We start from the raw sequence: 144,179 nt of genomic DNA, 5'->3' as shown, positions 1-144,179 counted from the left end.
ATTTCATGACATTTATGTATGTAAAAACTACAATGTATGTAAAACCTACACTGACAAACACCACACCAACATTATTTATAAAATACAATGTAATAACTGCCACGACTTCTATATTGGAGAAACAAGTAGAAAAATGGAAACCAGATTCAAAGAACATAAAAAAGTCACCTTCACACGTTTTCGAACACTGCAAGTCAAATAAACACAACATAACCATAGAAAACACTCAAATACTAAATAAAGAAACAAACATAAACAAACGCAAAATTAAAGAAGCCTTACTTATATAACAACTTAAACCCAAAATAAACCAATATAAAGGAACGCCTTTATACCTATATTAATATAATAAAATAAATAAAATTATATATTCAAACATCTAATACTGCCCTCTACATTGCAACACTCAGTTACACAACCCCTTTCAAACATGTGGTCAGCTTCCGGTCAGTTACCTCTTTCTTTGTGAACCTGACGATGACCGAAGAAGGTCGAAACGTTGTTCGCTCTTCTATGTAAAAGTGTTTTCTCATCCCAAACGAGCCGTTTTTGCATATAAATTTCTCAACAAGTGGGTTTCTCGTCATCACTGATTCTTATATAATCTGTATATGGAAAGTTTGTTGATAACTGGTGGAATGGCAAGGATGGGAATGTGAACTCAAATAGTATAACATTTAGAAACATCTACTTCTGTTTATTTTTGTAAGTTCTTCCCATGACAAACAGGACTACATTTACTCTTGGCTAGTTGCTTTGTTTCAGTCAGTTCTTCCATGAGAAATGGAACTACATTTACTTTGGGTTAGTTGCTTTGTATTGGTTCTTTCCATGAGTAAAGGGAATATATTTACTTTGGGATAATTACTTCTCATAAAAAATGCTTTGCTTTGGTCAGTTCTTCCTGTAACAAATGGTACTATATTTATTTTGGGCTAGCTATTTTATTTTTGTAATTTATTCCTGTGAGTAATGGGATTTACACTTACTTTTATCTAGTTGCTTTGTTTTGGTCAAATGTTTTCATATGTAAAGGAGTAACCATAATCGTTGGCATAGCATCCTTGCATCACACCAAATGTATCGTATAAATATAATAATTTGTTTATTTCTATTTTCTTGAATTTTCAGCATGTTTAATTCTCTAACTATGACACTAAACTGACACTGAAAGAGAAAAATCAAAAGCACAAAATAAAAGTGGTGTAATTTTATTAAGTTTTGTGATACACATATGTAAGCTACATAATTCTTTATTCATGTGTTCAGGCCACTGTAACAAGGGATGCCCTAGCCAAAGCACTTTATTGTCGGACAGTGGCAACAATTGTTAGGCGAGCCAATAGCCTGAAGAGGCTTGGATCTTCTTCAGGTACTCTGAGTACTGGTAGCAGTGAATCTGTTCGTAATCGTGCAGGTAAGATTAGAATAGCAGAATAGTTTTGACGAGAACAATCTTGGTTGTACCACGTGTATCTTTGTGTTATATAAGACACTTTGATTAGTTGATAATCGTACAGGTGAGGCTAGAGTCACTTTCTCCAGAGGAAGAGAATATGATTAGAACAGTAGTTTGAATTAGTGACATAACTGGTTATATCACCAGAGAACCAATGAAATGGTAGCTTACTGTTTCTTCCAACAGAAAGTGGCAGTAGTCATCCTTCGTCCATTGTAGACTCGGAAAACAAGGCGTCGAAGTCTCTGACTGTTCTCAGCTCGGCTGTTCATCGGGCCACTGATGGCTTTATCGGTATTTTAGATATGTTTGGTTTTGAAGATGGGAAGGTGAGAAGAAAAATAACTTTTTGAAATATTTTATTGCACTTTGCTTTTCATGTATAAAAGGATTGTGAAATTCTGTGTTGTAAGGTTTTCAAAATGTCAAGATAAAAACTTTGAAGTAGTGGTTTAGTACCTTTGTTTTTCAATATAATTTTAAAGTACAGGTAATTATTATTTTTCACAGCCAAGCCAATTAGAACATCTTTGCATCAATCTATGTGCTGAAACAATGCAGCATTTCTATAATACCCATGTGTTTAAAAGTAGCATAGAGTATTGTCGGGAAGAAGGAGTTTACAGTGACGTGGAGGTGGACTATGTGGATAATGTACCGTGCATAGATCTAATATCATCTCTTGTAAGTTTCCTTTCTTATCTCTTATTTTGTAAGTGTTCTACAAGGTGCAATGAACATGGCCCAACTTCTGTCTGTTTTTGGTTTAGTATATGAAATAAGTTACGTGCGATAAACATCACATGTTGACATAGGTGTCCACTTAAAGAGATAGGATAGATGAGCTGTGTTTCTCGTCACTAGAATCTGAAATTTTCATTAGAAACAAGTCTAGAAAGTAGAATAAAACTCTTGAAATATAAAAACAAAATTACAGCTATTATTTCAAACAATATTATCTATAATACAAATAAACTTCACATATTCCATGTAATTAATGTTACGACATGTGTTGTCTTTCAGATTCTGAAAACTTGATAAATTCTAGGATCTAGTATTTCAGTGCATAGAAAGAATCAAGGCTGTAATTAGAGTTTTCTAACTTGATTAACACTGGATAATTGTTAATTATTCATTTGAATGTGTAATTTGGTGAGTGTAGAAGAGAGCTTCTATTTTCATTATTCATGTACAAATTTTATCTAATTTGTTAATACATGGGACTCTTGTATTTATGATATAAAAGCTGATTCTAAGCATTTAGTGAATGTATTCAAAAACTCATTACTAAACAAAATGGTTTTCATTTCCTCTCCCAAGATCCACTAAGAGGGCATGGAGGCTTGGGAAGGAGTCCATGAGAGTACAAATGTGTACGGAATGTATAAGTTAATACGGAATGTTTTAACTTTCCCATTCTTACCATCACCCATTTTATTTTTAGCAAATATCCTTGCATGTAGAGAATTAGTTCTCTACTTTTAAAGTTGTGCTGTACATTACGATAACTTTGACTGCTTAACTGGTGTTATTTTGTGAGATTAGCTTGCTGAGATGTAGGTTAAGATAATTAAATACTTTTAACAAATAAATGGCATTTGAAATAATGACATATCACAACTTGCCACTCAATATGTGGATTTAAACAACTAACAATAATAACGAAGTTAAGTACTTGTATAATTCATTTTATAAAACTTTAATAGAACACAAATAATATAAATATTTAGACGTACATGTCGTATAACACCTTAACATTTGTATGTATTTGAAATCCACAAATAATTTAAACAGTTTATATTGTATTCACTGTCATAACATGACCATGTTAAGTGACACTATTAGGATTACCCAAGAGATCTCGGATTTCTGACTTGGAATAAAACATTGCGTTTTTGTTTTTTTTAACATACTGAGTAGCAGGCATTTCATCCAATGTGCCTTCTTTCCTGACCCACCACTAAAGGAAAAATTTACCTTTTTGCCCTAGTAACCTAGGGCCTTACCCTAAAGTTCAAATCAGCCTTGTTTTCTCTTATTATTCTTATTTTTAGTTACTAAAAGACCACATGTTGTTTTTCATTCATTGTTTTAAGAATTTACTTCGTGGAAATGTATTGTTAATTAACTCTCTCACTATTGGTTAGTCAATTTGACTGATTTATAGTTTGGACTTGAACTAAGTGACACAGTGCTAATATGCTTTGGAGTAATATTTGTAGAACAAATTTGTGAAATGGTTTTTGATGAGCTGTTAACCCTAATTGTGTTACATGTTATAAGACAGATACTCATGTTTATGACTATTGTGTCCTCATATATTGATGTTTTGTTTGATCATGATGTTCATTGTGATTGGTAAATTTAAACTATGAATTTCAGAAAGATTTTGGACCCTTTTTAAAGGTATGGCCCACCTTTGAAAATTGCTTAGAAGTTCTTGCATTAAAAGAAATATTACATGAAACTGAAAAGATCACCACATCTTGTTTTTCAAAGGAAGATTGATTTTTGAAACTGAATTTTAATGGAGTTTTAATAAAGAAAAATTAAAGCTTAGGGAACATTTTCTGAATATTATCTTTAATGTTGTGAACTAGATGGTGAGATGAATTATGGGTAACCTGTGAATATGCTACTGGTGTTTAATTTTTTATAAACTTACACTAAGATAGACTCAAATTTTAAATTTTTATGCAGAAAACTGGGTTGCTGAGTGCACTTGACATTGAATGTTTGTCTAGTAGAACACCAGAATCATACATCCAGAGGATAAAGAATCAACATACAGCCAACTCTAGGTATTTATTATGTAATGAACACTATTTTCTTTAATTTATATTCATATGAAATATTTAATGATTCTAGTCTAATTTGAGTGCTTTGCAATTAAGGATTAATTTACATCTTCAGGAATGGAAAATATTGTAGTTTAATGTTTCATAAATGTGCCTTTTAATTTATATCTCTGTTTAGACATTAATATAGACTGATTTACATTTTTGTAAGTTTAGGTCTAATTCCAATATCCATAAACAGATGTCACTGTAATTTAATTTAGAATATTATTCAAATGTCTACAGTTAGAAAATATTGTCTTAATTTCAATATTTTCCATATTTTGGCCAACTTCTATGATAGAGGTGATTGCAGCTTTATTTCTGTATTTGTAAAGCTTTAATCCTAATTTATATGTTTATATGTAGAAAAAAATGCAACAAGATTTTGATATTTAGGAAGTTTAATTAGCTAATTTTGTTTTCAATATAGGTTTTAAAAAATATTTAGAAGGAAAATTTGTCAAACATAAATTCCTGTTTAGGAATTATTTGTAATTACTGTTGTTTGTGAGTGCTGTCTGTCAAGTACCTGACATATGAAATAAATAGGTTAAAATAATTTTTTTCCCTTAGGCTTATATTTGATTCCGATATTGCAGACCACAAAAGTTTTGGAGTTCAGCACTTTGCAGGAAATGTTTTTTATCACACAACTCATTTTCTTGAATCAAACAAGGATGTAGTTTCTGATGATATCATATCTGTCTTCCACAAAAGCACATGCAGTTTTGGGTTTGCCATTCATTTGTTTGGAATTGAATTAAAAGCACTTTATTCAAAAGGTTGGTAAATGAAGTGCACCAAGAAATACTTTAACAATAATAAAATAGTAGGATTTATAAATATTGCACTCCATGAAATAGCTATGAAAATAAAACAATGGTGAATTTTGGATGAAAGTTGTACACAACCGAAAACTTTTGTCAGACTGTCATTAGTATCGTACTTGTGTTTACATGTAAAAAAAAAAGATTTGCTTCTCATTAGAATGATCAACACCATTTGCAATCTACAAAACTAGTATTTTCAATATTTACATCATTTTGAAATAAGTATAAGAATGTATAAATTTATAATACAAAACATAGTACTTTATCATGTTGTGAAGGAAGCATACTGTTTATCATTAAAATCAACACAATATTAAAATATTACACAATAAGTGGTTAATTAAAACAAGGACTTGCTCTAAAAGGTGCTACTAGATCTATAAAAACCTCAAATAAACAAATTAAATACAATTTTGAGGAATTGATGGGCTTGGAAAGTGTTTAATAATCTAATAATTTTTAGCCTTAATTACACAAAGCACAATAGATGATGTAAATGTTTGATTATTAGTGAATATTATAGTAGGATGTGACATATAACCAAGCACATAAACTAAGTCTCACACTGAATGTTTAAGGATTAAAATACACAGGGTAAAGGATGTTGTGATGTTAACAACTGATACGTTTTCATGAGGGGTTTTATCTCCAACTTTTCTAGGGACAGTTCCTCGAGGTACATCCTTTAGAATTTCTCCAACATCTCATACAGGAGTGTAAGTGTGTAGAATATGCTTTGATATTCATTGAACAGGTTATACTCAATTAGACTTAAACCAGTAACTTAATCTAATTAGTGTGATTTATCATTCAAAAAGGGGAATAAAGTATTGTTAAGTATTGTAAGTATTGGATTTTATTGATTAATTTTAGGACCAAAAAATGACTTTGAAAGAGAGAATACTTGTTTGATCATTACTGAAGTTTCTAGATTTGATGTATGGGGGGATCATTGGTTACCACGTGGGACTGAGGTTTTGAGAAGCTATGGGTTGCATTATGTTGCTGCAGACTTATGCTTTGCATTTTGAGGCCATGTTATAAGAGTAACAGTAAAATCCCCACTATTTGATTAGAGTAGTCCAAAAATTGGTGTTGGTTGCTGTTCAGTAGTTGCTCTCCTTGTCAGTTAAAAATTGGTGTTGGTTATGCAAATATCTAAGACAAGCCAATTCGAGAGTCTTGATTTTGAGGTGTGATGCTACCAAATATACTTTGCACTTAGACCTCTTGGTGTGTTATAAGAATGACAGTCAATCTAACTAATCAATTTATAGTATCTGCTTTAGGTAGCAGGTGTTAATAACTGGTTGTGTGAATTTAAAATTAATAACAATGTCAAGAGAATGTTTGACCTGGTCATTTAGACCATTTTGTGATATGCTTCATGTGAATAAACAAACAAATTATAACATGCAGTTTGTGCTAGAGCAGCTCTCAGGTTATTAATATTGATTATTTACTCACTTGAGGTGTATTTATGTAATTAACATAGGACCAAGAAAGTTGGGTATTCTAAGATTTAAAAAATTTTTTTTCACAGTGTTACTTTACAGTACGTTGAACAGGTAAATGTTTAATATGACAAAGAGAAGTGTGGTCTTTCTTTTTAGAACAATTAATATTAAGCACTGATGTTACTGGCTTACAAGACTCTTGCTCTAGATATGTTTCAGTGCCTGGAATGAAATTTAAGATCTTAGAAATATGACAATTATGATTTAATTATTTTGAGTAGCAGCTACTTTTTGGGACTCAAGCCCCAAATCTCTTCGGTAACTAGTGACGCCCCTGCCATTAAGTGTTGTATGACACATTAAAACGTGTTGTATGATCTTCATTATAAAAAGTATTAACCCTAAGGCCAGGGCTAGTAGGAAGGAGGCAGATGGGTTGGTCCTTTATAACGTTCTACCCAAGCTGATGCAGTCCATTAATATAAATTTAGATTGGACCCCACTGTGTATTTCATCCCCCTCACATACACACACAAAAAAACCCAAAAAAGCTGTGATCGGGACTAATTAACACTTAATTGTTGGGTGGCAGTATGAAATGAGGTACAAGGGTATTTTTATGTACCATATGGAGCCAGACTGTAATTATATATCTATAATACTAATACTCAGTTTTTGTCTGCCCTGAAAATTAATGCACACTTTACTATCTAAATGTGCATGCACGCGCAGTTCATTTCAGCAGGTGCAAACAAATGTTGGATGTAAATATACTGTATTAGACACTTTGTACAACAACATATTAAACCTTATCAAACTTTATTTATTGATATAATTAATTGTCGTAAAGTGTAGCCCTAACCACACTAAAGACAAAACATACACAAGTTAGCATTAATTTCTCTCTCTATTTAATGTAAGCCATACTTAATAAAGACTTAACTAATGTTAGGCCTAAGGTAAGTGGACTTGTAGATTTTGGCATCTAGGTTTAGAATTCTTTTGTATTATTCTAGAAATTCTGTATTGTTGAAATAAAAGATTCTGATTTATCTGCTAATTTATCATGTCACCATTGACTCAACATATAAATATCAACTAAATTAAAATAAAGAAGACATAAAAGTTCAAAACAAGCTGCTATTGAAAACAGACTTTTACAAGCCTTCAAACTTACCATTTAACTATAGGAGGGGAGCTATTATGGAACATTATTATGGAAATCACTAATAAACCACACATGAAAGAAGAAAGAAAATTGTAAAAATACTATTGTTATTTGTTGTACACTTAACCAAAGATAAAGTATTAACTCTGAGCAAACTTTTGTTGCGTTTATACAAAATTTGAATATGCTATATTAAAACAATTTAACCCTTTCGGCACGGTTGGCGACCGCAGTCAACTTGAAAGGCGACCTTCCTTTATTACTGTTATTCTTATGTATTTAATTTAACATATATTGTATTGGGTACAATCACTGAACATTTCAGGGACTTTTGTTGAGTTTTGCCGATATATCGTGCGTTCAGGACTGATACCGTAATTAGTTGAAGTATCAAACATATATATTCAGCACCATGCCAAACATTAAAAGTTGTTATTTAGTGCCGAAAGGGTCAAAAGCCTCACCATGCCATTGGAGTCCACATTGCCATGTCCAATCATGCTTTAATTGACAAATGTGTGTCTTGACAATAGCTCTGCAGGTTAGTTTCTGAAGGTTCTGTGGTAAGATTTATCCAATACACATTACTATTAATTGCTCTGATGTATGAGAATGACAGTCTCCAGAGCTTGTTTCAATTGCATTATTCCACAGAAATCTGTAGGCTCTGTATCCAGGAAGTTGACAGGTAGTTTTTATCAGGGAATAGCATGAATGTCCATTTAATTCTCCAGCTACTTCAGGTATGTAACACTTGAACAGATATGCCATGGAATTAATCTATGTATACGTGATTTATGTTGCTTCTCCAGAAGAAAACCTTCATGATTGTGGTTTGCATTGTTGCTTGAGGCACATGAATGACTTTCTCCATTAAAATTTGTGTTCATTGATTATAATTTTAACAATATGCTGCACTTTACTTTCCCTGGCTTGGGCACGATGTGTTGCAGATCTCTCCCTGGAAAGTCCTGGTGTCCCAAGTTAATTCATATTTCTTTGTTTTATAATGCTGTTAAGTAAAGAAATGTTTGTAAATTCTAAATCCCCAACCTGAAAACATCTTTGTTCTCTAAAATTTTGTCTAAAAAGTTATTACAGGAAATCAATTTTCAGTAATGTCACAATACCTACAAAAAGGGTAAACACTGTGAAATTGTAGTTCTGATACATTCCATTCTGCATGACTTTGTCTGTAGTTGTCACATGACTTGCATCTTTGCATGTTCAAAATTATCTTAATGTAGGGTATCATTCAGAACATGGAGTTTTAAATCACAGTAGACTAGTTGTGTTTTCATTACATAGAACTTGTATTATCAGATGATTATATTTTAATTTCAGGTGTATTAACTTTGTGAGGGTTGTACTGACATCTAGTAGTGTATAGAAAACTATATTGTTTTTCAGACAAAATGGAAATGAGCCAGTATCAACTCTTACCCAAGACTTCCACACACGACTTGATAATTTACTGAGAACTCTGGTTCATGCTAAGCCTCACTTCATCAGGTGCATCAAGGTAATTTACTTTCTATTATATTTTCTGACTAGAACCAGTGATTTCATTTTAGCTAATGTTTTTTGTAAGGAGGCATGAGGTCACAACAAATTTTACAGACAGGTTGATCATTTCATTAAACTTGCTGTTGTTAACATAGTTGGTTTTTGAAATTCAAGCTTATAGTTTAATTTTACATATTAATTTCAAGACATTTGTAAATTGTAACCAAGGTGAATATAAGTTATTATCAGTTGGAATATTTTAATGACTGAAGATAAAGAAAATTGGAACATTATATGTTAACGTCGCCATAGACCTGATATATCCTGAGCTGTTCAGGCTGACTAGGGTACGATAGACATAATATTGATTGAAATACTATTTATGTTGACAGTCATCATATGTTAACGTCGCCATAGACCTGATATATCCAATTCTGACTGAGCTGTTCAGGCCAACTAGGGTACGATAGACATAATATTGATTGAAATGCTATTTATGTTGACAGTCATCCAAAATAACTGTTATTATGTTAGCTAGGTTATGTTGGTGAAGTTTACTTTGTACTTATGTCATAACAACCTATAAATAAGGTAAGGTTTACTTAACACTATATTATTTATTTATTTATTGTATGCAGTTGTAAAGCCATTAAAATGTTCACCAGTGAACAGACTATATTTATTAAGGTATTTAAAACATAAGCTTCTTGTCCCAGTAGGAAAGTAATTAACACAGTATCAAGAATTTCACCATTTCTTTTGTATATCATCCACTCATGTTCTTTGAATAAATTTGATTTAAGTGTTACTTTAAGAATATTGGTGGTAATACATTATGGTAAGCCTGGAATAGAAGTAAACCCAACTATAAGCTGTCTTTTAAATTCTTGATTGTAATATAGATCAATTACAATTCTCCATTTTGTTTCTTTAAGTCCTAAAATGGAACACCTATAAACTGTATTTTTTCCTAAGAAATCTGAGATAAACCCATTAAAATCCTTCATGTTTCTTTAAGTCCAGAAGTGAAACAGCTATAAACTATGTATTTGTCTAATAAATCTGAGATAAACCCATTAAAATCCTCCTTCATGTTTCTTTAAGTCCAGAAGTGAAACAGTTATTATCTGTGTATTTGTATCTCAGAAACCTGAGATAAACCCATTAAAATCCTCCTTCATGTTTCTTTAAGTCCTGAAGTGGAACAGTTATTATCTATGTATTTGTATCTCAGAAACCTGAGATAAACCCATTAAAATCCTCCTTCTTGTTTCTTTAAGTCCAGAAGTGGAACAGTTATAAACTATGTATGTATTTCTAATAAATCCTCCTTCTTGTTTCTTTAAGTCTTGAAGTGGAACAACTATAAACTATGTATTTTTTCCTGAGAAACCTGAGATAAACCCATTAAAATCCTTCTTGTTTCTTTTAGTTGTGAAGTGGAACAGCTGTCAACTATGTATTTGTTTCTATGAAACCTGAGATAAACCCATTAAAATCCTTCTTCTTGTTTCTTTGAAACCAGACATATTGTCATTTACAAAAGTTCTCTACTCTTATATGCGCTAGTTTTTGTTTTTGCCAAAACTGTTTGGCTGTAGGTTTTTGATTAATTAGTTTTTCAACAGGTCCACAGAACTTTCAGCAATACTTAAATGTATTTTTCTAACTATATTAGTTGATTGTATAATTTCACATATACATTTGTAAATGTTCTGATTATTTTCACTCTTATCTTACAGAAGTGGTGTGAGTTGGTAGCTAAACAGTTGTGATGAATCTCTGAACCTCTGTTTTTTCATATTTACAAACCAGTTTGTTTTTTTATCTTAGTTTTTTTTTGTAATATAACTGCAGTGAATGATCCTAAATGTCTGTGTTACTGATATTCTGTATCTAGTCTAACAGCTATGAAGAACAACCTCATTTTGATAGAAGAGAAGTCATCAGACAGATCAGAGCACTTCAAGTTGTCGAAACAGTCCACTTAATGGCAGGAGGTATGATATATCCATGTTTCATTGTGAGGATACTTCCTTACACTCAAGAATTAGTTGAATCTTGAACATAAGGAAGTAATACACTGAAATTATAGCAGAAAACATTGTGCACGAGCAATTTGCAAGCCTTTTTAGGTTTTGTAACTGGGTAGAACAATTAATTGAAGAAATAGTGCCACATGCTGTATAAGAAGGTAAACTTAACAAGTTCATCTGCTTGTTTCAGGTTATCCTCATCGTATGAGATTCAAGGCTTTTGCTGCTCGTTACCGAATTTTAGCATCTTCCAAGCAATTAAAACGCACTGAAGATAAAGCTGTTGAAGACTGCAAAGTAAGATATGTTATTTATATTTAGAAGTTTTCTTCTTTACTATATAGTTTTAAGCTAGGCCTACTGACATTACACAATCATATGTAAGCCGATTTGGTTAAACGTAGCTTTAAACTAGGCCTACTGACGTTACACAATCATATGTAAGCCGATTTGGTTAAACGTAGCTTTAAACTAGGCCTACTGACGTTACACAATCATATGTAAGCCGATTTGGTTAAACGTAGCTTTAAACTAGGCCTACTGATGTTACACCATCATATCTAAGTTTATTTCATGAAATGTGGTTCTAAAATAGGCCTGTTCCACTACACAATCGCATGAAAGCTGATTTAGTGAAACGTAGTAAATAAATTATTGATATAGTAATGAACCACAAAATTCACTGCTAATCTCTACCAGAAAAACTAGCTTAAGTATCACTTATTTACCTGACTTAAACTTTTCTAACTACTTTCTCATGGGTATGGTGTCTTGGGTATAGGATATATTAAGTTAATTGACTTTAGAATGAGTAGAAAATGTGAAAACTGATAATTTACGTGTTGTCAGGTAAATAGGACTAAATAGATTTATATGTTATGGACTTGACAACTAGAACCAATAGCATCTAGATAAATAGCATTATATGAATTGTTTTTGTCAGTTTTAATTTGTTTTATCATAGAACATCATAAAGTTAAACTGCTAAGGTCATTAAAATGAAAAAAAAAGAGAATTGTGGTAGGTAGATTATAAAAACGTAAGTTATTTTCCCCATTAAATCAAATCTCTTAAATTTTTGTGGATATATTAGTGAAGTTTTATGTTATATATTTTAGTTAATTAAATTATTGTTTTAGTGTCGCTGTATATAAACTTATGCGACCTCTAGTGGATTTAGATGTAGTTTTGAATTCTTTTTACAGATTATATTAGATTGTTTCATAAGAGTACTAAAAACCAGCAAGTTAACCACTGCTTCCACGTCTTGGTCATTAGGAAAGAGATACATCTTTCTGAGGTTTGATTTTTTTGTCATAAACTTTAAAAGACAGATGTCACCATATTGTAAAAACAGTTTAAATATTATTCAAATTCAGTGGTTCCAAACTTTTAGTTTGAGGCTCCCTTGATGTGAATAAAACAATTGAGCCTCCCAAACCTTTAAAAATGCCTTAAAAAGTGTAATGTAACATGGTTATATAAAAACAGTAACATCTCTTTTTAGACATACTGTATCATTTAATTAATTCAACATAATTTTTATTGGCATATAGTTCATTTAGAAATAAAATTAATTCAGCATCTTTCTTTTGGTGTTCCAACCCCAGAAATAGCTTCAAGGTCTTAAGGAGTGCCACAACTCCCACACTGGAAAACTGCTCTAACTGCTAACTGTAATATTTAACAACTGGAAATAGTGAAAGTTGTATGTTTTAGCAACACATAACTTTAAACACAGTGACAGAAAAACAGTTTTATGTAATAACAAGATGTCTTATTGTTTCATGTGAAATCACTTAATTATTTAATGTATTTTGGACTTCTGACATATTACAGTTATAACTGTCATAAGACATTAGCATTAAACGTATTAAATAGGCCTAACAATAATGTCTTATGATGAGTATAATTGTAATAATTTTTACCACATATTGTTTATTTCAATAGTTGATAGTTTGTTTCTAGTGTTGTTGTCATACAAGGATTTCAACCAGTTACCCTAAAATAATTATTTTTGAAGCTTAGAAGTACATAATTCGTAAATTTGTTTTAAAGATCTATGATAAATTAAAAGGCATTACAATGAGCTACCTAGAAATATTTTAAAGGGTTTTTTGGACTTTAATAACTTACAAATATTAAAGCTGTGGACATTTCTTTAGACTGCTGATTATTCCATCGTCTATTCATTGAAGTTGAACTCGTTTTCACCAGAAAATTTTTACCTTTCAAATTTTATTTTATGCCATTTCTTGCTTTGAGTACTGTTGAAATATGTGTTTTAATGTGTGCAGTAAGTAGTATTTGAGATAAGTTTTTTTTTGCAGTGAGGGGGCACGACAGGAACTGGATAGGTTACGAGCAGAGCGACGCCACAATGCAGCAGTACTTGTCCAATCAACATGGAGAGATTGGAAACTACGTAAAGGGTGGCTCACATTACAACATAATCCTCGACCACGGGCCACAAAGTAAGGTTTATATCTTACATTCATTGATAAGGTAAATACGTCATAACGTATTATAGTTATTTATGAACTTTATAAAATGTACAAAAAAATAAATAAATCAGTGTAGGTATTTATCATTAACTTTTTCCATAACTTCTGCTAAGCCTAATTATCAGAGCTAACTGAACTATCTTAGTTACCTAGAATTTCTGGGAAAACTATCTTCGTAAAGTGGAAGTTTTTACGGAAACATAAATCTAAGTTGTCTCAGTAAGTGAGAAAACTGAAGGAAAAAAAAAAAAAGAGAGAGAGAGAAATGAATGCTGGAAAATTTGGTCTTGTTGTCCCTAGTTTAGAGTTTTCAAACAAGCATTGTGTTAAGACTAATCATCGTGATCGCAGTGAAGAAACTACACTATTTCAAAGGAGAAAGATTTTTTTCTGAAAAAAAAATGTGCATTAATTACACTACACGGACAGAAAGATCCTGGAAATTAGTATATAATATACACTTATAAGAACAGTCAAACTGAATAAGTGCTTGGCTTTTGTTTCCAAGTAGGCTTAGTGATCATGAAATTGAACACATGTTCACTTTTTGTTTCAAAAGTTTCATATTTGATTAATACACGTATGTATATTTTTCAGACCTTTTCCTTATTCCCTTCCACCTGCTATTAGAAACACTTCTAGACCATGTTCTCAACCTGTTGCTGGAACCCCTCCTACTGACGTGGACCAAGATAACAAAGCAGTGAAACACCTGTTTACTTTCATTGGACAAGATCTGGTATTATTGTTAATAGTTTATTAAAATCTTGATGTTTACATTATGTTCATGTAAATATGTACAATAGTTAATTATTAAACAGATTCTTCAGTGTTATTTACAGTATACAAGTGTGGAGGAGATATAATTAAAATTAATTAATTAGATTTCACTGGTTGAGGTTGTCAGCAGTTGGGATGGTGTTTTTGGATGCCACTACACGTGGTTTTAACAGTAACATTAGATTTAACTGGTTGAGGTGTCAGCAGTTTGGATGCCACTACACGTGGTTTTAACAGTAACATTAGATTTAACTGGTTGAGGTGTCAGCAGTTTGGATGGTGTTTTTGGATGCCACTATGCGTGGTTTTAACAGGAACATTAGATTTAACTGGTTGAGGTGTTAGTAGTTGGGATGGTGTTTTTGGATGCCACTACACGTGGTTTTAACAGTAACATTAGATTTAACTGGTTGACGTGTCAGCAGTTGGGATGGTGTTTTTGGATGCCATTAATGAAAAACTGTTCATTTTATCAAGGAACACCCGCCTCCAGTCCCACCCAGTCGGCCATACACTGTGACTGGTAGCACCAGAATAGGGTATCCTCAAAGCAGGGTTATAAGGGTTAACTTTCCAGGTTAGTCTGTATATAAGGTTGTCTTTTTGTAAAATTAAGGAATTGTAGACAGTTTAATACATGAAAAATAAAATGATTATTTCTGTAAAATAAAGGAATCTTGAAGTATTTTAATATTACGTAGATTACTAATATTTAATGTATGACATTAATTTTTTTTAACATGTTAAAATGTAAGTTTCACGCGGGTTAATTTATATAATAAAAGTCCGTATTGTAACTTATTACATTTAGATATATATCTTTAAGTTTGTTAAACAAGACCATTATTTTAGAAGACGGCAGCGGAGAAGTTCAGATTGTGAAGGGAGAAACGGTGGTGGTGTTGGGAGCCTCGGAGCGACGCGGCCACCTGGTGGTGGAACACAAAAACTACAAAATCCATGTCCCATACCAGTATCTAGAACTAAAGACCACAGCCAACACATAACTTGTAAAAGAAAGTCTACGACAGTCATGCTGTACTCAGAAACAAGGTTGCTGGGTATTGGTGGTTTCAATTAAATGCAGCCAGTAAGTGTATAGCACGTGTGTAAGAGTCAGCAAATTGAAGGTACCTGATGCATCTAACTGTTGTATATAATGGACAACACGCACGTTACGTTCTGTACTCGTCTCTAATTATTTTTTTTATAAGGAAACGTAAACACTAAAAAGTGAAAATGATGACAAATATCGATTTATAACATCTGTTAGTTATGCTCACGTTTTATATGTATATAACGTTCAGTTTAAGTTATTGATGCCTTTACTAATTCAGTTAATTGTATATTGTTCGTAAGATAACTCTGTTCTAAAAAACAAATTATATGTATATATGTATATGTCTTTATAAGTATGGTTTAATTTGTTTTTAATACGAGATAGCCGATTCAAATCGTATCCAATTTATTTTGGTGTTTTTTCACGTGTAAACATAAGTGCCATTTCATTTGAAGAAAGTGACACAATCCGATCATTTTCGTATGTGACGTCAATACTTATTTGATCTTTCCGTGCTTCCAGTAAAAGTGGCTAATTAATGCAATATATCTACTCTAGTGACATCTCTAAGATAAAAGAAGTACTATTAACTTAGGTTTACTGACTACGCGATCCTTTTAAATAAAGGTATAAATCACGACCTGAAGTGATTTAATGTAACAGCGTCATCTTGTGTAATTTGTGAGTTACAAGTAGACAGAATGGTAGAGCAAGTGACCTTAGTGGGAAATAAACGGCGAAAAGTAGAATTGTTCTTTTTTATATCGGTTACAAGGTTGTTCAAATCGACCGAGTCCATATAAAGTTAGAGAAAATAACAGATTATATATAAAGTTTTATTGAAAAACATTTGTTATTTATTAAAAAATCTTTAAATGTTTGGCAAATGAAATTACAAATTTTCAAGTAAAGCAAAATATTTTAAACTTAATATGAAAGTCACTTTGCACTCAAAGCAGTCAAGACTGATTCCATACATTCAAGGACTTATCTTTAGTACGAATACTTAATCAAAAAATCTGATTTTTCGTATGAAAAGACTTCTAATGTTTACTACAAGTTTACTACGTTTTATGAAGTTACATAAAATATTAAAAGTAAGAGTGCAGAAACTCTAATGATTAATTTGAGGTTACAAAGTCGATCATATCGACCTACCTCATATAGAAAGAAGTAATTAAAACAATATTGACCGAATAGTATCTCGTTCAGCGGTATTACTGCCACCTATTAGCTCTTTCTTAGTTTTGCTATTTTCACATCATTGCTTCTGTTGGTTCTTTCTACTTTGAAGGTTGTCCTGATCCTTCAACGAGTTAAATATTTAAAAATAAACATCACTAGGTTAATTTATAACTTTTATTACTGTTTCTAGGTTAACTGGATAAGCATGTTACGTCATAGAAAAAATGCAAAAGAAAAACTTAAAGCATATGTAAGTAGTAGTGAAGAATAGTGAATCTCAGTTTTAAATGTTGTATTTATTAATGTTCTGTAATTAGTAGAATAAGGGAACAGAAATTAAAACCTCAAGAGTATGAGGAAATATAAATTGAAAGCACCATAATTAAATCACAAAAATAATTTCTTTTAAAAATATCGCATATTAAATGTCAGGTTGTAGACATGATTGGCTATCTCCTAATAAGTTAGGACTAATTTGTTTGATATTGTTATAATTATTTGAAACTTAAAATAAAAACCACATAGTTTTAACTGTACTGTTGAACTTTGTTACCCAAATCGAGATTTAGGTTCTATAAACCTGAGAGGATCTGGTTTGATATCGACTTCAGGGGGCTTTATAATGTCACGGTCAATCCCACTATTCGTTGGTAAAAAAGTAGCCCAAGAGTTGGCGGTGGGTGGTGATGACTAGCTGCCTTCCCTCTAGTCTTACACTGCTAAATTAGGGACGGCTAGCGCAGATAGTCATCGTGTAGTTTGCGCGAAATTCAAAACAAACCAATCATACTATGGAAACCTTGGTTTTAGTGTTGTAAGCCTTCGGCCTTGCAGCTAAAGCCTCTGCCTGGAATTAGCTTCGTAGAAAGACTAGTTACACGCTAATTGGCAGTTAGTTGTGTGACATCACTTCGTGGCTTATTACTGAACAGGCTACGAGAGTGTCGATTGTCTGTTATTATTTCGACAGCAGTCTTTTTCCGAAAGGGTACGCACAAACGAGCGAGTTATGTATGAACCGTATATATAATTGTTTAAACATATTTAAACTACTGTTTAACATCACGATTATAACATTACGTGCGTATAACTATATTTTAAGACGAACTATATTGAAGGCGAAAGACATTCGAAACGTCGTCCTCTACACTTGTGTCTCCATAAGAGGCAGTTGCCGTCCATTCTACAAAGTTTCATCATGAATGCTTTATCAAAACACTCTATCAAAGAAATACCAACTATATTACTGTACGTTACTGTAAATATATCAGTTTGTTAATATGTATGAATTTAATTTAAGTAGCATTTACAATTTACACTTTTATCTCTCCGCGATAGTATAAACACGAAATTGATTTAAACAAAAAGTAGCGACCTCTTCCGGCATATTTACGAAATACAAAATAACAGAACGTATTCTCACTTATGTTTTCCTTTTTCACATTTATTAAAGAATCACTACAACAATTCTTAAAAATTGTTGATTTTGTTATTGTTAGTTGTTCAGTAGATGCGTTTATTATTGAAATGTATTTGTTGTTTAACAATTAAATCATTTTTAACTTAATTAAAAGAAATAAATTATGTACTAAATTCTCTTATTTTGTAAATTCATAGTACTTAAGTAATTATTTTTACTGTTTTAAAAAAAGGCGTAATATTGTACATTTCTTTTTTCATTTGAACATAATCCGAAATCAGTTTTGATTCCAGAATTTGTGTGAAATACCATTTATATGTGCAAAATAAATTTCTTTATGTATACCTCGTGTTTTATAAGGTTAACATGAAAGGCGCTTTATTGAACATTAAAAATGGAATGTTTGGGTGTCTTGTGGTGCCATCTTGCGTCGACGAGAAATAACACTGGTATTGCCCAGGTGACTAATGTGATATTACATTTTTATGTTTTATTGAACAGTATATTTGTACTTTTGCTTATTATTGTGAGTTACTGTAAAGAAATTTTAGTAATTATTTTTAAAAAAATTCATTCACTCATCGTATACCTCAGATTATCTGCGAGACTAGAATGTCCCTAATTCAGCAGCTAATCATCATCACCAACCAATGCCAACTCTTGGACTACTCTTTTACCAACGAATAATGGGATTGACCATCACGTTATAACGCCCCCATGGCTGAAAGGGCGAACATATTTGGTGCGACGAGGATTCGAACCCGCGATCCTCCGATTGCGAGTCGAGCACCTTAATCACCTATCCATGCCGGGCCGTGTTTCTTTCTAATTAAAGCACAAAGCTACACATTGGATTATCTTTGCTTTAGCCACCACGGGTAGCGAAACTAGGATTCTAGCGTTGTGAATCTACTGGGAGGCATCTTCCTTTAATAGTTAAACTACATATATTTTTTATTAAAATTGTTACTTATTTCGCTTCTAAATATTTTGATACTAGCAACAAGATATAACGTAAAACAAATGTTATCATTTGTATTGACGAAACAAGATGTAGAAAACGTTTAATGTACGTCCAATATTTTAAAATCCCAAAACCAGGCCCGACATGGCCAAGCGTGTTAAGGCGTGCGACTCGTAATCTGAGGTTCGCGCTCGCGTCGCGCCAAACATGCTCGCCCTCCCAGCCGTGGGGACGTTATAAAGTTACGGTCAATCCCACTATTCGTTGGTAAAAGAGTAGCCCAAGAGTTGGCGGTGGGTGGTGATGACTAGCTGCCTTCCCTCTAGTCTTACACTGCTAAATTAGGGACGGCTAGCACAAACAAACCCAAAACTATTTGATCCGAAGTAATGTGACCACACTTTCTTTTGATCGTGTAAAACAAATTCATCACGTGCCGCAAGATACGGATTTACAGGTCGGCGATTAAAAATTACTAGAAGATTTTAACATCCTGTTAAAATGCCATGACCGTTTTTGTGAAAGAACAGAATAAGGTAACACGAATCCCCAGTGAAATTGAAATCGTCTCCCTTAACGACGTATATACTGTATTGAAACTCTGATCCAATGAAATAACAATACACTACCTAATAATACGACCACGGGGCTATAATTAAAGGTTAGATCCCTATCAAGGAAGAATACTTTTCAAAACTTGCACATGTCCTCTTCAGTCGAACCTTTCTTCTCTACATAGAAATGCACCAGTCTTTGGTCTTTTACCGCTATAAAAGCTTATGGTATATGTCACCACACGATCCGTGCCGCGGCATAACGGCTCTGAGTGTTGTTTTCTGAAGTACAAACCTTTGGACCTTTGGTTCATAGTTGCGTCACCTCTTGACCGATTTGTGATCTAATTATAGTTTTGGATTCAGGAGGTTAACCCCTTCGATTGATTTATTTGATCACGCCTAAGGTTTTATAGATTAATACACTCTAATTCCATATTTCAAGTGCCCCAACTGTTGACGATTCCCTCTTGTTTATACACAAGGGAAGTCTTGCTTATCAAATCAACTGAAAATTAGTAAATTTAAACTTTATTGTTAATTAAATTACATTTTGTATTTAACCTACCACAGTATATAGTCCCAAATCTTACATCGTGTATTTAATCTACCATGATATATAGCCCTAAATCTTACATTATGTATTTAACCTACCACAATGTATAGTTCTGATTCTCTTCTTTTGTAAAATTATATGTTCGTAGTAACTACACTTGTTATTGACTTTCAAGTGCCTACTTTGATTGACTTCAACTTGTCAAATGTTTCAAGTTTTTCAATGACTTGGTTTTAACTCTGAAGTCTTCCTTAAAAATTTATTTGATTCAATTAATGTTAATTAACTCACAAAGCGAGTGGATTAAAAACAGTTGAAGACAGTTTTCGTTACGACGTTTTAAAACATAGAAAAAGTTGAAATTTGCATGCGTGATGTTTCTTCTGCTATTATGACAAACAAAACAACAACAACAAACAGGACTGTGACAGCTTGTATATATATCTTTGTTTTGTCGAACAAAGTTTAACAGTTTACAAGTAAATTATAAAATACATAAAGTACTTTTCAGAACCTAAATGCTATACCTGAAGCAACATTACCTGTAACTGGGACACTTGAAATGAATTATCTTACAAATATTTACATAAGGTACTGGTAACAACGACAGTTGGTGAGACAAATGTATTCAATATATTATTACTAGTACTACTTGTAATTAGGTTCACAAATAACTAACGTTAAATACATATGCTTTTCAAAGATATTTTATTCTTAAAATCTATATTTTAGTAGCAAAAAAGACACTCTATAAGAACATTTTTTTACCGTGAAATAACATGTTTTTTAATTGAATTAGAAAAAACACAGCTATCTTTTGGTTGATGTTTCTTTTTTACAAATATAATAGCAGTGAAAGTTAATGTCACCTGAGGTTGTTTATTGCCACCTGGTGTTATACGTGCGCTAAGATTTGCACTTCTCCTTGGTTGACACTAGATGACGCTACTGGTGACTCAACAGTTCGTCCATTCACGGAGACTACCACGGTATCTTGCGTGAGGACCTGGGAGGAGTCTGTAGTTTGCAGAATGGTTACCTTGTTAATATCGGAGTTCTTTCTCACAGTTTGTTCACTACAGGTTGCTCCTGCTTCATTGTTCCTGCTGTCGCCGGTAGAAGTCCTAACCTGAGCCTGTTGAATAAGTTCCGACGGACGGGAGTGATTCGAGTTCACAAAGAGAGATTCTTGAGACAGAAAACTTAAAGATAACGACGGGTTACGGCTATGACTAGTGTTAGCTCGTGCAGCACTACTCTCGTGAACAGTACCACTTCTACGAAATTCCCGAGTGTCCGAACTTGTTCGCAGAGCCATTCCAGAACTGGCACGTGACCGGTAACTCGGGGGTCCACTGTGATCACGTTCGACCACGCTAAGGGGATGCCTAAAACAAACAGAATATTTAAACGGTTTGTATTTTAAAATCTGACACAACTTCTGCCTTTCACTCTGAAGACGTGTGATAATTTTCAACAGATATCCTAGACACAAAATGGCACTTTCCACCGGTTCCCCATATCATGTCATAACCACGTCTTCAGTGACGAATTTAATTTAACTTTTACATCAGTGGTTCCCAACCTTTTTTATGCCCCGCACCCCTAAAAAAATTTAATATGTTATCGCACCCCTCATAGTAATAATTTATTTAGGAATAAAGGTGAAGGTGGCCAAAACACATTTTTATAATTAATTTTTAATGATATATAAACGAAAACGAAACATTTGGAAAAGAATAATATTACAATAAACTAAAATTTGCATAAACTGAAATGTTATCTCGCACCCCTGGTTGGGAACCACTGTTTTACATGATTAAATGGAATAAATTTGTGATAACTTAGTTTTTTTAAAGTAATAAATTCTACAGGGGCTATAAAACCTTGGTTTACAAATTCGAGTTTTATAAAGGAATTCCTGTTCGTATCTCATGCATATTTTAGTTGGCGCTGCCTTATTTTGAATGTTAAAGTCTTGGGTAAATATTAAGTTGGTGCCAGTGTCATACGAAACTAGTGATAATTTACACAGATAAGCGTTAACAAAATTAAATATACTGACCGATATTTAGAAACGTGTGCTATCCTTTAATCAGACTTTAAATTAAGGTTTAGACAGAAATGAGACGAACAAACAAAAAACACTATACCTCTGTAAGGTACTGCTCGGATTTGAGCGATATGTTGGAGGCGGAGAAATCAGCGATGGTGCTGCCACCTGCTGACGATCTAGTAAAAGTAGTCTAAGGCGATATTCTTGCATGGAAGCCTGGTAGGAAGGAGGCGGAGGGCGCTGTTGGAACTCAGGATACATCATAGCTATTAGAATGATATGTTTTGAATTATTAATTGAATACTGGAGTTAAATGAAGTGGTTTTATATTTCAGACTGAATAATTCATTACAAAAATAGATTTTCAACGTTTACAACCAACTCGAAAAGCTACCCTCATTTATTAATGTAAAACGTTGGTCGTATCAATAACAATAAAACGACCGTACCTACAATCATCGAAAAACAGACATTACAAAACAAAATAAAAGTAAGGTTTAGAGAAATCTGTCAAACCATACGGAAGGTTGTGTTTTTCCATGGAGGGGAATCGAACTGCAGATTTTAAAGTTGTAAATCCGTAAACTTACCGATGTACTAGTGAGGGGGAGCCAAGGGGAGGGAATAAAAACAGCATAAAAATGTGTTATCATCAGAGGTAACAAACTGAAACACACTGTTATTATTTTATCACCACATGAACAAACAAAGCACGTTCGTGTGGAAAACCTTACTTCGCGACGACTAGTCAAACTTGTAGCCTGACCTTCTTTACCCGTGTGTTTATAAACTCTCTTCATACTATCTTTATGAGTCGCAGATAAAAATAAATGAAATATTTTAATTTCCTTTCTACCTCGTAGCAAAATGTACGTCCCGGCACCGCCAGGTGGTTTAAGGCGTGCGACTCGTAATCTGAGGGTCGCAGGTTCGCATCCTCCTCGGACCAAATATGTTCACCCTTTCAGCCGTGGGGGCATATAATGTGATGGTCAATCCCACTATTCGTTGGTAAAAGAGTAGTCCAAGAGTTGACGATGGGTGGTGATGACTAGCTGCCTTCCCTCTAGTCTTACACTACTAAATTAGGGACGGCTAGCGTCGATAGCCCTCGTGTAGCTTTGCGCGAAATTCCAAAACAAACAAATAAAAGCAAAATGTGTAATATACAAGTTGGAGTAACACTTTCTTCACTTTATCTACAGGAGTAAAACCCGGGGTTTCTATAGACCCGGTAGCCAAGTGAGAAGGATGGAGGAACACTGAACACTTTCTTCACTTTATCTACAGGAGTAAAACCCGGGGTTTCTATAGACCCGGTAGCCAAGTGAGAAGGATGGAGGAACACTGAACACTTTCTTCACTTTAATGAAAAGAAGCCACAACTGTGCATTAGGTCAGAAAAATAAAGCAACTCACATTACATTATTTCATGCACGTGCTGTAAAACTGAGTTTACAGTGAAGTTGGGTCCTAATTCACTACATCACATGTTCACAGATGGTTATCAGGTAGTTTGTTTAGAATTAAGCAGAAGGCTACACAGTTGGCTATCTGTGCTCTGCCAACCACGGATATCGAAACCCCGTTTTTAATGGTGTAAGTCCGTAGACGTACTTGCTTTGCCACTCCCCGGGGTCTGCTTCCAGGTGAAATAAGAACCGTTTATAGACGGTGTGAGTAATGGAAGGTTGTTTCATTTTACTTGAAGTAAAACATACGAGTTTCGACTTCTATTTGTTCAAGTGTTTCTGGATGCAACACCAACACAAGAAAATTACGCCGTAATCTAGATCTTCAAGGACTAGCAACTGATATTCGTAAACTGAGTGTTAATATTACACACATTCGATTCCAAGGAACTGAAGAGTGTATTAACCTTTAGGGATAACGACGTGTAAGAGAAAATATGTGGTAGCAATAACAGCAGATGATCGAGTGAAAATGAGAGAGTACATGTATATATTATTAATGGATACTCTTTCACTTTAGATTTAACACGATTTCAAGACTAAATATTTCTTTAGAGATAAAATGTAATAGTTAACTGTCTCAGTTATTAAGCAACTGGAAATTAATTCATTGCAACTTGAATTAATATATATTACAAAACTTGCGACATATAAAGTAAAAATCCGTGGTCGCTAGGCGTTCGCGTTGAAAGTGCTTAGTCTAGTATTGTTCGCTCCTACACTATACGTACTGAAATTTCGAAGTTACTTCCAACTGAAGTAGATTTTGGGCAACTTTAGAAACGTGCGCATATTGAACTTTCTCTTCATATTCGTGTCATTAAGGACTAAAATAACTACACTACAAAAAGCAGGAAAACGTTGATATTTTGTGGTAAAGTTGAGAAGTAGGAAAACGTAGTAACTGAAACTTTCAACACTTCATCTAAACTGCATAACGACCTGGGACAGATGAAACTTGTTTTATCTTAAGTTCTTGAGAAAAGTAACAATCAGGTAAACACTTTATGTAGAATCAGAAAACTAAGTAATCACAAAAAGTCCAACTGTTTTAGCTACAAAACTACAATTTCATTTGACTTGGTTATGAATTTGAAATAAATTAGGAATCGAATTTTCAAATGTTTTAAAGATTCACTTCTAATTGAGCAAACGTTTTTTCGTAAGATAGTTTTTAAACTTATTCACAAGTGAGTGTAACAGATTTATCTTATTCAAAATTACTGCTTCAAAGTCACGTTCTGTAACTAATCTCAAACTCGTGACAGTTCCAGTGTTATTCAACAGTGAGCTATAGAGACGAGAGCAGAGAAGGTGTCACATCAGAAAGTGTAGAAATACTGAGGGTACAACTGTACAGATGAATGTCACACTTTAATTAAATAAACGTGTATTTAACGACAACATTCAACTGAAGGACCACACCAATAATACTCACCTCCGTACGGATGATGGGGGCGTCCGTAAGGGGTCACTCGTGGTACAAACCTTCTGTTGGGTTCCGGACTGTCTGACTGTAAGCCCAGCATGGCTCGACACGAGGGGGCGTCATGGGAGGTGAGTTTCCAGGCGATTCCACTAACTGTGATAAGTACAATCCCGACACCTGGTGTGAAGGTAATTCAAACAATATTTATGATACATACAGTTTATAACTTGTCCTAACAGTTTAGTTAAATATGGCGTTAAGAAACACACAGAGTCAAATCTACCGTGTAACAACTTCAGGTTGGTACACATGCAACATTTATTAGTTCGGTCCTCTGGTGGCAGGGCAAAGTAATATACACTCATCATCACAGATTATAATGAAATGAAAGTCAGAAAACATTCAAATATTATTTTTCTCACTTTTCATCTTAAAACGTTAAACACAAAGGACCAGCTTGGGCTGTCTGTGCTGTGCCCATCGCGAATACACGGAAGGAAAGGGTGACGACAGTGCTATCGTCTTTTTATGCTACACGCCTGGTTCAACAATACTGTACAACAAATAAAGTATATGTTTGTTATCGTAACGTAACAGAAAACAAAAACATATCACAGCACACCTGGTACAACAATACTGTACAACAAATAAAGTATATGTTTGTTATCGTAACGTAACAGAAAACAAAAACATATCACAGCACACCTGGTACAACAATACTGTACAACAAATAAAGTATATGTTTGTTATCGTAACGTAACAGAAAACAAAGGACCAGCTTGGGCTGTCTGTGCTGTGCCCATCGCGAATACACGGAAGGAAAGGGTGACGACAGTGCTATCGTCTTTTTATGCTACACGCCTGGTTCAACAATACTGTACAACAAATAAAGTATATGTTTGTTATCGTAACGTAACAGAAAACAAAAACATATCACAGCACACCTGATACAACAATACTGTACAACAAATAAAGTATATGTTTGTTATCGTAACGTAACAGAAAACAAAAACATATCACAGCACACCTGGTACAACAATACTGTACAACAAATAAAGTATATGTTTGTTATCGTAACGTAACAGAAAACAAACAAACATTCCACAACACACCTGGTACAACAAATAAAGTACATGTTTGTTATCGTAACGTAACAGAAAACAAACAAACACATCACAACACCTGGTTCAACAATACTGCACAACAAATAAAGTATATGTTTGTTATCGTAACGTAACATTAAACAAACAAACATATCACAACACACCTGGTACAACAATACTGTACAACAAATAAAGTATATGTTTGTTATCGTAACGTAACAGAAAACAAACAAACATATCACGGCACACCTGGTACAACAATACTGTACAACAAATAAAGTATATGTTTGTTATCGTAACGTAACAGAAAACAAACAAACATATCACAACACACCTGGTACAACAATACTGTACAACAAATAAAGTATATGTTTGTTATCGTAACGTAACAGAAAACAAACAAACATTCCGCAACACACCTGGTACAACAAATAAAGTACATGTTTGTTATCGTAACGTAACAGAAAACAAACAAACATTCCACAAGACACCTGGTACAACAATACTGTACAACAAATAAAGTATATGTTTGTTATCGTAACGTAACAGAAAACAAACAAACACATCACAGCACACCTGGTACAACAATACTGTACAACAAAAAAAGTATATGTTTGTTATCGTAATGTAACAGAAAACAAACAAACATATCACAACACACCTGGTACAACAATACTGTACAACAAATAAAGTATATGTTTGTTATCGTAACGTAACAGAAAACAAACAAACATTCCACAACACACCTGGTACAACAATACTGTACAACAAATAAAGTATATGTTTGTTATCGTAACGTAACAGAAAACAAACAAACATATCACAACACACCTGGTACAACAATACTGTACAACAAATAAAGTATATGTTTGTTATCGTAACGTAACAGAAAACAAACAAACATATCACAACACACCTGGTACAACAATACTGTACAACAAATAAAGTATATGTTTGTTATCGTAACGTAACAGAAAACAAACAAACATTCCACAACACACCTGGTACAACAATACTGTACAACAAATAAAGTATATGTTTGTTATCGTAACGTAACAGAATACAAACAAACATTCCACAACACACCTGGTACAACAATACTGTACAACAAATAAAGTATATGTTTGTTATCGTAACGTAACAGAAAACAAACAAACATATCACAACACACCTGGTACAACAATACTGTACAACAAATAAAGTATATGTTTGTTATCGTAACGTAACAGAAAACAAAGAAACATATCACAACACACCTGGTACAACAATACTGTACAACAAATAAAGTATATGTTTGTTATCGTAACGTAACAGAAAACAAACATGCAACAACACACCTGGTACAACAAATAATAACGTAGGTATTATGGTAAGAGTTATGATTTAATCGCCGAGAGATAACGAAGTATTAGAAAGATACAAGTGTTTAAAACATAACTTTTAAATATCACATTGCATCCACATGTAGAGTTTCCGAAAACTATCTTTCATCGTTAAGCCAAACTGATGAGTTCTGGTATTAAACGAAAGGCTTCTTTGGTAGCGAGTTGTGGGACAGACCTGAAACTATTTTTAAATGTGAAATGGGCAAGCTGAGATGAATGTTGGGAAAACTTCTCTTGTTTACTTAAATATTATACTAATTTTTACCAACAATTATTATTCATGTTGTTAAGAGCCTTTACTAAACCATTGGAACTAATCCAGTGTGGAATATATATTAAAATCAGTTATATAAATAGCGCCGTCCCCATGGCTCAATTGTAAATCTGGTGTTTTATAACGCCCAAAGCTGGGTTTCGATAACCTATTGTGTTGCTTTGTACTCTTACAGAAACGAAAATGTACGAATAATGGAGCTTGTATTCATACATTGGTAATATCTGTGGATGTTCTGTCATGCACAACTAGCGTGACAGCCAGATGCTTTGAAAATAAATTACAAGTTGGCAAACAATAATTTATACACATAATAAAATGAAGAAATAAATATATTACATAAAACGTATTCAGGCCCTGTTTCTATAAAAATAACTTATAAATCGCTTTCTACCTACTCATTATTATATTAGCATAATATGATTCCTTAGTAAATTAAATACAAGTAACGTTATTCGAATATATTCTTATCAGAATTAGCACTTATGACACGTTTATATTTTGAAAAAACAACGAAACAATAGCAACAAATACCTCGTATGTCAATACTGTCCATACCCCCGTCACTTAAGTGTAGGGTTAAGTCTCTTAGTTCTTTAAAACACTGATTATTTTGTATGTAAATACCTCACGTGTTTTTATGTTTCTCCGGCGATATTCACTTATTTGAGTCGGTTTGTTTGTTTGTTTAGAATTTCGCACAAGCTATTCGAGGGCTATCTGCGCTAGCCGTCCCTAATTTTGCAATGTAAGACTAGAGGGAAAAGACAGCTAGTCATCACCATCCACCGCCAACTCTTGGGCTACTCTTTTATCAACGAATAGTGGGATTGACCGTCACATTATAACAACCCACGAACCTCAGATTACGAGGCGAACGCCTTAAACCACCTGGCCATGCTGGGCCTATTTTTGCCTATTTGCTCCTTAAAAACAAACATTGTTTGTTTGTTGTTTACGGCGAAGCTGCTGAGGCTATCTACAGAACAAAAGGTGGGTAACCAGGTAGCAACACTACCTGCAATCTCTTGGGCTACTTTTTAATAAACAGTAGTGGGACTGATCATCACTTTATAACACCTCCCACTGCTTAAAAAGGCGTGCATGTTCAGCGACGGGTTTCGCTCCCGCGACCCGAAGATTGCGACTTCTTTGAAAAACGCTGAAATGACCAAGCCTCCAATAAAATGAAAGTAATTGACTGTAGTTCTCTGTACGTTAGACATATCGTATAACTATTGTAGTTTGGTTTATGTAGTTCTCTGTACGTTAGACATATCGTATAACTATTGTAGTTTGGTTTATGTAGTTCTCTGTACGTTAGACATATCGTATAACTATTGTAGTTTGGTTTATGTAGTTCTCTGTACGTTAGACATATCGTATAACTATTGTAGTTTGGTTTATGTAGTTCTCTGTACGTTAGACATATCGTATAACTATTGTAGTTTGGTTTATGTAGTTCTCTGTACCTTAGACATATCGTATAACTATTGTAGTTTGGTTTATGTAGTTCTCTGTACGTTAGACATATCGTATAACTATTGTAGTTTGGTTTATGTTTCAATGACAAGAAGGGTTTTCAGTTTCTAAAGGTCCTGTTATTCAGTTTTACCACAAAATTCTTTCTGAATTTTATCCAGGCCTTTTTTTCAGGAAGTCCATCTAATCAGCTAAGGATTCAGTTCGATTTGTTTAGCAATATAAAGTTCGCGTTCCAATAATAATCATAACCCTTTGCAAACGATCGCTTCGATAGGCCTATTTACATCTTTACTGTTGTTCTTAAGGCCCGGCATGACCAGGTTGGTTAAGGCGTTCGACTCGTAATCCGAGGGTCGCGGGTTCAAATCCCGGTCGTACTAAATATGCTCGTCTTTTCATCCGTGAGGGTGTTCAAATGTTACAGTCTATTCCACTATTCGTTGGTAAAAGAGTAGCCCAAGAGTTGTCAGTGGGTAGTGATAACTCTAGTCTCACACTGCTGAATTAGGGACGGCTAGCGCAGATAGTCCTCGTGTAATTTTACGCGAAATTCAAGAACAAAGAAACAAACATTATATATGTAAAAACGGCTGCTATGGATAGAGAAAGCTCTATGTAGAGGAGCGAACAACTTTTCGACTTTCTTCGGTCATCGTCAGGTTCACAAAGAAAGAAACCTGACTACAGTGGTACATACTACTGTAGTCTAATCCATATATATAAACAGAAAGCAAACAAACAAAAGTGTGTAGATGTTTTTAGTTTTAAGAATCATTAGAGAAACCATCTTGTAATGTATCTACTTCAACACTGCATATTTGGGTTTTACTGGGTTGTTAGTTATATCAAATAATAAAACTGTTTGTGATGTTTGTTTGTTACAATTCCAATCCCTCTTCTCTCCCCCCCTCGTTATTTTATATTTCGTTGTCAACGCAGTAATTAATTAACGAATCTCCGATTTAGCTGGTGCGTCAGATCGAACGGAATATCTTTAAATAAGTTCTTCCCTTACCTGAACCCTGGACCCACAGTTTAACTTAAGCCGTCACATTTATAACAACATCTAAAACATTTTAAGCATATTTCATCGTTTTAATTTACAAGTTAACTTACTTATCCTTATTGGCTATCGTGATCTAGGGTCAGGTCACAGCTCTGGTCCAACAACCGAGACCTCGAAATTAGTGACAAACGTATTCGTTTTGTCTAATTAAAACATTCCAAACTTTCACGGAATGACTTTTTTTTCATCCACATCAAAATACCGAGATGGCTCGTGTGGCAGGTGTTAATACTATCACGATCAAAGTACAGGCTTCTAAATAACAACCTTACGTAACTGTCACTAGATGGCACTACAATCAAAATCCCAAGGTCAAATACCTCCTCGCGATTTACAGATTATAATCACCGACTCAACAGATGTCGCTAAGCATCAATATATATCAATGAGAATTACAAATCTCTGACCTCACAAGAAGCTACATTTTACTATCTAAATAGTTTCTGAACTTTTTTGTAGTTTATACAGTAAACAAAGTAAAAACTGAAGAAATGAAAACTTTCATCTGTCAACTAATAGGACGTTCATTTCCGTATCTGGTTAATAAAAAGTATACAGTTGGATTTATGGTCACGGAACAAATTTCATAAACAAGTTATAACCGGCGATACAGGTACATTTAGCACGTGGCTGTAACTATGCGATTAAAATCAAAAACAAATTAGTCTTACGAACTGGTTCAACCACAAGTGGTTTGATAATTTTAAATTTTACTTCCAAGCAGTTTTTAGATTCAATACGAGTTATTTCTCAGAAACACAGGTAAGATCTTATAAAACAGTAAAATATAAAAAGAAAATGAATTTATGATTACAATAATCTGTTTCCAGGTGTCGCTGTACAATATTTTACTTCTTTTCTCAGCGGTGGGCAGAGATTGGTTTGTTTGTTTTTTTTTATTTTGCGCAAACCTACATGAGGGCTATCTGCGCTAGCCATCCCTAACTTAGCAGTGTAAGACTAGAGGAAAGAAAGCTAGTCATCACCACCCACCGCCAACTCTTGGGCTACTCTTTTTCTTTTTCCAACGAACAGTGGGATTGATTGTAACTTTTTAACACCCACCCAGCTAAAAGGGCGGTCATGATTTTTGTTACGGGGATTCGAAGCAGCGACCCTCAGATTGCGCGTCCCCTAAACACCTGGCCATGCCGGGCATAAGAAAATAAAAGATTCGGTTTGAATGATAAAGGTGCCGTGAATTTCCCTTACAGGAAAATCCCTAACAGAACCATGTTACGGCTGACTTTCATTCACAAACTTCTATTAGAATCATTTAAGTGATCTGTTATAAATACTTAAGTAACAATAGGTGGCCTGGCATGGCCTAGCGCGTTAAGGCGTGCGCTTCGTAATCTGAGGGTCGCGGGTTCGCGCCCGAGTCGCGCTAAACATGCTCGCCCTCCCAGCCGTGGGGGCGTTATAATGGTACGATAAATCCCACTTTTCGTTGGTAAAAGAGTAGCCCAAGAGTTGGCGGTGGGTGGTGATGACTAGCTGCCTTCCCTCTAGTCTTACACTGCTAAATTAGGGACGGCTAGCGCAGATAACCCTCGAGTAGCTTTGTGCGAAATTCCAATAAACAAAAAACAAACAATCGGTGATATAAATGTTAAATTTTGAAGCAAATATGTTGTGATTAACATATTTCACTTCAACATTTTGAGAGAGTTCCTTTTACATATATATCTGATATAATATTTTTTAGGGAATATTCTTTGTACATTTTGAATGTTTTGAGTTGAATTATATTAATGTCAGAGCAAAAGTTGGAACACATGTTTGAATCGAAAACGGTAGTTTTGGAAAGGAATAAAAATAATTATGAAGCGTAATCATTATGCAATCCTCTTAGGGATATTCCTGCACTAGAAATTCTGCGATAACTTTCTTGTCCGAGTTGGAATTCGTGTCTTTTTTAAGCGCTCTCTGGTTTCTTTATTTGGTGAAAAAAAAATGCAACCTTATTTAAAAACATTTCTATTTATTTATCTAGTATTTTATATTTTAACACACATTTAATAGTTTTATTATCACGCCAGCAAATCTTGTATATATCTGTTTTCAGTTCTCGTCAATATATTGAACTATTTAATTTATATATGTATAAAAAAAGTTCTTATAATATAAATCGTGTTCATCTTTCTTTTTTTTTTGTTACAGCAAGCCGCGAGAAAAAAACAAACTTAAATAAATCGTTATGTTTCCTTTACGCTTTCAAGAGAATTTTCTGGAATGTTTATTAAACCTGAGCTTGCACTGAACCCTAAATTTGAACACAGCACGTGACTTTCAAGTCCTTGGCTTGACACCGAAGTGATGGTGACGTAGTACTAACAGAGTGCGAGTCGTCGTTTTATGAGTAGTTTATGAGTAGGTCGACAGCTTTAACTGGCTGTTACATGTACCCTAGCTAAGTGACGAGGAGCTAGCTGATTAACGATATTCCTGTTTTTGGTTCGTAGTACGTGAACAACAACAAACTCTGGGGTTTATTAAAACTTGTTTTTCAATAAAGAATAGAGAAGTGCTCGACTTCAGCCAGTCCATAGTCTAATGAAGTAACAAACGAACAAAGAACCTTTGACGATAATCACCCCGAAAGATGTTCCTCAGAAGCAAATATCAAACTGTTAGAACATTTCTAACAAGATGAAGGAATAAACATTGAATGACAATTATAGAAGTTTTTTCTGAACATTTCGTCACGATAGCTACGACAACACACCGAAGTAAGTCAGTCACTACAACACGTAATAATAATTATGTCCGTATTAAAGTACACATGTGTACATGTTATTTATCGGTGCCACCGTAGTCCTAAGCGTGTAAATGTTGTTATGGGTGTTACTGTAGTCCTTAGTGTGTACATGTTATTATGGGTGTTACTGTGGTCCTGAGTGTGTACATGTTATTATGGGTGTTACTGTAGTCCTGAGTGTGTACATGTTATTATGGGTGTTACTGTAGTCCTGAGTGTGTACATGCTATTATGGGTGTTACTGTAGTCCTGAGTGTGTACATGTTATTATGGGTGTTACTGTAGTCCTTAGTGTGTACATGTTATGGGTGTTGCTGCAGTCCTTAGTGTGTACATGTTATTATAGGTGTTGCTGCAGTCCTTAGTGTGTACATGTTATTATAGGTGTTGCTACAGTCCTTAGTGTGTATTTGTTATTATGGGTGCTACTGCAGTCCTTAGTGTGCAAATGTTGTTCTGGGTGCTAATGTAGTCCTTAGTGGGCAAATGTTGTTCTGGGTGCTAATGTAGTCCTTAATGTGTACATGTTGTTATGAGTACTACTGTAGTCCTGAGTGTGTACATGTTATTATGGGTGTTACTGTAGTCCTGAGTGTGTAAATGTTATTATGGGGTGCTAATGTAGTCCTTAGTGTGCAAATGTTGTTCTGGGTGCTAATGTAGTCCTTAATGTGTACATGTTGTTATGAGTACTACTGTAGTCCTGAGTGTGTACATGTTATTATGGGTGTTACTGTAGTCCTGAGTGTGTACATGTTATTATGGGTGTTACTGTAGTCCTGAGTGTGTACATGCTATTATGGGTGTTACTGTAGTCCTTAGTGTGTAAATGTTATTATGGGTGTTGCTGCAGTCCTTAGTGTGTACATGTTATTATGGGTGTTGCTGCAGTCCTTAGTGTGTACATGTTATGGGTGTTGCTGCAGTCCTTAGTGTGTACATGTTATTATAGGTGTTGCTGCAGTCCTTAGTGTGTACATGTTATTATAGGTGTTGCTGCAGTCCTTAGTGTGTATTTGTTATTATGGGTGCTACTGCAGTCCTTAGTGTGCAAATGTTGTTCTGGGTGCTAATGTAGTCCTTAGTGGGCAAATGTTGTTCTGGGTGCTAATGTAGTCCTTAATGTGTACATGTTGTTATGAGTACTACTGTAGTCTTGAGTGTGTACATATTATTATGGGTGCTGCTGCAGTCCTTAGTGTGTACATATTATTATGGGTGCTGCTGCAGTCCTTAGTGTGCAAATGTTGTTCTGGGTGCTAATGTACTCCTTAGTGTGTACATGTTGTTATGAGTACTACTGTAGTCCTGAGTGTATAAATGTTGTTATGGGTGCCAATGTAGTCCTGAGTGTGTAAATGTTATGGGTGCTACTGTAGTCCTGAGTGTGTAAAGGTTATGGGTGCTACTGTAGTCCTGAGTGTGTTGATACTACACTTTTTTGTTCCAGTCTATTCAACTAAAGAAATAATCAAATACCAACAGTTGTCGAGCTGTTTCTCTCCTTCCGTACAATGTTTTTATTCAGAATATCGTATAAAAGTACGTTTTCTCCGCCCTTCTAAAAAGTACTTTTACGATACGGCCTTTCTCTAAAAAAGCCCTTTTAACTTCTAAAGTGGCAACTTCAGTTGGCAGCTATCAGCACCGTGCAGGACAGAGAACAGACTTCCGAAATACACCTTTCATATTACATGATGTCGGAAACTTGTTCTTTTAATTAAACAGAGATGACAAACACGTGTCTGGGGTCATGGGAGGGGTAAGTACGTTAACAGGAAGCGCTGGTTTAGTAACCAATTAAAACAAGAGGAAAGTGTTTGGTTTTGTTAAGTCGACTAAGATTACAGTCGTGTTCCAAACAACCATAGTTTCCCTCTCATAACTTCCTCAGGTTGACGTGAAATACGTTTATAGAGAAACGTGAACTTTTTATTTTATGAACTAAAACTGTAAACTGAAAACATGCATTTCACATTTTAACGCTTTATATCTTTAGCATATAACGAGTTTAAGCCAAAAGAAAAAAAAAATTATAAAATTTATCATGTAATAATAGTCGATTTTCGGACTTCCATACCCATTCTTATATTACAAATTATGTTGTGGTAATATTCCGGAAACGGAATCTTATATTACAAATTATGTTGTGGTAATATTCCGGAAACGGAATCTTATATTACAAATTATGTTGTGGTAATATTCCGGAAACGGAATCTTATATTACAAATTATGTTGTGGTAATATTCCGGAAACGGAATAGTTTGTTTGAAATTATACAATTTTTTTTTCATAATTATAAAAAACAGTTACAAGAATTATTATAAAATAACACATTTCTTTCTCTTGTTTTTTTGGACGTTATTATGTGATTGTTAATGACGATTTGATGCTCATGTACAACATGAGGAGTTGTCATGGCGACCAACAGAAGAGCTGACAACTTGTTCCTCTGATCTGTGGGGTACAATTAATACACTCCGACCCCCATAAGTCATTTTTTTTTAAGTTTATAGAATTTGATATTTTATTCGTTAAACGTTTTCGGATATGAAGTTTGTCAGTTGTAAGCCGAGTAGGTGTGGTATTTGGTACAGATATGATTAAAAAATAACTGATTGATTTAGTTTGGAGGAGGGGGGAGGATACAAGTTTTGTGGGAGGAGGGGAAGTATAATATTTATTTTGGGGGAGGAGAGGAGGGTATAATATTTCTTTAGGGTTCGGGAGTATACAATATTTAGTTTCATACAAAGATGCAGGCGTTTAAAAATATCGAAACATTACAAGTAAAAAAAATCATATCTTTGATCTAAGCCAGTTTCTAACGAATCTAATATAACATCCATTTCAGGGCATGTCATTTTGAAATAAGGTAAAAGTCGTCATGTGGTTAATATCGTATATAATCACTTAAGCCTAATTTGTATTTAGTTACTATTTTAAACTTAGTTGAAGGGACGACAACTGACTGTTGTGGAAACACGAGTGGAGGGAGAAATTTCCAGCCTTCCGCCTTGAAGAAATCATGGATATTCTGCCTAAAGAATCTCTCAGATAATAGTTACTATTTGTTATCTTTTATTGGCATAGAGAACATTTAATCTTGTACTGACTCAAACTATTTTAATAGTTAATTCAAGCTCTAAGGGGAAGTATGTATGTGTGTGTGTGTGTTTTCTCGGAGCAAAGCGACATGGAGCTGTCTGCTGTGTCCATCGAGGGCAATAGACGTTAGCACAGACTTACCGCTGTCCCAGCGGGGAAGATCTTACCCTAATATGTAACATACCAGCTTACCCATCATACGTTCCTGGGTGAATTCTTGGCTCACATTAGTCCCATTCTGATTTTTTTCTCGTTTCCCGCAAAGCTACTCGATGGCTATCTACGCTTAATCAGATGATAAACTGACACATAAACTCATAACTATTCAATAACACAAGCCTGCGATGGTTTTTATTGTCTTGAAATTTTTAGGTGATGTAAAATAATTATAATATCCAGTTTTCTCCATCACGTACAGATTTTTCACTAAACGTCTTACGCACTTTTACAGAAGTGAATCGGTCCAGCATGGCCAGGTGGTTAAGGAACTCGACTCGTAATCCGAGGGTCGAGGGTTCGAATTCCCATCACACCAAATGTGTTCGCCTTTTCGGCCGTGGGGTCGTTATAAAATTACGGTCAGTCCCACTATTTGTTGGTAAAAGAGTAGCCCAAGAGTTGGCGGTGGGTGGTGATGACTAGCTGCCTAGATGACTATAGAATTACACTCCTAAATTACGGACGGCTTGCGCAGATAGCCCACGTGTAGCTTTGAGAGAAATTCAAAACAAACCAAACCATAATTGATTCATTTTCACGAAAATCTCGTCATATTTCGTTATGTTTAAACTGTTGACAACCATTGGCTGTAGATTTCTACAAACCAGTCTTGACGTATTAAGCTCGTGGATCGTTCTATAACTCAAATATAATAATAAAAAAATGTTTATTTTGGTTAACGAAATAATAATTTGATCTATATACGAGTTTTATCTTCCTCCAGATTTGTAAAAAAATTCATTAGGTGATCGAAAAAAAATTAAATATTATTTCGAAATCTGCATAGCTGAATTATGGAAAATCCATCATTAAAACACAAATAACTTTTGTGAAATTTAAATTCGCAGGCCAATGTACTTAGTTTTTGATGACTGTATAGACTAGTAACCAATGACAGCGGTTGCTATTTTAACATAGTTCCATCGCTATATCAGAAGGAATTATAAGTATGACGTCTTTATCTCTTCAGTTTCTTCTCAAATTAAGTTCAACTTTCGAGAAATTTGTTTTTTTTTTGTTGTTGTTATATTTTAATTTCACGCAAAGCTACACGAGGCCTATCTGCGCTAGTCGTCTCTAATTTAGCTGAGTAACACTAGAGGGAAGGCAGCTAGTCATCACTGCTATCTCTTCGGTTACTCTTTTACCAACGAATAGTGGCACTGACTGTCACATTATAACGCCTTCCACGGCTGAAAGGGCGACGCGAATTCGAACCCGCGACCCTCAGATTGCGAACCAAGCGCCTCAACCACTTAGCTCTGCTGGACCCTTTCGAAAGATAAAAGCAATTATGACATATTTTACTCCTGCGCAATGTTACTGCGCATGCTATTTCTGTAAAATATTTCCTCGAAGCAAACGTGGACGACAGTATAAGCAAGGTTTGCTAGAATTTGTAAGAAACGTGTTTAGTTCCACGCGGAGCCATAGTCTGATGCTTTTTTTAAAAATGGGTAAAATATTCAACTGCGAAAAACGTTTCAACGCTAGTTTAAGAAATTTTTTTGAGGCCTTAATTCGTGTGCTGTCAACCCCCCCCAAAAAAAAAAAAACAAACAAAAAAAAAACATGAAATGTACAAAGTTTGAATAAGTTACGTTAAAACGATTTTGAAACTTCATCACATCCGTTTATGCTCTATCTGACGACCGTGTATCTTGACAGTAGTCCTACAGTGCCATTTCTATCTTAAAATTTTTCATTAAGGCTGTCGCTTCCAAGTCACTATTCTCCTCCATGAATGCTTTCCATAAGCCAACTAGTGTAAGAGAACGACGATTCCTAGGGCCAGTTTAACCCTTTCGGCGTGGTTGACAACCACAGTCGACTTGAAGATTCAGCGTGACAGGCGACCTTCCTTTATTACTGTTATTCTTATGTATTGAATTTAACATATATAGTTTTGGGTACAATCACTGAACATTTCAGGGACTTTTGTTGAGTTATTGCCGAGATATCATGCTTTTAGTTCTGATAGTTGAAGTATCAAACATGTATATTCAGCGCCATGCCAAACATTAAAAGTTGTTATTCATCACCGAAAGGGTTAAACAGCACGATCGCACAGAAATCTATAGATACTGCGTCCGGTTAGTTGATGGCTTTGTCTTCAAATGGAATAGCCGTTTCACTCTAGAGTTGTTTAAGCTATAATACGGTTGAAGGGATATGTTGTGAAAGTAGCTAGGTGGCTTTCCTACGAGAAATTCCTTCTTAACTATATTACATACTGTTGCCTGGATCACAAGGTCCTCTTTTCCAAATGACCTTTGCTTACCCTGGATAATGTAAGACTTGTTGCATGTCTCTTTGTAGATAGTCTCCAATGATCCATATTATTTTGTTTTGCAATACATTTATGTATGAAGGATATCTCCAACTTGAAAATTCTAAAGCCCCAACGTAAAACGTCGTGTGATCCAAGAGTATGAATATCCTTTACCAAAAACGACCTGCTCCTTAAGAAACGCCAAAAAACAAGTCTAATACAGTTCTGATAACTCCCGTTCCATTGCAACTTGGTGTTACTTTTGATGGTCATGTTTATTTCTCTCTGTTTTGGAATAGCCATACAGCTACGCAATATGTCATCTATGCTTTGTCCACCAAGGATATCGAAACCCAGTTTGTAGCGATGCGAGTCCACAGACATACTGTTGTACCACTGGGGGGGGGGGAACCTTGGTGGTCACGTGTCTTATCGATTTACATATTTAAAATCGTTTTAACATGGTGTTCATCACTCTCTGCAAAGACACCATTTTACTTCATTCTAATAGATACTTGTCTCATATTTGTCAACATCACATCTCATTGCAACATAACCGATTGGTTCATACAGTCCTGTATAGTGTCTTACTTAATACAGTTGATTGGTCAATACAGTCCTGTATAATGTCTTACTTAATGCAGTTGAATGGTCAATACATTCCTGTATAATGTTTTACTTAATACAGTTTATTGGTCAATATAAATATATGAATATCGGGTACACACGCATCGCACGTTTGGTATTCCTGGCACACAAAAGTTGTATTCATTTGTCGAAATTTCCCATCATATTTGCTTGGTTGTCAAGAAGAGACACTGACGTAACATCACCAAATTTTGCCTAAGAGGAACTGTCCCCCCCACAGTAGCACAGCGGTATGTCTAAGGACTTATAACGTTTAAAACCAAGTTTCAATACTCGTAGTGTTCAGAGCACAGATAAATCTTCATGTAGCTTTACGCTTAACCACAAACAATGCCTATTAGGAAATTATTCGGCGCCTGTCTTGTGAATGTGGGTTTTCTCGGGGTACTCTTGTTTCCTCCCACAAAAAATTCTGGGACATTTGGATTTATATATCCCAGCCACCAGGTGGCCCTGAACATGGGACGTTTAATGTATTGTTCACTTGCTTCTTTTCGTTATTCTGCAGTCAAGCCTGGATTGACTTCTCTCCGCCATCTTGAATCGCCCAGACTTTTTCCCATTGCTTTTCTCTGAAACTACCTTCACTAGGTCAGTCTTCACAATCATCTGATATGAAACAAAAACTAAGAGAAATTAAGTCAAACTTCCAATGCACACAACAAAATACTACCGCGAGCGGGGCGAAGGGGGATATGAATATCCCTGAATACCTCAGTTGGGAAGTTCATCTTCCTTTAAAACAAAATACCTGCCCTGGAATACCCTAGTTGGGAAGTTCATCTTCCTTTAAAACTAAATACCTGCCTCGGAATACCCCAGTTGGGAAGTTCATCTTCCTTTAAAACTAAATAACTGCCTCGGAATACCCCAGTTGGGAAGAATACTGCCTCGGAATACCTCAGTTGGGAAGTTCATCTTCCTTTAAAACTAAATAACTGCCTCGGAATACCTCAGTTGGGAAGTCCATCTTCCTTTACAATTAAATACCTGCCTAGGAATTTTTCGTTTTTTAGGAACTCTCGGCTGTAATTCTATAATAACCTGCAGCACATTCAAGTTTTGAAAATGCTCAACTTATTCGCGCTTCTTCTGCTCAGCTAACAAAACCAAAACCAGGAAGGCAGTCTGAAGAAAAGACATCGAAATTCATAATAAAATCTAATACTTGTACCATCACAATCACCAATGTGTTGGATCATATACAGTTGACCAATAGAAATACGTCTTTAAGATTCAGTTTCTCGCACGTTTCAATCTCTAATAATTTATCAAAAATATAATTTATAAAGAAGTCCAAGTGCTAACCAAGTAACACTTGATAGGATGGTCATTCTCCATATTGTTAATAGAATAAAATTAATTTTTAGAAAATATGTTCATAAAACATTTATTTAGATAAAACTGAGATAAAATTAATCACGGTCATTCAGCTTCTTAAAAAAACAAACAAATATAACACGGAGCATATCACATGAATCACCACAAACCTTTCTGATGCAAACAATAAAACACGGGACATCTCGCATGAACCACAAACCTTTTTGAAGCAAACAATTAAAAACGGAACATCTCACATAAACCACAAACCTTTCTGAAGCAAATAATAAACACATCACAGCTCACATGCATCACAAACCTTTCTGAGGCAAACAATAAAACACGAAGCATCTCACATGAACCACAAACCTTTCTGGAGCAAACAATAAAACACGAAATATCTCACATGAACCACAAGCCTTTCTGAAGCAAACTTTAAAAACACGGAACATCTCACATGAACCACAAACCTTTCTGAAGCAAACAATATAACACGGAAAAGCTCACACGAACCTTTCTGTACAAACCGGTTACGGTTACTGACCGTTTTATAAGCTGTGCTTAATTTATATCTTAAAGACCTCGATCAATAATGTTTACTACAACAGTTGGAATTTATAACGAGTTTTAGAAGCTAAAACAGCAGTGTATTCTAATGACGACCCTTTGTCTTCAGTGATGTCTACTGAAACATCAACCACATCACGTCTGGAAAGTGGAAAGAGAAACCTAAAACAGCAAGTGAAGGAACCAGTTCACGTACTCACATTCTTCAAACTATCAGATTAACAAAAATGACAGACATTGACGGGAAAATCACTTCTATACGTAGAGTTTTGGGTTAATAAATCAACGTATTTGACATCTCTGCAAGAACAGCCCTGAAATAACTACTTACCAACACTGCTTTATTAAAGTTTACATTTCTACCACTTTGTATTGTCACTTTTATGCATCAAACAAAAGATATATCTGGCTGTATACATTCTCTCATATTAAATATTTACCCATCACTTATGATTTTATTTCTAAAACATCTTGTAAAACAAGTCTGATATTTTGGTACACTGGTTATAAACGTCTTGTAAAACAAGTCTGATATTTTGGTACACTGGTTATAAACGTCTTGTAAAACAAGTCTGGTATTTTGGTACACTGGTTATAAACGTCTTGTAAAACAAGTCTGATATTTTGGTACACTGGTTATAAACGTCTTGTAAAACAAGTCTGATATTTTGGTACACTGGTTATAAACGTCTTGTAAAACAAGTCTGATATTTTGGTACACTGGTTATAAACGTCTTGTAAAACAAGTCTGGTATTTTGGTACACTGGTTATAAACGTCTTGTAAAACAAGTCTGATATTTTGGTACACTGGTTATAAACGTCTTGTAAAACAAGTCTGGTATTTTGATACACTGGTTATAAACATCTTGTAAAACAAGTATGGTATTTTGGTACACTGGTTATACACATCTTGTAAAACAAGTCTGGTATTTTGGTACACTGGTTATACACATCTTGTAAAACAAGTCTGGTATTTATATGCAAAAACGGCTCGTTTGGGCTGAGAAAACACTTTACATAGAAGAGCGAACAACGTTTCGACCTTCTTCGGTCATTGTCAGGTATTTTGGTACACTGGTTATAAACATCTTGTAAAACAAGTCTGATATTTTGGTACACTGGTTATAAACATCTTGTAAAACAAGTCTGGTATCTTGATACACTAATTATAAACATCTTGTAAAACAAGTCTGATATTTTGGTACACTGGTTATAAACATCTTGTAAAACAAGTCTGATATTTTGGTACACTGGTTATAAACATCTTGTAAAACAAGTCTGGTATCTTGATACACTGGTTATAAACATCTTGTAAAACAAGTCTGGTATCTTGATACACTAATTATAAACATCTTGTAAAACAAGTCTGATATTTTGGTACACTGGTTATAAACATCTTGTAAAACAAGTCTGATATTTTGGTACACTGGTTATAAACATCTTGCAAAACAAGTCTGGTATCTTGATACACTGGTTATAAACATCTTGTAAAACAAGTCTGGTATCTTGATACACTGGTTATAAACATCTTGTAAAACAAGTCTGGTATTTTGGTACACTGGTTATAAACATCTTGTAAAACAAGTCTGGTATTTTGGTACACTGGTTATAAACATCTTGTAAAACAAGTCTGGTATTTTGGTACACTAATTATAAACATCTTGTAAAACAAGTCTGGTATTTTGGTACACTAATTATAAACATCTTGTAAAACAAGTCTGGTATTTTGGTACACTAATTATAAACATCTTGTAAAACAAGTCTGGTATTTTGGTACACTAATTATAAACATCTTGTAAAACAAGTCTGGTATTTTGGTACACTAATTATAAACATCTTGTAAAACAAGTCTGGTATTTTGGTACACTAATTATAAACATCTTGTAAAACATGTCTGGTATTTTGGTACACTGGTTATAAACATCTTGTAAAACAAGTCTGATATTTTGGTACACTGGTTATAAACATCTTGTAAAACAAGTCTGATATTTTGGTACACTGGTTATAAACATCTTGTAAAACAAGTCTGATATTTTGGTACACTGATTATAAACATCTTGTAAAACAAGTCTGGTATTTTGGTACACTGGTTATAAACATCTTGTAAAACAAGTCTGGTATCTTGATACACTGGTTATAAACATCTTGTAAAACAAGTCTGGTATCTTGATACACTAATTATAAACATCTTGTAAAACATGTCTGATATTTTGGTACACTGGTTATAAATATCTTGTAAAACAAGTCTGATATTTTGGTACACTAATTATAAACATCTTGTAAAACAAGTCTGGTATTTTGGTACACTGGTTATAAACATCTTGTAAAACAAGTCTGGTATTTTGGTACACTGGTTATAAACATCTTGTAAAACAAGTCTGGTATTTTGGTACACTGGTTATAAACATCTTGTAAAACAAGTCTGATATTTTGGTACACTGGTTATAAACATCTTGTAAAACAAGTCTGGTATTTTGGTACACTGGTTATAAACATCTTGTAAAACAAGTCTGATATTTTGGTACACTGGTTATAAACATCTTGTAAAACAAGTCTGGTATTTTGGTACACTGGTTATAAACATCTTGTAAAACAAGTCTGATATTTTGGTACACTGGTTATAAACATCTTGTAAAACAAGTCTGATATTTTGGTACACTGGTTATAAACATCTTGTAAAACAAGTCTGATATTTTGGTACACTGGTTATAAACATCTTGTAAAACAAGTCTGATATTTTGGTACACTGGTTATAAACATCTTGTAAAACAAGTCTGGTATTTTGGTACACTGGTTATAAACATCTTGTAAAACAAGTCTGGTATTTTGGTACACTGGTTATAAACATCTTGTAAAACAAGTCTGGTATTTTGGTACACTGGTTATAAACATCTTGTAAAACAAGTCTGATATTTTGGTACACTGGTTATAAACATCTTGTAAAACAAGTCTGGTATTTTGGTACACTGGTTATACACATCTTGTAAAACAAGTCTGGTATTTATATGCCAAAACGGCTCGTTTGGGCTGAGAAAACACTTTACATGAGCTAACAACGTTTACCTTCTTCGGTCATCGTCAGGTATTTTGGTACACTGGTTATAAACATCTTGTAAAACAAGTCTGATATTTTGGTACACTGGTTATAAACATCTTGTAAAACAAGTCTGGTATCTTGATACACTAATTATAAACATCTTGTAAAACAAGTCTGATATTTTGGTACACTAATTATAAACATCTTGTAAAACAAGTCTGATATTTTGGTACACTGGTTATAAACATCTTGTAAAACAAGTCTGGTATTTTGGTACACTGGTTATAAACATCTTGTAAAACAAGTCTGGTATTTTGGTACACTAATTATAAACATCTTGTAAAACAAGTCTGATATTTTGGTACACTGGTTATAAACATCTTGTAAAACAAGTCTGATATTTTGGTACACTGGTTATAAACATCTTGTAAAACAAGTCTGATATTTTGGTACACTGGTTATAAACATCTTGTAAAACAAGTCTGATATTTTGGTACACTGGTTATAAACATCTTGTAAAACAAGTCTGGTATTTTGGTACACTGGTTATAAACATCTTGTAAAACAAGTCTGGTATTTTGATACACTGGTTATAAACATCTTGTAAAACAAGTCTGGTATTTTGGTACACTAATTATAAACATCTTGTAAAACAAGTCTGGTATTTTGGTACACTAATTATAAACATCTTGTAAAACAAGTCTGGTATTTTGGTACACTAATTATAAACATCTTGTAAAACAAGTCTGGTATTTTGGTACACTAATTATAAACATCTTGTAAAACAAGTCTGGTATTTTGGTACACTAATTATAAACATCTTGTAAAACAAGTCTGGTATTTTGGTACACTGGTTATAAACATCTTGTAAAACAAGTCTGGTATTTTGGTACACTGGTTATAAACATCTTGTAAAACAAGTCTGATATTTTGGTACACTGGTTATAAACATCTTGTAAAACAAGTCTGATATTTTGGTACACTGGTTATAAACATCTTGTAAAACAAGTCTGATATTTTGGTACACTGGTTATAAACATCTTGTAAAACAAGTCTGATATTTTGGTACACTGGTTATAAACATCTTGTAAAACAAGTCTGATATTTTGATACACTGGTTATAAACATCTTGTAAAACAAGTCTGATATTTTGATACACTGGTTATAAACATCTTGTAAAACATGTCTGATATTTTGGTACACTGGTTATAAATATCTTGTAAAACAAGTCTGATATTTTGGTACACTAATTATAAACATCTTGTAAAACAAGTCTGGTATTTTGGTACACTAATTATAAACATCTTGTAAAACAAGTCTGGTATTTTGGTACACTGGTTATAAACATCTTGTAAAACAAGTCTGGTATTTTGGTACACTGGTTATAAACATCTTGTAAAACAAGTCTGATATTTTGGTACACTGGTTATAAACATCTTGTAAAACAAGTCTGGTATTTTGGTACACTGGTTATAAACATCTTGTAAAACAAGTCTGATATTTTGGTACACTGGTTATAAACATCTTGTAAAACATGTCTGGTATTTTGGTACACTGGTTATAAACATCTTGTAAAACAAGTCTGATATTTTGGTACACTGGTTATAAACATCTTGTAAAACAAGTCTGATATTTTGGTACACTGGTTATAAACATCTTGTAAAACAAGTCTGATATTTTGGTACACTGGTTATAAACATCTTGTAAAACAAGTCTGATATTTTGGTACACTGGTTATAAACATCTTGTAAAACAAGTCTGATATTTTGGTACACTGGTTATAAACATCTTGTAAAACAAGTCTGGTATTTTGGTACACTGGTTATAAACATCTTGTAAAACAAGTCTGGTATTTTGGTACACTGGTTATAAACATCTTGTAAAACAAGTCTGATATTTTGGTACACTGATTATAAACATCTTGTAAAACATGTCTGGTATTTTGGTACACTGGTTATAAACATCTTGTAAAACAAGTCTGATATTTTGGTACACTGGTTATAAACATCTTGTAAAACAAGTCTGATATTTTGGTACACTAATTATAAACATCTTGTAAAACAAGTCTGGTATTTTGGTACACTGGTTATAAACATCTTGTAAAGCAAGTCTGATATTTTGGTACACTGGTTATAAACATCTTGTAAAACAAGTCTTATATTTTGGTACACTAATTATAAACATCTTGTAAAACAAGTCTGGTATTTTGGTACACTGGTATTCTGGTATATTTATTATAATCATTGAAATTGTTCATACTAAGCAGCAGATGCAGGAATTGTTTTGCACAGAACAAACCAAAAACTGGTGGTACAGAAGAAAAAGGTTAACAAACATGTAACAAAAACAGATTTTTACATAGATGGAGCTGTAGTGAACCCTGACGTTTACTGACTCTCGCTAAAGGTCAAAATGTTTGACTACAGTTAGTCCCGGGTAGGTAGGAAACACGTCTATAAAAGACAAGAACTTGATACAGAATAATAATATGTAACACTCAAAACAAACGTCTTGATGCAGTATCTCACAATCCTAGATCGTAATACTAAGGCTTACAGCATTTTAAGAATGCTGTTTCTGTTTAAGAAACAGAAACTCAGACATTAAACTGAGCTAAAACTAAGGCGTATTACGTCTCACAAATATTCTGTGAGAAACACAAGGAGACAATCACTTTCCTGGTGGGGACTACAAGTTCGGCGTTAGAAACCAGGCTGTTTAACTTCAATCGTGAGGTTTTAAGGTGATGCTAAATACGAACATAAATCACTACCGATAAAAAGAAAAGAAACAACCCACAACCTGGCAAAAAAACACGATGTTTAAACATTCCTAGCAAAGACTCCGGGAGAGGCGAACAACGACCCAGATCTGGCAAAGACACTTTTTGGTATCACATTTCAACATTATTATGTTACTGTTTCGGTAAATACGGGAAAATAGTGTTTAATAAGTTTAACGAGACACTAATACAGCTAACTACTTTTGTTTAAATCAAGCTAAGTGACCCAAGTTGAATATATCGCAGCCTAAACATAATACTGACGATTCAGGTTTGGCTTGGTTATATTATTTTATCTATCAAGTGTGTTTAACTCGACTTATTGATTTATCGTGTGTTTACTGGGTCTTGTTTTGTTATTGTACGTATCATAAGAAATATAATATGAAAACCTGTAAACATTAAAATAAACTTTTCTATAAATTTTTATTCGCATATGATTTCTACTTCTGCAACATTGAAATTTCATTTTGTAAAATTAATATAATCGACTAGACTTATAAAATAACCATTAAAAGGTGGTTAAGGAACTCGACTCGTAATCCAAGCATCGCGGGTTCGAGTCCCCGTCACATCAAACGTGCTCGCCCTTTCAGCCATGGGGGCGTTATAAAGTCACGATCAATCCCACTATTCGTTGGTAAAATATTAGCCCAAGAGTTGGCGGTGGGTGGTGATGACTATCTGCCTTCCCTCTAATATTACACTGCTAAATTATGAACGGCTAGCGCAGTTAACCCTTTGCGCGAAATTCAAAACAAACCAGCGCTGAATACCGTACGTCAGAGATGCTGGATGTAACGACTATATTCACGACATAAAAACTGTTACCATTTTTAATCGTGAATCGTTGGGTCATTAAGTGCTACAATCTGAATTCTACGTCCAGGTATCTGTGATCCATTATTTCACTTTCATGTCAGGTAGAGATAGTTAAATAAACACAAAACTGTAAGAACCACTAACAACGAACACTATTTATTGGAGAAGTTGCTACTTGACTTGTATTTTAGTTTACAACGAAACTCATGACATGACGTCAAGTCATCCAGAGAAAATGTGGAACTGGCAAGGGTACTGGTCCACTTGAAATAGCAACGTTTCTTTACAAGGTAAGAAAACATGACCAAACTGTACGTTTATAATTTTTACACAAAATTGTTTACCTACTTTGAATTATTACTGGCGACATATTTGCTGAACATATAATTAAAGATTAGAGATCGTTTAGAATGGATCATTAGCTATACGGATCACAACGTTAACCGAAGTAACACTGGCTATTTTTCTTATAACAAAGCCGCAACGGACTATGTGCTGTGTCCATCGAGTAGAATCGAACGCCTTATTTTAAATTCGTAAACCTGTTGCTATCCCAGCGGAGGACCACTTTACTTGTCTATGTACTTCTTATTGCAGGATTATGGGTTCAATACTTCTTATAGAACCAACAATCCCTAGTTTCCGTTAAAATTTTTCCCCCTATTTATATTTGTTTAGTTTTTATATGTATATGGAATGGACCCAAAATATATAAACTATCAGCACAGCCATATCCATGCTAGCTATAACTTGCACGACGATTAAAGCTCCAACCACAAATGTATAAAATGTAAACCTTACTTTGACCTACAGGTAAGTGTATAAAGCTACCAAAAAAGGACTAAAGTTTATAAATAGTGATTTTAATTTTTGTTTCATTATTTTTGTAGCTGGATTCATTCTTTATTTTAACATTTATAATTTTTTAATACTCGTATTTGTTTACTTTTTGTGTCACACCTGAATAAAGAATATACTTTATCTTTAGAAACTGTCGTGTGCCTATCCATCGATATGTAGCGCCATCTATTAGGTTAAAAATATTTGATCCCGCACATAATGTGAGTAACACTGATATTATAGTGTACGATATAAATGTGTGTGTGAATTTTTATCAGAACATCAAAAGTGGAGACCGATAGACCAATTACGAAAGCTGAAGAAATGTTGTAGCGATAGTCCGAGCCGTCTAGGGTCTAACCCCGGTGATTAGGAAGGTAGGTTGTAAACGTTGAATTGTTATAAGAGAAATGTTAGCAAACTTTTTCGACGTATTATTCGTAAATTTGCGCATAATATATCATAACCAATACTTTGATTGGTCAGTTTTTAGATTAGAAATTCAACAGGACGAATTTTCCGCGCATGAGTTATTTGGAATTTTTGATGATCTTTACTATTATATACTACTGCAGTTAAAATTATTAGCGGAAAACGTTAGTAAAAAGATACATAAATATTTTATTTCAATATTGTGAAGGATTGAATTATCAAGCCATTATAAAGTTTATCGCTGTAAACCAATAAACACTATGTGTAGGTGATGGCTACATTCACCCAACGGTTACGCGTGTGGAAGTGTTTATTTAACATCAGAAGGAAGCATGATAAAATAGAATTTGTGGCTAGTAATAGTACCTCCAGATTTTACAACACCTATCCTACTGTTGACCAATAAAACATATTTAAAAATTCCGGGAAGAAGGTGGGGGAATATTCGTCCCGCAACTATACTGTTACTGGCATCAACTTTTCCCATAACTTTAATACATTCCAAATATACATCTTAAAACCAGTAGCACTAGTGACATCATACTTGATATATACAAATATACATCTTGAAACCAGTAGCACTAGTGACATCATACTTGATATATACAAATCTTAAAACCAGTAGCACTAGTGACATCATACTTGATATATACAAATCTTAAAACCAGTAGCACTAGTGACATCATACTTGAACTTACGAGTACAAATTCCCATGACTAAATATGCGATTTATAAAAGTTAAGTGCTGTCGAATGACCCAATTAAAACTGGGTGTTTTAATTATATCACCATGAAGTGGACTGCTCCACTTTTAGACGCTTCGCAATACAGTTTATTCCTAAAGGTTCGGTTCACCTCTTCCCAGTTTTTCCAAATGTTTGTTAGTTAATAAAAGAACAGCTGGGGGTCACTTGCAGATGATAGAAACCTAAACTTGTGTCCGATCCCGGACATCTCGAAGAAAACTATTAAACTCCTGATATTGTTTATATTAAAAGTTCAATATTTAACGATGTACACGAGACGAGTTTCAAGAAAGGTTATCTGTTTCAAATGACGTCACAAATTTAAATAATAACACTACATCGTTACAATTAATTGCGTTTTAAACACATGTCTAACATTCTGTTATCCGTTTATTTGGTTGTCTCTTAGTGTATTATATATTATAAATGAACTCCAAGCTTTAAATAATAACACAACTTCATCACAGTTAAGTCTGTTTGCTGTTCTGAATGCTTGTATAATACTGGTGTATTAACCTACCCGTTCTTGTATAATACTGGTGTATTTCATCCTTTTATTCTGTATTTTAATAAAATGTTTAAAATTTATAATATAATAATAATGTATCGTGTCCAATACAACTTGCTGAAGATGGAATATGTACATTCTGAAACGTCCAATAATTAAATGTTTATTATTGAACACACACGTGTCAAATGTTCGTTGTTCATTATTACACTTTGATTTCCTTCGAAAGAACCTATTGTTAAAGCGGTTAACTGTGTTTACATTCAAAGACCGGTAATGGTATAAAACAGTTACGTCCACTTTAAAAACTGTGTTAACACACAAAAAAACCGGTAATGATATAAAACAGTCACAATGTGGTTACCAGTGGTTATATGGAACTAACATAACAGTCAATCGCACAAACCGTTTCATAATTCTCCTTGGACTTTGGAATGAAGAAACGGTGTGTTATTGTCGTCACGTGTACGCCAGAATCTGGCATTGTTACAAGGGGAGCCATATTAACCCAATACCTCCGTTCCAAAACCGATTTGTTTGTGTCTTTCCATGGAAAAATGTTGACCAAGACTAGCAACCACTCATTACAAAGATATGCTAATATTGTTCGTTGAAGAGCAGTTAAATGGGTTTGAGATTTTTAACAAAGTAAAGTCTCACACAAAATTCAACAGAATGTGATATATTAACACCTGATGAGAGGGTTACTAAGCCTCCCTCAATACGGACCAGCTCTTTAACATTGTGGAAGAGTTTAAAATATAAATCAGTTTTTAAATGTATTAAATACGTACACGTACATGCGAGTCAAACGTTATTTGAATATCACGTGCCATTGTTTATAATCTCGTCCTCTGAGTTTCGCTGTTGAATTCTGAAATACTTTGCGTTTATTTCCTGAATGTTGTTAAGTCTGGTTGCACATAAGACAACTGTATGAACCACTGAGTGTGTGTTTGTTGTCATTTTGTTTCTTTAGTACAAAGCTGTATAACAAGCTATGCTCTCTGTCCACCACGAGAATCAAATCCTGGGTTTTACCGTCCCCCCCTCCCACTGCGCATACTCATTTGTAGATCTTGTACTCAACTTCTGTCGAGAAAAAGAATTTCAAACATCAGACCACCTGATGTTCACATTACACGGTAGTACTTTTTAACTGTACATGACAACGTCATATCCGGTTTTATCTAGTCTTCAGTTTGTTAGAAAATATAATATTTACAAGAAAATTCTGCGCCGCGAAGAAAGAAAGTTCTGACATGTGCATTTAAAGCCTTTAATGAAAGGTTTCAAATGTTCCATTTCCTTAAAATTTTTAAACAATGAATCATTTTAGGTTTAAAAAACGCATATATTTAGTGACCTTAAACCCGATATCACTAACTACGCCTTACAAGAATAATACGGTTAGTTCTTATCGGAATATTTCTTAAAGAGAACAGGTTTCATGTACATCGAAATATCATTTGGATTTAATAACCTAATTTTTAAAATAAACAATTTCTTAATCGATATCCATTAATGTGGGGGGCGTTACTAAAACATTTTAGGATAATTGCCTTCGACAGCGTTTTTTCTTAAAGAAATTTTAAATGTGATTATTTTTAACAAAACCATTCAAAGCAACCTACCCATAAACACGGTACAGCAGTATAAAAAGTGTTATAATAAAAATTAAGTGGGTGTGTTTTGTATTGAAAATAACGAATCAAATATTTTTCCACACCATACCATCACGAACTCCCCCATCAGATGAACGAGTTTATGTGAAAAGAGCAATCAGACAGGCCTTTCGTTCCTCTATTCTAAACATTTTCGATTCACCGTTTTCAGAGTTCTCATTTCTTTTGCCAGATTTTATGTACTATATTTATTGATCTTTTATCTATGTACGCATGTACAGTTAATTCGGGGCCTTACCGATTGTCAATGACGTCCTGAGACAGATAAATTCCCCTCTAAAAATATACTTATCTTTACCTTCAGGGACGCAAACTTAGCCTCCTAAGAGCACACCGCTTGCGCTACGTTTGTTCTGAGCCAATTCCTCATAGGCCTGAACTTGACAATGTGGCCTTACCTACAAGGAGTAGCCCCATGAAAAAGCTTTTCATACCAGGGGAGGGAGGGGAGGAATAAGAATAGGTTTTCATGGTCGCTAAACCCGAATCTGCCATCAGATAGCTTACTATGTTAACCCCCCACTAGGAATCTCAGTGGTGCTCGCTATGTTTAAATCTATTTTCATATCCAATTCATACGCTAATTGGACAAAACATGGCAGCACGTGCTCAGATACCACAGGCAGGGGGTCCATTTAGTAGCTATATAGTTAACTGAAGACATTGGAGTATGATAATTGCTACTTTGGAGCCCACTGTGAATCGCATTGTAGATTTGTTTTATGGGGGAAAATATCCGTTTGGATGAACATGATAAAGGAACAGATGAACCTAATAAAATACATCTTAGTAGGGGGGAAGGAAAAGTACTGTGCAGGGGTGGAAAGGTGGTAATAAAATACATCTTAGTAGGGGGGAAGGAGAAGTACTGTGCAGGGGTAGAAAGTTGGTAATAAAATACATCTTAGTAGGGGGGAGGGAGAAGTACTGTGCAGGGGTGGAAAGGTGGTAATAAAATACATCTTAGTAGGGGGGAGGAGCACTGTGCAGGGTGGAAAGTTGGTAATAAAATATATCTTAGTAGGGGGGAAGGAGAAGTACTGTGCAGGGGTGGAAAGTTGGTAATAAAATATATCTTAGTAGGGGGGAAGGAGAAGTACTGTGCAGGGGTGGAAAGTTGGTAATAAAACATATCCTAGTAGGGGGAGGAGAAGTACTGTGCAGGGGTGGAAAGTGGTAACAAAATATATCCTAGCAGAGAAGTAGAGGTGGAAAGTCATAATAAAAAACATCCTAGTAGGGGAAGGGGAAGTAACTGTGCAGGGTGGAAAGTTGGTAATAAAATATATCTTAGTAGGGGAGGAGAAGTAACTGTGCAGGGTGGAAAGTCATAACAAAATACATCTTAGTAGGGAGGGGAGAAGTACTGTGCAGGGTGGAAAGTCATAATAAAATACATCTTAGTAGGGGAAGGAGAAGTACTGTGCAGGGTGGAAAAGTAACAAAACACATCCTAGCAGAGGAAGGAGAGAAAGCAGGTGGAAAAGTAATAAAATACATCTTAGTAGAGGGGGAGGGAAGTACTGTGCAGGGTGGAAAGAGTAACAAAATACATCTTAGTAGGGGAAGGAGCAGTGCAGGGTGGAAAGTTGGAAATAAAATACATCTTAGTAGGGGGGAGGGAGAAGTACTGTGCAGGGGTGGAAAGTTGGAAATAAAATATATCTTAGTAGGGGGGAAGGAGAAGTACTGTGCAGGGGTGGAAAGTTGGAAATAAAATATATCTTAGTAGGGGAGGGAGAAGTACTGTGCAGGGGTGGAAAGTTGGAAATAAAATATATCTTAGTAGGGGAGGGAGAAGTACTGTGCAGGGGTGGAAAGTTGGTAGTTGTTCCTTTCTCTTCTTTGTTATGAAAGACCAATGAATGATTATTTATTTCCATGATTATGTAAAATCATATGTTCCAGAATCTTCCTCAATGTCCAATATTGTCCAAAACTAGCCACCAAATCATGAGTTGCTCTTGTCTAGCCGAAAAGCGGGATTTGACTGTCATTCTTATATCCCACCCAAACTCCCAAAATGCAAGCGTGTTAGTTTTGCAATGAGTTCACACTCATGGCACACCAAACATGATTCGTTTTGTGCTATGACGCATTGTAATGCTCAGCTTGAAACAGTAGACTTGAATCCCCTGTTTAGTTAAGACAGTAGAGTGGTGAGATTTTCTTGAATTATGATAAACCCCGTGTTTATGTCGAAACGTCAGAAGTTTATACAACAACCCATAAAAAAGAAAGCCTTTGTTTACCTAACAATTTTTTATTTAATAAATTCTTCTATACTTTACCAAGTTCATTAGACTACTCTTTAGGGTAAAATATGAGCAGAAAACAAATAATTTGTTTTAAGAGTAATACATTTTAAGTACAAAATATATAACTTTTAAATTTTCAATAATTAATTTTATTGGAATATCTCAATATTACAAAATAAATTACTTTATTACTGACGCTTCAAATTAAAACCTAGTTTGAAAAACATTTATAGATCAACATTAAAATATTTTAAACTAACAATAAAATTATTATAATACAATATATAAGCTTCACAAACTAAATATATTTAAAAAAAATGTTTTACTTTGGAGTTATTCACAGTATATATATACACACACACAAAAATCTCTTGTACACCTATGTATTAAATGTCTCCCCCTAACGGCTTTTAATTAAATAAAACGACCTGTAAAATATTTTTCCCTGTAACTCCATAAAGAAAAAACATTGAAGAAAAGTTTAGCCATTTTGTTAAAAAAAAATAGGAGTTAGAGAAACTAAAATGTTTGTTTTCCAGGATGGAACTTTTTGTTTCTAACATGATACTTACATAAATTAACTCTTTATATATACAACATTTTACTAGATAGATTGCATTTAAATGTATTACAGTCAAAAGAACCTTTCACCTTAAATAATTTCTGCATTTTTGCTCCGACAGTTAAATTTCCTGGTTCTTACACATAAGTAATTCTTTATATTACATGTATACTAATCTTTTTTTAAGAAATAAGTTGTCAGCGCAGTTGAAAAATTGAAAAACACGTATTGTTTCAGACTATATTTTTAATTACTCATTTATAAGTCGTTTTTGGCTCGGGGAGATTTTTTAATATCAGCGAAGAGCGCATGCTATTGATAACTTTCTTGGAAGTGTAAGAAACAGTTTGAACCACATAATTTGTGTTTGTTTGTTTTTGAATTTCGCACAAAGCTACTCGAGGGCTATCTGCGCTAGCCGTCCCTAATTTAGCAGTGTAAGACTAGAGGGAAAGCAGCTAGTCATCACCACCCACCTCCAACTCTTGGGCTACTCTTTTACCAACGAATAGTGGGATTGACCGTAACATTATAACGCCCCCACGGCTGAAAGGGCGAGCATGTTTGGCGCGACGGGGATGCGAACCCACGACCCTCAGATTACGACTCGCACGCCTTAACACGCTTGGCTATGCCGGGCCTTGAACCTCATAAGAAGCAAGTCAAGCGTGAGTGGGTAAAAGAAACAGTTGATTGATTAACGAGTGTATCAACCAGTTACGTATTTTAATGTCGAGTTATTATTGAATTACCTTGATAGCCGGTTTGTCTATCACTCCAGTTTCGTGAAAGAAAGAGAAATGAGACAATTAGCAAGTAAGGGTAAATCCTGTGTTATCTGTGAAGTTAAGCCTATTGGTACTTCGTGAAATCATTAAAGAATAAGCCTATTGGTACTTCGTGAAATCATTTAAGAATTAGCCTATTGGTACTTCGTGAAATCATTTAAGAGTTGAAGTTGAACGAAAGAGAAAAAGGTTTGTTACCAATATGAAAACAACGTTGCACTTTGTTTTCGCGAATAATATAAAAGAACTTGCCCGAGAACATAAATAATTACAAGAGCATAATTTAATCAGGTTGACAGTGTGTATGACGTGATTATGTACTGGTTAAAATAAATGGTGTTAAATAATAATATTCTCAACATTAACTCCACTTCTGATTGGTAAGTGACAAATGTAAAAACCTGTAATAATTAAAATTCACTTATTTCATCCGTTTCCCAAATTATTAATAAAAGTGGTGACATAGCAGCTTCCTCTTCCATTCCAGCCGACCTGATGAACCCAGACATCTGACCGAAAACCTCGCCGATACTGGATATGGCAGATTTATAAGTCTTAGAAAGCTATACCGTTCTTTACGTAACCGTTACCGCTGGGTATTTCAACTTAACATCTGCCCAGTTTGTTAATTTTTGAATTTCACACAAGACAACACAAGGGCTATCTGTACCAGCCGTCCCTAATTTAGCAGCGTAAAATAGACCAACGTTTAAGGTACTTTTTTCCAATGAATAGTGAGATTGACTGTAACATTATAAAGCCCCCACAGTTGAAAGGGAGAGCATGATTTGTGAGACGGGAATTCGAACCCGCTACCCTTAGATTGCCACCCTAGGTTCCAGACCCAAAGTTCTGACGTTGACCAAGTAAGGAACGTGAAAGGAAAGCTCCAAATAATAATAATTTGTTGACACATGGTTTAGTGTCAGATTTATTTGCATTTCTAGGTGTTTTATTTTCAGTCTTTACTGCAGCCAAGCTGACCTAATTTTTGTTCTCGAAAGAAACGCTTAAAGGACGTGTTTACACCCTGGCACTTACGTGGCAGCACGCGCTTATAACCTCACACAGCACCAACAGCGTGTGTGCATGTGTGTGTCAATATAGCGTAGAAATTCGTTTGAAAACAATTACATGTAAAAATTAGGGTTTCTTCTCGTTCATTTATAAAACTAAAAATATAGAAAGGAAGGGATTCAACCATCACCTCCCGTCAAGACTGATGACTTGTAAGTCCTACCAGTTTGGAAAGTGATAGTTATCTTTTGAAAACAGTCGAATAAACGTTCAAACTAAAGCGAAATTGTTTAGGTTAAGTGTAGAACTTATGCGACAATGTTAAATTTAAGTTATAAAAATATTTCTAAACTGAAAATAACAACGTACAATGACGTTTTGATTGATTTATGCGAACTTTATGAAAATAGCGAAGTTGAAACGTTCAAAGGTGTATGAGTGTGTAAAGACGTGAAAACACTGTTAGATGAAATGTGAAACCAAACACAAGCACTTTGAGTGTGTGTGTGTGTGTGTGTAAAGACGTGAAAACACTACTAGACGAAATGTGTAACCAAACACAAGCACTTTGAGTGTGTGTGTGTGTGTGTGTAAAGACGTGAAAATACTACTAGACGAAATGTGTAACCAAACACAAGCACTTTGAGTGTGTGTGTGTGTGTGTGTGTGTGTGTGTGTGTGTGTGTGTGTAAAGACGTGAAAACACTACTAGACGAAATGTGTAACCAAACACAAGCACTTTGAGTGTGTGTGTGTGTGTGTGTGTAAAGACGTGAAAACACTACTAGATGAAATGTGTAACCAAACACAAGCACTTTGAGTGTGTGTAAAGACGTGAAAACACTGTTAGATGAAATGTGTAACCAAACACAAGCACTTTGAGTGTGTGTGTGTGTGTGTGTGTGTAAAGACGTGAAAACACTTCTAGACGAAATGTGTAACCAAACACAAGCACTTTGAGTGTGTGTAAAGACGTGAAAACACTGTTAGATGAAATGTGTAACCAAACACAAGCACTTTGTGTGTGTGTGTGTGTGTGTGTGTGTGTGTGTGTGTGTGTGTAAAGACGTGAAAACACTACTAGACGAAATGTGAAACCAAACACAAGCACTTTGAGTGTGTGTGTGTGTGTGTGTGTGTGTGTGTGTGTGTGAAAACGTGAAAACACTGTTAGATGAAATGTGTAACCAAACACAAGCACTTTGAGTGTGTGTGTGTGTGTGTGTAAAGACGTGAAAACACTACTAGACGAAATGTGTAACCAAACACAAGCACTTTGAATACCTCAAGAGAAGAATGAAGTAAGCTACGATGAAATAGTTTATTTAATACCAGCTATGAAATCATCAGTTCACCAGTTTTCTTCAATTTTCATATGTGAAAGTTCATATTACACATGCGCAATAATTTTTAACGTATAATTTTACTTATTTAATCCAATGTTGGATTTAATAAACCAATCGCAATAGATCCTTTACGCTTCAATTACAATTCATTAACATAAGCTATTTGTCTGATAGCAACTCTAAACACGCGCAGCTTAAACGTGAATGAGCAGATAGTCTCGACAAGTTAGGTGCCTATGAAATGAAGTTGTCTCTCTACCCCCTCCCCCCATGCACAAAGCGCATGTGTGTGATCATGGTTTATTTGTTTTCAATTTTGCGAAGGACTATCTGCGCTAGTCGTCCCTAATTTAGCAGTGTAAGACTGGAGGGAAGGCAGCTAGTCATCACCATCCACCTCCAACCCTTGGGCTACTCTTTTACTAACGAATAATGGGATTAACTGTCACATTATAATGCCTCCACGGCTGAAAGGGCGAACATCTTTGGTGCAACGGAGATTCGAACCCGCGACCCTCAGATTACGAGTCGACCGTCTTCACCACCTGGCCATGCCGGGCCACTATGATTTGTACTTATTACATTTACAAAAGAAATAATGAAAACAAAGACCGCATTTCCACCATTTGTCAGAAACTTAAGGTGTTGAATAAATCCTGTTATATAATCTTCAACTTTATTAATTTTATAAATCACTTGTTTTCTCAGAAAATCCGATGATGATAACGTGTTATGTACAATCCGAAACGTCAAGAATATAGTAACTTAACAATCGTTTCGATTTCCTCGCAAGTGTTATAATTTCCTGCAAATAACTCCGCTGCCAGTGACACGAGTTATTATTGAGCCGTTTAAATACCTTATATTCTTTCGAGACGAAAGTCACACTGTAAAATTAAACGACATAATCTATTCGATAATTTGTTTTTTTTATTCAGTTTATAAATGTTTTCAATATATTTTCTGCTTTATAATGAGTGCACAAATACAGACTTCCTGCGACATATTTGTTACTTTTCGTGGTATAGGGGTCATAGTGCCCCTGGAGAACTGCGAGATAGTTTCAGGGGACATATATAAATATTTCCTCGCAAAAGACTACATAATCTGAAAAGTTACCGTTCTAACAAACTGTTCAACTATAATAGGTGAGGCAGTAAAAGAAATAAAATAAGCAACAGTATTTGTCAGGGTAACTGGCGTTAAGCCAAGAAAGCTTGTGAACCCTTAGCATATATCATGATCAGACATGTTTAATAAATGTTCCCGTTTATTGTTGGTAATGATTTAATGTTTAAACTCTGACATTTCATGTCTCTATCTTGTATACCTGTACTTCAACACTAGAATTCAGTTTCTGATTAATTTAGTTTCAATTATAAATGCTGTTAACATGGCGACATCTGTCAAACACGACGAAACTCTCACAATTCGCTGAAGGGTTTGAAATTCTTTTTTTCAGTCTAAGTTCAGGTTTCATAGGTATATTTAACAAACTTTTTGATTGATTGTTAATTGTTTGGAATTAAATACAAAGCTACACGAGGGCTATCTGCGCTAGCTGTGTTTAATTTAGCAGTGTACACGAGGGCTATCTGCGCTAGCTGTGTTTAATTTAGCAGTGTAAGAGTAGAGGGGAAGCAGCTAGTCATTACCATCCACCGCCAACTCTTGGGCTACTCTTTTACCAACGAACAGTGGGATTGACTGTAACTTTATAACGACCCCATGACTGAAAGGGCGAGCATGTTTGGTGTGATTGGAAATCAAACCCTCAACCCTCAGATTACGAATAGAATGACTTAACCACCTGGCCACGCCGGGCTAGGATGGTTTGTAGTTATTTTCACTTCATTAATAAAGTTTTTATCTTTCAAAATGATTCCTTTCCATTATTTTATTCCGGAAAAGAAAAACAAAATGCATTATTTAAATAAAGTAACTTATTGAATATTACTACACTCGTAAAACCACTACTTATTCCAAAAATGAAATATATATTTTGGTTTACAAAAATCTTGGATATAAAAATGAATATAACGGCGAATTATTGAAAGTCAAAATGTTAAAAATAAACAAAACAAATAATTTATTCACGGATAAAAAAGCCCTGTAGCTTTCCAGTACTTAAGTATAGCTATGGATCTATTTTACTGTTCGTTTACACTTACAAAAGAAAAAGCACATTGTTATAGAAGCTGGCTGCAAACGAACTTACCTATTATTAACAATGATACTGTTAAGTGTTCTCGTCCTGTTGACTTGAGCGCGCCTAGAACTGTTCCAACAATAGCACAACAAAGGCCTACAAATGCTATCATCACAATAAACCAGCGGATGCTGACAGTTTGTGTAACCATCACACCACAACATTGTTTGGGTTCATCACCCTCGGAAGCCGCTGGGGCCGTGCAACTAGTTCCTATTATTAAGGACCTATTTCGTCCTTGTGAAGGGAATCCACCCCTTCCTCTCGGTACGGATCGTCCCATAGGTAAATATGGATAACTTCCAGCCAAAGGCCCAGGGGGTGGGTGAACAAGTGGTCCATGTAGTAGTGGGGGTGGTGGCGGAGGATGTGTAGGTGGTGGTAAACGCCTGTTGGAAGGAGGAGGAAGTGTGGAATAAGGTGGAGGGAGATGAGAGTTAAGTATATCTGGTAAAACGTTTGGATTAGGGTTAGTATCAACAAAAGTATATCCATCAACTGGTGGATAGTCCCGTCGACCTCTCTGGTGTGTCATGTTATTACCGGTCACTGGTCTCCTGCTGTTTCCTGTTTGATCGATGCAGGTAAGAGTGGTAGACGTTTCGTTGCTTTGTTGGCCATCTACTGTTGGCGTATTTCGGACCATGACACGTGTAAGTACAGGTTATTTATACAGCATTCCTCACAACCTGTTGTACATTACTATTAGAAAGAAGCGATATTTCCCGTCTCCGATGTTGTTCGCTACAGTTACATACCATGTTTTTGGAAGTAAAACGAAAACAACTCCTAACCATTTTTTTATTTGAATTTTCAAATTTTAATAGAGTATTTCTAATCTTTTTAACACTACAAATCCTTGGTCTTACAGCTTGAAACAGCACAACGGAACACGACCTGCAACTTCCTTCTACAGCCACACCTTTTGTAGCCGGACCGGTGCTACCTGTTTGCCCGGCACGTTCTGTTGAAACTTACTGTTTCGAAGACGACTCCAACTAACGCATCTGCGATAACTTTAGCTTGAAGCGACGGGACACTCAAGACAGAACTAGACATGAGAAAGATACTGCACTGTAAAGGATGGGTAGGGTATTACCCTGAGCCGAATTCGAGCTCTGCTCTGTTGGTGTTACTAAACTCTCTGGGGAAGGATGCAGTCTTTCATCGCTAGCATCGAAGCGTGACACCGAAGGGTATTTCTGAACGACACAGTTACTGGTACGTAGGCTTACATACGATTTGCTCGGTATAGAAAGTAATTTCTTTAAAATATTCCAGTCTTCCCTTCATTATGATAACTTTTCTTATAAACCACTTTTTCTTGCTTGTCCCTAGTCCGTGGATCAGTCAAATACTTTTCGCTAAACATTACACTTTACACACAACCATGTGCTTACTTTTGCTTCGCTGCTTGGTGTTGATGTGGTACTTGTTGCACACATTAGCTTCTGATTGGTTACTCGCTGGATAAGTGAAGTTGTCCGTAGCGCTACCTATTGATAAACTTTACATATACGCTTTAATAAAGAAAATACTTCCGAACACCCCGTTTGTTTTTTTTATGAGGAGATGTTACCTTGCATTAATTCGATTTCTTTCATTCAAAATCGAACTGGAAATGCTGAAACATTTCTTTGCAAAACGATATAATATTAAGTTTAATAATAGAGTAATATTTTTCTGAAATGAATTTTTTATGAACTTTCCACTTTTTCTGCCGTTTTTTTTTTTTTTTTCACGCATGATAAAAGACTCAGCATGGACAGGGTTAAAATGGATTATCATATACGCTCATAGGGCCCCAGATACCTAATATCCTCATCACCACCAGCAACTAAAAATGTTATAGTTTATTCACAAATAATTCAATGTTACGAATTAATAAAATATCTTAAGGGCAGAAGGTAGCGCTATATGGCACTAAGGAGGATGAATATTTAATATACATTGTTTGATTTGTTTTTGAATTTCGCCCATAGCTACACGATGGCAATCTACCTTAGCCGCCCCTAGTTCAGTAGTATAAGACTAGTGGGAAGGCAGCTGGTCATCGCCACCCACCACCAACTTTTGGATTGGTCTTTTATCAGAGAATAGTGGGATTGACCGTCACATTACAACGCACCTAGGGCTGAAAGAGCGAGCATGTTTGGTGTGATGGGGTACGAGTCGAGTGCCTTAACCACCTGGCCATGCCGGGCCAATATAAATTGTATTTGTTTGTTTGTTTAGTATAAATATATTCAGTCTGGTTGTACTCAATGACCTATCCTGGACATTAAAACTGAATTTTATTGTACTCAATGTACTGTTTTGGACATTAAGACTAAATTCGATTGTACTCGATGTACTGTCCTGGACATTAACATATAATTTGATTGTACTCAATGTACTGTCCTGGACATTAAAATTGAATTTGGTTGTACTGGATGTACTGTCTTGGACATTAAAACTGAATTCGATTGTACTCGATGTACTGTCCTGGACATTAAAACTGATTTTGGTTGTACTTAATGTACTGTCCTGGACATTAAAACTGAATTTGGTTGTACTCAATGTACTGTCCTGGACATTAAAACTGAATTTGGTTGTACTCAGTGTACTGTCCTGGACATTAAAACTGAATTTGGTTGTACTCGATGTACTGCCCTGGACATTAGAAACTGAATTTGGTTGTACTCGATGTACTGCCCTGGACATTAGAAACTGAATTTGGTTGTACTCGATGTACTGTCGTGCACGTTAAAACAGGAAAGTGTTAAAGCTTATTCTTCCATCTTCCACGAGTGATAGTGCACTCTAACATATATACCACTTTTCTTGGCTTACCTATATGACTGCAAATCTAATTTCATTATCTCATTGCTTCATCTAACGTGGCTAATTCTGTTTGACTGCCACACACGAAAGTTAGATACATCTAGAAGCCTCGTATCTCTGGTTTCAAAAATTTGTGTCACCAAGGTAGGTAGCGCTTTTTAACTGCACAAATAACGGTGAGTCAAGTAGCGTCGTCTGCGAAACATAATTATTAATATTGACAGTAAAATAAAAATAATGTGCTTTAATTGAATAGCAAAAATAAGAAATGAAACAATTATATTTTATTTCTTGGAAATTTGCAAGTGGTCCCTAACGTCTTATTTTCACGAGCGTATTGTAAAATAACATAATTGTCATGCTCTAAAAAGCGATTTAAACAAACAGTTTAATGAGCGGATCGTTAAAGCGAAACAACGGTGTTAGAAACTGTTAACGTATTTTTCACAACACACATTTCTTATCATGAAGTATTACTCACCTAAACAATTACCATTATAAATTCGTCATGATTAGCATAATATTATGTTATTACTTTTCTAAAGCTATAAGCTAAGTGATGCCTAGGCTTAAGTGTGTCCTGGAAAGGTAATACAAATTAGATGAATAAGGCGTTTATAAAAACAAAAAAACAACTACTTTTGTATCACCCTTTACAAAAAACACAAATAAATGTTAACCAGACAGCAGCACTTATAGGACAATGCGGTTTGTACTTAAATAATTTCTAAACTAGATCGCAATAATAAAGTTATCAGAATTATACAGTAAAACTGGGACATTTTTATTTCTACACAGAATGACAGTATAACGGTCATGAAACAGTAAAATGACAGTTAACACGTTTTTGTGTTTACTTCTGCTTTATAATCTGATATTTATATATCGCTTTTTCAAGTCATGGACAAAAAGTTCTTAAAACTTGTACAAATAAAAATAACAAATAAAACATTCATAAGTTGTTTTAGAGATAAAATGTTTCATCTTCGTTTGGTTTTATTTTTTTGGCGGAGATATTCAAATTTATCTTTCTGTGGCTGTCTAATAACAGGTTAGGTTTAGAAAACATAGCATTTAGTGAGTGAACACTACTGTGTGGTTTCTTTACCATATAATACTCCAAGTAAAATTTAAAACACGTGTATATAATGGTAAACGGTACATCATAAAAAAACTCACACCGAGGTGTAAGACAGTTTAATGCTTTTACTATTTCTGATTGTGACAAAAAATAAGGTAAACAACTGGGACAATGTCAGTTTTACTGGGACGTCTGACAACCTAATCAGTAATACACTACATTAAAATCTGAGTAGAACAATGAAAATATTAAACGATCTCACCAATGTTGTAGTACCACTGGCCAAGCTAATGTTCCCAGCTTTTCGTCCACCTTCATGTTTGTGTGTGTATGTGGAGGGGGGAATGGAGTATGGCCAGTGCTACAAGTTTGTTCCTTAAAGCAACATCGGACACGGATTCACCACCCTCCCTTAAGAACTGTTTTCAGATAGATTGGTCAGAAGGTCATTAAGTGGGAGTGCCACTCTTCTTGGCTGTTCCCTGAAGTTTGTGCTTCCTTTTAGCAGTGTGGACGCTCTTTACTTTCGCTCTTTATGGACTAAGCAGCTGTGTTTAGATCGAGTTAAGGATGAAGGTAATGTTTCCCAAGGCTGTCAGTTTATAAATAACACTCACTTGTTTCCAATCGATTAGACGTTGGTGCAAACAGAGTTATAAATTAAAGATATTATAGAAGTTTATCAAACTTACGGTTAATTAACCCTCCTGTATTCATTTAAAGATAAGTAGAAGGTTTATCTTATCGCCCAGCAGTCAGTCTGGGGGTTTATAATGTTAAAAGTCTGGTTTCTATATTCGTGAATTACACAATACATTAATAAGTAAATTTTGTCTCCAATGGGGTGAGTGGTTTACGGACTTACATTGTCTCCCAAAATATCAATGGTTTACAGATCTACAGTTGTTTCCCAGGGGGCCACTTGTATACGAACTTACATTGTCTCCCAAAATATCAATGGTTTACAGATCTACAGTTGTTTCCCAGGGGGCCACTTGTATACGAACTTATATTGTCTCCCAAAATATCAATGGTTTACAGATCTACAGTTGTTTCCCAGGGGGCCACTTGTATACGAACTTATATTGTCTCCCAAAATATCAATGGTTTACAGATCTACAGTTGTTTCCCAGGGGGCCACTTGTATACGAACTTATATTGTCTCCCAAAATACCAATGGTTTACAGATCTACAGTTGTTTCCCAGGGGGCCACTTGTATACGAACTTACATTGTCTCCCAAAATATCAATGGTTTACAGATCTACAGTTGTTTCCCAGGGGGCCACTTGTATACGAACTTATATTGTCTCCCAAAATATCAATGGTTTACAGATCTACAGTTGTTTCCCAGGGGGCCACTTGTATACGAACTTATATTATCTCCCAAAATACCAATGCTTTACAGATCTACAGTTGTTTCCCAGGGGGCCACTTGTATACGAACTTACATTGTCTCCCAAAATATCAATGGTTTACAGATCTACAGTTGTTTCCCAGGGGGCCACTTGTATACGAACTTACATTGTCTCCCAAAATATCAATGGTTTACAGATCTACAATTGTTTCCCAGGGGGCCACTTGTATACGAACTTACATTGTCTCCCAGTTGGATAATTGTTTATAGACTTACTATATACTCCCAGGGGGACAGTTGTTTACAGGCTTACAGTTGTCTCCCAGGGGGATAGTTGTTTACAGACTTAAAATTATAAATCCCAGGACTCGTTTCTTCTCGATGGGCAGAATGTAAACATGCCACTGTGTAGTTTAGCATTATAAAATAACTCATTGACTGAATATATAAATAAAATTAGAATCTCTGGTCAAAGACACTTATATGCAATAGTTGTAATCTAACAAGACAGCTACCAGATGTTGTTTAAAAATGACCATTTGTAGTAGAGCCTTTAACTATGCATGTGTAATATAAACAATGACGATGTAATTTATCTCTTTACATTTATTCGTCCTTTAGCACGTGCTAACATGTACTCTTAACATCGTAACTGATGATTTGCGACTTTTAAAGAAAAAAGGTGGTAAGGTACGGTAATGACCTAAAATTAATTTTAGTTTCTTTATACAATAACATATCACCCAAAAAGTTTTTTTTTTACAAATAGAAAAAAAAGAATAGTAATTTTACAATAATCGTATTTCAATAATAGGAAAACATTCTAATCTTTAAGCGCAGATAGCCCAGCTGCTTTGTGTCATAAAACGACAAACCAACCAACCTAATCTTTAAAAGAAACATAACATCATAATATTAAAAAAAAATCTAATCTGTATAAGAAATAATACATCCTAATCTTTATAAGAACTTGAAACACTGTACATTTAATTAGCTGTAATATCTGATATGTTATTTAATAAGGTTTGATCGCAACTTGTAGTTAGTTTCAATTTATCTTTGTTTGAATTTTACGCAAAACTACTTGAAGGTTATCTGCTCCAGGCGATTTTACTTTAGAAGTGATTTTCTAGACTGAGGCAACTACTCAAAATCACCTTCCGCCAACTTTTGGGTTATTTTTAACTAACGGAAAGTTTGATTGGTTGAAAGGGCGAGCATGTTGAGTGACGGAATGGGAACTCACGACCCTCAGACTAGGCCAAGTCATGCCAGTATTTAATATATTTATATCACAATTAATAGCTATTTTACACATTAACATAAATGCCTAATAATTCTGTTTCACAATCTGGAGTCTCCCATATATATATATATATACAATTGTACATAGAGTCCATATACCCAACTTATACAGATATGTTTGAGACAGCATGATTCTACGAAACTGTGTTCCGTTTTTAACCCGCGCTGCGGTGAGACAGACATTGATTGTTGGAAAGAGTTCAGAAAACGGTTACTAGAGTAGTGTGTAAGATGAAGGGGTTGTCATATGAGGAGAGATTGAAATCTCTCAAATTGATTTCTCATGAAAAAAAACAAGAAAAAACAATCAGAATAGTAGGCTCAGAGGACATAAATGTACATTTTGGGAGGGCAGGAGTCATCTTCAGCTAAGACAGTTTCATTTTTCTAAAAGGGTGGGTGGCTTTTGGAATGGGTTGCGTTCAGATGTCGAGGCAGGCACAAAGCTACAGAGGGCGCTTATTTAAAGTCACAAGGAGATCCTTCAGTAATATTACATTTTTATAAAATGTTAGTTCTTTCCGTAATTATGACATTTATAAGTTGTTATTCGGCACTAGACTCTCTCAGAAGTTCAGAGAGACCCGGGCCATTTCTATGTTTTGAGGCTCTTAGCTAAAATAAAAATATAATTACACACGAAAAAACAAACAAACAATACAACCAACAGCCCAAAAGAAAAATAAAACAAAATCTGAATATTTAATTTGTAATTTGCTAAGAGTGTATGTCACATTTTGGTATGACTGGGTGGCACATAAAAACAGGTCGCAAAAACTTACCAAATACAAAAAATAACGAGTATAAATTTAGGGCTCTGACCAAATGGCCTTTCCAATCCGCCACGTTCTCTTCTAATTAGTTGTAGTGGACAGCACAGCAGTTTTAAATAAAGAAGTTAAGTTTTTTATTAGTATTTTATTTGCCACTACTAAATTAAATATCTAAATAAGCTTTTATTAATTTTTATGAATGGTATTTTGTAAGGTTTCTATTTTGTGCATCTTTAACTGACAAGTTTAATTAATATTTCAGCTGTTATTTGAACGTGGTATGTTTGTTAATTAAAAACAACGTACAACGTTCCTGTACATTATTTTTTCAAATAATGATCTTAAAAAATTATTTTATGGTGTTAAGGATGCTGCTATAGTATTTAAGTTTTTGTATGATACAAATCATTGAGTTTGAGAGAAAAAAAAAAACAAGTGCTTCATCTAAATTGACTTCCCATTGATTACATTTCTTTACAGAGACCCCAGAAAGACCTACGACTTCTTCTGTATCTCTAGATGACTGGTATGGGTATTAAAACTTTTATTAAAATAAAGTAAAGAACAACGTTTCAACCTTCTTAGGTTTTGTTTGCTCGTTTTTGAATTTCGCACAAAGCTACACGAGGGCTATCTACGCTAGCTTTCTTTAATTTAAAAGTGTAAGACCAGAGGGAAGGCAGCTAGTCATCACCACCCATTGCCAACTCTTGGGCTACATTTTTAACCGACGAACAGTAGGATTAATTGTCACAATATAAAGCCCCCACGGCTGACAGGGCGATCATATTTGGTGCGAAGGGATTCGAACCCACGACCCTCAGATGCCTTCGCCACCTAGCCATGCTGGGCCTCCTTCTTAGGTTATATTCAGGTTAACAAAGATTACCTAGAAAGTCGAATCCTTTCCTCTATTTTATTTTAATAAAAGTTTTAACACCCACATCAGCCGTCTTGAGATGCATTTTTACTTCAAGTGGGTTTCTCATCATCACATATGATTTTCTGCTGGTGGAAACGACATAGATATAGTCAGTGAAATATTAAACTTACGAGTTATCAAGAAAACTAAAAGTTAAAGGTATTCGTATTAAAATTAAACACATTCTGCTAAAACAATTAAATTGTCCTTTTCTTTATGTTAAAACTTCCCCAAAGAGGACGCTATGAATTACCATAGAAACTGATCAAACATTGATAGTTTGGATGCAATAACAGTGCGTAACGTTTATTTTAACAGTGGTAGAAGTTAAATTTTAATTGGTAAAGGTTTGTCATCTAGTTAAAAGTTGTTGATACTGTCGTTTTTTTTTTTTCAAACAATTTATAATCAGGTAAATTTTGACATGCTTATTTTACTATTAGTGGTAGCGTGAGACCATATTTGGCAGACGAATATGAGGTTAGAGTAATAGGCATTAAATAACGAACCGAAATTCTAACCTGAGTCCTGTCATTGGGCAAAAGGGCACATTGGCACTAGATATAGCAGATAAAGTGTTATTATGTATTAGGAAACGTTTTTCATACATTCATGGAATAAATAGAAATTTATTGTGTTATTCTTATAGCTGGGACATAAGATTAACTACAAGATTTGAAGCGAAATGGATTTCAGTTACGTTTACACAAAACAACGGAAAGACTTCGGAAAGCAGTGTAATTTTTTTGATAGACCAGCAGACATTCTAGTGGACATTGTTCCAGATAAAAACTTAACCGAAAATTTCATTTCAATGAAATATGTTGACACTGGCATTCAATGTGCAAACGAGATGTCAGAACATGAGGTAGGACTGAAATTGAGTGTTTGTTAATACATGAATTGTGACTGTATTAAATTAGTTTCAACTCATTGGCTAATGAGCACACCTTTGTAACTGTAACTGGAAATTAGTTAGTGACTGTAGTTGAGAATATATGAAAAAAATTAACACTTTAAGTGACTGTTGTTAAATATTTTTTGATAATTAGTTTAATACATGCTTGAAGGTGAAAATATCCAGACTTGAAGTCAAGTGCTCTTTATTAAGTTGTCCATTGCCTGTGATAATTGATTACAGTCATATACCATGTGAAATAACTGATTATTTGTAGTTACAATTAAATTGATTTAATATTATGAAAATAATCTGTTTATTAATGTTTTCCAGTTGTTCCAAGTATTCAGTAATAAATAAATGTATGATTAAATATATAAGCATCAGAATATTCAATTAATCACAATTAGGTCTATATATTACTGTTTGCAGATATTCCAAGTGCCCAGGAATTGATCAATTAATTGTTGCATGATATCTAACTCAAGTTTACTCAGTTAATCTATTAGTTTTACAACTCACAAAAATAACCAGTCAATCTAAATTTAAGTTCCACATTAACTATTTATCTGTTATTTTCACCATTATAACTGTTTGTTTTTAAACTTAAAGCTACATGGTGAGTTACCTGTACTCTGACTATGTGTATTGAAACCCTGTTTTGTTGCACAAGTTTTTTGGTCAAGTTGTGGGAATAGTCAGTATTGTTTTTTAAAACATCTCAAGAGTATAACTTGTTAGTTTAATGTAACTGATCCACTAATTTTCTAGTCCTATAGTCATCTGTACATGCTTTAGTATATTGAATACTATATCACGTTTTGTAGACAGACTGTGGAATAGTTTAACTTTGATGATATGTATCACAGTAAATGAGCTTAGGAATTAGGTTTTTCTCTCATATGTAATACAAAACAAATCTTTATGTGGTATACTACAGTGTGTAGACTTGTAAATCAAAATATCAAATCCTACTTTGTAGTGACTAATTAAAGTTTTTATATGTCTTTAACATACTTCAGATATAACTAATTTAAACATATTGATTTATTAAAAACATTTTATTACAAAGGGATCTACTAAACAATTATTCCACAAGTTATAACCAAAATTTATAATGTTCACACTAAATCATTTGTTCCATTATAATGAAAGAATATCTAAGTCTTATACTTTAGCTCAACACAGAACGGTATGAAACAAGAAATCAAGGAATGAATCACACTGAAGGTGGATGGCCTCGAGATATTAATCCTGATGAATTGGAACAAGTGATGCGATTTAGAAAGAAAGTAGAGAAAGATGAGACCTACATAAATAGCATGCTTCAACTGGGAGCTGTATGATTTTTGTTATGTTTTTAGATATTGTTAGATTTTACATAAAAATGTTAAAATCATAAAGAAAATTACCCTTAAAACTTTCAAATTCTTATACCAGTTACACTAATTAAAGCCTAAATATTATTATTTTCAAATGTGGCTTTTATGTTTTGTTACTGAAATTGTAGCTACTTTTGCTGTGATCACAAAATATATATATGTATTATGCAAGTTTGTTATAACTCATAAATAAATTAAACAAATTAATAATTAGTCAGAGTTTTGAATTTGTTGTTTTTAATGCAGTCTTTCTTTATGATTTCATTTTACTATTTAACTTCATTAAAATGTATTTATTCTCATTAAAATATGTTATACCATATTCTTAGTGCACAGCAAGGGTGTATTTTGGGAGAGGGCATTTGTCCCCTAGAAGAATGAGAAATATAATTCTTTTTTTTTTTAATCCATTCAGTATATGTAGAATAAATTTTTGTTAACTTCACAATTTCACAGTCCCCCTGTCGGTGAAACATTTCTACAGATGTCGATGTTACACAGATTATTAAAATTAAAACTACAGTAGTTAATGTTGCTTGCATGACTACGTTATATTTATGTTCACTCAGATATTATCAAATTTTCTGAGATTAAAAGCATCATAAAATATGTTTACATTTCACTTACGTTTTGAAAGTACAATAACTGTGTCAATGGTTAATATTTAAAAAATGTTTTTAATTAAATGATAGACATTAAGATAGCTTTATGCAGTATTATAAACTTTGGCTACAATTAAATTTGTGATAGCATAATTTTCATAAGGTATGAAATAGATTCTGACACTATTGGCAAGGAAATGTGGTTGGTTCAATTAATTCACAGTTGTTTTGTTTTTACATCTTGTTTCAGCTCATGGAACATTGTATCAAACAAAACAATGCCATAAATATTTATGAGGAATACTTTGAGGAAGAAATATCAGAAGAACATGAAGAAATACCATCAGCAAAAAATGTAAACATTTTCAGGTAGAATTACTTGTGCTTTACTAAGCCTATTATTAGACACTGCTGCTTCTTCTCAGTATTACTGATTTTAATGGTTGTATGAGTTGGACACATCAGAAGGTAAAGGGAAGTATTTGTCTAAGCATCAATTTTTAAAAGATAAAAATCTAACATTTATGTAGTAACATATTCAAATATATTGTACATCAGTTGTTGGGAAAAGATACAGTTTTTCAGTTAGTGTTGTCAATGGTTTATTGAGAGAGTTAGAAGTAGTTATATATCACATGTTTCACTGCATGATTTTAGGAAACTTTGCACTTTATGCTCAGATATATGTTTTTTTTGTGAATTAATTAACTTATTAGATTGGTATTATTTTGTATGAGAACCTTTCCAACATTCACACATTGCATTTGTGTAAAAACATTTAGGAAACTTTCCACTTTATGCTCAGATATATGTTTTTTTTGTGAATTAATTAACTTATTAGATTGGTATTATTTTGTATGAGAACCTTTCCAACATTCACACATTGCATTTGTGTAAAAACATTTAGGAAGCTTTTACTCATATTTAAATTAATTAAACTTTTGTAGGTAATGAATCATCTTATAACTGTTTAGTGTTATGTTTTAGTTAATAATAAATAAAACTCAAGGTTTTTAAGATTATTTAAGGAACTTGAAAGTGAGAAAAGTAAGATATAAGTAACATTGACAACAACTTGTTCATCATTAGTTTCACAACAAGTTCAAGTTTGTGATTAATAAACAACAACACTTGTTTAGAAATAATACATGTAGAAATCATGTCTAAAGAAGTTGAACACTAAACTGTCACTGTTAACACAAAATCCTGTAACCCGAACACTTTTGAAAGGTTACCTTGTGTCATCATGAGAAGACAATGGATATACTTCTCATCCAAACTTTTCTTAAGAATATAGGAGAAAAACCAGTGTCACAATGAAACCAAATGAAACATCACTTCTGGTGGTAATTTAAACACGTATGACTGACAAGTTATTTGTATACACTTTAACGTTGTCAGGGTTAATCTGAATGAAGATCACATAGGGAACTTAATTATATCTATCTATTTAAATAAAACATATATTCTAAAATTAGAAAGACTCTTATTATACGCAGCAGATATTTTTAATTTCCATTGTATTTTATTTAGTCAATTTTGTAATTTTCAGAGATCCTGAACCAGCACAAAGAACTGCTACTTATTTGTCTTGGTCTCCCGAAGGGAGAAATAAATTGGCCGTTGCATATGCTATTCTTGAGTTTCAAGGTGCTCCAGGTGTTACAGTCAACAATTCCTACATATGGGACCTAGGTAGCTTCTTCTGTTAGGTTATTTTACTCTAAAACAAGAGTAGTTTCATTTCAGTCAGTTAACCTAATAATTATAAACTATTAATTATTTGTTCCACATTATTAGCTTGAATTTCTCAGATGTTGGTTAATAAATAAACTTCACTAGATAATTTCATTCCTCCATAGTATAGATATTGACTTACCTTTTGTACTATATAGAAGTGTCCATTTGGTGTGATTTTATTCTTAATTAAAAACAAACAAAACAATCCATTTGTTCCAAAGCATGCAGATATATTAAATTTTAGGGCTATTTTGAATTGTGTATTTGTGGTGTGATCTTATATCCCTGTTTCCAAAGGATGAAGTGTCATAACTTTTTCAGTTATTTTGAATTGGGTATTCATAGTTTTATTTTATTGGCATTAAATTTATTATGGGTACAATCATGAAAATATGATTCAAATGGTTTAGGAACATTTCTGCACTGGATTAAGAGTTAACTTGTGTAAGCTTTGTGTTCATGATTTAACCTCACTGTGATGAAACAATGAACGTTTATAGTTATTTCTAGGAAGCAGTTTGATTGCTAAAAAATCAAAGTGAGTTGAAAATAGATCACAAATAATATTATAATCTTGGTTGCTTCATAAACCACCAGTCTATCTATCTTTCAAGTATTTATGACAGACATACTTACATTAAATCTTTATTTAAAACAGAGTTTTGTTGGTACACATAGTTAAACATGTATGATCCCCAACAAAAGAGTATGGATACATGTAATAGAAATAAAGTTTGAACGAATACTTTTGATTAGTTAAAGAATATAAATTCAAGAGATTTCAATTTTAGGCTTAATTGTTTTTGTTACTAGTACCTAACTATACAAAATAAAATTATAACAATTAGGTAACTAAACATTTGAAGACATATCCTAAAGTGATTAACAGTCCCAAAAATATACCTTACAGCAACTTGAACATTCCCATACAGATCTTATAGCTGGTTTTGTAATAATTCATCTACTTGTCTAATTGAGATACAAAAAGAGTTGTCTTTGGATTAGATTTAATTCTTGAGAGATAAACCAACACACACACAAAAACAACTTAGAGCTACCTGTAGTTACAGTGAATTTTTAAATCAGGTTGTATAAAATAATTAGTTGTCTTAAACATTGTTCCTCATTATTTACAGATAATCCAAATCAACCGTTTTTGACTCTGAAACCATCTGCCTCACTACTCTGTGTAGAATATTGCCCTAAAGATCAGAATTTATTGGTTTCTGGATGTTATAATGGACAACTTGGTAAAGGATATCTCAGTATTTTAAATAGACTCGCAGAACACCAAAACCATTTATTTACTTAAAGAAGTAGAGTTTTGTTGTTTTAAGTTCTGTTCAGATGTTGCTGACATAGTTGTACTTTTGTATACAGTATATTTTAACAGTGATCAACAAAGGGTGAATTAAAGAACAAGTAAGGTGATTTGCACCTCTAACAAGGAGTGAAAAACTTTATATGTTTTAGCTTTGTGGGATATCCGTAAAGGCTCTACTCCTGTTGAAGTGTCTCCAATTGAGAACAGCCATCGAGATCCGGTGTACAGTGCACTGTGGCTACATTCAAAAACAAACACTGACTGCTTCTCTGCCTCTACAGATGGCAGGGTGAGATCCATTAGTTTGCATATTTATGATAATATCTAAGCTCATTTACATGCTGGATGTGGAATCTTCAGTATTGCATGGAATGATTTGGTTTAAATATGTTCTTTGGGGGAAAAAAACAAGTTATTTATTCATTACCAAAAACATAGTTTCTGATTTAATAGACTGGAAATGAGAAATTCAGTTTACTTCTTTTCTTAGCACTATCAAAACAAGAGAACATCAGAAGAAACTGACAAAAGAAACTGCGTGACAGCTAGTCGAGGCATATGACTCGTATGCAGAAAATATCTTTATTTATTTTCATTATACTTTCTGTAATTTCACTTTTTATGTTCCTAAATTAGTACCCATTCTGTGTTAGTTGAGAACTTTAAATTTATTATGATTCATGACATATTTTTGTGTTCTCAATAAATTATAAAGTTTGCATTTCTTAACTGTCCAAGATATTTAAGCATTCACTAAAATTCCTGTAACATTGTACTGTTACATGGGAATGCAGTTATTTATTTCTCTATTTGAATTGATACATCTTTATTTTTATGTATTTTTGAACAGGATTTAACAATATGTCAAGACTTGTTCTAAATAAGAACACAGTTGTTTTTAATACTTAACTTTAACTTTTTTCATAAGGTTTCCATATTATAGTTTTATCTGGTATGAGTTGACACTATATTTATGTTGATTTTAACAGATAATGTGGTGGGATATCAGTTGACACTTTTTTTATGTTGATTTTAACAGATAATGTGGTGGGATATCAGTTGACACTTTTTTTATGTTGATTTCAACAGATAATGTGGTGGGACATCAGTTGACACTGTGTTGGTTTCACCAGATAATGTGGTGGGACATCAGTTGACACTTTTTTTATGTTGATTTCAACAGATAATGTGGTGGGACATCAGTTGACACTGTGTTGATTTCAACAGATAATGTGATGGGACATCAGTTGACACTGTGTTGATTTCAACAGATAATGTGGTGGGACATCAGTTGACACTGTGTTGATTTCAACATATAATGTGGTGGGACATCAGTTGACACATTGTTGATTTCAACATATAATGTGGTGGGACATCAGTTGACACATGGTTGATTTCAACATATAATGTGGTGGGACATCAGTTGACACATGGTTGATTTCAACATATAATGTGGTGGGACATCAGTTGACACATGGTTGATTTCAACATATAATGTGGTGGGACATCAGTTGACACATGGTTGATTTCAACATATAATGTGGTGGGACATCAGTTGACACTTTGTTGATTTCAACAGATAATGTGGTGGGACATCAGTTGACACTTTGTTGATTTCAACAGATAATGTGGTGGGACATCAGTTGACACTTTGTTGATTTCAACAGATAATGTGGTGGGACATCAGTTGACACTTTGTTGATTTCAACAGATAATGTGGTGGGACATCAGTTGACACTTTGCTGATTTCAACAGATAATGTGGTGGGACATCAGTTGACACTTTGTTGATTTCAACAGATAATGTGGTGGGACATCAGAAAGCTGAATGAACCAACAGAAAATCTTGTTCTTCATTTTTCAAAGAATCAGCCTCCAAGACTGGATAAGGCATTTGGAGCCTGCTGTTTGGAGTATGAAGCCACAATGGTTGTTTTTAATTTTCACTATGTGTTTAGTTTTAGGTAAAATATGTTTGTTATAACTATAGCATCCAAATTATTAGAACTATCAGAGATGCTGTCGTATGTTTGTCTATTCTTGGTAGTAATTACTATTCATTCTTTATTGAAATGATTTAGAAAAAGTGAGCATTTTCCAAGAAAAAAATTTTCTGGTTAGTACTGTATAGGAAACTTGTTCAGATTGTGTTATTTAGTTGTACACAACTTATTGTATTAAAATAATTTAATGTACAGAGTTCAACATTTTTATAAAGTTTACTGATATGAACTGTAATGTTTTTATATAGTTAAAGTGCTACTGTTTATTGAAGAAAAAATATTAGTTTTTAAGAACTCCAGTTTCTCAGCACTACATTTAAAAATTTCATTAATAAAGATGTAGTCAAACCCTGAGATACAGTTCTGGAGAAAGTCATGTTTTTGTTGTGATCAGATTATCTTTATTTAAAGTTGTGTTATGTGATAAAGAAATGGTTGTTGATTGTGGTTGTGTGATTTGTAGCAAAGCCACATCAGGCTATCTGCTGAGTCCATCGAGGGGATTCAAATCCCCAGATTTTATTGTTGTTTATCTGTAGACTTACCACTGTATCAGCAGGGGACAAATGGTTGTTGAACTTACCACAGTTAGTTTTCTAACTGTCTGTATCTTGAATACCCAAAGTGTTAAATATTTGTATAGTTTGTTTCTGGTGCCATTGAATAGATGGTGCAGAAGTTTTGATTACATATATAGATACTGACATACATGCTCTGTCTGTTATAGTAAGATATACTCTCCTATTTCTGCCTGAATTATATTTTAGTGAAAATGTATTTAATATAATAACAACCATATTCCTAGTTATTAAAGTGAAAGCTACTCTGTTTCCTTTTCTTTTAGCCAACAAAGTTTATGGTTGGAACAGAACAAGGTTCAGTTCTCTTGTGTAATCGTAAGGCAAAGTCACCAGTAGAGAAATTAACAGCAGTTTATAATGCTCATCTTGGACCTGTATATACCCTTCAAAGAAACCCATTTTTCCCAAAAAACTTTCTTACCATTGGTGACTGGACAGCTCGGGCAAGTACTTTTTTATATTCTTAGCAAATGTATTTACCAATTTAACTTTTCATAAAAGTCAGTTTAAGGTAGGTAAAACAGATCATATATTTAAATTTATGTCCTATAATAATACTGCTCAAATTAAGTTAGGGAAAATAAATAACATTTAATGTAACTTGTGAAATTGCACATGGATGAAGAGTCTACAGCTCATTAAAGATGTTTATTTTGAAGAGAGTATATTACTGGTATAATATACATGTCATCAACAACAAACTGTCCTCACCTATGTGTTTATTAATGTGACAATTACAAAAGTAGTAAATTGTGACCAACTAAGAATATTCTATCTCATACCACGTGTCTTCAGTTGGTAATAAACTCTTCAGAAAATTATTATTGAAGTAGATCTCTAAGTGGTTTTGTAATATAGAAATATGTGATGGATTTTTATCTCCTGGTGGTACTTATTTTTAGATATGTGTAAGTCTTCACATAAAAAATATTTGAGAACACCATTAAGTTTATGTTATTTCAAGTTTCTTTCTTATTCTCAGCGTTAGGTGTAGTCTGTTGTTATTCACGACAAATGTCATTTAATGTGATCTTGGATAAGGATCAAGTTACTAATGTCCTTTAGTGGTTGTCCATGTAATACCTAGAGGTTATTCTTTAAAGTGTATACTATTCTGAGAGTAACCTGTCATGTGGTGGTACCAGTGGGATGGTATAAATAAGATGAAGTAAGGAATACAAGCTAAGCTTAGCACAAGTAAGGTATGAAACCTTGTATCCTACAGTCTGGATGAGTCCTTAGTCCAGTGAACAGACACACACACACAGTTTTATGATGTATATCTGTGATATGAATACAAGCTAAGCTTAGCACAAGTGAAGTATGAAACCTTGTATCCTACAGTCTGGATGAGTCCTTAGTCCAGTGAACAGACACACACACAGTTTTATGATGTATATCTGTGATATGAATACAAGCTAAGCTTAGCACAAGTGAAGTATGAAACCTTGTATCCTACAGTCTGGATGAGTCCTTAGTCCAGTGAACAGACACACACACAGTTTTATGATGTATATCTGTGATATGAATACAAGCTAAGCTTAGCACAAGTGAAGTATGAAACCTTGTATCCTACAGTCTGGATGAGTCCTTAGTCCAGTGAACTGCACACACACAGTTTTATGATGTATATCTGTGATATGAATACAAGCTAAGCTTAGCACAAGTGAAGTATGAAACCTTGTATCCTACAGTCTGGATGAGTCCTTAGTCCAGTGAACAGACACACACAGTTGTATGATGTATATCTGTGATATGAATACAAGCTAAGCTTAGCACAAGTGAAGTATGAAACCTTGTATCCTACAGTCTGGATGAGTCCTTAGTCCAGTGAACAGACACACACACACAGTTTTATGATGTATATCTGTGATATGAATACAAGCTAAGCTTAGCACAAGTGAAGTATGAAACCTTGTATCCTACAGTCTGGATGAGTCCTTAGTCCAGTGAACAGATACACACACAGTTTTATGATGTATATCTGTGATATGAATACAAGCTAAGCTTAGCACAAGTGAAGTATGAAACCTTGTATCCTACAGTCTGGATGAGTCCTTAGTCCAGTGAACAGACACACAAACAGTTTTATGATGTATATCTGTGATATGAATACAAGCTAAGCTTAGCACAAGTGAAGTATGAAACCTTGTATCCTACAGTCTGGATGAGTCCTTAGTCCAGTGAACTGCACACACAGTTTTATGATGTATATCTGTGATATGTAGATCCAACTCAGTAATGCATTTTTACATACATCTAATGTCCACTGTTACTCATATGTCAACGGACTAACATCCTGGAGGGTGAGGCACAGACCTGTCATTTACCATCTTGTTGTAGCACCTTTTTAACATTCGACAGTCTTTCCTAGCTGATGATGTGCCATTTATTGTACTCACAGCAGCCTCAGGTCTGCTATTTTAATCAAGATTGGCTTTCCAGTATCAAAATACCAGATATAAACTGCATAACTAATGGAAACCTGTAAATTCATCCAGAAATATTTCTGTTTAGGGCAAAGGCAGAACTGTGACTTACCACGCTTACCCATGAAATCAACACAAAACCTTGATGTACCTTGTTTCTGACAGTCACTATTTGAGATAAGGAAGCACTCTCCCAAGATCTAATGATTTAGTCCTTCAACATTCACTATATTTTAGAAGTAGCTTTATTGGACGTATGTTGGCCACATATACATGTGATAGAGAGTTAAAGTTATTTGACCTAATTGGTCACTTATTTGCAGAAATACATCAGCATATCCAGCTAACAAGTCAATGAGTTACTTTTAGTGCATTGCATTTAGACCAGTGGTGGGTTGGCAGCCTTTCCTTTCTTACCGATGATAATTTCAGTGTAAATATTTGTAACTATAGTACAAAACAATGGTGGGACTTCTTCCCTCCTCAAACAAGTAATTGCTCAAGCTAATGCTTCTTACTATCTGGATAGAAAGATACATTTATTTCGTATGTGTACTTTATAACCATTTCACTGATGCACTAGACCGTGGAACACCATTTATGTATACTGATGTCCTTCCACCACATATGTTCAAGCAGCTCACCATTCCTGAGACTGATCTATCCAATATCAGGTAACTCTCTCATGGAACACCATTTCATTGGTTGCATAGTCAAACTCCACCAATGATTTCTGCAGTATGTCCATCCATCCAGAGAATAATTGAAAAACCAGCAGTGAAGATGACTACCACAGTTCTGTGAGAAACATTTCTTAGATATGTCATAGATGGGGCTTTGTTTCTACACATACAACTACTTAGTTACCATATGCAAGAGTGAAGTTGGTATCCACTGGTTGGAGTGGTTGTCTTGCTTGGAGGGCTTGATATATTGCAAGATCTACTAGTGTTCTCACCTCTTCTGTATCAACTGATCTCTGATCCTTATGCCCTTACAGGTGTGTTCCAGAATCCATGCAGCCCTAAGGGAGATGGGCTGACCACAAAACATTTTGGCACAAGCTATCTTCTTGCTGTTGATTCACCAGGAACTGCAGAGCAGTAAGTGAAAACTACCATGCAGGTTGGGAAGGGTCTTGAAAGATATCACACCTAAAGCATAACTTTAGTTTCTTTCTTCCAGAGTGATGTCGAGGTGAGGTCATGAAGACTATGGGGGAACTGGAATAACTTGCCTGTTCATTAGAAGCTGTATGATGTAATTGTAACATAACATCAGGAGGTTTTGGTGGTTGACTAACCTTAGACATGGCAGAGTTACCTGGACAGGACAGTATGTTTGAGTTATAGCTACAACCAGGGGCATAGAATTTTTACACTCGATGGGGGGGGGGATGATTTTTGCAACCACTTATGTGGACTGTTCAATTTGCAAATTGGTAATCTCTGCTTATGTGAACCTGAAAGCTGTTAACATGCAGTCACAGAGTAATCTTGTTGCCACGATACTTCAAGGTTTCCATGTAGGTTTGTATAAGTGAGGTGTTGTGAACAGTTTTCAAAATGTTAATAGAGTAAAGACAAATGTGTCATAAATTAACTGCCACATGAATTTATTCCTGCACACTGCACAGTATGACCATTATACTTGACAAGGTTACTAATAACTTTCATTGCATGAATTACGTTTTCAAATATTAAGAAAATTAGTAATTACCCTTGATAAGTTTATATCTACTGAAAAACTGTTCTGTTGTTTGATAAAAATAATTAAAATGTCTTTGCGAACTCTTGAAAATTACACATCAATACAATGTAGCAAATAATTATTCATACTTTTCATTGAAGTAAGATTCATTAAGTCCTCTAGTCTACATGTTCCCAAACGTAGACCTCTTTTGTGATGATCTGTTTATGAATTTTTTCATAAGCTCTTCTATATTTATCTTGTCGACCTCATCTTTGTGAGTGTGACAAACTGCCACATGGTTGAGGCGGCACTGAGACATAGTTGACCTCAACCATATCTTCAACCGTCTTGATGCAGAATAGCTATGTTCATATTCGCAGCTGGATACTGAACATACAAGCAAAATTTTCATGAGAAGAAACACTTCACAAAACATCTGCTGGCTTGTTTCATGCATTTTACAGTAAGCATCCTTTGCACCTTTCAGAGATACTGCTTTTGTTGTTCCTTTGAACATGGGCAACTGAAACTCGAGCCGTTGTGCAGAGATTTCTGGATATTAGTTTATAACCGAGTTGTCAATCTTGCCAGATGTGATCATGTTCTCAGGTGCTAGATATTGCCTCAAGTCATTGTTGTTTGCATTAAATCTAGTGGTCAGATGTTCTATGACTGTGTCCACAAATTCAAAATATTGGCTTCTGTAGTAATCTCTAGCTGTTGCAGAATGGTGTGCTGAGCCATCACTTGTGATCCTGCTGAGGGGTTCTGTGAATGTGTGGTAGTTCAATAGCCACCAGATCTAGGGAAGTTACCTTTTTCTCAACTTCATCAAATATCTTGTTGTAATTTTCCTCTGTTTGCAATACCCGCAATTGATCAACTGTCATTGCAGATGCTTCAATTATGCCAGATACTGTCGCTGATTTTGCTTGGAATGCACGGTTTAGTTCCTCTAATGCAGCTAATGGATGCTGAACTATCAACAATCCTAAAACTGTCTTTCCTTTGCCAAATCTGTCCGGCAGACCTCGTGCTTTCAATGCTACATCTGATTTTTCATTTGCTAATTCAGACAAAGAATCAACAATGTCACTGTAGTAATCATTAGCACATGTAATTGCAGGTAGGCAGCACAACCAGTGTGTTGGACACAGTGGGTGGATGTATTTAACTGGACCATTGTGGCTGTCTGACAATACAATATTTTCAAAAAAGATTGTCTTGTATTTGCCTGACCTCTGAAGCAAGACATCAAGTTCACGTACCCACTGGATAAAATCTCGAACACATTCACAAGCTTCAACTGCATGTTGCATTATTAAATTAGCCTTGTGTGCTCTGCAGTGAAGAAACAAAGCTGACAGTTGCTTCTCTTTTATTTTGCCTGACATCCACTGTACGCACTACTCATGTTAGCGGCTCCATCATAAGTTTGTACTCTTAATCCTGACAGTGGTAAATTGAGTCTAGTCAGTAGATCAATTATAGTCGAGGATATTGTTTCACTAGTTGTTTTGGAAACACTGTACAAACCAAGAAATGTCTCATGGACATCAAGGTTCTCATCTACGTATCGTACACATATTGCTTCCTGTTCGGCATCTGTAACATCTTGAGTGCCATCAACCATTAATGCAAAGATTTTACTTTGCTGCACTTCGTGTGCATGTTCCTCAGTATGTGATGGCTGAACATCTCCATTATTTCATTCTGAGCCTGATGTGATGTGAATGTGGTTTTCTTTGACAAGTTGGCCATCAACTCAGCATCTTCCTCTTCCAGGAGCTTCATTAACTGCAGGAAGTTCCCCTCCGTATCAGTGTGTCCACGTAATGCTAAACCTTGACGCAAGAAGAAATGCAAACTTTTGAATATTTTGGCTAGACTTATTTTACATTCTTCCTGCTGCTTCTTTTTTCCATCATGTAGCTGGACAGTCACTGGAGTTACATCAAGTGAACCTTCTGGAGATATAGCAAATTTGTGCTGAGAGGAGGATTGGTGTTCGTTGAATTTCTGTTTTGCCTTTTTCCAGTTGCAAAAACTGGTGGATATGAAGGTATACTCCACTGGCCTCTCGAATTTCCCTGTAAAAAGGCCTCTATTTTCCACCTTGGCATAATGAAAGCATATGACATTTTGAGTCTGATTGTTTAAGTGCAGCCATGGGAACTCATCAAACCACTTGCCCTTGAAGTTGATATTTTGAGATTTTGCTTTCTGTCAAGGTATTAGTTGTGCATCTGGATTAAATGGCTTTCCACACTGTATCTGTGGAGTGTCAGATTTTTCATTACTGCACAAATTTGTTTCACAACTATCTGGTGGTTCATGATGTGCAATAGTTCCACAAGCACTTTCAGACTCGTCCTCTGATGAACATGGTATTTTCTCTGTATGATAAGTTTCCATTCCTTTGCTTGAGGTTGTTGGATTATCTGCATCTGCGTTGTAACTCGTAGTACTGTCTACAGTAGATAGTACTTGCAGAACTGTCTAATATCGGAAAGTTTCAAACGCTTGCTTGTCATAATTGGAATCTGTTTCCCAGATGACTCAACGAGCTAAAATACAGTCTTTATTGAAAACTCTAATGTACAACGAACGAAGATAGAACAGAATGGTAGTAGGACTGAACTGTACAAAGTATTTAAGTCGAACGCGCAAACTTCAGAGTAATTACCGAGCCGACTGACCGCCTGGGCATCGCTGGGACAATAATGTGTGCTAGTTACAACACAAGTAATTGTAAGTTTATCAAAAAATACTTAAACAATCACAAATATATTATATTCGTGTTAAAGCTCATCAAACACGTTGTGATATAATATCTATAAGCATGTCTATTAAATAAAAACACCTAAACAATAACTAGCAATACAATCCGAGTAAAGGCTTCAGGCTGTGGAAATCGCTCCATTTGTGTTCTAATTATACAAGCAAATACAATATTTTAACTATCTATGATAAGAGAATATATTGTTCTTTTACCATAAAGCACCAGCACTTTATTAGAGGGTGGTGATAATCTGAAATTTCATGGATTAATGAGGGCCACAAACACAGGTCTAATGAGCCCTGTTGTAAAATCGAGGCTCAGACTAAAGGAAGCAGAGGTGGGTGATGTAGGGCACATCTGGATCCGAGTTGCCTGAACCTGTCATTAACTGTACACTATGGTCAGTGGCTTCGGCAGCTAAGGAGAGTAAGGCATTCGACAATAAAACCGGCTAGACATGCATAAGAACATATGGCGTAGGAAAACCGCACAATATACACATAAGATTGATGCAGCTACAAGCTACAAATAGCCTGCCAGGTCTAGATTACAGGAGTTTACGTTTGAGAGTAATACTTTCGAATTTCATGCTCTGTTCAATCTGTTGTGATAAAAAGTTTACTTAATCTTACACTACGTACAAGACGTAGGTAGATTCTGTGATAGTGCTTGCAAGCCTTGCATGTATACTTAGGTCTACTGACTGATACTTACGAACTATCGCTTAGGTCGGAAAGCTTAGAAGCACGCCTATATTAAAGATGTACATTTCGGCTACTGAAAAAGCCTACATATGTCTAATTATGTAATTCGATTCGTAAGAACACGAGAATCACAAGAACAAACACACAATTTGTAGGCCTGTGATGCAATAAAACAATTCAACAGACCAAACTGTAGGGGAGATGATTGTATGCACCATACCCCCCACCTAAAATGAAGATGGAGATGTACCACAAACATAGTTATATTTGACAAGACACAAGTCATCTTGCTAGAAGTGACAGTGTTGTTTATACATGTGTTCATTCTTGAATTCAGGGTTAAACATTTATAAAGCTAAGTTAGTTAAAGATGTTTTTTTTCTAGATTTAGAAAATTTCAATACATTTAACATAGTTTCATGTGCTTCCATATTCATAGAATGACATAATAGTGTATATAGGAAGGAACATGTAATTTTTAGTGGAAAAGAGAAAACATGTCATTCAGTTCTTTATCAATTTTACCAAAGAATGTTACTGTAAGGATGGGCAACTTTTTCTTGGTAGCAATTATTGGATTCCTAAGAAATTAATTTAAAATGAAAGTGTGTGTAGTACCTTGTTAGAACTTTTGTTTGTATTGTACTTTATGTTACAGATTTGGTCTGAAGATATTCGAGAGTCTTCGATTTTATCAACAAGGTAATTAGTGCAATGAAAAACAAACAATGTTTTACTAGTCAACATGATAGAAAGATGCAAGTGGATATTAGTGTGTGAAAGTAGGTGGTACTAATTCACTGACAAGTGTTGATGTAGTTAACATTAGATACTACAGTTCACTGACTAGTGTTGATGTAGTTAACATTAGATACTACAGTTCACTGACTAGTGTTGATGTAGTTAACATTAGATACTACAGTTAACTGATTAGTGTTGAAGTAGTTAACATTAGATACTACAGTTAACTGATTAGTGTTGATGTAGTTAACATTAGATACTACAGTTCACTGATCAGTGTTGATGTAGTTAACATTAGATACTACAGTTAACTGATTAGTGTTGATGTAGTTAACATTAGATACTACAGTTCACTGATCAGTGTTGATGTAGTTAACATTAGATACTACAGTTCACTGATTAGTGTTGATGTAGTTAACGTTAGATACTACAGTTCACTGATTAGTGTTGATGTAGTTAACGTTAGATACTACAGTTCACTGATTAGTGTTGATGTAGTTAACGTTAGATACTACAGTTCACTGATTAGTGTTGATGTAGTTAACGTTAGATACTACAGTTCACTGATTAGTGTTGATGTAGTTAACGTTAGATACTACAGTTCACTGATTAGTGTTGATGTAGTTAACGTTAGATACTACAGTTCACTGATTAGTGTTGATGTAGTTAACGTTAGATACTACAGTTCACTGATTAGTGTTGATGTAGTTAACGTTAGATACTACAGTTCACTGATTAGTGTTGATGTAGTTAACGTTAGATACTACAGTTCACTGATTAGTGTTGATGTAGTTAACGTTAGATACTACAGTTCACTGATTAGTGTTGATGTAGTTAACGTTAGATACTACAGTTCACTGATTAGTGTGGATGTAGTTAACGTTAGATACTACAGTTGACTGACTAGTGTGGATGTAGTTAACGTTAGATACTACAGTTGACTGACTAGTGTGGATGTAGTTAACGTTAGATACTACAGTTCACTGACTAGTGTTGATGTAGTTAACGTTAGATACTACAGTTCACTGATTAGTGTTGATGTAGTTAACGTTAGATACTACAGTTCACTGATTAGTGTTGATGTAGTTAACGTTAGATACTACAGTTTACTGATTAGTGTTGATGTAGTTAACGTTAGATACTACAGTTCACTGATTAGTGTTGATGTAGTTAACGTTAGATACTACAGTTCACTGATTAGTGTTGATGTAGTTAACGTTAGATACTACAGTTCACTGATTAGTGTTGATGTAGTTAACGTTAGATACTACAGTTCACTGATTAGTGTTGATGTAGTTAACGTTAGATACTACAGTTCACTGATTAGTGTTGATGTAGTTAACGTTAGATACTACAGTTCACTGATTAGTGTTGATGTAGTTAACGTTAGATACTACAGTTCACTGATTAGTGTTGATGTAGTTAACGTTAGATACTACAGTTCACTGATTAGTGTTGATGTAGTTAACGTTAGATACTACAGTTCACTGATTAGTTAGTGTTGATGTAGTTAACGTTAGATACTACAGTTCACTGATTAGTGTGGATGTAGTTAACGTTAGATACTACAGTTGACTGACTAGTGTGGATGTAGTTAACGTTAGATACTACAGTTAACTGATTAGTGTTGATGTAGTTAACATTAGATACTACAGTTCACTGACTAGTGTTGATGTAGTTAACGTTAGATACTACAGTTCACTGATTAGTGTTGATGTAGTTAACGTTAGATACTACAGTTCACTGATTAGTGTTGATGTAGTTAACGTTAGATACTACAGTTCACTGATTAGTGTTGATGTAGTTAACGTTAGATACTACAGTTCACTGATTAGTGTTGATGTAGTTAACGTTAGATACTACAGTTCACTGATTAGTGTTGATGTAGCAAGTGATTTTTTTTAGTTACAATACAGGACCCCACAAAATATGTTTTATGTATCTAGCTGTAAGTGAAGTGTTATATTTTTATATGTGTAGCTCATTAATGTGGTATTACTATTTAATTTGTGTGTGTGTAGTTTGTTTTCTTCTAATAGAAAGTAATTAGATATTATTTTGATATGTGTTATTACTTGCAGTATTAGACAGAAAATCAAATTATTATTTGTCAATGTTAAAATAGAGTAGCCTGAAGATTTATGATGTTAAAAATAAGGTTTTGACAATTGTGGTGAACACAGCATAGATAGTCCATTTTGTTGATTTGTGTTTAATAAAAATCTATTTCTTGTCTTTTAGAACAACATTTAAATGTTTTCCTTTTAGTAAAAATACTGTTCAATTATTTAAGCTGTAATTTACACCTGTCTTTAGGTATTTCGACCAAGCTTTGACTGTTGGTTGCTGGAGTCCATGTCGTCCCTCAGTGTTTTTTGTCACTAAAAGCAGTGGATACTTAGATGTATGGGATATTCTTTACAAACAGATAGACCCAACTCTTTCTATCAAGGTAGATACAACTGTTATAATACATTTAAACTGAGGAGACTTCGTGCAGAAAGTTCAGCACCATAGTTTTAGCCTTGAGTGTGTTTTAATATTTCAACATTTGTGAATTGAGACTTTGAGCAACTAAAAATATACATTACTTGGTGTGGTTTATGTTACACAACTGTTTGAGGTGACAAATAAATATATATAACAGAACATTTTAAGTTAGAGTTCTATGAATGTAAAATTGAAATATAATCAAATATTTTCTGTATGTAATAGTTTTATATATAAAAAGTTTTTGTTTTTCAGGTGGCTGATGAAGCACTGTCCAGCATAGGAGTTCATGAAGAAGGACAACTAGTAGCCTGTGGATCAGAGAAGGGAGCAGTGTCTTTGTTAAAACTGTCCATAGCTCTGTCAAACATGAATAAGAATGACAAGGCTCTCATGACATCCGTGAGTTGTGTGTTTTACTTTAATTAAAGTTTTAATACCCATACCAGTGTTCCTTGTTAATTATCTGACTGTAACATATGTTATGATGTTTGTTTTGTAGCATGGAGTAGAACAGTTGATATTTAGAATTGAACAGAAATTGAGAAGGTTATAATTAATTGAATAACATTATATATTAGGTTTGATTGGGTACAGTTCTCTGTACATTTAAATTATGCAGAAATAATTTTGGCCCAAACAAACAAAGAACTTGAGTCTGCTATAAACGTCACTGATTGTATGAGAGAAAATCAAAATCCACAAAACATATTTCTTTAGTTGTTTCTCTTTCTGTTGATTGTGATACCTAATGATGTCCTAATTCAAACCACCAGTTAAAGTTAGTAAGAGAATGAAACTTACTGTCAGATGTAAGATAGTTTTGGGATGAAGTAATATAGAAATGTTCATGATTTTCTCTAATTGAAAAATCTAACTGAGGTTTGTCACTTTTAGAGATAAGTAATGTGAATTAAAACTGTCTAATTGTACTAAGTAAAAAACATCAAAATATTTGAGGAAATACGTCAAATGTTGAAACTACACGTTTTCAGCCTTGAGCTTAGTACTGTTTTATTGTTCATGGATTATGTTATTATTTATAGTTTAGAGGAAAACTGGCAGCAGTTTTAGTAATAATTTGTGACGAGTTCAGTTGACATGTTTTGTATTGTGTTAATAGCTGGTTAAGAATTTCATTAATACTTCAGTAAATAATTTATTAAAATCAGTTGGTTGCTTTGTGATACTGATGACCCTTTAAAGTACCTGCACGGGCAAACTATGAATTAGAACTTGAACAAAATCTTAAAATATTTAATATTTGAAGGTACAGTAATATATGTTTTCAGTTTAAGTGCATTTTTTACAACAATTGAATAACAAAATATTTCATGGGTGTTGTTTTTATCAAAAATATTACAATGACTTTTTGTAAAACACACTCATTAAAAACCTGCCAAATAATATTGTGTTTTTTACTTAAAATTCAAGGCTCATTTTTCAAAATTTGACATGCTAAAGAGACGACTAGCTAATGTAGATGTCCATAAAATAAACATGGCATAAATAATTTTGTGGTGAAACTCAAAACTTTATAGCAGAAAAACGATTCTTATATCCTTAAATTCTACTTAGAGAGTGAGACCTAATTCTAAAGTATTGACTGTAACACATCTTTTGTGGAGCTTTCACTGCTTATTACAATATTTTAGAAGGTATATTTTCAAGGCATGCTTTTTGATTTCTCAGTTACTAGACAGAGAATCTCGTCGTGAAAAGATAATTGAGGCAAGAAACCGCGAGTTTCGGCTTAAGGAGAAAATGAAAAATTCTGTTGCAGGAGAACACGAAGATGTGAAAGTGGAAGAAACCCAAGAAGACGATTTAATCAAACAAGCAGAGAAAGATTTTTATAACTTTATAAATAGTGTATCGAAGCAGAGAGAAGAAACAGAAGAAAATATTCACAATGATTAGTTTATAAGGTTCAAGACTGATTGAAATTATTACAAAATAAACACCATTCACAAAATTTCCAACAGTGTAAAACATATGATACTGTGGTTCAAAAAACAAAATACCTTTAACCATTTGTTGTTAACATTTTCTGAATGAGTTCACCCTGTAATTCTAAGTTTAAGAAATGCTACACTGTTGAAAATATGTCTTGGTGAGACATTTGTAGTTAAAAATGTTTTCAAAATAAATTTCATGATTTCCACTAAACAATACACCTTATAGTTTAAGAAAATTACCTGAAATTATTTAATAACATTTGTCATAACACTAAGTGACATATAATTAATAAGTAGAACGTAATAAAGTGGGACTTCTGGTAAACATTTTGTTAAATGATACAATGAAGTTCAGTATAACAACAATTATATCTTCCTTTTCTACATACTTAAAAAAGTTGTTTGTTCTTAGATGTTTATATTATAGTGACATTTTTATTGTGTTTAACTTGTTTGCCTCTCTCAGTTTGTGGACATGAAGATAAAATAAATCATTAATTTTCTATTGACCATTTTAAAACAAATAATTAATGTTTCAGTATTGTATTATCATAAAATGTAAATGTTTAATAATAATATTTTTGAAATTGTTAAATGTAAAGTTGCCACCTTCATACTTCCATTGTTTTATTAATTTAATTAAAAATTATATCATACGATTCAGAACTGTGAACATTTTTTAAGACCATGTCTTTGTTTTGGAAGTAGAAATATTTGAGTTGATTTTTATACTATAATGTGTTAAAAACTCATTTATTTGCAAGAGGTGAACACAAGTAAAGTTAACGGACTTATAGGAGTAGTTGCCCGTATTGGTGACTGATCTACATAGGACCATTCATAAACTGAGGGAGTGATTGTTATTTTATAACTACAATATTACAGTTACCAATTATTGTTATGGTAATAATATAATTAATCAGAGGTTGGGATTTGCTGTTTTTAAAGCAGTCCTTCCTCATGATTCTGTTCACTTACTTCATTTAAATGTAATTATTTAATATCACTAAAATATATAAATAAATAGAAAGATAGCTCAGTTACAATTATCACTAACACATGATTTAGATTAGCACTGTTGAACAACTTATAATTATTTAATGTATTTATTTCCAACCCTGCTAAGTCATCTATAATCATAACAGATTATAGCTTATGATAATAAAACAAACGGTCAATTCCATTGTCATCTACAACTCTACAACACTATACGCTACAATCAGTTTGAAATACCTTGAAGTACTTTATACTATTATAGACTACAAAATATATTATAATAATATTTAATAACCAGTTTGGTAACTTTATGAAGTCAGAACATGGTATCATGAAATACAATGTTTCTAAGATCCAAGAAGTTGTCAGTCATATATAGTTTATATAAGATGTTTATAAACAAACAGTGGATGTTCTAATGGGTACTACATCCTCTTCAAATATGGCTAGTTTATATGTGTTCTTCTATGAAATATTTATTTGTTATCTGTAAATTCCAATATACTGATGATTTAGTATCAGTAAATACATATCCTAAGGAACTGACAACAGAAAAATCAGTAGCCACAGTTCTTATGTTAGTTATCAAGACGTTAATTTTGTTGAACATTTCTGATAACAGAAGAAATTTTAATTCACCTGTCCTTGACTTACAAACTTCCCATAGTGTTGTTTCAAATGTATTGTCAAAATGGTTTATGGTATTATGATGAAAAGATCTTTAATGGTAGAAAATAGTGATAACTCTTTTATGGATAATAAATAATGTTTCCTTATGTGTAAATAAACTAAACATTAATGGATAAAGAAACATACAGCTAAACGTTTTACTGTGTTTATAATAAATATTAATTTATTGTAAATAATAAAATATGGAAACTCTTTACTCCCAGGTTATTAGTTTATCAAGGGTGACATAGAATAACTAACCAAGTTAAAAAAAAAAGTTCTATATCCAGGTAGGATTCATGTACTTGTTGTGTAGAACCTACAGAAGTTGTCAGTATCTACCATACTGATTCAGGTAGGATTCATGTACTTGTTGTGTAGAACCTACAGAAGTTGTCAGTACCTACCATACTGATTCAGGTAGGATTCATGTACTTGTTGTGTAGAACCTACAGAAGTTGTCAGTATCTACCATACTGATTCAGGTAGGATTCATGTTCTTCTTGTGTAGAACCTACAGAAGTTGTCAGTATCTACCATACTGATTAGGTAGGATTCATGTACTTGTTGTGTAGAACCTACAGAAGTTGTCAGTATCTACCATACTGATTAGGTAGGATTCATGTACTTGTTGTGTAGAACCTACAGAAGTTGTCAGTATCTACCATACTGATTAGGTAGGATTCATGTACTTGTCGTGTAGAACCTACAGAAGTTGTCAGTATCTACCATAATGATTATGTAGGATTCATGTACTTGTTGTGTAGAACCTACAGAAGTTGTCAGTATCTACCATACTGATTCAGGTAGGATTCATGTACTTGTCGTGTAGAACCTAGAGAGGTTGTCAGTATCTACCATACTGATTCAGGTAGGATTCATGTTCTTCTTGTGTAGAACCTACAGAAGTTGTCAGTATCTACCATACTGATTCAGGTAGGATTCATGTACTTGTCGTGTAGAACCTAGAGAAGTTGTCAGTATCTACCATACTGATTCAGGTAGGATTCATGTTCTTCTTGTGTAGAACCTAGAGAAGTTGTCAGTATCTACCATACTGATTCAGGTAGGATTCATGTACTTGTTGTGTAAAACGTAGAGAAGTTGTCAGTATCTACCATACTGATTCAGGTAGGATTCATGTACTTGTTGTGTAGAACGTAGAGAAGTTGTCAGTATCTACCATACTGATTCAGGTAGGATTCATGTACTTGTTGTGTAGAACGTACAGAAGTTGTCAGTATCTACCATACTGATTCAGGTAGGATTCATGTACTTGTTGTGTAAAACCTAGAGAAGTTGTCAGTATCTACCATACTGATTCAGGTTGGATTCATGTACTTGTTGTGTAGAACCTACAGAAGTTGTCAGTATCTACCATACTGATTCAGGTAGAATTCATGTGCTTATTGTGTGGAACCTATAAAAGTTGTCAGTATCTACCATACTGATTCAGGTAGGATTCTTGTATTTGTTTTGTACATCTTGAAGGAGCTGCTCACATCTTTTGGTGTAACAAACAATCTTGGCTTGTTCCTTCTGGATTTTTGTAATGTCGTCACTTTCTTCAATATACCCTGCAAGTTAAGATAACTGTTATTGTACTTTCATTTACAGTATGAAGGAGTAATTTTAACCAAAATTAATAATAATTACAATAAGGGATTTCATAATTCAAAAGTGTTTATATCATCAAAGACCCTATTATATGACATTTAGTGTACTTAGCAGTTACATCAAATGGCTTTAGACCATGTTCTAGGGGGACTTGACAACTTTAAACCACAACAGTGACTGTGAATATGGTTCTTCAGTTAATTGTAAGTAACAACAGTCACTGTCAATATGGTTCTTCAGTTAATTGTAAGTAACAACAGTCACTGTGAATATGGTTCTTCAGTTAATTGTAAGCCAAAACAGTTACTGTGAATATGGTTCTTCAGTTAATTGTAAGCCACAACAGTTACTGTGAATATGGTTCTTCAGTTAATAGTAAGTCACAACAGTCACTGTGAATATGGTTCTTCAGTTAATAGTAAGTCACAACAGTCACTGTGAATATGGTTCTTCAGTTAATAGTAAGTCACAACAGTCACTGTGAATATGGTTCTTCAGTTAATAGTAAGTCACAACAGTCACTGTGAATATGGTTTTCAGTTAATTGTAAGCCACAACAGTGACTGTGAATATGGTTCTTCAGTTAATTGTAAGTAACAACAGTGACTGTGAATATGGTTCTTCAGTTAATTGTAAGTAACAACAGTTGCTGTGAATATGGTTCTTCAGTTAATTGTAAGCCACAACAGTTGCTGTGAATATGGTTCTTCAGTTAATTGTAAGCCACAACAGTCACTGTGAATATAGTTCTTCAGTTAATTGTAAGCTACAACAGTACTGTGAATATGGTTCTTCAGTTAATTGTAAGTCACAACAGTCACTGTGAATATGGTTCTTCAGTTAATAGTAAGTCACAACAGTTACTGTGAATATGGTTTTCAGTTAATTGTAAGTAACAACAGTGACTGTGAATATGGTTCTTCAGTTAATTGTAAGTAACAATAGTTACTGTCAATATGGTTTTTCAGTTAATAGTAAGCCACAACAGTGACTGTGAATATGGTTCTTCAGTTAATTGTAAGTAACAACAGTTGCTGTGAATATGGTTCTTCAGTTAATTGTAAGCCACAACAGTTACTGTGAATATGGTTCTTCAGTTAATTGCAAGTCACAATAGTTACTGAGAATATGGTTCTTCAGTTAATTGTAAGCCACAACAGTCACTGTGAATATGGTTCTTCAGTTAATTGTAAGCCACAACAGTTACTGTGAATATGGTTCTTCAGTTAATAGTAAGTCACAACAATTACTGTGAATATGGTTTTCAGTTAATTGTAAGCCACAACAGTTACTGTCAATATGATTCTTCAGTTAATTGTAAGTAACAACAGTTACTGTCAATATGATTCTTCAGTTAATTGTAAGTAACAACAGTTACTGTCAATATGATTCTTCAGTTAATTGTAAGTAACAACAATTACTGTGAATATGGTTTTCAGTTAATTGTAAGCCACAACAGTTACTGTGAATATGGTTCTTCAGTTAATTGCAAGTCACAATAGTTACTGTGAATATGGTTCTTCAGTTAATTGTAAGCCACAACAGTCACTGTGAATATGGTTCTTCAGTTAATTGTAAGCCACAACAGTTACTGTGAATATGGTTCTTCAGTTAATTGCAAGTCACAATAGTTACTGTGAATATGGTTCTTCAGTTAATTGTAAGTAACAACAATTACTGTGAATATGGTTTTCAGTTAATTGTAAGCCACAACAGTTACTGTGAATATGGTTCTTCAGTTAATTGCAAGTCACAATAGTTACTGTGAATATGGTTCTTCAGTTAATTGTAAGCCACAACAGTTACTGTGAATATGGTTCTTCAGTTAATTGCAAGTCACAATAGTTACTGTGAATATGGTTCTTCAGTTAATTGTAAGTCACAACAGTCACTGTGAATATGGTTCTTCAGTTAATTGCAAGTCACAATAGTTACTGTGAATATGGTTCTTCAGTTAATTGTAAGCCACAACAGTTACTGTGAATATGGTTCTTCAGTTAATAGTAAGTCACAACAATTACTGTGAATATGGTTTTCAGTTAATTGTAAGCCACAACAGTTACTGTGAATATGGTTCTTCAGTTAATTGTAAGTAACAACAATTACTGTGAATATGGTTTTCAGTTAATTGTAAGCCACAACAGTTACTGTGAATATGGTTTTCAGTTAATTGTAAGCCACAACAGTTACTGTGAATATGGTTCTTCAGTTAATTGCAAGTCACAATAGTTACTGTGAATATAGTTCTTCAGTTAATTGTAAGCCACAACAGTCACTGTGAATATGGTTCTTCAGTTAATTGCAAGTCACAATAGTTACTGTGAATATGGTTCTTCAGTTAATTGTAAGCCACAATAGTTACTGTGAATATGGTTCTTCAGTTAATTGTAAGCCACAATAGTTACTGTGAATATGGTTCTTCAGTTAATTGTAAGCCACAACAGTTACTGTGAATATGGTTCTTCAGTTAATAGTAAGTCACAACAATTACTGTGAATATGGTTTTCAGTTAATTGTAAGCCACAACAGTTACTGTGAATATGGTTCTTCAGTTAATTGTAAGTCACAACAGTTACTGTGAATATGGTTCTTCAGTTAATTGTAAGCCACAACAGTTACTGTCAATATGATTCTTCAGTTAATTGTAAGTCACAACAGTTACTGTCAATATGATTCTTCAGTTAATTGTAAGTCACAACAGTTACTGTGAATATGGTTCTTCAGTTAAACACTTTCTCTTTAAGTTGTTTCAACTCTTCAATCTGTCATATTTTACTGTTTGCAACTTTAAAGTCTCATGCTGTAGATTTTGTAATCTGTTATAGGCCCAAAAGTTACACACAATATCAGTGCTATTACTATAATGTTTACTGAATTTTAAGAAGTGGTTAAACAAGCTATTAATAATACTATTGTACCCCATTGCTTAATGTATTAGATAACTATATATTTAAAAATGGCTGGTATGAATAGAGAAAGCACTAATAGAGGAGCAAACAACTTTCGACCTTCTTTGGTCATCATCAAGTTCACAAAGAAAAAAAGGGTTTGAAGGGGGTAGTGTAATTGAGTGTAGGAATGTAGAGGGCGTGCTTAGATGTTTGATTAAATCATTTATTAATATAGATATAAAGGTGTTCCTTTGTATTGGTTTATTTTGGGCTTGAGTTGTATAAGTAAGGCTTCTTTAATTTTGCGTTTGTTTATGTTTGTTTGTTTATTTAGTATTTGGGTGTTTTCTATGGTTACGTTGTGTTTATTTGATTTGCAGTGTTCGAAAACGTGTGAAAGTGACTTTGAATCTGGTTTCCATTTTTCTACTTGTTTTTCCAATATAGAAGTCAATGAAAAAACTTACCTCGTGTGTGAACCCAGTGAAACCTGCCGTGTCCAGCACGTGCAACTTCTCTAATATAATTTGCTGTTTCGGTCATGCCACATGAACGGCCACAACTTATTATGGGTTCTGCGTTTTCGTTCCGTACTTGTATTAAAGCTGTATGAACTGAAATGTTTGTCCCTAAACAACACTGCTGCAAATAGTCGATCACGACCTCTAGCGGTTGGTCAGGAATACTTGTATTTACGAAGTAAATGCCTGCTGTTTTATGGGAAAACAACAGTAACACTTCATTTCTTTTAAACAACTAAATAAGAATTACATGAATTAGGCCTGACTTACTGTACAAGTTGTTTATTGTAGTTAAAATTAATTAATTATTTGGTCCAACACATACCTCACACTAAACTGTCACTTTACACAAGCAGACATTTATGTGATTGGACCCGAAATAGTGACGAGAAATTTAACTAAAAATCAATAAGTTAACTTGATAGAAAATTCGATTTTCCTCAATATCTGCTTACAGAAATACAAGTTGAGGGATGTAAATATGCACAATAATTAACCATTTAACTATTATTCATATCTCCATAAAACCATTCAAAATAGTCTGTTCTCTAATAAGATACGACAATTTGTTTTCACAGTGAACAAACTAAAGTAACAAACAGCGATTTCAATGTTAGTACAGGTAAGTTCCATACCAACAGGCACACTTAATATAATATTAATTTATAAAGAAAAATAAACGTCGTATTAACGCATCATTGGAAAGCTGTTAAAGCTTACAATTTAAAACCGAAAATCAAGTACAGTGATACAGTATTTGGACCGAACATGGTAACATATATTTAAGTTGAAGTAATATCCATAGAATAACCCAAAACGGCTTGCGTTGAGAAAACCAGCTATTTTTACATATATATTTTTCTCTACAAGTGGGTTTTCTCGTCATCACTGATCATACTGATAAAGATATTTAAAGATGGAGAATGGTTGTAATTTTTTTAAAATCAATTTTACTTCTGTTGTAATACTTTGGTTTAAACTTACTATCCCCAGAGTTTAACACGTAATGTTTTTTCCTCTCGAAGACTGATCTTAACATTTCAAGCACGTTATTACTTCCTTCGAGAGAATCGTGACACCTCAGCCAATCACAGGCTTGTCTGGTAGCTTGTCGGTCAGCTGACCTCATGTCTGAACTCCAGTGTAAAACTTTTCCCCCGTACCTACAAACATCACAAAGATTTAATAGACAAGATGACTGCTGTTCATAACATTGTCAGTAGAAACTTAATTCTATTCTAGGGTGAGGTTTTTCTATTTTATATGTCGTTTCTTCCATGCTAGAGACGGAAAGTGACAGTTGGAAGAAGGATGGCGACTCCTACAGCTGATTTTACAAGTGCATTAAATGGAACAGAGTTCCTGTAAGTTTTAAAATGTTATTAGATATTTTATTGAGCACAATTTTTCTTTCTCGTGACCGTGAAGTGGTTATTCAATTCACAACTGTTTGTTTGACCGCAAACTATGCTCACACTCTAGCGCGTGGTACATGGACTCACGTACCACGCGGAGTCATTTTAATGTACAGAATCACAGATAGAAGTAGTTAGGAGAATAAAGAACATTCGTCGTTCCAGAGGGTTTGGTTTGTTTTGAAGTTCTCGTAAAGCTACACGAGGGCTATCTGCGCTAGCCGTCTCTAATTTAGTTGTGTAAGACTAGAGGGAAGGCAGCTAGTCGTCACCACTCACTGTTAACTCTTGGGCTACTCTTTTACCAACGAATAGTTGGATTGATCGTAACATTATAATGCCCCCACGACTGAAAGGGCGAGTATGTGTGGTGTGGTGGGGGTTCGAACCCGCGACCCTCGGATTACAAGTCGAATATCTTAACTACCTGGCCAGGTCGGGCCCGGTCCACAGGGGCTCTGTAAATCATGAGGGTGGGGGCTTTGAACACCACCTAAGAGCAGGTATTTTATGTTAATTATGTCAACCTTCCCGTTAATGAACTCGCAGAAGTTAGGCTTATCCCTTGATAAGAATTGGTTTAGCTGTCATGAACAAGCCATCCTTCCTACTTCTGACTCTTTTCAGAGACAAAGAAAACAAAAACGCATCCTCAGTTGATACTAAAAATCATCTACAGCAAATGATTTATTGATATTTATGATAACTTTGTACTATTAATATTGGGAAACTAGCAAAAAACGCAAAGTAAGTAGTAGTTTCGTTGTTTCATTGACTGGTTCGTTTTGAATTTCATGTAAAGCTACACAGGGGCAATCTACGCTAGCTGTCCTTAATTTAGCAGTGTAAGACTAAAGGCTGTGTGTGTTTTCTTATAGCAAAGGTCCGTCACTGGTACAGCGGTAAGTCTATGGATTTACAACACTAAAATCAGAGGTTCGATTCTCCTCAGTTGACTCGGCAGACAGCCCGATGTGGCTTTGCTATAAGAGAGAAACCTACACGCGGGACCACTTTTTCATTGAAAGTATAATAGCAATCGAAAACGAAAACAAACTATTATCTATTAAAACTTATTACTGTTCCACATATTAAGAATAATTCATGAATTTCTGGTCTGGCATTGCCAGGTGGTTAAGGGACTCCTCTCGTAATTCAAGGGTCAATCCCAATATTTGTTGGTAAAAAAGTAGCCCAAGAGTTGGCGGTGGGTGGTGACGACTAGCTACCTTCCCTCTAGTCTTACACTTAAATTAAGGACGGCCAGCGCAGATAGCCCTCGTGTAGCTTTGCACGAAACTCAAAACAAACCAATCATGAGTTTCTTTCTTTTCATTAAAAACGTTCAGTACAGAAACTTATTTTCATACACTTTTACTTCTAACAATATCTTGACGAAATTCCGGAAATTCAATTTCAAACTAATAACGAAGAAAGATGGAATGTTAAATTTTATGTCCGTTAAACAAATCAATCTACAGTCGGCGATTGAATTATAAAGAAATGGGCAGAAATACATCTTCTGTAACATTTTTGACAAGAAATAAAATATTTTTAGAGACACTTTCAGTGAACACGTATTAAAAAATTCCACCAATGTCTTGCATTGGGATGTTGTCACAACAAACTCGGTGTCTGAGTGTCAAACGACGTGATATAAATAAACTTATTGTGATTGAAAAACTTTTTTTTTCTATATGTGTTACGTTTTATATTTCCCATTACACTCGATAAACACTGGATATGAAACGAGTGAATTTATAAATAACCTATAATTTAAGTAAACTTTAAAAAAATCGAAAATCCTTATGATAAATATACTTTTAATTATTCGCTCTGTTACACCAGAGGTACCTCGGGTTATAATTATTTACACCTTTGAAACACACACCTATTGCACTGTACAATCAGTTGATTAATTTTACTACTGTAACAGTAAATAAAATATTGAAAAAAGTTTGCCACTAGATTTATAGTTCGTTAACTAGTTTTAGGTTTGGTCGTTTCCTTGAGTTGAGTTTAAATGTTTTTGAAAAGATATAGTCCGTTGTGGGACTTCTTTTTTGGGCGACTGAGCATTGCTTACACTTAAAGTCAGGTCATAACGACAGATCAAACATTTGTAAGTAAACACTCACAATATGTTCTTATCTTCTTGGACCATATAAACTGTACAAACCTAAATAAAACATTTGTTTTAGTTGTGAATAAGATGCACAGATCATTAGGAAACTCGATATTGGTTACTGGGTGATACTTACTGAACCACATTGAAAGAGTGTCTGCTAGTGAGTTGTTCTTGTAACACACGGCTAATGTTGTCCATCAAAAAGTTCCAAAGAGGTTTCGCTACTGCTCCAGCTTGGACCACGAATATTACACTATATTAAAGATCAGCACGTGTTTAGTGGGAGGAAACAGAGTGTGAAAACTATATTTTCATAGGATACTAACTTCAAACGTTAAAAGAATACATAATATAAGCTTTATTACTTTTATATATATGTTCGTGATGCTGATTCTGTTAGTAACGTTCAAATTGGCTGGAACATTTGTCTCAAGCAGTAATTTCCCACTCAAGTCCTAATCAAATGGTGATTTTAAAACTTTTTAAATGTAATAAAACATAAAGCAGAAAAACAAAATCGTTTACATCAGGGATTTGAATTATTATAATGAACGATTATCATGTTGACGTGAAGAATTCAAATTTAACTCAGGATTTTGTGTTATTTACAGCAACCTCTTTGAATAACAGGAAAAATATTAATACCATTACCGATTAAATTATGGATCATATAACATTACATACAAACACCAGTGTCTGTCTGTGTGAAACACAAGTAAAATATCTTTTTAATCAAATACATGACATTACAGTATATTATTGTTTATGCTATTAACTGAAATAAGATATTTTCAACAGACTCAGTGGGAGACATCTGTATTGAAAAACAAATCCATTTTCTCTAAATTACCATGGAAAATTTTGGACATGTTTACTGCCTAAAAAAGAAAGTTGTTATTTCCTGTATTCTGAGAGCATTAGATCTGTGAAAAGTGGTGATTGAAATACACCAGCACATCATAAACTTAACGGCCAAGCACAAGAAACATGGAAGTCTCCAAATAACACATGGATTTATTCAGGAACTGTTAACAATCACCTTGGTAAATACAGTGCAGCAAACCAAGTACAGTATTATGTCTGTAGCTGATTTCACAGTGTTTCTATCGTGATGGACAGCAATTTTCCTTTCCAAATCACAGGTAAAAATCATGTTAACTAAAGACAAAAAGGTGATAGTAGGAATATAAAAAGTTGGCACAAATTAATTAATGATGCTCAGAATGTGGTTTTATCTATATATACTGAATTTACTGTTATTAGGTATACATTAGTACCAGCTTATGATGTGGCTTTATTGACATATACCTCAATTTACTATCATCAAGTTGACCTTAGTACTAACTAATGATGCCACCACTATACTGGTTCAGGTGTGTTGAGGATACAATTACTAAATGCACATGCAGAGATGCCAACTATTTCAAGTGACTGAGCATAATGATTGACTTTCACAGTTTTATTCCTTTTAGATTTGCCAGAAAAAAAAATCTGGTGAACGAGACCTCTTTTTTTTCCATCTTGTGAACGATCGCATTGGAATTTCTATGCCACTTAAAAAACGAGAAATACCCATCTACGTGAGTGCTGATTGGCTGACAAGCACTGATGATGTAACTATGTATTCCCCCACGTACCCAGTATGGAGAATCACTGCACTTAAACTATTGGTAGACGTCGGAGATACAAATATTTTTTATTATTTCAAGCACAAACACGATTATCGCAAGTATCCATTTGGCCTATGTCTTTTATTTATTATCAAAATTTATTTGTACCTCACTAGAAATTTTCTTTCCACCCCTTTCAAGCCCTGGGGAAACAATTTATCACTTTATTGTATAGGCCTATATAATATATAATAATTTGGGAGTTGCAACAAGTCGTAATATTTGTCTGTATGAGCGTATAGTCGTAATGTATACACCAAAATCGTAATGATTACGCTCAAATCGTAATGGATGGCATCTCTGCACATGTACACAACACACACTTAGTTTTTTGAATCACGTTAATTCGATACACCCCAATATTAAGTTCACCTGAGAACAGGAAAAAAACTAACCAAATATAATTTCTTAACCTCAAAATCAATAGAACTGATAAACAATTCAAAACAGAAAAATCACCCACACTGGATTATACATTTCCTGGGACTCAGCATATGAAACGAAACAAAAACTCAACATATTAAAAAAACAAATAAATACAGCCACAAAACTATGTTCACCCGATAAAATTAACAATGAAATTAAAAAAATAAAATAACACTTCATGAACATCAACCAATTTTCTCTAAAAAGCATAGAAAAAATTATACGTATACACCTAGACCAACAACAAACAAACAACAATAAATCCCAAGATACAACAAACTACAAAAGCTTATACTGCTGTACACCATATGTTCCCAACATCAGCAAAAAAAAACCAACATTTGGAGAAAACTTATAACACAACACAATATACCAGTAAATACCAAATTTATTCAAAAACCATGTACAAAACTAATGTCCATACTATATAAAAATTACACTGAGAAACACAACACAAACATTATTTATAAAATACAATGTGATAACTGCCACGACTTCTATATTGAAGAAACAAGTAGAAAAATGGAAACCAGATTCAAAGAACAAAAAAAACACCTTCACACCTAGTCAGTTAGTCATTACCACCCACCGCCAACTCTTGGGCTACTCTTTTACCAATGAATAGTGGGATTGGTTGTAATATTATAATGCTCCCAAGGCTGAAAGGGCGAGCATGTGTGGTGTGACAGGGATTTGAGCCTGCAAACCTCAGATTATGAGTTGACCACTTAACCTACCTTGCTATGCCGGCCTTTATTAAAAATTATTAACTGTAAAAATTTTCTGGCTGCTGATAAGAAATTTAGATATTAGAGACAAAAACAGTATAACCTCATCGTTACTCGATTTCACCCACAAAATATGTGACTGTCCTACACTAGCTAAAAGTTAATATAAGTCACAGTTTTTTGGTCTATTGTGATTTGATAAGCTTTCTTTGTGGTAATATATCAAACATGTAAATAAACTATGTAACTTCCCCTTACTTTACCTGTAAAATAGACCAACCCACTTTTTTAAAAATAATTTGGTACTTTACTAAGTTCTATCCATGTACTGTTGAGATTAAATATGTTGTGAAAGAAAAAAAGGTACTGAGAAAACACTTACTTGCTTTCGACAACTGTACCAATGAATCTTCGACTTCCTGAGGTTAACCATTTTAATCTTTTGTCGTAGAATCCAGCTATCTTTGACAGTAACGAGGTGTACAGTTGTATCAGGGGAGCATCAACATGGACATAACGGGTTGAATTGTCATACCAATTGACAGTGACAAGGGCTCTCTGTGGCACAGAAACAACTAATTTAAAAAGGTTTTTACTATAACTTTAACTAGATATAAAGCCCTTAGTTTAGTGGAGGCTAAGTATCTTGTCCTTCGTGCAGAGTTTCTAAGTTTTTCATAAATACCATGATGTACTCCGAAATGTAAACTGACACAAGTGTGTAACTTATATCTACTATACTTACATAGCCAACTGTAACATTGTATATGTATCATATAGCTAATATTAGATGTATCTATGTATTTTAAATTATCTCAGAAAGTTTATAATACTCACAAAATGCCCTAGATTTTTCCAGACATTAAAACTTTTTGTTTTTTAGTTGACACATTATTTAATGATTTGTATTTCAGAGAATACTGATATTTCACACATGGAACATTTGTTGGTTTGTTTGTGATTTTTTGAATTTGAGTGTACAATGTACAGGCAGTGCTATAAAGTAATTTAAACAGTTAAGTGACATGTCTAGACCCCTCATGTATGAGGTTAGGTAAGTAGAGTTCTGAATGTACTTGATGGTTGTGTGGGGCATCTCAACAACTGTGAGGATAAATCTCTTCCACAATATGTGATAGCTACCAAACACCTCTGGTACAAAGGTATTTTGAGGTGAGTGGTCTGATCAAAAATAATAAACTGATCTAAAACACAACATTACATGAATCAGAATACACAAGTCTAATCATAGACATCAGATAAACCTGTATTAGAACATCCTTATCTTAATCTCGACAGAATTGTATTTCTTACACAAGTCAGCACCCTTAGGTGTCTATGAAAAACTGAATTTACATAAAACCTCAACACATAACTACTGGTCTGTCGGTTGGGGCTCTAACTTGTAATAGATCTGTTCCCCAAATATCCTTCCCTCTGCAATGCACTACATACACACACACACACGTGTACTGTATTATTTACACTTGCCCCTTCCTTACATATACTGTGGCATTTCAAATGTAGACACCCCTCACAGGTGGCCCAACAGTAAGATCGAGGATTTATAATGCTAAAATTTAGGATTCCATCCCTGCTATTAAAACAAGTTGATAGACAATTGTGCAAAATTTTCCTATGTCCTGGTAAATATACCAAACCTTTGGTATGGGTTGAGCTATCCTCCAAAGGTTCACTCTGCCTGATAGGTTGCAAAAGATGCAGGTAGTTTTGAGTTGATAGAACTGCCAAGTATGGTAGAATGCATACTAAAGAATCTTGAATGGTTGTCATAGTCTCTGAGATGGTGCACAAGACAGACAATTAATGGATGTCAACCATGGAATAGCGGTGTATAGAATGATGTTTCTACTAGCCAGAAGAGAAAAGATACATGGTTGATCCTGTTAGTAGTTATATGCTTGCTCCCCTCATGGCCTAATGGATAAGGCGTTGGTATCCTAAACTGAAGAATGTGAGCTCGAGTCCACATTGAGGGTAATAGTGAGGTTTGATATGCTGAAGATCTGCAGTTTAGTTTTTTCAAAGTAGTTTAAAGAAATCGTTACTTCATTTCAGCCTTGGTCTCTGCCGTTTCATATGCATTTACCAGTTGCTGTTCTAGCTTTGTCAAGCATGCTCTCTGTCCAGCCTCTTGCTTCTTTACAGCTATGATATTAATTCTAACATTCTTTTAAATCTCCCTAAAGTTCTAATGGACTTATCTTTCCCCCATGTATGCTCAATACTTGCCCACACTTCAAACCTTATTTCCATGTGCAGAGCTGTAGAGAAACAAAAGTTTCTGAGTGCTCCTGGTTGTCTTACAAGCCCTGAAGGGACTTGTGAGATTTAGAAGCTAACCAACTTCCAAGTACAATTGGATTGGATAGACAAATAAATATATTTAGAACACCTTCAAGTGGCTCAATGGTAAGTCTGAATGCTTCTAATGCTAAAAACTAGGTTCTGATATCCATGGTGGGCACAGCCACCCCATTATGTATCTTTGTGCTTTACAACAAACAAAAAATACATTTAGTATATATCATAACAGTTATTTGTATTTTGTGTAAAAAGTTTGTTATAAATATTGCAACAGATCTGTTTTTATTTCCTGAATCTGATAGCTATATTCTTAAAGCTTTAACAGGCACCCAAGTACATCTTAGACAATCCAAATTATTTTTGGTTTATAAATTGACTTAAAACAGTTAATTTGTCTCCAGAAAAAATCCTATTTTTTTTTTGAAATTAGGCTAAATAAAATTCATATTATCTCAAAGCGATATGGAATTTCCTACCTCGTGTATACCTGCTCTTATATGTTTTCCTAGTGCAGGTACATATCCTTGCACAACAGAGTAAGATTCTGGATTTAGTATCTGGTAAAGGTCCATCCCTAAAGCTGTAAAGATATGAAAATAACATTGTTAAATATTTGTCATATAATAACAGATATAATTAATTGTATAATAGATTTATTCATGATACTTTATAAATTATATCAATAAGATACAAAACTAACATTGTAAAATACTTATTATCTGTACCAGTTCGTAGTATTATTCATAGAGAATTAATTATATATTTATCATTTTGTAAAATACATCACCATGATACAAGACTGGTGTTTATACTATTCTGTGGTTAAGTTTCATGAAGAAGATCTCACTCTGGGACAACTATGCTTGAAGAAGGCTTGATTATTGGTCATATTTAACATTAAGCACAAAGCTACACAATAAGTTATCTGTACTCTGCTCACCACAGGTATCAAACCCTGACTTCTAATGTTGCAAGTCCACAGACATACCACAGTGCCATGGAGGGCACATAAATGGGTAATGAAAATACTTTATTATAGTTTAACTGTAACAGATATCCAATGTTTGGAATATATTGTATCATCATCAGAGAACAATAAAAGTTTGTAAGGACAATAGGAAACTGTTATATGCTATATGAAAAAGGAACACACCACTTGTATTGTTTCAAACCATGCTATGTCTAAATTTACAAGTTGAACACTTTTTACCTTTTAAGTTATATTTCAACAACCATTTCTCAGATGTCTCCACGGTCTGATCTAAATCCTTTTCAATAATAAATGTGATGTCTCTAGACGTAAGCGATGATGAAAATGGCGTGTTTAAGTTTCCTTCCAGTGTTTCCTCAATGTCCTATATAAACAGAAATACAAGGAATGCATTCTGGACCTTAGACTTTACTGATTCTGGAACTTTCTTGGAGAGATTCAAAGAAAATTATACCTTCATGGTAAACATAATGATATTACTCAAGTCTGATAGTGTATCAACATATAAGGGGAGCTCTGATGGTTCTCTGGTGCTGTGAAGTTGGTGAGAAATATAAAAAATATGTTGGCAACCATATATGCATCTTGCATAGTGTAATGATGCCCTCAAAGTGCCTAGGAAATAATATACACACATAATATAATTCATTATGCCCATAAAGAGCTTAGGGAACCACATACGTACCTGACATAATACCTACAAAGTACCTAAGGAACCATATACACACGTGACATAATATCATAATGCCCACAAAGTGCCTAGAAAACTGTATAAGCACCTGATATAATATCATAATGCCCACAAAGTGCCTAAACACTTTACATCGGCATATTTTTTATATTTGCCACCTTTCTTACAATAATTGTTGTTTTTGGCTCACCCTGTAGAAGTAGGAATTAAACACGTTACATAATCAAACTAACATATATTACAGAAAATCTCTCATGTTAGAAGGTTAATGTCTCAGGCTAACGTATACAAACACATGCTCTAAAAGGAAACCAGTGTATTATAACTTTGGTTATTCAGACATGATTATGGTTAAGAAATGAGATGCCTGAAAATTTAATTTTCAATAAATCATGTACACAGTCATATTCAAATTTTTACTTGTATTAAAGTAAAATAGCTGTTAGAATCATATAAATTATAGTAAGGCATTTGTTATCAGAATCATATAAATTATAGTAAGGCATTTGTTATCAGAATCATATAAGTACTGTAGAAAGATATCTGTTATCAGAATCATATAAATTATAGTAAGGCATTTGTTATCAGAATCATATAAGTACTGTAGAAAGATATCTGTTATCAGAATCATATAAATATAGTAGGAAGATAACTGTTATCTGGATCATATAAAGTATAATACGAAGATATCTGTTATCAGCATCATATAAATACTGTAGGAATAAGTCTGTTATCTGGATCATATAAATACTGTAGGAAGATATCTGTCATCAGCATCATATAAATACTGTACGAATAAGTCTGTTATCTGGATCATATAAATACTGTAGGAAGATATCTGTTATCAGCATCATATAAATAATGTAGGAATAAGTTTGTTATCTGGACCATATAAATACTGTAGGAAGATATCTGTTATCAGCATCATATAAATACTGTAGGATGATATCTGTTATCAGCATCATATAAATACTGTAGGAAGATATCTGTTATCAGCATCATATAAATACTGTAGGAAGATATCTGTTATCAGCATCATATAAATACTGTAGGAAGATATCTGTTATCAGCATCATATAAATACTGTAGGAATAAGTCTGTTATCTGGATCATATAAATACTGTAGGAAGATATTTGTTATCAGCATCATATAAATACTGTAGGAAGATATCTGTTATCAGCATCATATAAATACTGTAGGAAGATATCTGTTATCAGCATCATATAAATACTGTAGGAAGATATCTGTCATCAGCATCATATAAATACTGTAGGAATAAGTCTGTTATCTGGATCATATAAATACTGTAGGAAGATATCTGTTATCAGCATCATATAAATACTGTAGGAAGATATCTGTTATCAGCATCATATAAATACTGTAGGAATAAGTCTGTTATCTGGATCATATAAATACTGTAGGAAGATATCTGTTATCAGCATCATATAAATACTGTAGGAAGATATCTGTTATCAGCATCATATAAATACTGTAGGAAGATATCTGTTATCAGCATCATATAAATACTGTAGGAAGATATCTGTTATCAGCATCATATAAATACTGTAGGAAGATATCTGTTATCAGCATCATATAAATACTGTAGGAAGATATCTGTTATCAGCATCATATAAATACTGTAGGAAGATATCTGTTATCAGCATCATATAAATACTGTAGGAAGATATCTGTTATCAGCATCATATAAATAATGTAGGAAGATATCTGTTAGCAGCATCATATAAATACTGTAGGAAGATATCTGTTATCAGCAGCATATAAATACTGTAGGAAGATATCTGTTATCAGCATCATATAAATAATGTAGGAAGATATCTGTTATCAGCATCATATAAATACTGTAGGATGATATCTGTTATCAGCATCATATAAATACTGTAGGAAGATATCTGTTATCAGCATCATATAAATAATGTAGGAATAAGTTTGTTATCTGGACCATATAAATAATGTAGAAGATATCTGTTATCAGCATTATATAAATACTGTAGGAATAAGTCTGTTATAAAATTTACAGGAGTACTTACTTACCTTTAAGAAAAGCAACTGAGTATTCTGACATGTGACATCTGGTATATGACACTGGGTGGTGGGGAATTGAACTTCCTTATTATGGATGACATCTGGTATACAACACTGGGTGGTAGGTAGTTGAACTTCCTTATTATGGACTAAACATTCCTGATGAAATGATACCTAAAACAAATATATTTCAAGTACATTAAAACAATACCGTAAAGAGGGTATAATAAATAATTTGCTTTAAATATTAAATACTGCGTTTTTAACTAAGTCTCAGTTTTTATATTTTCTAAAACATCTTTTTGAAATATACTGTATTTATAAGCTTTCCACTGAAAAGCAGTTTAAAATGGAAGTTTTTTCGAGTTAATATTATTATTATCTCCTTTCATTTCTATTTAATTCGAACCTAAAATTCATGTATCTTGTACATCTATCTACAATACAGCATATTCTGAAGTAATACAAATATGTGACTGTTTTTGATGTTAACAAAAGCAATTTCACTGTAGAATTTCTTTTAGCTTATGTAAACCTTTTACCTCTAGGCCTACCTTAACTTTACCTGATCATCAGTGACGATTTTGTTCTTGGTACGAGACTGATTTATTTCTTTGAAATGTCGAATTCGTTCCAATTCTATCTCCACTTTTTGAAGTTCTTCCCGTAAGAGAGCCAAGTCAGTGTCATACCGGACCACGGCCTGTTCCTATAGCAACCGACGATTTCAAATTGTTAAAAATCACTAATACAAAGTCATTGTTATTCCGTATTCGTATTTTACTCGTATTTTGCGTTATTTGACAAACCTTGCTATTTTATAAGATGGAATTTGAAACCATAGCGACGAAGTATTTATAAAAACAACAACGTTATAACCTGCTATCGCCAACTTTAACCTGTTCAGTGCCGTAGACGAGATAACTCGTCCAAGCCGATCGGTAACACAGTGCCACGGACGAGTTAATTCGTTCTCAATAATACCTAACTTCAACGCTAGATGTCAGAACCATACATGCATTTGACCTACTTACAAATTGTTTCACTTTCGATCCAAAATGGCGTCACGAAAAAAGTTACAAAATGAAGAAGCATTAGAGTTGTATTTTGAACTTAGTTCGGAGTTTGAAGATAGCAGTGGCGATTCAGAAGAATCGGATTTTAAAGATCTATTGAAAAATACGGAAATACAGATGTTAGTGAAGATGATGATAACTGGCCATCAACCAGCACTCGTAAAACACCAGGGAGTAAACGTAAAATTGCAAGTCGTAGTAAGAACAGTTCCAAGAAAAAGTGCCCTAATGACAATGATTGGAATGCTGAATCCTTTGCTGCTCCAGTTATCAACCCCTTCTCAGGAAATCATGATGTCCAGTACAACGATTTGATCAAGACTCAAAGTCCTTTTATTGTTTTCAAAAGTTCTTCCCTCCCACAATTATCAACCATATTGTAACAGAGACCAATAAATATGCAAAAACTATGATGGCTCGCGCTGATTTGAAGGAATATTCTAGAGAAAAATCATGGAAGCCAAATAATGAGAAGGAAATTTATGAATTTATGGGTCTGATAATGATAATGGGCATAGAAAGGAAACCAACTATTTCCATGTACTTCAGTACTGACCCTTGCCACACCCATTTTTGGTCAGTGCATGTCAAAAAACCAGTTTCTTTTGCTGCTATCGATGTTATACTTTGCTGACAATACCCAGGAAAATATTGTTGACCAACAACAACGCAAGATACAGCCCATTATTGACCATTTACGGGAAAAATTTAGAACCTCATATGTACCAAACAAACATGTTTGTATTGATGAATCTTTGATACTATGGAAGGGTAGACTGGGATTTCGACAGTACATTCCATCTAAAAGGGTTAGGTTTGGAGTCAAAAGTTATGAGCTACGTGAAAGTGTAACAGGCTATGTTTGGGACTTTTTCATCTACACTGGTGCTACAACACAGTACAGCACTAAAGATGGTGGACGGGGCGAACGTGTTGTACGCACATTGATGGAACTATTGTTTGGACAAAATTGTAAGCTCTATTTGGATCGTTTTTTTACAAGTCCCACTTTAGCGAAGTCATTGCTTGATCATGACACCTATTTGTGTGGGACAGTAATGAAAAATCGAATTGTGATGCTGAAATGTTTCACAAATATCCAAAGGGGAGATATGGAAGCGGCACAAAAAGACAGCATTGGTGTTTTTCACCGGAAGGATAAGAGGGACATTTTCATGTTGAGTACAATACATGACAATACCATGCAAAACACTGGAAAGATCAATCGTGCTACTGGTCAGCTATTGTAAAACCAAAATGTGTCCTTGATTACAATAGTTATATGGTTGAATTATGTGACAATGTGTTGCATGCTTATCCGAGTATGCGCAAGGTTTACAAGTGGTACAAAAAAAGTATTGTTTCACATGATGGATATAGCAGTGTACAATGCTTTGGTAGTTTACAAATCACTGGGAAACAACCTGTCTCTCCTGGAGTTTAGACTTGGTGTCATCCGTACCCTGATTGAAGTTTACCACACCCAGCGCCCAAAATCCACCGGAGGCCGGCCTTCCTTGGAAAACCCCCTTCGCCTCACAGAACGTCACTTCCCAACACTTATTCCCCAAACAGAAAAGAAAAAGTACCCCACTAGAAAGTGTAAAGTGTGCTCTGACAAATCCACGAGGAGGGAAATCAGATATGAATGTACTGATTGCAAAGTGGCTCTTTGTGTTGACCCCTGTTTCAAAACATTTCACACGATAGTGAATTATTAAATGAATCATGTATTTCAATACCCAAAAATGACATTTTGTGCATTATTGTTTCATGTTTTGTACATATTTCTTCATTTTGTGTACTACTATAAGTTTGGCTTAGAGAACAAATAGTATTTGTTGCTTATTTCCTTTGTTTTAAAAATTACTCAATTTTGCTGAAAAAAAGCCAGCATAGGAGTTGCCGTAACAGCTGAAATACTCGGCAGTCAACAGGTTATAGAAATTTATGGCAGACATGTTAATATTACAGTGTGTTATTTTAGTGATAACTGACCGTGTCGTGAAGTTCGTAGCAGTGAACTCGAGCCCCACTACTGCTTGCCAGGTCATCTACAAAGTTCTGGAAAAGCAAAAGAAAAAAAAAGTTATTTAGCTCGTAATATAATATTGTAAATTTCTGATACAAAAAATGTATTAATTTCCTTCAAGGAATAATAAGAAAAACACATTTCTGAAATTCTGACATAGCCAAAGAAATATTCCTATTCTAAAGTTACGAAATAGTTTCCTTTTTTTATTAAAGTAAATACATATCAGGCGATAATTCAAATTTTCAAACAGTTTTCTAAGTTTTAGGCTAAGGCTATCTATTTGAAATGGTACACTTGAAAGAAAGCGACTAGCCAACATCCCTCACTGCTAACGCTGGACCACTCTTGTCTGACAGAAGAGTAGTTGTTGAATTTCACTCTGATGGGACACAGTTCTGAGCACAGCAGTGTAAAGAGAACTGTTTAATATCACCGGGCCTAAATAACGACAAAAATGTAGCAAACAGAGTGGACATTAGTGGCATTAGTTTCTTGTAATTTAACTGTTATAATTCAATAACGTTTCGCCATCTTCTAAAAAGCGTTCACACCATAACAAGTACTGTTGTATCAAGTGTCTTAATAGTGTTCCGACCACTTCTGTGTTTGTTGTGTCCCAATACGCCTGATGAATTCTGGATTGAACGAAAAGCGTCGTCAAAAATGGTGGACATAGTGCAGTTGGAACAATATTATTATATATTCTTTTAATTTTTGAAAATCCCTTATGGACTACATAAAGAATGTAGTGTTTAAAAATGTAATTGGCCTAGCATAATATATTACGAAAAACATAATTGTAATTATATTTCACCAACTTGTAAAATGTGTTCACATCATAACAAATATAACTTTTGAAATGTATAATTACATTGATATATCATTAGAAATGTTGTATTTCTAGTAAAAGGAAAATAAATAAAATATATCTCACCTGTATAGATTGTCGTGAGCTGCTGTAAGCTACAAGGTGGATAACTGTATCACTTCCTATTAGAAACTGATTTAGAAGTTCAGACATTCCTTTCGCTGAATGGTTTGGTTGGCTTCGAAGAATAATCAGAATTGTGTGAAAAGTGTTTCCTATTCGCAGGAGATTTCTCAGTGCTCTCATGAAATCACAGCCAACCTTCGTCTCTAGTTTAGAAACCCATTCAACTGATTCCGTCAGTCTACAGCAAAGAGTTCTGTATTTGAAGCAGGAACTTTATGACAATGTTTCTTACGCAACATTATGATATTTTAGTACGTGTTACCAAAGTTTCCCGTGCCACCTGCGACATTTATGTCGTTGGCCTCACGGAAATGGTGAGATGGCGTGCATGTGCTCCATTTATCTACAATCACAAGATGAAAAATTGAAATGTTTTCCAAACGTCGTAAAAATGAAAAGTTTGATAAAGGTTTGTTTTTTTTTTAATTTCGCGCAAAGCTACATGAGCGCTATCTGCGCTAACCGTCCCTAATTTAGCAGTGTAAGACTACAGTGAAGGCAGCGAGTCATCACCACCCACCGCCAACTCTTGGGCTACTCTTTTACCAACGAATAGTGGAATTGACCGCACATTATAACGCTCCCACAGCTGAAAGAGCGAGCATGTTTGGTGCGACTTGGATTCGAATAGAGGAAGCAGGATTTAGAATATTTTGGATACATCCAAGAATCCCTGAAAGTTTGTTTTGAATTTCGTGCAAAGCTACTCGAAGACTGTCCACGCTAGTCGTCCATAATTTTAAAATTATGGAGTAGAGGGAAAGCAGCTAGTTAACATCTCGCACCGCCAATCTTTGAAGCATTCTTATCAACGAATAATGGGATTGGTTGTTACATTATAATACCCAAACGGCGGAAAAGGCGAGCATGTTTCGTTACAGAGTTAGGAACCAGTGACCAACATATTTCGAGCCCTAAAGACTAGATAGGTCATGCTTGGCCTAATCATAAGCGTTTTATGGTGATCAAAGATTGAAAAAACCCAGCAACAAAGAGATAGAAGTCGTTTTATGGTGTAAGATCTATGAGGTTCACATATGAAAGCAACAGAAAATACATAATTTTAGGACATCACACGTCTTCCACTAATTAAATAAAATGTCGGTGACTTTTAATGTAGATAAAACCTTATTTAATACAAACACAAATACATAGCTAGAAAGAATTATCAAATATAAAAACAGGATCACGCACACAAGATGTAATGAATAATAATAATAAAAAAGATCCACAGCTCGAAACCTTTCGAATAATTGATTATTAGAAGAATGAAGTTTAAAGTTGATTTAGGGAAATGAAGAAAGAAGATAATGTTTCGAAATCGCTCGAGTTAGGAGCCATCTCTTAATTTCGGATAGTACACGTACTCACCTTCAATCACTGTGAAGTTGAAATGAGATTTTTCCATCACGTTGGGCCCCGGCATGGCCAGGTGGGTTAAGGCGTGCGACTCGTAATCTGAGGGTCGCGGGTTTGCATCCCCGTCGCGCCAAACATGCTTCGCCCTCCCAGCCGTGGGGGCGTTATAATGTGACTGTCAATTCCACTATTCGTTGATAAAAGAGTAGCCCAGAATTGGCGGTGGGTGGTGATGACTAGCTGCCTTCCCTCTAGTCTTACACTGCTAAATTAGGAACGGCTAGCGCAGATAGCCCTCGAGTAGCTTTGTGCGAAATTCAAAAACAAACAAACCATCAAGTTGTTTGCTAAATTAAATATTGTATTCCAGGTACGCCATCACTTCTAAAGTTCTAAGATATCTATGTAATTATAACATCTGAAGGCACTCTACAAACCTTTGCTGTGAGATTAATCGTGGTCGTTTCCAAAGTTTTTCCAGGGTATTCGAAACCCCCAACAAGTACAAGCAATGAGCAGTGGCCAGCTGTTCCTTCAATAGAATCTAACCAATCATAGCTTAGAATTTAGTGTTATACATTGCAAAGGTTGAACCTGGTGACTTAGAGTGAAACCAGATGCGAAGTAAAATACATAAAAGACATATGTAGTACAGTAATCGTTAAGTAGCTGTATGTTTATATATATTAAATAGTTCACAACATAAAACATATGTACAATAGTAATTGTTAGTAACTGTATATTTATATATATAAAATAGTTCACAACATAAAACATATGTACAATAGTTATTTTTAGTAACTGTATATTTATATATATAAAATAGTTCACAACATATAAAACATATGTACAATAGTAATTGTTAGTCACTGTATATTTATATATATTAAATAGTTCACAACATAAAAAACATATGTACAATAGTAATTGTTAGTAACTGTATATTTATATATATAAAATAGTTCACAACATATAAACATATGTACAATAGTAATTGTTAGTAACTGTATATTTATATATATTAAATAGTTCACAACATAAAACATATGTACAATAGTAATTGTTAGTAACTGTATATTTATATATATTAAATAGTTCACAACATAAAACATATGTACAATAGTAATTGTTAGTCACTGTATATTTATATATATAAAATAGCTCACAACATATAAAACATACGTACAATAGTAATTGTTAGTAACTGTATATTTATATGTATTAAATAGTTCACAACATAAAAACCATATGTACAATAGTAATTGTTAGTAACTGTATATCTATATATATAAAATAGTTTACAACATATAAAACATATGTACAATAGTAATTGTTAGTCACTGTATATTTATATATATTAAATAGTTCACAACATATAAAACATATGTACAATAGTAATTGTTAGTAACTGTATATTTATATATATTAAATAGTTCACAACATAAAACATATGTACAATAGTAATTGTTAGTAACTGTATATTTATATGTATTAAATAGTTCACAACATAAAAACCATATGTACAATAGTAATTGTTAGTAACTGTGTATTTATATGTATTAAATAGTTTACAACATATAAAACATATGTACAATAGTAATTGTTAGTAACTGTATATTTATATATATTAAATAGTTCACAATATAAAACATATGTACAATAGTAATTGTTAGTAACTGTATATTTATATGTATTAAATAGTTCACAACATATAAAACATATGTACAATAGTAATTGTTAGTAACTGTATATTTATATATATTAAATAGTTCACAACATAAAACATATGTACAATAGTAATTGTTAGTAACTGTATATCTATATATAAAAATAGTTTACGACTTACTTGTAAATCTGTTTTGAATGTGGTGAAAACGTATGTTTCTTTATCGAAGGAAAGATCTATCAGTAAGGCTACGTTTTGACCTGGAATGACGCCGAAAGTCTGACACGAAACAAAGGTGATAAGAAAATTAATTATATGTAATTCCGAGTGATCTTGATACAAGCAAGGTATTGTAAAGTAAGAAACCTTATGAACAAGTATGCAGTAAGACAAAAATGTTTATTTGTTAATAATTACACACGAAGCAACACAATGAGATATCTGTGCTCTGCCCACCAAGGATATCGAAACCCGGTTTCTATTGTTGTAAGGCCGATGACATATCGCTGTACCACTGGGGAACATATCCAGTTACTAGTAATGTATTGTTCAGCGCGAAAGAAAGAGGGCGCTAGTTGTAATATCTCCGACAATCGCCTGTGTTGTTTGAGTGAACCTTTGACACAGTCGACATATTAGTGTTTGAAAACCAACGACAATACATCGATAAATACAGGTAAAAGTGTCAAAGAATCGTTCTTTTACCAAATACCGTTTCTATAGAAAAGAACGATGAAATATATTTTATTAGTTTTATACATTTCTTCGCCATTAAAATATAAATTTGATTTTCTTTTACCACAATTGCAGTTAACGTTTTATTATTTTTTGTGTTTTCTTATAGCAAAGCCTCATCAGGCTAGCTGCTGGTTCCCCCGAAGGGAATTGAACCCCTGATTTTAACGTTGTAAATCCATAGACTTATTGCTGAACCAACGGGGGAACAAACGTTTTATTAACAGCCATGCGTATTACATGGGCAAACATTTATGTTATAGAAGCGGTTACCCTATATTATTTTATATTAAATTTTTGATACCTTGTTAATATTTTAATGCAGGGGTCACCAAACATTTTTCAGAGGGGGCCACATTACTTGGGGAATGAGAACCGCGGGCCGCGTGACCATTATGTTCAATACTCATGAGCTAGAACGAAAGCTCTCTGTAAAAGACTTAACACTAAGTTTAGGATGCCACATTAGCCATGTGGGAGTAGCATGAAATACACACATATAATAAAAAAACAAACAGAAATACAACCAACATTTTTATTTACCAACAGGTTATCAAAGAAGGTGACATTACCAAAAACAATTGCCACATTGCACATAGTGAGTACATATCTGAATTTCACTAAACCGCAAAATTTATGAAATTTGCGTTTGGCTTTCAAAATATCTTCAATATTTGGTTTTGAATTGCTGCATCCAATCATTAGAATTGCTTTCAAATGTTCATCAGTCAACCTTGATCAGTGTACCGACTTCACATACTTCATTTTTGAAAATGCTTGTTCACAGACATAAGTTGTTCCGAACACTGATGCCATACCAGATGCGAACTGCTTCAGCTTTGGAAAATCATCTTCAGATATGCAGCTGTAAAATTCAATAAGCTGCCCCTCTCTGTGTTTTACTTTCAACAAGTCATTTCCTTGCAAATCGATGACCTCCAGCTGAAGTTCCACTGGCACGTCATCAATGACACAATCAAAAGGATTCTGAAAAAGGAGAATGTCACTTTCGATTCTGTAATCACCAATAATCTTTTTCTGAAACTCCAGGTTGACATCTTCTGTGATTCCAGCATGAAACTCATTGAAACACTGAAAATGAGAGAGGTTTCCTCCTTCCAAATGTACTTCAAACAATGACAGCTTTCTCCGAAATCCTTTAATGATTCTATATAGATCACAGACAAGGTTATTCTTCCCCTGAAGTTTCAAGTTTAATTCATTCATGTGGGATGTGATGTCAACCAAAAATGACAACTTTGACAACCAGGTTGGATCCGACAGAAGTGGATCGGCTCTATATTTCTCGATAAGAAATATATCTATTTCTCTTCTCAGCTTATAAAAACGAGACAAGACTTTACCGCAGCTGAGCCACCTCACCGCCGAGTGATAAGGCAAGTCACAGAAATCTGAATCAATTTCTTCAAGAAACGCCTTGAACTGGCGATGATTAAGTGCATGACCCCGAATAAAGGTCACTGTAGAAATGACTGGTTTAAGTACGCAAGAAATACCTAAGTCTTTTCCACAGAGTGCTTGCTAGTGTATGATGCAGTGTATGAACAGAGCGCTTGGGAGTTGAAGATCTTCCAACTGTTTCCTGATCAGCCCCACCAGACTCTTCTTTACTCCAGCCATGTTTTTTCCTCCATCAACTGTTACACCTCTAAGCTGATTCCACTGAAGGTTATAGTCTTGCAAAGTTTTATGCACTTCCATGAAAATGTCTTCTCCAGTTGTTCTTCCGTGCATGCTGCAAACTGATGCCAACTCTTCCGTGATCTGAAAGTCCAAATTAACTCCACGAATGAACACGAGAAGTTGTAACGTACTCGAGAGATCAGTAGACTCATCCAGTGTCAGAGAATACCATAGGAAGTTTCTAGCTTTTTGGCGTATTTGTAATGCGATGTTCTTTCCAAGTTCTTCTGCTCTCCGTACAACTGAAGTTGCTGAAAGGCTGATACTTTCAAATAAATTGTTTTTTTCAGGACACAGTTCATTTGCTGCTTCCATCATACACTCTTATGAAGTTGCCGTCAGTAAAAGGTTTTCCTCGCTCTGCCATCCTATGCACTATTTTGTAACTTGTACGAGTGACAGATTCATTTTCAGCAAACTTTCTCGTAAAGAGATTCTTTTGAGATTCAAAAACACGTTTCATGGATTCAAATTTCTCAGAACGGAACTTTCCTGAAAATTTCAAATATGTTGATAGATGTTTTGTTTCATAGTGACGTCGAAGATTGTACTCTTTCAAAACGGCAACACTTTCGGTGCATATCACACAAGTAGCTTTCTGGTTTCCACAAAGAAGTACTTTTCTGCCCATTCTTCATTGAAAGCACGACACTCAGAGTCCACTTTTCTTATTTTTAAAAGCAGTCATAACGATGGGTGAAAAAAAAAAACAGGATCTGTAAATGAAAAACACAGAACGCTGTGAGAAAAGTATTGTACTGGTCCAAAAACGCACAAACAAAATATATTGAAACGTACGTTTGCCACGACACTTACCTAAGAACGAGTTACGAAAAGCGCATAACCCGACTACTAAGAGAAATGAGCTTGCTGAAGCGATAACCCCAGGCCGCAGAATTTACAAGACGAGTCAATAGGACAAAGGTTAAGTCTGTACTTGTTTTCGAAATCCTAATGCTTTTATAGATACGTGCCTCGATATGAATAAACGGACAGCAAGGGCGAAAGAAGAATTTTCCAATTGGTTAAAAATGCGCGTGACAGCCTTGTTTCTTTTTATCATAACGTCTTGTGTTTGCCAGCTTAAAGCGACCATCGGTGTGATTTATTTTGTTATGACAGTCGAACATTTGATGAAATGTCACTTTTTATTTCCAAGCGGTTAGCTGCTGGCGGGCCGGACAAAATGACCTCCAGGGCCGTAGTTTGGTGATCCCTGTTCTAATGTATCGTATTTATACGGAATTTATAAAAATAACAGTTTTAAACTATAATAACTGTTATAAAAAACAGTAAACTGTACAATAACATTTACAAGTATAGTACTTTTAAATGTGGATCGCTGTACATGTAGCTAACAACTGAATGCCCGGCATGGCCAGGTGATTAAGGAACTTGACTCCTAATCTGATGGCCGCGGGTTCGAATCCTCATCACACCAAACGTGCTCGCCCTTTTAGCTGAGGAGGCATTATAATGTGATAGTCAATCCCATTATTCGTTGGTAAAAGAGCAGCCCAAGAGTTGGCGGTGGGTGGTGATGATTAGCTGCCTTCTCTCTAATCTCACACTGCTAAATTAGAAACGGCTAGTGCAGATAGCTCTTGTGTAGCTTTGCGCGAAATTCAAAACAAACAAACAAACTAACAACTGAAGATCATCGACGAGAAAGAATGTAACAAAGCTACAGTAGCGCCATCAAACTAAAATTAGCATATGTATTTGTAAATATTAAAAAAGACCATCTCTGTTTTTACCATAAAAATAAAATTGAGGAAATCCCAAGAATTATCAGTTTATGATAATACAGTAGAAAAAATATAAAGATACCAATTCTGAAATTTCTTAGCGGCTCCCTATTAAAGAGTACCCTAGCGGTCTCTAAAGGAAAGCGTATAAGCACACAGATGTCTTATTTCAACAATGAGGAGTCTTGTAGCCAAGCTTTAAAAACATGCGCATTATTAACTGCCAAGATGCTCCTATCAATCTCAATTTATATTTCGTCAAACTCACACGTGCCCCTGGTAATCCTTGATAGATTACCGCCCGACTTCATACTTCGACAAATTTTCACCTTCATTGACCATTACAAGCCTAATGTATCAGTTGACCCGAAGAAAACAAGAATCCTGCAACGTAGCGGTGTTTTTCTCCAGCCTTTCACCAGAGACGACTTCACCTTTCTTTGTAAACCATGGAATGCCAACATTAATGTTCGGTGTTCTGACACGAAAAGCTGAACCAACCTGTTTTCTGTTTTCTTCAGGGACATTCACTCATCTATCTCCCCAGACGAAGTTCAACCTCATCTAGTATACATGCCATACACCAAATCAATTCTGGAATGAGAGACAAACCCACCCACTTCATGAAAGTGGTAAACTATTCTAACACATTTTTCTATACATATTTCACTACACAGCCGAACGACCCCCGCAATACTTTCATCACTAAAGGGGAACAAGTTTATCAAGTATCCCGCCCTACATACTTCTCCGACAACCCCCACTGCATACAACCTCAACTACCAACAGTGCCTCCTTATATACCTTACAGCTGACAGACAACATCACCCGGACAGTTGCTGACTACAACTTCCAATTTAAAACCAACCACCAAGAGGTGCCACGAATTTACCCACATTCCACCAGCTCCTAAACCAACTTTAACCTCAACCCGAACACAAACCACACAGATCTCGACTACCCACACGTCGACCTCAACTGACAACCAACCAACAACCTGCGACTCAACTCAAACATATATACAAAAGAACAAAAAACTCAAGACACCAGTAGAACAAGATAACACCCATCACTAATAACTATGATCATCTCACGAGCAACCCAAATCCCAGCCATCTTTCTCCAACATACTAAACAGTTCCAGTTCACCCTGGAGAATGTCTGAACACGACTTCACTGCTGACCACCATTTTCCTCGACGAATAATCCATTCAAATCTACGTTTGGATTCACCTTCCAAATACTCAACTTTCTTAATACAACGATACTCCTCTTGACAGTTACAACTGACTTTATGTTTTGCTAGCTTTACGTTTCCGGGCACGGTCAGGGTATTTCATTCGGTACCCTGATCGTGAAAATGGAGTTTCTCCGGGCACTCCGATTTTCTCCCACAGTGAAATTCCAGTCATAGGACGACGTTCCCCGCTCCCCTGAAAAGGGTCCGTACTCTACTCACGATTATAATTAGCTGAAATTTCATTCCAAGTTACAAATCACCCAAAATCCAATCTACCGGTCAACCAAGCATCATGCCTTAAGTAAACTCAAGAACTCGCTGGTCAGCCACAACCTTGGTCTTCTCCGTTTCGTCTCCGGCTATCTTTGCAGTTCCACAGAAACGGATTCGAAGACTTCCTGACATCAACCATCACACTTCACCGAAGTCGACCAAATAAACTCACGAAAGGGAAATAGAAGGTTCCCGACCACGCCGGCTAGAAGGATTTCCCTCTTTCCTTAAACCTGTCACGATTTTGGTTGGTTTGATTTCGAACAATTGTTTTCCGGTAACAGCACAAGATGCTGACTATTGAAGAGAGACGGCTAGTCAATACCCTAACTTTTGGGTTAATCGTCATCAGCATATAGCGAGATTGACTTTCGCATTATAACGCTTATATGGGCGAAAGGGCGAGCATGTTCGGTGATGAAATTCGAGCTGTAAATTGCTAATCGAGTACCCTAATCACGGGCTTTAAATTAGTATGTTTTTATAAATCATAAATTGTATATAAAATATTTAATTAAATGAAGCTACGACCCCGTAGTTCAATGGTAAGTAAGCTTATAGAGCTAAAATTCGGGTTTCGATACTCGAGGTAGTCGCAGTACGGATATGTAAAGTCAGAATTATAATAACAACAAAAACAATTTTATTCGATTTAAAGGTAAAATTAGTTTTTTTTTTATCTAATGTATAATTCCTAACACGTATTGCTTTCTTTACACAAAACCTTTCAATTTTAATCAACACAATAATAAACGAAATATGTGCCTCAGTCTAAGTAAATGGTTGTTTGTTTCGGAGATTTGAGTAAAGTTACAAAGTGGCTATTGCTAACTGTCTTTCAAAGTTACACAGTGGTTATTACTAACCTTATTTCAAAGTTACAAAGTGCCTATTGCTTACCGTCTTTCAAAGTTGCGTAATGCATATTACTAAGCGTCTTTCAAAGTTATACATTAGCTTCTGTTAACCGTATTTCAAAGTTACACAGCGGTTAATGCTAACCGTTATACAGTGGCTATTGCTATCGTCTTTGATTTTAATTTCTTAGATTAAAGGGAACTGAGATAGTCAACAGAACCCACCGCCAACGCTTAGACTACTTTAACGGAATAACAGAATTTGACTATCACCCTTCTAACACACCCGTAACCTAAAAGTATGATTTTACGGCAAGAAGCTAGCCATGTATCCCAGGTTTCACAGTATGACACACTAACCCTAACGTGCGGCTTAGTGCTAAACGAATCACAAAAGTAAATTTTATTTTCTTAAATAATGAAGACCTCAATGTAAGCAACTCTTTTATATTGAACCTTTATTCGATATGCTTAGCGTCGGTGGACTCATAAGATAGCTTGATGAGGCTTTGCTATATGAAAACACACACTTATATGACATTGGTTTGCATATAAATACGGACATATTTAGGAAAGGTTGATGGTTATTCCAGGTTTATCTGCATACTTTTAATTTCCTTCATTCACCAATCATCAATAATAATAAAGCGAGTAGTGAAAAGTTTAGTGTTCATGACATGAAAGCTTTGTTTGTTAAAATAGAGTCAGGGGTTCGAATATCACTTCGCCACAGATTCCAATTTTCCAGAAAAAGGTTGGGCATGTACAAGTAGTGAGCGTGCCGAATTATGAATCCAAGGTTCATAATTTGAGTGTTTGTGTTATAAAATACGTTCTGTAATTTGTGCGTGCGTTATAAGAATAACAGTCAAATCTTACTACTTGGTCACGTAATAGTAGCTCAAGAATTGGCACCAGTTGCTTTCATTCTAGACTATCAGTTTAAAATTAGGGACAATCAAAATTCGAAAGAAAAAATCAGAAAAAAGCTATTTGAAATACGGTTTGTTTGCAAGTCTTTAATATAATTTAATATTTTCTTTCTTCTTCCTAACATGTTTGAAAACGTCCTCGCTAGATGGCGTTTAAAGTTCGTAATTAAAAACACGTGGGTGTGCAGCGTAAAATATTTTACAAACCTTTCTGGAACCAGTATTTAACCATTCGATTCTTTCACAGATTCTTTCCAGAGATCTGGAAGAAATAAAAAAAACAACAACAAAACACGAAAAGATCCACATAGAGATTCAAGAATGAAACTTTTTGTAACCATCATTTTGATTTACTAGCTATTCATATAAACTGGGTACACTTTTATATCACTAATTTTATAAACAGTCCTAGAAATAGAACTTCCACAAACAAGCCTGCTACTAATACATAAATTGTGCTAGTAATACTGTTGTAATAATTCCATCGTTGAACGGGAAATTCTTTTGAATTATTTGGTAAAAAAAAAGAAAAATCCAGAATAGAGACCCTAATAATGAAAGCGACTTATTCCTTTTACTACGAGTTCTACAAGTTAACTAACGATATATTGATAGGCTTAACTCCACAGTATATATAATACGACAGTTCGACTACTTTCCTACATTTCCTCATAAATACACATTTTTCTCATATCACAGATAACTTCTGTTGAAACACAAAATCAAGTTTTCCCAAATTAAAGTACCGGACAGTACCAAACAAATAGACTACCTCTGTGATCGATGATTGATAGTAAGATACTCATAAGTAATTCAGTATCTCTTCCACTCTAATACACATTGAAGCTGCACAAATCATTTACTGAACTTTCGAGACGGTTCTAGTTTATCCCACATATATCATATGATGTCATACTTCCCTCTGGTGAAACAACAATACAAGCGTCTGTGATGACAAGAAAACCCACTTGTAAAGAAAATTATATATGTAAAAACAGCTGGTATGGATAGAGAAAGCACTATGTAGAGGAGCGAGCAACGTTCCCACCTTCTTCGGTCATCGTCAGGTTCACAAATAAAGAAAGGGTTACTGACCGTTAGCAGACCACATGTTTGAAGACGGTTGTGTAGATGACTGTAGGAATGTAGAAGGCGTGCTTAGATGTTAGATTATATTTATTAATATAGGTATAAAGTTGTTCCTTTGTATTGGTTTATTTTGGGCTTGAGTCGTTGTATAAGTAAGGCTTCTTTAATTTTGCGTTTCTTTATGTTTGTTTCTTTATTTAGTATTTGGGTGTTTTCTATGGTTGCGTTGTGTTTATTTGATTTTCAGTCTTCGAAAGCGTCCATTCTACAAAGTTTCATTACAAACAAGCTGTTTGGAATACTAGAATCAGATCATTCACATGTTTTTGCAGACTAGAAAATGGAGTCAGATATGTAGGATGTTATATATATGCAAAAACGGCTCGTTTGGGTTGATAAAATATTTTACATAGAAGAGCGATGACCTTCGGTCATCGTCAGATTCACAAAGAAAGAGGTAACTGACCGGAAGCTGACCACATGTTTGGAAGGGGTTGTGTAACTGAGTGTCGGAATGTAGGGGACAGTGTTAGATGTTTGAATATATAATTTATTTTATTATATTAATATAGGTATAAAGGTGTTCCTTTATATTGGTTTATTTTGGGTTTAAGTTGTTGTATAAGTAAGGCTTCTTTAATTTTGCGTTTGTTTATGTTTGTTTCTTTATTTAGTATTTGAGTGTTTTTTATGGTTATGTTGTGTTTATTTGACTTGCAGTGTTCGAAAACGTGTGAAGGTGACTTTTTATGTTCTTTGAATCTGGTTTCCATTTTTCTACTTGTTTCTCCAATATATAAGTCGTGGCAGTTATCACATTGTATTTTATAAATAATGTTGGTGTGGTGTTTGTCAGTATAGGTTTTACATAGTATAGACCTCAGTTTTGTGCCTGGTTTTTAAATAAATTTGGTATTAACTGGAATGTCATATTTTGTTACAAGTTTTTGCCAAATGTTGGTTATTTGTCTGCTGATGTCAGGAATATATGGTATGCAGCAACATATGGTTTCGTGATTTTTTGATTCGTGAGATATATTTACTTTTGTTGGTTGACTTTGCTTTCTGTCTAGGTGTGTGCGTATAATGTTTTCTACGGATTGTGGAGGAAACTTATTGATGTTGATGAAGTATTGTTTTATTTTGTCTAATTCTTCGTTAATTTTATCTGGTGAACATAGTTTTATAGCTATGTTCATTTGGTTTCTTAGTATGTTGAGTTTCTGTTTTGTTTCATATGCTGAGTCCCAAGGAATGTATAGTCCAGTATGGGTGATTTTTCGGTGGATTTCGGTTTTGAATTGTGTGTCGGTTTTGGAATTTTGAGGTTAAGAAATGATATTTGATTGCTTTCTTCCTGTTCACATGTCAAGTTAATGTTGGGATGTATAGAGTTAATGTGATTGAAAAAATTAAGTATGTGTTCTGTAGATTTGAATCCCGCAACCGTGTCATCTACATATCTGTACCAGTATAGTGGTGGATGTAATGCTGTGTTAATTGCTTGTGTTTAAACTTGTGTCATAAAAATATTGGCTAGAACTGGTGATACTAGGTTGCCCATGGTTAGACCATTTGTTTGTATATAGTTGTGGTTGTTGAACATGAAGTTTGTCTTTATCGTGGTGAATTCTATGAGGGTTACTAATTGGTTGCTGGGAATGTCTATAGTTGGGTTAGGGTCTCGGATATAGAGTTCTAAGGCTATCTTGCAGGTTTCGGTGGTTGGAACTTCTGTAAAGAGGGATATAACATCGAAACTGTCCATTAAGGCTTTATGATTAAGTTGATTTAGATTAGACTTGCAATTAAAAGAGTCTTTGATGAATGAGTTGGCTGATGTTACATATTTGGAGAATGCCCATGTTATGTATTTACCAAGATTGTAATTAAACGATTCATATGTGGACATTATTGGTCGTAATGGACAATCTGGTTTATGAGGTTTGGGGATGCCGTATATTTGTGGTGTGCGTGAATCGGTTTTACGTAGGTAGGAATAAAGTGTTTGTGAAATTGTGTTGGTTTTTTTCATTTGTAGTAGTAATTTGTTCAGTTGGGTCTCGTGTGTCTTTGTTGGATTTGTGTGTATTGGTTTAAATTTGTTCGTGTTTGATAGAATGTTCTTCATTTTTTGGATGTATTCATTCGTGTTCATTATGACTATAGCGTTACCTTTATCTGCTTATAGAATTTTTATGTTTTTGTCTTGTTTTAGGTTTTTAATAGAATTAATGTCTCTTTTTGTAAGATTATTTTTTTAGTTTTTTGTTTTGTTGTCCTCTTGCTCTTCCAACAGCCGTTTTCTTTTTTTGTTTAATTAGCTCTGTCAGGATTACCTTTAGATCTTCTTTAAAATATTTTTCTGTTACAGGATTTTGTTTATTTTTACTAGTTTTACTGATCTTGAATTTAAACTGGAAAAAAAGATTTTAACAGTGGTTAAAAAAAGTTTACGGACTTACAACACTAAAAACAGGATATTGGTATTCCTTGTGAGCACAGCACGGATAGCTCATTGTGCAGCTTTGTTTGAATACCAAGAAACAAATACATTTAACAGTTTTCTAGTATACACTCCGTTAATATCAATATCTCCAACTCTTGGGCTATTCTATTCAAATAATGGGATTTGATCGCTTCTTTTATTACGCAAAAATTATCCTAGAATGTTGAGTGGGAAATTTTATTTCTGTTTTGTGGGAACAGAATACGAGCCATGTACACAGCCCGGCATGTCAACTAGTAGCCGGTTTTATAAACTTCGAATTAAAATAAATTACCTACATAACTAAAAACAAAGCATTTACCAAGTAAATAATAATAATTTGAAATTCCTGTTTATCCAGGTGTGTGTGTGTATATATATATATATATATATATATATATAAGTATTATCATGAAACTAAAACCTATATAAACATGAGAATTAATTGATTGATTTTCTTTATCGATATATTTTCTCCTGAAATTCTGCCAGATAAGGAATTCTAAGTCAGTGTCATAGGTTCATATACTTTTTTAACCAATACTATTAATGGACGTAATATTAAAGAAAGAAACAAAATCCCACAAAACCTAAAAAAAGAAACAAACCAACAAAGAGAACTGTTTGCTCTGTGAACTATGATAGACACACCAGGCTTTCGAATAAGAACCATATACCCCATATGTATACTTATAATGTTCATCTACAACAGCCACGGAAAGCTGTGTGTCAAATTAAGGAGAAAATAAAATGTTTGCCTAGTTAGATTACATTTCTTATGCTCAGAAGGTATGTTAACCATATTAACATAGACTGCTGGTTTGTTTTTGAAATTATGAACAAAGTTACACAATGAGTTTTGATACAGTGTAAGTCCGTGGACATACCGCTGTGCCACTGGGGAACTATATTGACATTTAAGTAGCAATCTCTCATTTCAGATAGGAATTTTATGATTTATTTTATGTAGTTTTAATATTGAGTAACATTATAACTAAAGCATTAATATCATACGCAGAATTATAGGTGGTGTTCTCCATAACTTTTGTGTTAAAGGTGGGCAGTAGGTTTCATTAATTCTGTAACAGTGACCCAATTTGCGAGTCATTTTTTGTTTCGTTGTCATATGTGAGTTTGTAATAATCACACAGCAGCCGGTGTGTCGTTACTGAGCAACAAGATGACGTTTTTATTGTTTGTGAGTTTAGACGTCAATTTTTCAAGTTATTCTTATAGAACAGATAGTGCGTAGTTACAGCGCAACGAAATGACATTTGTCTTGAAAGTTCTTTACCTTCCGAGAGTCATCTGGTGGCTTAGTGGTGAGCTTCAAGTTTATAACGATAAAATGTTTGGCTTGATCACTGCACCAAACATAAAACATATAGTGAAATATCTAGTTTTGCGCTAAAACAAAGAAAGAAACCTTACCTGGAGAAAGATTTCGAGCCTCTATCTTCTAATTTCAACTTCTTTAGCCATTCGACACTTGTTTGTGACGTAGGTGTTATTAAAGCGTTCCCTGCAGAACGTAGTGTCTAAGTTAAAAGTAAAGTTTACATTTTATAACTGACAAACTCTACATCCATTTCTTCTGAGGCTCATATAGAAAAGTGGAAATATTTATCTGTTATAGTATTAAGTTATGTCTTAAAATAAAACCAATACTTTATATTATTAAAAATCATTTTGTCAAAATACTTGCAAATTAACCAGAACAATAAAGATGATTCTTGATGACGAGAAACACAGTTGAAATAAAAATGTATCTCAGAACAGCTGGTATGGTTATTAACACTTTTATTGATAAGGAGAGAACAACGTTTCGACCTTCCTAGGTCATCTTCAGGTTAAGAAAAAGGTGATTATATACAAATCGTGAAGGAAGAAGTAGCAGCCAAAAAAAACAACAAAAAAACCTTTACTAAACTTCTTAGCATACAAGATAATTGTTTCTTTATACACAGACACAAAATACGAAACTAAAAATGTCGAAAACTACGTTTGTAATGGGAGTTCATTTATGCTTAACGTTTTACTGAGGACAAATATCCTATTAAGTTGTACTACCTACACTTAAAAACACCATAGGCCAAAACACATATTAAAATCCATGTTCGTATCTCAAATACACAATCTTCATTATTATTTGTTAAATATTTTATATTAGTTATTAACCGCGCCTTAAAAACAAATTAATATTACTATCAAGTAGTTGTCTGTTTAAGCTTATTAGGCTACAGGTGAGTTAACAGGTAATAAAAATACAAAAATACGTCAAAACGGAAAATAAAATTTAAAACAAAAGAAATAATTGCAATTTATACCGCCGAAGACGTCATTTGTTCTTTTGTGGATGATTTTGATAATATAACTAAATACTGAAACCTTTTCTCTTTGTTTTTAGAATCCTGCAACTTCTATATTGACGTTTTTAGACCTGTCATCAGTATTGGCCTCACTTTTTATTCATGTAGTAGAGTGAGCCTCATCATAACCAATATAGAAGTTGGAGGATTCTAAAAAAAAGAGAGAAGGTTCTGGATTTAATTATTTCAAGAATTGAAGGTTCATTTATATGGTGTAAAACGGGTTTTTGCACATTTGAGAAAAATCAAAACCGTTTTTTTTTTTTTTCAGTGATGACGAGAAACCCACTTGTTGAGAAATGTATATGCAAAAACGGCTCGTTTGGGCTGAGAAAACACTTTTACATAGAAGAGCGAACAACGTTTCGACCTTCTTCGGTCATCGTCAGGTTCACAAAGAAAGAGGTAACTGACCGGAAGCTGACCACATGTTTGAAAGGGGTTGTGTAACTGTGTGTCGAAATGTAGAGGGCGGTATTAGATGTTTGAATATATAATTTTATTTATTTTATTTTATTAATATAGGTATAAAGGCGTTCCTTTATATTGGTTTATTTTGGGTTTAAGTTGTTGTATAAGTAAGGCTTCTTTAATTTTGCGTTTGTTTATGTTTGTTTCTTTATTTAGTATTTGAGTGTTTTCTATGGTTATGTTGTGTTTATTTGACTTGCAGTGTTCGAAAACGTGTGAAGGTGACTTTTTATGTTCTTTGAATCTGGTTTCCATTTTCTACTTGTTTCTCCAATATAGAAGTCGTGGCAGTTATCACATTGTATTTTATAAATAATGTTGGTGTGGTGTTTGTCAGTGTAGTTTTTACATAGTATAGACCTCAGTTTTGTGCCGGGTTTTTGAATAAATTTGGTATTAATTGGAATGTCATATTTTGTTACTAATTTTTGCCAAATGTTGGTTATTTGTTTGCTGATGTCAGGAATATATGGTATACAGCAGTATATGGTTTCGTGGTTTTTTGATTCGTGAGCTGTATTTACTTTAGTTGGTTGATTTTGCTTTCTGTCTAGGTGGGTGCGTATAATGTTTTCTACGGTTTGTGGAGGAAACTTATTGATGTTGGTGAAGTATTGTTTTATTTTGTCTAATTCATCGTTAATTTTATCTGGTGAGCATAGTTTTATGGCTGTGTTTATTTGGTTTCTTAGTATGTTGAGTTTTGTTTTGTTTCATGTGCTGAGTCCCAAGGAATGTATAGTCCAGTATGGGTGATTTTTCGGTGGATTTCTGTTTGAAATTGTGTATCAGTTCTTGTAATTTTGAGGTTAAGAAATGATATTTGATTGTTTTCTTCCTGTTCATATGTGAAGTTGATGTTGGGATGTATAGAGTTAATGTGATTGAAAAAATTAAGTATGTGTTCTGTAGATTTGAATCCCGCAACCGTGTCATCTACATATCTGTACCAGTATAGTGGTGGATGTAATGCTGTGTTAATTGCTTGTGTTTCAACTTGTGTCATAAAAATATTGGCTAGAACTGGTGATACTGGGTTGCCCATGCTTAGGCCATTTGTTTGTATATAGTTTTGGTTGTTGAACATGAAGTTTGTCTTTATCGTGGTGAATTCTATGAGGGTTGCTAACTGGTTACTGGGAATTTCTATAGTTGGGTTAGGGTCTCGGATATAGAGTTCTAAGGCTATCTTGCAGGCTTCAGTGGTTGGAACTTCTGTAAAGAGGGATATAACATCGAAACTGGCCATTAAGGCTTTATGATTAAGTTGATTTAGATTAGACTTGAAATTAAAAGAGTCTTTGATAAATGAGCTGGCTGATGTTACATATTTGGAGAATGCCCATGCTATGTATTTACCAAGGTTGTAATTAAACGATTCATATGTGGACATTATTGGTCGTAATGGACAATCTGGTTTATGAGGTTTGGGGATGCCGTATATTTGCGGTGTGCGTGAATCGGTTTTACGTAGGTAGGAATAAAGTGTTTGTGAAATTGTGTTGGCTTTTTTCATTTGTAGTAGTAATTTGTTCAGTTGCGTCTCGTGTGTCTTTGTTGGATTTGTGTGTATTGGTTTAAATTTGTTCGTGTCTGATAGGATGTTATTCATTTTTTGGATGTATTCATTCGTGTTCATTATGACTATAGCGTTACCTTTATCTGCTTTTAGAATTTTTATGTTTTTGTCTTGTTTTAGGTTTTTAATGTAATTAATGTCTCTTTTTGTAAGGTTGTTTTTCAGTTTTCTGTTTTGTGAAATTATGTTGATGGTTTTGTGAGAAAATTCTTTGAAAAAATCGTTTAAGATGTTGTTTTTAGGTGTTTCTGGAAAATATAAATTTGTAATTTTACCTGGGAAGTTTGGCTGTGGGATGTCAATAAAATTATCTAAGTTGTCTTCTTTCTGTTGGTTGTTTTTGGTTGTTTCCTTGTTTTTGTTCTCTGTAGAAAGTATCACAAGTCTCCTGGCTAGGTCTTCTAAACAAGAACTGATACACAATTTCAAACAGAAATCCACCGAAAAATCACCCATACTGGACTATACATTCCTTGGGACTCAGCACATGAAACAAAACAAAAACTCAACATACTAAGAAACCAAATAAACACAGCCATAAAACTATGCTCACCAGATAAAATTAACGATGAATTAGACAAAATAAAACAATACTTCACCAACATCAATAAGTTTCCTCCACAAACCGTAGAAAACATTATACGCACCCACCTAGACAGAAAGCAAAATCAACCAACTAAAGTAAATACAGCTCACGAATCAAAAAACCACGAAACCATATACTGCTGTATACCATATATTCCTGACATCAGCAAACAAATAACCAACATTTGGCAAAAATTAGTAACAAAATATGACATTCCAATTAATACCAAATTTATTCAAAAACCCGGCACAAAACTGAGGTCTATACTATGTAAAACTACACTGACAAACACCACACCAACATTATTTATAAAATACAATGTGATAACTGCCACGACTTCTATATTGGAGAAACAAGTAGAAAAATGGAAACCAGATTCAAAGAACATAAAAAGTCACCTTCACGCGCTTTCGAACACTGCAAGTCAAATAAACACAACATAACCATGGAAAACACTCAAATACTAAATAAAGAAACAAATATAAACAAACGCAAAATTAAAGAAGCCTTACTTATACAACAACTTAAACCCAAAATAAACCAATATAAAGGAACGCCTTTATACCTATATTAATAAAATAAAATAAATAAAATTATATATTCAAACATCTAATACCGCCCTCTACATTTCGACACACAGTTACACAACCCCTTTCAAACATGTGGTCAGCTTCCGGTCAGTTACCTCTTTCTTTGTGAACCTGACGATGACCGAAGAAGGTCGAAACGTTGTTCGCTCTTCTATGTAAAAGCGTTTTTTTTTAAAATAATTAAATTGTTTTCTTAGTAGCAGCACCACAACCTATGAGCTACTAAAGTATTTCTTATTATTTCCAACACCAGAGACTGGGTTGCTACCTTCCAAAACTGTTGTGGACCACTGAAATGCAAGTATAACGAAGATTTCTTCGAGTATTGTTGAAGTAGTGGTACGAAAACTTAAAAATTCCGATATCTGGAGAGAAGTCAAATATTTTGTTAACTTCCCATCTTCACTTGCCTGTTTACGTCAGACCCGGCATGGCCAAGTGTGTTAAGGCGTGCGACACGTAATCTGAGAGTCGCGGGTTCGCATCCCCATCGCGCCAAACACGCTCGCCCTCCCAGCCGTGGGGGTGTTATAAGGTTACGATCAATCCCACTATTCATTGATAAAAGAGTAGCCCAAGAGGTGGCGGTGGGTGGTGATGACTAGCTGCCTTCCCTCTAGTCTTACACTGCTAAATTAGGGACTGCTAGCGCAGATAGCCCTCGAGTAGCTTTGTGCGAAATTAAAAAAAAACAAAAACTGTTTACGTCACTTCAGTAAATAGTCGCAGGGCTGTAATCTCAGCACAATCTTATGACAAGCTGTAGTATTTGGACTGATAAGTCTGGCATTTGAAATATTGTTGGCCCTAGAGATCTGTATGACAACTGTCTTAGTGTCAAATTCAGTACTGTAGATGTTTAATATTTGCACTGGCATCGCCATTTATCACTTCACATTTTTAAAATTTTGTTTGTTTTAGAGTGTTTGCCAAAATTTGCACAGGAATTATCAAAGCATGGCCGCCCTTAATTTTCAACTAGACTAAATGCAACTAATCACCTGCACCAATTGCCAACTTCTGAGCTTCTCTCTTATTATGGAATGGTAGGGTTTGACCATCGCCCAGTGAACACATGACCGAAAAACAGATAACATTTTTCTTCCAGCAACAAGAAACGAACCAAATGCTTGGGAAATTATAACATGTGTGTGTGTTTTCTTATAGTAAAGCCACATCGGACTATCTGCTGAGCCCACCGAAGTGAATCGAACCCCAGATTTTAGCGTTGTAAATCCGTAGACATACCGCTGTACTAGCGGGGGGGATTATAACGACATGTGCCAGGGTTATCGTACAAAGTAATAGAGTAAAATTTGAAGGATCATTCGGAACTCTTCTTCTGGTTTGGTTGTTATTAAATATAAATCTACTCATTATGTTATCTTTGTTCTGCTCCCCACGGGTATCGTAAACCGATTTTTAGTGTCATAAGCATATAGACTTACCGTTGAGCCACTGATGGATAAACTGTTTTCAGAGTGTCAAATTATCAAATAATTTGAAACGTTATTAAGATGGTCTTAAACGTCGTTTGTAAAGAATAGGTTGTACTTTAAGATATCTAACCGAAAAAACAAACAAAGAAATGAATATGATGCATTAAATAGTAGGCAATAAATATTACTTACCTGTAAATTATTTGCCATTTCACAACTAATACATTGTCAGACAGCTTTGTTGATTCGGTTACCTAGGTTACGGCCTGTTTTATGGCTCAGGTGGTCATTGGCGTCTAGATTTTATATTTTATTTTTCACATATTTCAATAAACAATGTACTCTTGAGTAAAGTGTAAACTGTAAAATTATATCTAAGACAAAGTACGAATATTTTAGTAAAAAATTGCTATTGTTCACAGGTTTGCTAAGTTTATTATTTATTTAATAAAATAGACATTTCTGTGATACTAAATAAATATGATATTAAGCAATATATAAATTTAAGTATTACTGTGACAGAGGGCGCTGTAGTAGAAAATGGCTACTGAGTCTGATCTAAGTCAAACGTCTGAAAATTTAGTTAAGCAAGATGAACAGAAATTACCTACAGAAAATAGTGATGGGATTCATAACGTTCCGGAGAAAAAGTATAAAAAAGAACAAGATGTAGACCCGTATGAAAAAAAATATTACGTACTCCTTCGGAGGTGTGAAAGCATTCAACAGGTGCGCCTAATTTGTCAGTAATTTGCTTGAGTAAAATGAAAATCTAGAAGTCATGACTTTGAAGAAAATAAAACAAAGACTTATAAAAATACATAAAAGTCGTAAGGATTTTGACATAGATCTATTCAGCTGAGCGTCTTAAGTTATATTGTACGTTCCTTTCTATAAATCACTGAATGTGTGTCATGAACTTCGTTGAAGTTGAGTACTTGTTCAATTTCAAGTTATCATGTAGGCTTTCACTAATAGGTTACAGAAAAAAGTAAAAATTAGAGCATTAAAGCCATAATCACGTCACGAATGAATACTTTCCAGGTAAATTTAAAACAATATTTTATTCTTGGTATAAAAAAGGAACTCTCTCTGTATTACTCTGTTATATAATGTTGATTAGTAAACAAATAATATCAAAGTCCGTCTTTATGTTTAGTGTTAGTTCAAGTTTATGAGTTGAAAGTTTTTTTTACAACTCACAGGTGTGTAGTACATTACTAGTATAGTTAACCTGTGTAAAATTAATGTAAAAGAAAACAATAAAGTGTTGTACAAGTTCAATAAATATGTTTCACCTTTGAAATTTGCAGTTTTGCTTACCATTTATTTTCATATTTGCAAGTTTATTTGAAAAATTTGAGAATTATCTTAAATAGGAATGAAAATTGTACAAAGTCAAATATAAGAAAAGGCTTAAGACGTTATAAAAAATGGGGGGGGGGGCTTCCTTGGCTCTGCCACTGAACTTAAATTATTCTGGTGTTACAGAATAACTTGGATAAATTGTTAAGTTGGAGAAATATTTTGTAAATGATCTTTATCTATGTGAGAAGTAAACAGATTCAGATTAATTTTTGTCCTTAACCATAAACTTAATGCAGAAGGTAAATAACTCTGTAACATGACTTGACATAGTCGTTGAGAAGTGAGTAAAAGTACTGGAATCATATTGTGTTACCTAATTTCGATTAAATTTTGATCTTATTTGAAACGGACATTGACATTCAGAGAAAGGATACTAGTGTGGTCCTGAGAATGGAAGGGTTATCTTACATGAGTAGATTGAGATCTTTTAATTTGTTTGCTCTTGAGAGAAAAAGGGTAGTAGGTGATTTACATAATTATCTTGGGTGATTGATTGAGTAAGGGACTGATTTGTCGGTACATAGTTCTGAAGATAGGATGAGAAGACAGAAGTTTAAGACTGAGAAAAGGCAGCTGGACACAAGCTAGTTGTTTGATGGTGTTAAGTTCTAGTAGTCTAAAATGTCCAGGTCACTGGTTTGAAACACTTATTGTATGATTTGTAACTGCTGCATGAAATAATTAAAATCTCCCTGTAATTTTTTTTCAGGTTATCTAGCTTCTGTGAATAAAATATTGTTACATTTGATGTCTGTGTGAATGTGCAGCCAGAAAGATTTGAAACTATTTCATTGTGATATATTTCTGAAGAAGTCAGAAATGCTTAAGTTTCATGTAGATTTTAATCAACAATTTTTATATCTTCCTGTTTTCTTATAAACCTTCCCATTCAAGTTTTTATTTGATAAAGTTTAAATTTGTTTACAGTCACTGGTGTACAATAAAAATACAGTTTTTAGTAAAAGTACAAGTAAGCCATTGTTTCTTAAATAGATAATGAGATGGCTTCATTCAGTGTATGTAATATGTGTTAAACCATTTTATATTCATTTATGGAAATCTTTCTTATTAGTAACAGATAACAAAACTAAGTTTTTGTGATTTTTTTCTGATCTCTCTGAGTTTCCACAGTTGATAATAACAGTAAAAGAACTCTTGACACTTGTTTAGATTATAAACATTTGGCTTTTCAGAGCTGAGTTATAGATAATTACATTGTACTATTACAACAAAGGTTGAGAAACTGTGGTTGGATAAAAGTTAATATAAAATTGCTCTTGTATTGATGTGACAGACCTCAAATCAATATAAAATTACTTGTATTAAAGTGACAAATCTCTAATCAATATAAAATTACTCTTGTATTGATGTGACAGACCTCAGATTAATATAAAATTACTCTTGTATTGATGTGACAGACCTCAGATTAATATAAAATTACTCTTGTATTGATGTGACAGACCTCATATTAATATAAAAGTACTCTTGTATTGATGTGACAGACTTCAAATCAATATAAAATTACTCTTGTATTGATGTGACAGACCTCAGATTAATATAAAATTACTCTTGTATTGGTGTGACAGACCTCAAATCAATATAAAATTACTTGTATTAAAGTGACAAATCTCTAATCAATATAAAATTACTTTTGTATTGATGTTACAGACCTCAGATTAATATAAAATTACTCTTGTATTGAAGTGACAGACCTCAAATCAATATAAAATTACTCTTGTATTGAAGTGACAGACCTCACATTAATATAAAATTTCTCTTGTATTAAAGTGACAGACCTCAAATTAATATAAAATTACTCTTGTATTGAAGTTAATGTTCTTTTATTAAAAACTGTTTTGTTTCTATTCTGATAGGTGACTATGAATTTTATATTTTGCTTCTATCCTGATAGGGGCTATAAGTTTTATATTTTGTTTCCATTCTGATAGGGGCTGTACATTTTATATTTGTTTCTATCCTGATAGGGGCTATAAGTTTTATATTTGTTTCTATCCTGATAGGGGCTATAAGTTTTATATTTTGTTTCTATCCAGATAGGGGCTGTAAGTTTTATATTTTGTTCCAAAAAATACAGGAAATTCTTAAATGCTGATGGTTATGCTGAAACCAACCTGGAATCTAAACTTGTTATTTATTAAAAATATTGCATATAAAATTAAACAATTTTTTTGTGAAATAAATTTAACTCTGTTAGGTTTTGTATGAATGAGAAAATTACTACTGGTTTTTATTTTCTGTCCTTTCTTTATTCAGTATTTCAATTTTTTACTTGTGGGATGCATCCACCTGGGTCAATAAAAGATTACAATATGTAAGAGCAACATTATCTTATGATTAATATCAACAACCAGGATAAATATTTTTTACAGTTTATTCTGTATTTTCAGAGTAATGAAAGGATTGTGAACAGAATTCGACATGTAAAGCAGTTATTGAGGCTTTATAGAAGAGACCGCAGGTGAGAGCTTCATATTTTGTAACTTTAGTAAAGTCTTTAGAAAGACTGCTATGAACCCATGTAGAGTTTTTAATTTATTTATCACTATATTTGCTTCAGATACATTGTTTATTTTCATAAAATTGGAGTGTATAAAGTTTAATAATTTGTTTTTGATTAGAAAATGAATATTTTAGGTAAACTTTATGACAACACAACAAGTTATTATTGTTAAAATGATTTGTTTATTGAACTTTCAGTCATAAATTAAGGTGAAATTTCTTTAAAGAAATTGTTAAGGGTTGTGAAATATAAAGTTTTCTTTACTTGATAGATGTATGTGTTACTGACTAGAGCATTAGATCCATACCAAAATAATTACATCACATTTTGAGAGAGAAGTTTTAGAAGTAAAATTAAAGTGACCAGTTATTTGTAAATTGAGCAAATACCTTTGATGATTACTTTTCACATTTCAGTTTTCTAACAGAAAGACTAATATATATTCTTAAAATAGTTTTATAGAGCAAGTTTTTGGATTCACAGGTACGGTGTAGGAATTATTAAGATGGGAAAACACTTTGTGTAAGTTTTACTTAAAAGTGAGCTAAAACATTTTTCTTGTGATTTAGTGTAAAAAGAAACAAAATGTTATTTAGTAATTACAAGAAATATTTAAAAATAACAAAGGTCCTTTGAAAATTTCTTAGTTGAAAAATAATGAGTTTTTTAATACTCTAATTTTATTCAATGTACTACTTAAGCCAAACCACACTTATTTTGATTCTGACAAAACATGATTTTTTCCAGGTGTCTGTTACAGAGACTAGATCAACTTGGTGATGACTACAGGTCTGCAGCTCTGGAGCTGATGATGGAGGTATCAGTGAATGTTTCTCAGACCTTATTGTTAAAATAAGACCAAAAGTCTTTGTGTTGCATGTTGTTTTATAATCAAGGTGTATGTGTGAAGATGTACCCTTGTTGTAAAAAAAAAATTATTTCTTGTTTTCGAAAATAATTATTATTACAGTGAAAATTTTGTGTGAGTACATGTGGTATAACAAGTGTATGAGATTTTGTCAACAAAATAAGACCCATATTCATTTGTCTAACTTTTGTGTGTGAAAGGCTTACTATATAGGGTAATTATATATTTGTACCTATTGAATATATCTCATAGTCCTAGGTAGATAAAAGTTTTAAAAATAATTCATAAATCTCTAAACCCAAACTTTGGTGCACATTCTGCCACAATTATTTTTATAATGTCCTAAAAATTATCACCATTTCTTATAAGATTTTCAGCCTGTATATAGAATATGGATAATAATATAGTGTGGATTAGTTTTCAGCCAAAGAGACACAAATGTTATTGGTTGCTGTTGACATCCAATGAGTAATTTGGAATTTTTAGCTAGATGCTTGTTGTGCAAGCTTGGGTTTAATGAGTTAATTTATAGAACAAAAATGTGTTTTCTTTAGGATATTCTAACTAAATATGCACAGTTCTAGCAGAGTGAAAGTTTTTCAAACTGACCACAACATTCAATATTTATCTGTAGTCCTGACCACTGAGTTTGGATAAGTTTTTCACATCACCTTCCACCTGAAGTTTCTTTTAAATAAAACTATAACTAGCTTGTGCTCCATCTTGATTGCTTATTTTGTTTTATCTCTATTAAAATTAAGTTGTAAATTACAAAACAAGACTGTTGGTTTCCATACTCATCATTGCATATATAAAAATTCATACAGAACAGGTAGGTTAGCCAGTAACACGGCTACGAATAGGCCAAACTCAACTGAGTTTGACTGTAAAGATAGGTATTATGTGTGGATAGAAAAGCATATTAATTAAAGTATGTTAAAACTGTAGGATAGTTACCTTGACTTGAGTCCAGCTCCATCAGTGACATCATCTTTAACTGATAACTTCAGTGGAGTACTGACAGAATCTTCTCGAACGCTAACAACTACATCAACAAGTACTTCAACTTCTCAAGCTCCACCAAAACAAACATGTCCTCCAACATCTTTCTCTTCATCCAAAAAGAGGGTTAGGCCAGATAAGGATTCATCAAGTTCAAAGAAAGTACCAGTAGCTTTGTCATCATCATCACTGGAACAAACCTCAACCATGAAGAAAGCTGGGAACCCACTTACTTTAAGTGGACCTGAACTGAAGACATTAAACAGTTTGGCAGGAACATTTACTTCTGTGAAAAAAGTAAGGTTTGATTATTTAGATTTTTTTTTACAATTTTAAAATCAGAGTGCATGTAATTTTTGCTGTTTAATGTCTTCCAATATGCTGAGTAATAATAGAATTTCCAGTTCTGGTTCCCAGTCAGATGAATTTATGTTTGATGTGAAACCTAGCATTAATTATGAATAAAATTATTATCAACAACAGTGCAAAGAAAGAAAATATATTAGCACGTTGGTAGACATGTTTAGTTGCTGAGAGACGGTGCAAAGGAAAATTATATAAAAGATAGACATTAATCATATTTAATGAGTACCTACTTTTTACAGACCCCTTGATCTGGTGAACCAGTTGGTATTGTGTCTATTTACTCAGCACCTATTTTTACAGTCCCCTTGATCTGGTGAACCAGTTGGTGCTGAATCTGTTGACACAGTACCTACTTTTACAGACCCCTTGATCTGGTGAACCAGTTGGTGCTGAATCTGTTGACACAGTACCTACTTTTACAGACCCTTTGATCTGGTGAACCAGTTTGTGCTGAATCTGTTGACACAGTACCTACTTTTACAGACTCTTTGATCTGGTGAACCAGTTTGTGCTGAATCTGTTGACACAGTTTCAACTTTTACAAACACCTTGATCTGGTGAAGGAGTTGATGCTGTATCTGTTGACACAGAACCTATTTTTACAGACCCCTTAACTTAGTGAACCAGTTTGTGCTGTCTGCTCACACGCTAAAATATTACACGAGGCATGTGGTGCTTTTTCCCTTCATATGTGTACTAATAAAATACAACTGATACACTTTGTGGTGTTTACATATGCTACATTAAGCACAAACAGGAGAATTCTCTAGGTAGGTAGTACTGTGTTTGTTTATAATGCTTGTACTATCAAAACTGTTTTAATTGGGCATGCATTTCTAGTATTATGTAATCAAATACAATGTTTGTTAATAATTGTACTCTGTTTTTTTCACACATGCTATTACAACCAAAATAATGTTCATGGCACAGTTGGTGCTTGGATGTTTATGGACACATGCATGTATGAATGACATAAGACACTTTTAAAGTGTTCATTTGTCTGCTTAATACAAACAAATAATTAATATTAGACTTAATATTAGTTTCATTTTCTCTTGGATTTAATTTTGTGTGAAATTTACAGTTGTTAATAGAAATTTTATCTCGGTGAAATGACTGAATACATCTGATCTTGGTGTAGTTTTAATACATTTTTAGGAATATATATCTGGACTAAAGTTTGATGTTGTTTATTTGAATATGTAGGAAGTAGTGAGTTCTCCTGAGCCTACTTGATGTGTAAGCCATCTTGGGTGTTGACATTGCTGTAGAAAACCACGACTACACTTCAGAACACGAAGTTATTTAAGCTTCACTATTGTTCTTACGGGATGTTTAGAAAATACCTGACTTTTACTTTTAGAAAGTCTTATCTGTACAGCTATTTTTATGTAACAAGTGTTCTAGTGTATACTTATAAATTGATTTCTGGGTCAGATTTCTATTTTTTAAGTTCTCTGTTGATGCAAATTTATGAAAAGAAAGTATCTTCATACTATAAAATAGACATTTTTTACTTGAATGTTTTGAATTACAAAAACAAGATGTGTGGAAATTAATAAATTGTAGATAAATAATCATTTTTGTTTGAAGGAAAAATCTCATTTTTTACCTTATTTAAAATGTGAGAAGTAAACAAATGTATTAGATTATTATAATGTTCAACTTAGTACATGTTTCAATGTTTTGAGACCCAAACAAAAAATCATGTGTATGTATATATATTTTTAAGAATAAAAGTTTCAAAATGTTGGTTTAGAATTAGTTAATTTTTCCATTATCAGCTTATAAAGTGAGTGTTTTGTAACTAGAAGTTTTTGGTTTTATATCCAGTGAATTAAAAAACAAAATATGTTCTTTAATTAACATTAGTTGTTAGTAGTCAAAGGTGAGGTTCGAAATGATGCAAATAACCATTGTGTAACAGATGAAACATAAACAGTTATTGTTGGTCTTCTATTTTAGAAATAAATCGAGTTCAGTGTTACTACAATAATCACAGTGGTACTAACCTGATGTATAATGTCCTGTAGATAACTGGTTTTGTGTTAAAACATAACTTGTTTGGGAGTTTTATATAAAGATAGTGAAAATACTCAGTCTGCTGTTATCACTTGGCCAAGAGACCTGTTTCATTGTGTAGTGTTACTGTTTGTCTGAGAGGCATGTTTCATTGTGTAGTGTTACTGTTTGTTTGAGAGACATGTTTTATTGTGTAGTGTTACTGTTTGTCTGAGAGACATGTTTCATTGTGTAGTGTTACTGTTTGTCTGAGAGACATGTTTCATTGTGTAGTGTTACTGTTTGTCTGAGAGACATGTTTCATTGTGTAGTGTTACTGTTTGTCTGAGAGACATGTTTCATTGTGTGGTGTTACTGTTTGTTTGAGAGACATGTTTCATTGTGTAGTGTTACTGTTTGTTTGAGAGACATGTTTCATTGTGTAGTGTCACTGTTTGTCTGAGAGACACGTTTCATTGTGTAGTGTCACTGTTTGCCTGAGAGACATGTTTCATTGTGTAGTGTTACTGTTTGTCTGAGAGACATGTTTCATTGTGTAGTGTTACTGTTTGTCTGAGAGACCTGTTTCATTGTGTAGTGTTACTGCTTGTCTGAGAGACATGTTTCATTGTGTAGTGTTACTGTTTGTCTGAGAGACATGTTTCATTGTGTAGTGTTACTGTTTGTCTGAGAGACACGTTTCATTGTGTAGTGTTACTCTTTGTCTGAGAGACATGTTTCATTGTGTAGTGTTACTCTTTGTCTGAGAGACATGTTTCATTGTGTAGTGTCACTGTTTGTCTGAGAGAGACGTTTCATTGTGTAGTGTCACTGTTTGCCTGAGAGACATGTTTCATTGTGTAGTGTTACTGTTTGTCTGAGAGACATGTTTCATTGTGTAGTGTTACTGTTTGTCTGAGAGACATGTTTCATTGTGTAGTGTTACTGTTTGTCTGAGAGACATGTTTCATTGTGTAGTGTTACTGTTTGTCTGAGAGACATGTTTCATTGTGTAGTGTTACTCTTTGTCTGAGAGACATGTTTCATTGTGTCGTGTTACTGTTTGTCTGAGAGACATGTTTCATTGTGTTGTGTGTGTTTCTCTTTGTCTGAGAGACATGTTTCATTGTGTCGTGTTACGGTTTGTCTGAGAGACATGTTTCATTGTCTAGTGTTACTGTTTGTCTGAGAGACATGTTTCATTGTGTTGTGTTTCTCTTTGTCTGAGAGACATGTTTCATTGTGTCGTGTTACGGTTTGTCTGAGAGACATGTTTCATTGTCTAGTGTTACTGTTTGTCTGAGAGACATGTTTCATTGTGTAGTGTTACTGTGAATTACAGAAATATTGCAGTATCAGCTTTGTTTTCACATTATTTAACAAAAAAACTTTACGAAGGGTGACATACTGACAAATGACATACTTAATGCCTTTAAGTTTCATCAGGCTGACTGAAATGGAAATGTTTATAACAAATGAACTGTATATTGTTGATCCATGTAATTAAAAAGAAGGAACAATGTCTTGGTTCAAAAGTAAGTTGCTTTATGTTTGTCAACGAGTGGTCACTACATATTTCATTAGGCTAGTGAATATATACTCATAGA

General features: G+C 34.1%; 5 protein-coding genes and 1 long non-coding RNA gene across 16 annotated transcripts in view; 3 read left to right on the top strand and 3 right to left on the bottom strand.

Moving 5' to 3' along the window:
• LOC143240237 (unconventional myosin-Va-like) overlaps positions 1 to 18,589 on the top strand; it is a 51,091-nt gene extending 32,502 nt beyond the window's left edge. For 3 of the 7 annotated variants that reach the window (XM_076482370.1, XM_076482373.1, XM_076482369.1), the window contains 14 exons: positions 1,270 to 1,417; positions 1,646 to 1,788; positions 1,970 to 2,143; positions 4,160 to 4,260; positions 4,873 to 5,081; positions 5,791 to 5,845; positions 9,165 to 9,276; positions 11,161 to 11,260; positions 11,487 to 11,593; positions 12,502 to 12,596; positions 13,627 to 13,770; positions 14,398 to 14,539; positions 15,058 to 15,157; positions 15,433 to 18,589. In XM_076482370.1, coding sequence (XP_076338485.1) covers positions 1,270 to 1,417; positions 1,646 to 1,788; positions 1,970 to 2,143; positions 4,160 to 4,260; positions 4,873 to 5,081; positions 5,791 to 5,845; positions 9,165 to 9,276; positions 11,161 to 11,260; positions 11,487 to 11,593; positions 12,502 to 12,596; positions 13,627 to 13,770; positions 14,398 to 14,539; positions 15,058 to 15,157; positions 15,433 to 15,587 — 1,785 coding nt within the window. In that variant the 3' untranslated portion in view covers positions 15,588 to 18,589. Of the gene's footprint in view, positions 1 to 1,269; positions 1,418 to 1,645; positions 1,789 to 1,969; positions 2,144 to 4,159; positions 4,261 to 4,872; positions 5,082 to 5,790; positions 5,846 to 9,164; positions 9,277 to 11,160; positions 11,261 to 11,486; positions 11,594 to 12,501; positions 12,597 to 13,626; positions 13,802 to 14,397; positions 14,540 to 15,057; positions 15,158 to 15,432 lie in introns of those variants that run through there. The other 4 variants (XM_076482372.1, XM_076482371.1, XR_013021647.1 and 1 more) reach the window with 4 other exon arrangements.
• Positions 12,797 to 13,620, bottom strand: LOC143240238 (uncharacterized). The gene is made up of 2 exons (XR_013021648.1): positions 13,433 to 13,620; positions 12,797 to 12,986 (listed from the first exon to the last, which is right to left on the bottom strand). It is a non-coding gene; the product is annotated as an uncharacterized LOC143240238 (long non-coding RNA).
• A 2,421-nt stretch (positions 18,590 to 21,010) lies between the features above and the next one.
• LOC143240236 (uncharacterized) lies at positions 21,011 to 61,962 on the bottom strand. Its single transcript, XM_076482368.1, has 4 exons — positions 60,527 to 61,962; positions 25,286 to 25,453; positions 22,473 to 22,641; positions 21,011 to 21,707 (listed from the first exon to the last, which is right to left on the bottom strand). The coding sequence occupies exons 1-4, from the start codon at positions 61,161 to 61,163 to the stop codon at positions 21,215 to 21,217; spliced, it is 1,467 nt and encodes a 488-aa protein (XP_076338483.1). The 5' UTR covers positions 61,164 to 61,962; the 3' UTR covers positions 21,011 to 21,214.
• Positions 61,963 to 69,013: 7,051 nt separating this feature from the next.
• Positions 69,014 to 90,628, top strand: LOC143237434 (dynein axonemal intermediate chain 2-like). Of its 3 annotated transcripts, none has more exons than XM_076476675.1 (13): positions 69,014 to 69,071; positions 69,426 to 69,644; positions 70,853 to 71,014; positions 71,909 to 72,027; positions 73,211 to 73,353; positions 74,535 to 74,648; positions 74,872 to 75,011; positions 76,522 to 76,650; positions 77,569 to 77,748; positions 85,571 to 85,614; positions 87,970 to 88,105; positions 88,399 to 88,545; positions 89,836 to 90,628. In XM_076476675.1, exons 2-13 carry the CDS (start codon positions 69,462 to 69,464, stop codon positions 90,061 to 90,063), a joined length of 1,725 nt encoding a protein of 574 aa, XP_076332790.1. In that variant the 5' UTR covers positions 69,014 to 69,071; positions 69,426 to 69,461; the 3' UTR covers positions 90,064 to 90,628. The 3 variants fall into 3 exon arrangements, with proteins under 3 accessions (XP_076332790.1, XP_076332789.1, XP_076332791.1); XM_076476674.1 differs by having other exon boundaries at positions 69,040 to 69,188; XM_076476676.1 differs by lacking the exon at positions 69,014 to 69,071 and having other exon boundaries at positions 69,516 to 69,644; positions 70,863 to 71,014.
• Positions 90,606 to 134,705, bottom strand: LOC143237433 (von Willebrand factor A domain-containing protein 3A-like). 3 transcript variants are annotated; one of them, XM_076476670.1, is made up of 16 exons: positions 134,639 to 134,705; positions 128,844 to 128,950; positions 124,043 to 124,097; positions 116,527 to 116,625; positions 115,118 to 115,224; positions 113,262 to 113,499; positions 112,291 to 112,356; positions 109,782 to 109,925; positions 109,226 to 109,390; positions 106,701 to 106,845; positions 105,967 to 106,070; positions 103,545 to 103,720; positions 100,472 to 100,591; positions 97,780 to 97,958; positions 96,742 to 96,984; positions 90,606 to 93,343 (listed from the first exon to the last, which is right to left on the bottom strand). In XM_076476670.1, the coding sequence occupies exons 1-16, from the start codon at positions 134,654 to 134,656 to the stop codon at positions 93,219 to 93,221; spliced, it is 2,091 nt and encodes a 696-aa protein (XP_076332785.1). In that variant the 5' UTR covers positions 134,657 to 134,705; the 3' UTR covers positions 90,606 to 93,218. The 3 variants fall into 3 exon arrangements, with proteins under 3 accessions (XP_076332785.1, XP_076332786.1, XP_076332787.1); XM_076476671.1 differs by having other exon boundaries at positions 115,118 to 115,212; XM_076476672.1 differs by lacking the exon at positions 96,742 to 96,984.
• Positions 134,706 to 134,952: 247 nt separating this feature from the next.
• Positions 134,953 to 142,324, top strand: LOC143237914 (uncharacterized). Its single transcript, XM_076477667.1, has 5 exons — positions 134,953 to 135,175; positions 138,223 to 138,293; positions 139,083 to 139,152; positions 140,152 to 140,502; positions 141,778 to 142,324. Exons 1-5 carry the CDS (start codon positions 134,987 to 134,989, stop codon positions 141,805 to 141,807), a joined length of 711 nt encoding a protein of 236 aa, XP_076333782.1. The 5' UTR covers positions 134,953 to 134,986; the 3' UTR covers positions 141,808 to 142,324.
• The last annotated feature ends 1,855 nt before the right edge of the window (positions 142,325 to 144,179 follow it).

The sequence above is a fragment of the Tachypleus tridentatus genome, chromosome 13 (genome assembly GCF_004210375.1).
Source record: "Tachypleus tridentatus isolate NWPU-2018 chromosome 13, ASM421037v1, whole genome shotgun sequence".
Taxonomy (NCBI): Eukaryota; Metazoa; Arthropoda; class Merostomata; order Xiphosura; family Limulidae; genus Tachypleus; species Tachypleus tridentatus.
The sequence above is the reverse complement of the archived record's forward strand: the minus strand, read 5'-3'. Positions and strand labels throughout refer to the sequence as shown.

Coding starts and splice junctions, on each gene's coding strand:
- LOC143237433 (XM_076476670.1), bottom strand. Junction 113,500..115,117: donor CGATTAATCTCACAGCAAAG/GTTTGTAGAGTG, acceptor TCTTTGCTGTAG/ACTGACGGAATCAGTTGAAT. Junction 112,357..113,261: donor GCTCACGACAATCTATACAG/GTGAGATATATT, acceptor TTGCTTTTCCAG/AACTTTGTAGATGACCTGGC.
- LOC143240236 (XM_076482368.1), bottom strand. CDS start 61,163: ATGGTCCGAAATACGCCAACAGTAGATGGCCAACAAAGCAACGAAACG. Junction 22,642..25,285: donor CCCCCATCATCCGTACGGAG/GTGAGTATTATT, acceptor TCATTCTAATAG/CTATGATGTATCCTGAGTTC. Junction 21,708..22,472: donor CCGAGCAGTACCTTACAGAG/GTATAGTGTTTT, acceptor TGTTTGTTTTAG/GCATCCCCTTAGCGTGGTCG.
- LOC143237434 (XM_076476675.1), top strand. CDS start 69,462: ATGGATTTCAGTTACGTTTACACAAAACAACGGAAAGACTTCGGAAAG. Junction 73,354..74,534: donor TTCCTACATATGGGACCTAG/GTAGCTTCTTCT, acceptor CATTATTTACAG/ATAATCCAAATCAACCGTTT. Junction 77,749..85,570: donor TTGGTGACTGGACAGCTCGG/GCAAGTACTTTT, acceptor TTTATGTTACAG/ATTTGGTCTGAAGATATTCG.
- LOC143237914 (XM_076477667.1), top strand. CDS start 134,987: ATGGCTACTGAGTCTGATCTAAGTCAAACGTCTGAAAATTTAGTTAAG. Junction 135,176..138,222: donor GGTGTGAAAGCATTCAACAG/GTGCGCCTAATT, acceptor CTGTATTTTCAG/AGTAATGAAAGGATTGTGAA. Junction 139,153..140,151: donor CTCTGGAGCTGATGATGGAG/GTATCAGTGAAT, acceptor TTAAAACTGTAG/GATAGTTACCTTGACTTGAG.